The sequence below is a fragment of the Rattus rattus genome, chromosome 11, assembly GCF_011064425.1.
Source record: "Rattus rattus isolate New Zealand chromosome 11, Rrattus_CSIRO_v1, whole genome shotgun sequence".
NCBI lineage: Eukaryota > Metazoa > Chordata > Mammalia > Rodentia > Muridae > Rattus > Rattus rattus.
In genome coordinates this window covers 14,902,834-15,021,321 of record NC_046164.1, presented here as the reverse complement: position 1 = coordinate 15,021,321, position 118,488 = coordinate 14,902,834, and the positions used below count along the sequence as shown (strand labels likewise).

Sequence of the window (118,488 nt, the reverse complement as noted above, 5' to 3'; positions counted from 1 at the left end):
TTTTTAAAAAAGGAACAGATGAGAGGGCAGATTTTACTTACTTCAAAAGAAAAGAATATTATGACAGATATGCAAAAATGCATGTCCAATGACCGCCATTAGCACTTCTCTCTGCTCTCTGTCTCTCTCCCCCTCCTCCCTTAATACATCATCCCTCCTGTGTGTGCATGTGTCCGTGTGTGTGTGTGTCTGTGTGTGCATGTGTGTGTGTGTGTGTGTGTGTGTGTGAGCGCGTGTGAGTGATATTCACACGTGTTAGCATATGTGTGAACTTGTGGAAGGCATGAACACAGATACACACCCAGATTATTGAGCTATTATATAACAGGGCAGCCAAAATAGACAATTGGTTCATGGCACAGTGTCAGTAAGGTGCAGCCTGCTTCGGAGCACAGAGTTGACACCAGGCCTAAGGGGTCTAAACATAAATGAACTCATGTGGGCCATTTCAAGTGGGGCTGAGCATGGTCAGCAAAAATCCCAAGGATGTACTAAAAGTTCGTTACTCGTGTACGTGGTGATGCACACGTCAGGTGGCCTGGTGGTGGCTCAGTGGGGACCCAAGAGAGGGCATTGCAATGCTCATGGCCCTGGTGTTTTGGACAAGCATACAAGCTTGGTTTCTCTCACAGGGTCTTCAAACATCCATATGTCTTGGTGTCCTGGTTTCAATCTGTCCACAGGTAGGAATCATATGACTGTAAATTATTTGACAATCTGTTTTTCTGTGCTAGGTACTAGTACACATACAGTACAAAGTCATTTTACCTTAACATTTACTTCCAAAACAAAGCAAATCACTGCTTTATAAAATGGAGTCAATAATGTCAAGGTTTACTCTGATAATTACTGTCCTACATAATACAAAGAAACGCAGAGATGGGCACAGCCCAAGTTCTACCCTATTTCTCAGATGGCCAGTATCAGGAGTTCTAAGTTCTGAGTTTGACTGAGGTGGGGAACCAAAATCATCCAGAAGTCATGGTGCCATGAGGGACACCATGAGGGACAGTAGCAGAAGTGGGGTGACTGACAGACACCCTCGTGGCTCAGGCTGTGGAGGAATGAGGACAGGCAGCCCTGCCTCCTACAACCAGGAACAACATGGCTCCTGTGGATGAGTGCTGAGCCTGAGTGGTCTGAGCAGCTGGCAGGCAGATCCTTGGTTTCTGAAACAGCCTCATCGCAGCAGATGGGAGGTGGGGGGGCTGAGAGCACTGACCCCTAGTTGCAAGGATTACTCAATTCCCACAGCTTCCTCCTCACTGCATGGAATTGGCTGCTGGGTAGGATGTGAAAATCTTAGGGACCCAGGACTCCTGCTCCTCATTGCAGAACGCCAAGCTCTGTTTGCCGACTTCACTTCCCCCACAGCTTCTGTGAGACACAGTTTTGCCTAGACAAACCCCACAAACTGAAGTGTCCACATAGACCCTGGCCACAGAGACCTCTGGGCAGAAGGAAAGAGGTACATAAATAAGGGAAGTCAGCAATGTGAACATTACTCTGTTTTTACAGCACCTGAGTACTGTGTACAGCACCTGATTACTGTGTGCAGCAACTGAGTACTGTGTACAGCACCTGAGTACTGTGCACAGCACCAAGCTGTAAGGTAGCAACAAGGAGCACAGAGACACACCAACTATGATCTAATGCCCCCAGACCTGGCAAATTCTATGAGAGCAACAAGAGAAAAGATCTTCTGATTCCCTGACTTTCCAGATATTAAACATGTTATGTGTTATTTCAATGTTACGTTAGTTTTAATGTGTTAAAATGTTTCAATGTTTTAAAAACCCATTGTGTTTACTTCATCTTGCTGTTGTTAACTCTGAAACAGGGTTTACCTGTATGGGTCAGACTTGCCACACATGTGTGATCCTCCTCCCTCAACTTCCAGGTGTCAGGATTACAGGCTTGTGACTCATTTATTTTATTTACACAGTTTAAATTCTCCTGACAGGATTCTTCTTAATCTCCTGCTCTTTTCTCTCCCTCTCCTTTTCCTTTTTCCTGACGTTGCTTTCTGTGTGTGCTTTATTCAATTATTTAATAACTTGTTTTTTAACCTTTATCAGTTTCTAACTTAATGTTTTATTCCAATTTAGTTTTGCCCATTACTTTCATCATGCCCATTATGAATATTGTTTATTATTATTATTATTATTATTATTATTATTATTATTATTATTATTATTATTATTATGCTCTGGTGTTGTTACTGTGGTTTATTTCCCCCACTTTGACCAATGTTAGGAATTAAGTGCTCAATAGGAGGATGCTTGCTTTACAATTCCTTATATCACTGTGTAAAACTTGCTCACTCCCACACGTGCAAAAAAAAGAAACACATAAACAGATGGAAACAAGGTAACACAACTTCCCCAGAAGTTCATAATGTATGAGCAGCTGATATAAATGTATTCAGTTCCGTAAAATGTTAAACAAATCATTGAGGAGGTTAACTGAAAGGGGATAGCAACTTCAGAAAGATAGAAACTATAGGAAAACTCGAAACAGTGTAGGATATGAGCAACAGATAGTTTTCTAAAAATGGAAATTTCGGAACTTTGCTGATAAAGGTTTTAAAATTCAGGAGAAAGTATCCCCAGAAGGCTAAATAAGCTGAAATATAGACATCCAGAGCTTCAAAGACAAGGTGATGACTTATTGCTTTCAGAGAGGAAAAAAAGAAAAAAAGTTATGCCCAGAGACCTGGGTATTGAGAGACTCCCAGGACTCAATAGGTGTGGCCTGAGGCAAAATGCCCATCACTGGGAAAATGGAGCCCGAAGAGACCACCTCCGGTATAGCCAGGGCCCCAAGTGGAGGGACGGAACTCCCAACCCACCTTCAAAATCTCTGAGCCAGCATGGTTGCTCTCTAAAACAACTGCAGGGATAAAAATGGAACAAAGACTGAAGAAAAGACAGTCCAGTGACTGGCCTAACTTGGGATCTATCCCATGGGCAGGTATCAAACCCTGACTATTACTGATACTATGTTGTGCTTGCAAGTCAGGAGACACAGACTTTTTATGTATTTCAAGATTCTTCTCTAATACAAATGTTCCTATTTAGTCTCTCAGCCACATCCTGTAGGTCATGCAAGATGAGGTCATCATAATCTTTTAATTATTTTGTTCATTTATGTCCCAAATGTTGCCCCTTCTTGGTCCCCCTCCCAGAGTTCTTCACCCCATGTGTCCACCCCTTCACATGGCTGTCTCCTGAGAGGCTCTACCAGCAGCCGACTGAGATCTAACCTACCATCAAAGAGCATAGACATATGCTGCAGAAGCCTGCTTACTCTGACCTCAGTGGGAGAGGATGTGCCTCATCCTGCAGACACTTGATGGCCCAGGCAAAGGGGAGGCCTGGGAAGAGGGGTCATGTGCTGTCTCAGAGGGCTGGCCTCCTGCACTCTCCATGCAGTTGGCATGTTTGTTCACTGCGTTTCCGCTTAGGCGGATGAGACTTCATGGGTGTGGATTCTAATGTTACTGGAGATGCGCTCACAGCAAACTCCCTCACCCTCTGACTCTTACAGTCTCTCTGCTCCCTCTGCCACAGTGATCCCTGAACCATAGGCATGAGAGTGCTTTCTACATGCCTTCACTGGAACTGGGCTCCAAAATCACATTTTACTTGGTTGTGGGTTTCTGTCGTGATCTCTCTGTTACCTTCAGGAGGGTTGAAGACTATGCTTATCTATGAGTATACAGAGTAGGTGAAGGATTATGCTTGTTTAGGAAGCCAGTTGTTATAGATTCTCCCCCAGTAGTCAGCACAGGTTAGTTATCAGGCCAGCACCAGGCTTTATGATAGACCTGTGCTGAGCAGGATTTAAGCCCAAAGAGACTTGTTGGTCACTGCCAAGGTCTGTGTGCCACTACAACACCCACGGGGCTACTGCACAGTCATTATCACTGATGTGCTTCATGAGTGTCCTATCTTGGTAGGACTGTTGGCTGCCTTCCTCCTTTGGAAACGTGCATCATAAAAGCTAGTCCTCAGGGAGAGGGTGTTCAAAGTCAATCCCATCCCAGGGGCCTCTGGAAATGCACAATATTTCAGCAATGGTGCCTGGAAGATGATGGCCATCTAGTGTTCAGGATGGCAGAAACACAGGAGAGACTGCCTGCACCTGGACAAGTTAGGAGGAAAGTACTGGCTTTGTAAGTTTTCCTATGGTCTCCCTCCACACAGTGTTCTCCCATGCCCAGCCCTTCCCCTCCCCACACACTGAAAAGAGCAAGAGACACTGCAGAGAAGCATTCCCAGGCTAAATAAACAGCATAAGTGCTGGAAACATGCTTGCCCACCTCTGAATGTACCCGGAGCCACAGACTGTGCACTGTAAGTTGGTGAGGTATCTAATCTTGATTCTGGAATAACAAAGCCAGTTCTGAAGCCACAGTCATCTTGACTATCAATTTTTGGTTCACATTCTGAAACGATGTGGGTAAAAATAAAAAATTTCTTGGAGAAGAAATTTAACTTCCTATGTGTCATTGTAGTTCGTGTGCGTGTGCAGGTGTGTTTGTGTGTGTGCATGTATGTGTATATGTGTCTGTGTGTGTGTATTTCTGTGTGTGTATATGTGTATATGTTTGTATAGTGTGTGTATGTGATATATGTTTTGTATTTGTGTATATGTGTGAGTATGTATGCATATATGTATATGTGTATGCATGTGTAGGTGTATATATGTGTATATTTGTATGTGTGTATGTATGTGTGTCTATATGTTTTTGTGTATATGTGTGAGTATGTATGTGTGTATGTGTGTATAAGTGTGTGTGTGGGACCATGAAAGGCAGCCTGGTTCCTTGGTGATCTAAGGCTAGAAACCCCAGAGACCCCCTGAAGGGACGGGTAGGTGGTAGACATTTCACCTGACTCTCAGGCACCAGGTCCATGTCACTAGCCCTGGCCCTCCTAGATTTGTGACCATCAGTCACATAAGAGCAATGCCCCCACGTCCTCCACAGGTAGAGGATATGACCTTTGGTCCTGTAGGCTCAAGACAGAGCTCCATTATAATGAGGATTCTAAAGCCCTGGAGGCTTAAACAATAGCCTTTCCTTCCCAGACACGCCTCCCGGCAAAAGGTATTTAATCTGAGGCCCACTCTGAGAAGTGGGGTACGGTTTTACACATCCACTTCCCGCCATGACAATAAATGCCTTAAAACCATGGACTGCCGCTTTTCACCAGGATCCTCCCTGGGGAGCCATGGAGAAGGCTTTTGCCTATAGAGCCGCCATCTAATCTCCTGTAGAAGGCCTCTCTGTGCTCCCAGCCATGACTGTCACGAAGCCAAGTCCAAGGCTCGAGCCCTCAAGCTAAGGACGATCCCCACAGGATCAGACAGAACCCTCCCTTCTCACCTCCCCCTCCTCCCTGTTGGGGGACAGATCCTGCCCTTGGGCCCCCACTCTGTTCTCAGCTCTTCCGTGGCTCCGAGTGGTGCCTGGGTGTCCGAGAGCCTGAGAACCAGATGGTCCTGGCCTCGCCACAGGCCCGGGGACCCCCGAACCAGCTCCATCTGCCTTGGGCCTCAGACTGTGCTTCTCCACCCCTGGAGGGATGTCTTGAGACTTCCCTATGGCCCAACACTGGCCCAGTGACAGCATAGAATAAATGCAGTCACTACATCCTGGGTTCCTGCATCTTGCCTCCCAGAGGGGCTGTGCCTGACGAAACAGATTCAGACACCATAACCCTACATGTGTGTGTTTGTGTGTGTATGTTTGTATGAGTATATCTGTATGTGTGCATGTGTGTGTATGTATGTGTGTGCATGTGTATATGTGTGTATGTGTGTGTATATGTGTATGTATATATGTGTGTATTGTGTGCTTGTGTGAGTGTATATATGTGTGACACACTCAAAGTATGCTTTTCAAGCTCTTTAATTTCCATAATCCACCTTAATTCTAATTAATTTCCTCAACAGCCAAGTCTAAGACTTCCTGCTTCAAACAGTTTTCAACTACAACCAAACTAAAATCAAAAACAGTCAACAAAATGTCTGTGGTGGTAGGAAAATTGTATGGAACTGGTCATAGTTCTAATATACTGAATGTCACATGGTGTCGCCAAATATTCAAAAAGTCACATAAAATTTGAAATTTCAGCATATCTTTAAGTAAGACCTGCTCATCAAGGGTGTCTGTACCACACAAGATAAGGAAAGTGGCAGCCAGTTTACCCTGGCATGGGCACTGCTGCTGGCATTATGGGTTTGAAGCAGGTCTTCCTTTGAGTCTCCACTACATCCCAAATTAACACACGTGAGAAATGTTCCCTCAAAAGCACTCTGGCAAGAGCCTCTCAGAACAGCATTGAGCTTTCCTTACTGTTCCTGAGCGACACCTTCGTGTTATGGTCACAATGCACCTCATGGGGCTGGAGGTATGTACGGTGCAGCGATTAAAAGCACATACTGTTCTTATCCCCAGCACCTGCATGGGGACTTAGAACATCTACAACTCCAGTCCAGAGGATCCAGGCCCTCTCCGGCCTCTATGGGCTCTAGACATGCGAGCAGTGCACCTACATACATGTAAGCAAAACACTCAGACACATAAAGCAAAAATGAAAAATACACCTTTTCTCTCCGAGGGTCCCTCAGTGCACCTGTGTCCCCTCTGTTTTCTCCACGCTCATGGCTTATGCACAGCTCACCATTCTAGCTTGCATTGTATTTTCTGTTCATGACATTTCTCCTCTTTTCAAATGCTTCACGGATGCTCAGCCACAGTATGTGCTGAAGTAGACTCTGCAATGTGTTTGCGTCTTAACGCACATTGATGCAAGAGAGCACACTAAGTTGGGGAGGTGTGTGTTAACACCTTAAGGAGATCTCACATGTAAATGCACAGGCTGGACATGCCGGTGCTCAGGGAAAAAAAAGATGTCCTACGAATCTTTCTGTGTTTCTAGAACTAAAACGAGTGACTACATTTCTTAGTGCGTTATAGATGAATGCTCCACTAAAAGGTTTGCAATCTAATGATTTTGGTCTTTAATTTTTCTGTCTGTTGTAACCTTTTCGGCACTATCTGAGGAAGAGTTGTAAGAAGTTGATGAATTATCTGTATATCGAACTAGAGATGACCAGACTAATTTTATATCATGGGATAAAGAAAAGTAATAAACTACCCAGCTCCCTTAAAATAACAGTGTTAACAGATTTCTTATGCTCTTCTGGTACCTCCGCTATTCAGTGAAACTTTTACCTGCCAAACACCAACTATGTTTCCCTCATACTTTTGGAAATCAAAAGTTGTACTTTGCCAACCTGCCCCAAACAGGGACCCTCTACAAACTGCCTGATGTGGCCTACTTTGCATTTCACACTTTCAAATGAAGCTGCAGTGCGTTTCCCCGCCCTCTGCTGCACTCTTCGGCATCCTGCTCACCCACACTCACCACTGTCAGATCATGCAGGGGCCCAGGCAGCTGCTTGCACAGGACAAGTTGCAGCTCTGGCCTTAGGAAAGCTCTGGCTTCTGCTCTGCAGAGTGCTGGAGCCCCTGTGGTCAGGGGCTGCGACCTGGGAATGCCAAAGAGGGGAGAGGAAGTAGCAGGCAGTAGGGTGGAACTGGACTGTTAAGTCAGGCCTTATCGAGACCAGATGGCTTACATCGAGTCAGGCCTTATCAAGGCCGGTAGGTTTATGTTGAGCCAGGCCTTATCGAGACCAGGTGGTTCATGACTGGACTACTTCCCCATAACATGTAATGTTATTCTTTTCCGAGGTACATTGGACCTTACAGCAGGGTTAGCAGGGGATAGTTTTAAAAATCTTTATTCATTCATTCCCCACTTCTGCTTGTGGCTAGTTCTAATCTTAGAACTCGGAGCCGCCTTCTTTAATTTTTTTCCCTAAGGCCTTCTGAGGCATGATATTGCTGGCGAAGCATTAAAATTTGCACTGCACTAACTCTTTCTCTAATAAAAGCTACTAACCTATTTAAAAAATGTACAGGGTCCAACTGTCAAAAGTAACAGGAGAATAATTAAGGGCCCTAAGAGCGTGGAAATTAAGGTGGTGAGCCAAGGAGACTGAGAAAACCAACTTTTAAACCATCCTTGATTAGCCTCTCTCTCTTTCTGTCTGGTGGCCAATCTTTTTTGTAGTTTGGACATGGAGTCCCTAATGACACCAGAGCGATCAACATAGAAGCGACACTCTTCTCTTAGGGTGGCACATAAGCCACTCTCTTTAAGAAACAGTAAATCTAGTCCTCTCCTGTTTTGTAAGACCACCTCTGAGAGGGAGGTCACTGATTCATCAAGCTTAGATATGGATTGTTCTATGGCTTGTAAATCTTCATCTGTTGTAGATCTCAATTCATGGAAATATTGAGGGGTCTGTATTAATGCTGCTGTTCTGTTCCTACACCTGCAGCTACCCTGAGTCCCAATATGACTGCTAGGGTCAAGGAAATGGGTTCCCTGCAGAAGCGCCTCGGATGTTTGTCAAACTCATCTTCAAGAGTGCCTGCAGGGTGATAATAAACTCGAGGGACCAGTCGTACGAGTATACAATAGTCTTTGGTATCCTCAAAGACAGAAGTAGGAATACAAGGGGTTAGTCCTGACCCACAATCCTACCATTTATCAAGTGTGGGCACTAAGAATCTGTTAGTAGAGGTTTGAGGGCTCTTGAGGATCTCATTACAGGGATGCCTGTATGCAGCTGGTGGGCTTCCTAGGCAGGTTCCTTTTCCGGAGACCTCTGTAAGGGTTAATCTGTTCTTACTGTTCCAGGCACAGACATCATAGCTTGTGGTGTTATTAAAGGTCCCAGATACTGCAACACCTTCAAAATATGGGGTCCCGAGGAGAGGCAAAACCAGCAGAATTCTGTCATATTAGGGTTGGAACCATTTAACACGGTGAATGGCCCTTGTATCAAATTCAGTAATCTCTGTTCAGTGCTCCGGAAGCGTGGAGGGGAGATTAGAGAGGACCTCGAGGGTGTGGCTCTGGGGAATCTGGGGGAGGGAGCCTTTGTTCAGGTAACACTTGGTTGGAGCCTAAGGATTGAGCAGGAAGGCTCTCTATTTTTAGTTGTATTGTAAAAGTGGCACCTAAATCTTGTTTCAACAGCATATCTGGAAAAATCCATCAGAGGCCCCATGCCCTTCCCCTCAACCATTTTGAAATATCTTCAGTCTGTCCTTGGGTGGTAAAAGTAATGTTTAGAGGCAAGCATGTGGGGCTGGAGTCACAGGCCCCTGCACTGTTCTGGCTACACTTCGTTGGGGAAGTATAAGTTTTATGTACCACAATCCAATCCTGAGAAGAACTGGGTTTCCAGTAGGCTTCTCCAGTAGTCTCACATCCCCACACAGAACATTATAAACTTTCTAAGCCCCCACAACACTGAATGGTAGCCCAGTCTCCACCATCTCGGGGGCAAACGTAATACCCCAGTCTCCCCAAGTGGCAACTTACTTCTGAACTTCCGAATTCAAACTTGCCCCCAGGTGAAAAGCTCTTTGGGACTTCTAGGGGCATACTCTGAGGATCTGTGTCAGGAATGTCCCAGGTGTCCAGCCCAGCTACCAACTTAGAAAAATCAGGGGTGAAAGCAGGCCACCATGTATATGGTGGGGCCACCTTGGAGATGGACCATATTACCTCCCCAACCTGGGAGGAGTCTTGCCAAATCAGTTTCTGGGGGATATGGGGATTATAAGCGCTTAGGACAGAGACAGAGCTCAAGAGGATTAGCAGTCTTTTTTAGCTTCCATTCATTCCTGAGAACATCTGATGCTTTCTTTTTCAAACGGGAGACGTGGACCTATGCAGCATTCCCTTCTACCTTAACAGCAGTGGGAGTGGTTAACAGTACTAGGTAGGGTTCTTTCCAGTGAGGTTCTAGATTTCCAGCCTGGTGTCCCTGGATCAGGACTTCGTCTCCCGCTGGGAACTGGACCTCCCGTCTTGTTGGCATCCTTCACTTGGCTCCAAATTCCACATTGGACTGTTTCTAAAGCCTTTAAATGAGCAAACAGGGTTTTAGGAAGAGCCTCAGGGCAGGGGGCCCAGCCCAATTCAATAAGGGGTGGGGGACTCCCATACATAATCTCATGCTCTACCCACTGAGATAGCCTGGTAAGGCTGAATCTGGAAAGGGCATTTCTTGCTCTGAAGAGAGCAAGAGGGAAAGAGTGCCACCCCGCCTGCCCCAGTCTCCATGGTCAATTTGGTCAAAGTCTCTTCTAGAATTTTATTTATTCTCTCTACCTGTCCTGAACTTTGAGGTCTGTAGATATAATTTAATTTCTAATTGACCTCTAAATACCTGGCCACACCCTGGCTTACCTTGATTTCGACGAAAGCAGGGACGTTTTCTGACCTGATTATCTTGGGCACTCCAGACCGGGGAAAGATGTCTTCTAGTATCTTCTTGATGACTACCAAGGCTGTCTCTTGCTTGGTGAGGAAAGCTTCTATCTATTCCTGAAAAGGTATCTACAAACAGTAGGAGATACTTGTGATCATATTTTCTTGGTTTTATCTCAGTGAAGTTCACTTCGACTTTTTACTAAACTCTCTAGGTCTCTTTGCCCTGTTTGCTTGTTAAGCATTCACTTACTGACATACCTTATACTTTTTAACTGCCTCCCTGGCTAAAATCGTAAAGTCTATTACATATATCTGAACTACTTGGACAAGCTTCTTATCTGTTAAATGAGTCCATTTGTGTATTTGGGAAAGTGAGTCTTTTGTTTGTTCTCTGGGGAATATAGTTTTCCCTCAAGTGTGCCATTGCCCCTCCCCTTTTTTTTTAAAAGCAATTCGGGCCTTTTCTTCTGTTGTACATTCTAAGTGAGGCCATCCTTTAGTCCGATCCCAGTTCCCAGTGGTTGTCTCTTGCAGGCCTGTAACCAGGATAGGCTCCTGCATAGCCATTTTTTAGCCACTTTATCTACTTTGTTATTGCCCTATATCACTGAATCTCTTCCCTCCTGATGTCCTGGGCAATGAATAATACTCACAGTTGTTGACTTCATCAGGGCATCCAAGAGATGGCAAAGGCATCTGCAGCGTTGATGTGCTGGGGGGCAGAGGTTCAGCCATCCCTGATGACATTTGTGTTGTCCACCATGGCAGCTTCTATCTATTCCTGAAAAGGTATCTATAAACACTAGGAGACATTTGTAACCATATTTTCCTGGTTTTATCTCTGTGAAGTAAACTTCCCAGTAGGATCCAGGCCGTTCCCCACGGAGCCTCCTGCCAGAGTCAACTTTTCTGAAAACAGTTACCTTTTGACATGGTATACATCAGTGCACTATCTGTTCCACGAGATACTTGAGACCTGTGACATAATATTTAGTTTTTGAAAACGTCTGGATGAGTTTCTTTACCCTTAGGTGAGTCTTTTGACACATTTGTTTTATCATGGCCTCTGCCTGGTTTTGTAGCAGGACATTCTTTCCCATTGAGGTGTACCAGAGTCTGTTCCTCGGCCTGGCTGGGTCATGAAGGGTCCTTAATAGAGCCAGAATCTCTTTTATTTTGCCCTCAGATGTCAGCAGGACCCTCTGCTGATGGACTGTAGCAAAGGCATACCTGCTGTCCACATAGATGTTAAGTCTCTCTCTCAGCTCAAGGGCTTCGGTGAGGGGAGTGAGCTCTACCCTCTGAGTAGAGGTGCCTTCTGGTAGGGCCTGAGCCCATATGACTCTGTTTCCACCCATCTTTTTTCTTCTCTAAGAAGCTCCTCCCATCTATGAACTAGATGGCTTCTACCCCTTCTGGTGGCTGGTTGGTCAGATCTTTATGCCACCGCTGTGCTTTAGTGAGCACCTGCTGACAGTCATGAAGGGAGGTCTAGGTCAGGGTCCAGAAGCAGGGTTGTAGGGTTCAGACTCATAGGGGCAGTCTGGGATCACAAGGAACAAGTGGGATACCCGGCCCACGCCAAGGTCCACCGTTCTTCGGGTAGTCCATGAGTATCGTTTGTTGCCAGTAGTCCCCTGTACTCTAACTACTGTGGCCAGTATATGTTCCTCTCTTGTCTTTTATTGCTCTTTAACTCTCTAGCTTCTTCTACTTTTTGTCTCTTTTCTTCTCTAGCTTCCTGTTGTTTTTACCTTCTTTCCTCTTTCTCTTTCTCAGTCTCTCTGTTATGCTATCTTTTTCATCTTCCTTTACAGCTACTAGAAACTGCCCACTTATGTGCAAAGACCCTGAACCACACTTCAACCTTACTTTCTCTGCAACTTACACTAACTCTGAGTAACTGAGTTAAACTCTTTAAATTTCTGTAACTTTCTCTTTATAGCTTTTTCTTACCTTAGCCAGATTGGTGGGGCATTTTTCAGCCCCTCGGAGACCCACCCTTGGAGCCTGGAGGTAGACCTGGAGCACTCCCTACCTTCAGGGGTATTGAAGTCAACAGGCAGGAGTGAGGGTCTTCCATCTATGTCTGGAACATTTTTCTGGCCTCTAGTAGAATTCTGTCTTTCCTCGGTGGTAAAGAAGACCTGTAACAGTTACTAACAAGCATCTCAAGTGGGATGGTGAGAAAACAAGAAGACAATCTAGAGAATAGAGGTCCACTGAAGAGGACAAATAGCATTTAGCCACACAGCTAAACCAGGAAGCCTTTTTGGGACAAAAAGGACGTTGTAAAAATAAGCACAAGCTTTGTGCCTGTGAAACAGAAAAGCGAGCAGAGAGGCAGCTGATCTGTTACAGACTATCTCTCTGGAGTATCCCTCAAGGAGTATCTCCCTTTAGTGTCAGCTTGGTGGCTTTGCCTTCCATGAAAACCAGCATCTAACGGACACTAGGCTTCTAGTAAGAACTGATAACAAAAGGATGGAGAGATGGTTAGGCCCTGGGTGTTAGATGCCAAGTGGCTGAAAAAAGAGTTGTATGGCTCGTCCACTTTAGGGGGGAATTTCTTCCAGGCTGTCAGACATGCCTGGTGACTTGAGCCTAGAGACCAAGAGAAAATAGCATTTGAGAATTGAAGGGGGGGCTTGCCCACGGGGGTGTTATCTGATTGAAGCCTTGGGTATCAGAGAGTAAGCTATAGTTACAGATAACTGGTTATAAAGACTCTTTCTGCTGCCATTCCTGAGGCAGGGGTCACAATGGAGTTGGGCTTCTTGCCTCTTACATTCAATAGAGAGATTGCTAACACTGGAGTACTGACCTTTAATAGAACTACAGCCGTCCCAGGACTGCAGTATTAGCCCTACCAAACTGTCTCACTGGGTCCCCTAAACTGTCTCAGGGACTTGGTTAAAGGCCTATGGAAAACTCTGACCTCATAGGTAACAATGAATATCCTGAAGAGCTGGCCCAGCCAAAGAACCCCAGTGAACTAAATTTTGACTGGGGAGGTCGGGAAAACCCAAAGGAAGTTGTTCAAATAAAGGTTAATAGAAATTTTTATAAGAAATATTCAAGTTAATAAAAAAAAAAAACTTAAAAAAAAAAAAAAAAGGATTTGTAAAACTATTGCAAAAAAAAAAAAAGAAAAGAAAAGAAAACATTAATCCTGACCTTGGCCCCAAAGCCTGAATTCCTGGGTTGTATTTTTTTTAATGTATTTTGGGGTTTACCAACCTGGGGCATTTTGACCACAGGGACAGGAACTGGTTGTTGAGGGGATAGAATCAAAGGCACTCTCCATGTCAATGATGACTTAACAGGGAAGATGACTTAATGTTAGAGACAGACTCTTCTCTTGGAATAGGGCCAATAGGGCCAGCAGATAAGGGGAGGGAGGCAGGCTCTCTCAAAGAAAGTTCTCTTAATGCACTCTCTTTTCATTGTCAAAGCCTCAGCCCTGGCTGGTGGCCCCTTCACCTTGAAACTCTTTTCCCGCTGGCTCAGGCCTCTGCCCACTCACAGCCTGCAGCTTGCTTGCCCGTGCACCTTCTACCCTCAGCCCCATACTTTCCTACTCTGTGTTGTCCCTTCCTTAGAAGCTGTGAATTTTAAGCAACCGGGAGAATTTTTCTTCAGGATCTAAGATAAAGCTTTCAGGTTCTGATAATGCCTGCTTCAGACAGGGTCACTCGCTAACCTGGAGTCCTTCATACACAACTGTTAACAGCAGCTAGACTGGACAAGGGGAGCAAAGGGAGGGGCATCTCTCCTTGGGGAGGAGGCTCAAGAGAGAAAGATAAAACTCCCTGGCAGAAAGCAATTTCTCTCAAGCAAATTATTTTTAATTTCTAAGTTAAGCACCAAGACGACCAAGTAAAACTCTTTGACGAACAAAACAGATAGTTCCGTAATTAAGTTTCCAGTTATAAAGATCAGAGGAGGAGAAAGGCCAATATTGAAGGGGCTGCAACCCCTTGCCTGGACCCTGGGGAGGTCTATAAGCCCGCAAGGGAAAAACAAGAATGGGGCCAGTAGAGGAGTCAGGGGTGAGTGCTCGCCGACTTAGCGTCCCCTGGGCCAGACCAGAAGCATCTGCCTCCAGAGGGGCAGAGGATTCAGGAGGTTGGGTACACCATAAGTGTGCAAAGGCATGGCTACTGTGGAGTCAGGCTCTGTGGGGCTCCGAGCCGTGTGGCTTTGGGTACCTGTAGCCGGACCCCCATTTCTTGCTTCTTCTTCCTGTGGTGCAGAGATTAGAGGCTGCTGGGGAGGAAATGGGGGATACTAGGGAGGAGCTGGCCATTCAGAATGCTCCTCAATCTCAGGATAGATCTTAGGAGGAGCAGAGGGTACTGAGGATTTTGAACCAGGTCTTGCCAGACCAAGATGTAAGGTTGCTTGTCAGGACTCCCGGTTTTTCCTGAAAAAACAACAGCTTTAATATCAAGAATCACAGTCAGGTTGAAGGAGCCCTCGAGGACCAGCCGAAACCAAAAATCAGCCACTCAGAGGTGCAGAAAGTCTGCCACTTTCCCTTCTTACCTTCAACTGACATATTATGTGCTCTGTCCCTAACTTCGGTCCACTGATCTAACATCAGGCTTAAGGGGGTCGTTACCATCTGTCCTATCATCACAAAAAACACTAAACAGACAAACAACAGACAACACAAAGAGACCACAATATCCAGACAACAACTGCTGTGCCTAGTCCACAGGCACCAGCCAAAGGCAGTTTCAGACAGAAGAGGTCTTTGAAGTTTCTCTTCCAAGAGGAACACACTATCCTCTTCTACCTGATAGGAGACCACCAGGCGACCCTGGCTCTCCTGTTGCCCTGAAGTATCCCCCAGGGCTGCAGCTTGTGGTCCTCCAGACACTTCCATCGACCACAGCTTCTGAGCTTTACAGCTCCAGAAAGCGGCTGCGAAGCCGAAAGTGCTTTTCATATACTAATCCAGAACCAGAACCAGAACTGAGACAGACACAGACAGTGGCCACACGCTCAGACACACTTGGGTACCCCCCTTATCTCCAAGAAGGTCTTTGGAGTTGTGGGTGATCCCTATATCCTGGAGGAGCCCCCAAATCCAAGACCACCAGGGTGCGGAAGACTCCCACTCAAATCTTGAGACCATGCAACCCCCAAGAACTCACGAGAAACCGGTCTTGATGTAATGAACAAGAGGTGTATTTGAGGAACCAGAGCTCTGGGTGTGGAAAGCCGCAATAACATTCGCCACCACAAGATGGGGCTGGCTTCCACTGTGCCCCATGTGGAAAGCCAGTATAGCATTCGCCATTACAAGATGGCTCTGGTTTCCGCCGCGCCAGCCCAACTCCTTTCAGGAAGCTAGCTGTGTGCACATGTGCAAGAGTGTGTTCGTGCCAGGTCTTTGCCCACTCCGGGGCGTGCCTATGAGATCATGGGTAAGCGACCAATCAGGTGTGGATGCTCCGCGCTAGGGTTTCATAAGCAGCGCCTTTCTGGGCCCCAGCACTCTCCTATTCAAGATGTAATAAACGCTTTGCTGCAGAAGGATCCTGGTGTCTGCGCATGCGTTCCTGCAGGCGAGATGATAGCGCAGGACATATGGTGCCAAAACCCGGCAAAAACGCCTCACCATTGCCGGCGCCGAGGAGAGCCTCCGCTCGCAGAGAGGATCCAGAACTGCAGTGTCTAGGGTAAGCTCTGAGAGGCATGCTTGGTCTTGTTCTCTCTCATTTCTCTCTCCCACTGTCCTTGTGCACCAAGCTGTCCATGTATGTCAGTTTATGTCTGTGGTTTTTGTTTCTCTTGCTTAAATGTTTTATGTTTCATGTTCAAAAGAGAAAATGGTAAAAAGTTTACCTGCTGGTCGTTCACACCTTAATTTCGTTTTAACTCATTTCAAAAAAGGAACAAATGAATAAAAAGCAGTTTCAATCAGTCCTTGGAGCCCTGTACCTGTAGCCAGGTGTCTAGGTGAGCTGGAGAAGCTGCCCAGGGGTGAGCGTCTGCATAAGCTGATTATTAGACTCAACAGGTGACAAGGTGCTTCTCTTAAAATCACAGCTAGAAAAGTCATAATGGTGCTTGGTCTAAATATTAAAGATATGTGTAGCCACTTCAATTTTGTTTCTCATTGGTTCTAAATGTATAAATATGCTCTACACGCCTTGGTTATGTACTATTGGCTTTTAAGTTATTAGATATGGTTAAAAAGGTATAATATTGGTAACAGAAAGTTGACATAAAACTGGTAATTTGGATGAAGTCATTCTAGATAACATGTGACATGGGCCAACCTAGGGAAACAGGTCTAAATTGAGATAATATTTTTATGGAATTCTTACTCTAGAAACCAGGCTTCTAAAAGAATTTAGGACAATTTCTCTTTGTTGAGGTACTGGAGACTACACCATCGTGCGTTCATATGTAGGAATTAACAGTCAAACTTTGTAACATGAAGGATAGACTTGGTGTTTTGGAGACTGGATTTTAGAGACTAGGTTGTTAGAGGTTGAGTTTTGCTTTCCAAAGTTGTGGTTTGCCCTGAAGTTACTGTATTTTGATACTAATTCTACTGCCCCAAGGACAGCTGCCTAGTCACATACTCAGAACTCAGGTGACTTCCCAAAGTTGTGGCTGTGCTCTGGTGTTACAAGGAGAACTTAAGGATTGTGATTAAGGATTGCCAGTGTTACATTGACTAACTCAAACTTATTTATAATTGAGAAAGAATCAAACAGATAGAGATTGTTACAGGATTTACAAAGGATTGATGAGGTTTTAGAACTTGTGAGAGCACTACAGCCAGTTTGTTTACTCCAACTGTCATTTCAAGATAGATTTAGAAGATTGTTTTTATACAATTTATTTACATCCTGGCGATTGTGAGTTTTCATTTCGTGAGCTTGCTTATAATTTTAGAGAGCCCATAAAGTGATATCATTAAAAATTTTACAAAAGAATGGCTAATAGCCTTATATTATGTAATTTTGTCTCTTCTTCAATGTAAGAAGTTAGAACTTTGAATCTTTCAGTGTATATGGAAATTTTTACTACAAATCTTTGCTCTCAAAATGAGCTTTAATATTTGGGGAGTAGCTGTTACACTACTCCAAAAAACAATATTTAAAACTAATTTTAAGCTTCTAAGGATATGTTAATTGCCAAAGTACCTCACCTAACCGGAGGACTTAACTTTGTTATCCTCATTAGAGATAAAGCTTCAGTTGTGTTAATACAGAATTGTAGGCTAGAGTCATGGAAGTATTTTAAAAAGAAACCTGATAAAACATACCTTATTCCGAACAACAATCAAATTGGTTATTACAAAATACTGATATTTGGCCTATTAAATATACAAATTTTTCAGACAAAGTTGATAATTTTACTCTTTACATGCTTTTGTACTTCCTGTATATTTGTGCTTACAACCCATAGGAAATGAGCTTACTATATTTAAAATGTTAAAAATCAAGCTTTCAATTCATATACTGATAGCCAATGTGTGGCTTGTGGTTTACAATTGATTAAATAGTTTTCTTTTTTTTTAGATACTACTATCCCTCAAATTTTGCAATTACTTAATGCTTTATTAGAGGCAGGTTTACTACTTGAAATCAGTGAGTGATGATTTCAGTGTAAATTGTCTGACAACTCACTGTCCTTTCAGTGCTCTGGCTCAGACAACTAAATTAAACCTTAGACTCATACCTAGCTTTAAAAATGGTAATAGAGTTGATATGAAAAGAGGAAGACTCCATTTGCTTAATTTCAATTCCCAGCCTCAGCCTGCCAGCTCAGGGATTTCTAGTACGACTGAATCTGGACAATATTTACAGGATTTGACATTTCTAATTAATGCTTATGTTTAGGTAAATAAAGTTTGTGAAGTGCTAGAGAGATGGCTTCGTGGTTAAGAACACTAAGTACTGTTCCTTTATAGGCCATTTAAGAATTTAAACTGGATTGCCTGGACCCCTTAACAAGGGAGGACAATGATACTAGACAGTTTATATCTTAATAAATAAAAAGGGGGAGTTATCCCTGTATGCTATACAATTATTAAATAATACTCTTTTATTTCAATTTTAAAATTTGGGTACCAAGGAACACTCTGAGTGTTTATGGCACCCTACAACTAGGCATACTTCTGCCCAGGTGAAATAGAAAGATTCACATATTGGCATGATCCTGTTCAGATATTTTATATGGGGAAGAGGGAATGTTTGTGTTTTTTCTACAGGATGTTACAAGAGTATGCCAGCTGCCAGAGGTGGTTGCTGAGACTTGCTGATCCTGGTTACATGAAGATTCAGCTCTCATGGTTCAGGTCCCTGGAGTCACTCCTCTGCCCTGAGAGGAAGGTGGAAGATTCCCCCTCATCTTTTGTCATCACACAGATTTTGGCGTTGCTCCAGTCAGCATTAACACTGCCTGTTCCCGTCCCACTGTGGCCTACGCTCAGACCCTCTGTACACTGATGCTTGCTGGAGAAGACTGGACTCCAGCTGTTACCCCTGCCCCCCTCATTCCCCTGGCGACTCTTGCTGCCTTAACTGGTGTTGTCATTTTGCAATCTGTAGCTTCACAAGAATGCCACCTGCATAAAGCTGCTGTGGACTGGGGAACTCTGCCCTGGTTGTACAGATCTCAGACATGGTTCCATTGCCTGCTGGTTGTTCCAGAGAAGAATGGCCGATCCTAAACTGTCCTGGGAAAGACCTTGTTACTTTCGCTGCTATTGTAGCAGCCATTACTGCTGCAGCCATTGTGTCTGCAGTGTCTAGAGTTACCCTCCCCCAACCTATTGTTAGGCAAGCACAGTGGGTGAACTTTCTGGAGTAGCTAACAATCGGGAATTCTAAATTTTATTATAGGAGCGGCTTGACTACGGCCCTTGGTGGTAACAGCTGAGGAGAACCAGATGAGGTACCCACTACTTATCGGGGGTGGCTCTGTTTGGTGCAGCCCTATGCTGTGGATTAGTGTTCATGCTATGGTTGGTTTGCAAACTCAGATCTCAACAGAAACGAACAAGATCGTTATCACTCAAGCACTTGTGGCCATTGAACAAGGGGCTTCCCCTAGAATTTGGTTATCTATGCTCAGGAATTAGTCGGCGTCTGAGGTCACTGCTCTTGCACCCCATGGATTTGTGGATCCATTGCACTGGGATGAGAGAAACTCAATGATTCTTTGATCAGCCTTTCTACATCTCTGAGGTTTCCTCATTGCACGCGATAGGGTGATCATGATTTCCCCACTAACTCATTTTCTGGCTGGCCTCTTTTGTAGAGTTCGCCCTAGGTCGTTTAGCAGTTACTGTCACACAGCACTGTGGTATCCAGAGACGGGCAACTTTCCTCATGCACAGACCAATCTAAGACATGGGGCCCGGTGGCGATAGGGTTACCCTACAACAGATAAGGCTGTGACATAGAGGAACGACCTAAGACAGGAGCCACAGCAGATGGACGTAACTGCAGGGACCTAGACCAGCCTCATACTAGTAAAACAAAAACGGGGAGATGTGGAAAGCCGCAATAACATTCGCCACCACAAGATGGCGCTGGCTTCCACTGCGCCCCATGTGGAAAGCCGGGATAGCATTTGCCATTACAAGATGGCGCTGGCTTCCGCCGAGCCAGCCTGACTTCCTTTCAGGAAGTTAGCTGTGTGCTCATGTGCAAGAGTGTCTTCTTCCAGGTCTTTGCCCACTGCGGGGCGTGCCTATGAGATCATGGGTAAGCAACCAATCAGGTGTGGATGCGCCATGCTAGGGTGTATATAAGCCGCGCCATGCTGGGGCCCCACGTCCCCCTCTTTAAGATGCAATAAACGCTTTTCTGCAGAAGGATTCGTGTGTCCGCGCGTGCGTTCTTGCTGGCAAGATGATAGCGAGGGACAGTCATGTTCAAAAGAATGAACTGTATAATGGACAGATCTTGGCGCTCTTTCATTGGGAGCCATTTTGTTCGCTTCTGTGAAAGCCTGCCTGATGGGCACACTCAAGGTAGGTCAGGGTATGCTGGCAGATTTGCTGGCCTGCTGACTCATGGAATGATAAGAGGAAATGCACTTGAGGCTCAAGACAAGGGGCTGAATGTTCTCTTAATCTTGGTGGAAGGAAGAAGGAGGTCTCTGGATGGGAAAAGATATCCTGTGTGTACATCAGCCATGATTTCTGTTACCTTGTGACTTTGTTTCCCATGGTACTGTGGGATATAAAACGACTAAGAAAAATAAACTCAAGGCTGATGTAGAATTGACCCATAGCCTTCCCAATTCTAATTCTTGTCTCTGAGTCTTCTTTCTGTCTTTCCTATAATCATCCCCCCTTCCCCTTCAGAGGCTGCTCAGCTTTGTGCCAGTGGGACGGGTGTACTCCAGTGACTTTGTTGAGGTGGCCCAGGAACATTCAGAAACAGAAAAGAAAGATTGACCGAATATTGTGTCAGACATGATCCTGACAATTTAATGCACAAAATTAAACATCAGGCCTTGATAATATTTGGAATTTCAGTCTGATGCCTAAAAATAATTTTGGAAGAGTGAAACTACAGGAGCTGAGACATCAGTGTGCTGTGTTGGTGAATACATGGATACTGAAGTCACTGTAAATGACAGTAATAGTTATGGGAAGAAAAGTGGGACAAGTCTAATGTCAATCAACAATGAGGAAAGGAAGAATGGTAGCTTTACTGAGGATAACACGAGGAACGAAAATGGATATCTACAATGACTGAGATACTTCGAGGGGGAGAGGAGAAGAGCCCTGAACCGAGTAAGCAGAACAGGGCTCTTTCTTTCTTTCTTTCTTTCTTTCTTTCTTTCTTTCTTTCTTTCTTTTTTTTTAATTAACTTGAGTATTTCTTATTTACATTTCGAGTGTTATTCCCTTTCCCGGTTTCCGGGCAAACATCCCCCCTAACCCCTCCCCCTTTCCTTCTCTATGGGTGTTCCCCTCCCCATCCTTCCCCCATTACCCCCCTCCCCACAACAATCACGTTCACTGGGGGTTCAGTCTTAGCAGGACCCAGGGCTTCCCCTTCCACTGGTGCTCTTACTAGGATATTCAATGCTACCTATGAGGTCAGAGTCCAGGGGCAGTCCATGTATAGTCTTTAGGTAGTGGCTTAGTCCCTGGAAGCTCTGGTTGCTTGGCATTGTTGTTCATATGGGGTCATGAGCCCCTTGAAGCTCTTCCAGTTCTTTCTCTGATTCCTTCAACAGGGGTCCTGTTCTCAGTTCAGTGGTTTACTGCTGGCATTCGCCTCTGTATTTGCTGTATTCTGGCTGTGTCTCTCAGGAGAGATCTACATCCGACTCCTGTGTGCCTGCACTTCTTTGCTTCATCCATCTTCTCTAATTGGGTGGCTGTATATGTATAGGCCACATGTGGGGCAGGCTTTGAATGGGTGTTCCTTCTGTCTCTGTTTTAATCTTTGCCTCTCTATTCCCTGCCAAGGATATTCTTGTTCCCCTTTTAAAGAAGGAGTGAAGCATTCACATTTTGATCATCCGTCTTGAGTTTCATGTGTTCTATGCATCTAGGGTAATTCAAGCATTTGGGCTAATAGCCATTTATCTATGAGTGCATACCATGTGTTTTTTTCTGTGATTGGGTTACCTCACTCAGATGATATTTTCCAGTTCCAACCATTTGCCTACGAATTTCATAAAGTCATTGTTTTTGATAGCTGAGTAATATTCCATTGTGTAGATGTACCACATTTTCTGTATCCATTCCTCTGTTGACGGGCATCTGGGTTCTTTCCAGCTTCTGGCTATTATAAATAAGGCTGCTATGAACATAGTGGAGCACGTGTCTTTTTCATATGTTGGGGCATCTTTTGGGTATATGCCCAAGAGAGGTATAGCTGGATCCTCAGGCAGTTCAATGTCCAATTTTCTGAGGAACCTCCAGACTGATTTCCAGAATGATTGTACCAGTCTGCAATCCCACCAACAATGGAGGAGTGTTCCTCTTTCTCCACATCCTCACCAGCATTTGCTGTCACCTGAGTTTTTGATCTTAGCCATTCTCACTGGTGTGAGGTGAAATCTCAGGGTTGTTTTCCCTCTTCCCCATAAAAATACCTGGACAGGATCATGTCAATATGTGGATCTTTCTATTTCACCTAGGCAGAAGCATGCCTAGTTGTAGGGTGTCATAAACTCTCAAGGGTTCCTTGGCATCCAAATTTTAAAATTGGAAATAAAAAGAGTATTATTAAATAATTGTATAGCATACAGGGATAACTCCCCCTTTTATTTATTAAGATATAAACTGTCTAGTATCATTGTCCTCCCTCATTAAGGGGTTCAGTTTGAGTTCTTAAATGTCCTATAAAGGAACAGTACTTAGTGTTCTTAACCAGTAAGCCATCTCTCTAGCACCTCACAAACTTTATTTACCTAAACATAAGCATTAATTAGAAATGCCAAATCCTGTAAATATTGTCCAAATGCAGTCGTACTAGAAATCCCTGAGCTGGCAGGGCGAGGCTGGTAATTTAATGTAAGCAAATGGAGTCTTCCTCTTTTCATATCAACTCCATTACCATTATTAAAGCTAGGTATGAGTCTAAGGTTTAATTTAGTTGTCTGAGCCAGAGCACTGAAAGGACCGTGAGTTGTCAGACAATTCATACTGAAACCATCACTCACTGATTTCATGTAGAAAACTTGTCTCTAGTAAAGCATTAAGTAATTGAAATCAATTGTAAACCACAAGCCACACATTGGCTATCAGTATATGAATTGAAAGCTTGATTTTTTAACATTTAAAAAACAGCGGCTACAGCACGTAATTTAATAGTCTGTGTTGAAGCAGGGGAAACTCAAGAGAATAAACAAGTGATCCAATCATACAGGTAGCCTTTTCATTAGATGAGCCACCTATAAATACATTAAGTGCATTTCCTATGGGTTGCATGCACAAATATACAGTTTCTTTTTAAAATACTTCCATGACTCTAGCCTACAATTCTGTATTAACACAACTGAAGCTTTATCTCCAATGTGGATAACAAAGAAGACCTAAGTCCTCTGGTAACGTGAGGTACTTAGCCAATTAACATATCCTTAGCAGCTTAAAATTAGTTTCAAAAATTCTTTTCTGGAGTAGTGTAACAGCTACTCCCCAAATATTAAAGCTCATTTTAAGAGCAAAGATTTGTAATAAAAATTTCCATATACACTGAAAGTTTCAAGGTTCTAACTTCTTACATTGAAGAAGCAACAAAATTACATAATACAAGGCTATTCGCCATTCTTTTGTAAAATTTTTAATGATATCACTTTATGGGCTCTCTAAAATTATAAGCAAGCTCACAAAATGAAAACTCACAATCGCTATGATGTAAACAAATTGTATAAAATCAATCTTCTAAATCTGTCTTGAAATGGCAGTTGGAGTAAGCAAACTGGCTGTAATGTTCTCACAAGTTCGAAAACCTCATGAATCCTTTGTAAATCCTGGAACAATCTCTACCTGTTTGATTTTTTCTCAATTTTAAATAAGTTTGAGTTAGTCAATGCAACACTGGCAATCCTTAATCACAATCCTTAAGTTCTCCTTGTAACACCAGAGCACAACCACAAGGTCACCTGAGTTCTCTCGAGTAGTGACTAGGCAGCTGTCCTTGGGTCAGTGGAATTAGCATCAAAATACAGATAGCTTCAGGGCAAACCACAACTTTGGAAAGCAAAACTCAACCTCCAACAAACGATCTAGTCTCCAAAATCCAGTCTCCAAAACACCGAGTCTATCCTTCATGCTACAAAGTTTGACTGCCAATTCCTACATATGAACACACGATAGTGTGGTCTCTGATACCTCAACAAAGAGACATTGCCCTAAATTCTTTTAGAAGCCTGGTTTCTAGAGTAAGAATTCCATAAAAATATTATCTCAATTTAGACCTGTTTCCCTAGGTTGGCTCATGTCACATGTTGTCTAGAATGACTCTATCCAAATTACCAGCTTTATGTCAACTTTTTGTTACCAATATTATACCTTTTTAACCATATCTAATAACTTAAAAGCCAATAGTTCATAACCAAGGCATGTAGAGAATAATTATACATTTAAAATCAATGAGAAACAAAATTGAAGTGGCTACACATGTCTTTAATATTTACACCAAGCACCATTTTTACTTTTCTAGCTATGATTTTAAGAGAAGCACCTTGTCACCTGTTGAGTCCAATAATCACAGTCAAAGATTTTTCTTTCTAAGAGAAACAGCCATCAGTTTCATTACCATAGAAGCTGTGAAGCTCCTGGTGCCTTTAGGATCGGCTAGTATAAACATTTAGCCAGCCCCTGGGGAGCTTGTCCAGCGGACTTAGGCTTCTAGCTACAGATGTAGGCTCTAAAAGCCAATTGAAACTGCTTTTTATTCATTGTTCCCTTCTTGAAACGAGTTAAAAACAAGTCAAGGTGTGAACGACTGGCAGATAAAGTTTTTACCATTTTTCTTTTGAACACGAAACATAAAACATTTAAGCAACAAGAAACAAACACCACAGACATAAACTGACATACATGGACAGCTTGGTGCACCAAGGACAGACAATAGACAAAGGGGAAAAACTAGATGGTGTCCCAGCAAAGGGACCCAGATTCCAATAGGAGTCAGCAGAGAGGTAGGATTTCCCCTTTCCCACCACTTCCACGGTGACCATCCACTCGAGTGGAGTTGATATGGATGATGGATTGTCTCAGTTCCTGGACTAGTCCATCAATGCGTTGAAACCAAATTCCTGTAAGATACTGAGATATATTATGGGATATCTGAGCAGCACGACTGACATTCACAAATGGTATGGAAGTGAATCTTTTTGTTTGATTCTCCTGAATAAGTTTTTCAGGTGGTCTACCTCTATCAAATCTGATCAGTATGACTCTGTGAAGTTTAAACAAAATTACCAGCCCTGCCCACAAAGGATCCATAACTTTCAGTTTCTTCACAGTGGCTCTCCACCTAGGCCCATATCTTTCTTCTTCATAGCGAGCTGCCTCATCTTCTAAATCCTCTTTCTCAGAGGGGCTAAGCTCGTCTGTTTCTGAACTATCAAGCTCCAAAGCCTCTAACTCCTTTACCGGATAAGGGCTTTTCCTTTTCAGAGCTTTCTCCTCCTTTCCCTGTTTCTCTCCCGGGGCGTTCTTTCCCCTATCTCTCGCTTCCTCGGATCTAAAGTCCTTGGAAGGGTCTGTTTTCTTATATGCACCTTTTCTCTTTGAGCTCTTTAATCTTTCATCCCGCTCTGTTTCTGACATGCTGTCCCGTAACTCCCCTAGCACTCCCTGTCCCGTTATCACTGCTGGGCGGCATTTCCCATCTTCTAGGCACGACTTCTGACTGTGCCTAGCAGCAGCCGCAAAATCAAAAACCAAAAGGGAAAGAATGGGCGCTGCCAAAACAATAACAAAAGCTTCTGCCACATCTTCTAATGGGGGAGAGAAGTGAAAGAGATCAAGACCAAACATATTTCTCAGAGCTTACCCGCATCCTGCAGCTTTTGGATTCTCTCCGCCCTCGGCGCCTGGCGATGTTGTGGCGTTTCTCCCGGGTTTCGGCACCAGATGTCCCATGCTATCGTCTCGCCAGCAAGAACGCACACGCAGACACAAGAATACTTCTGCAGCAAAGCGTTTATTGCATCTTAAAGAGGGGGACGCGGGGCCCCAGCATGGCGCGGCTTATATACACCCTAGCACGGCGCATCCACACCTGATTGGTCGCGTACCCATGATCTCATAGGCATGCCCCGCAGTGGGCAAAGACCTGGCACGAAGACACTCTTGCACATGAGCACACAGCTAACTTCCTGAAAGGAAGTCGGGCTGGATCAGCGGAAGCCAGTGCTATCTTGTAATGGCAAATGCTATCCCAGCTTTCCACGTGGGGCGCAGTGGAAGCCAGTGCCATCTTGTGGTGGCGACTGTTATTGCGGCTTTCCACACATGACATCTTACAAGGCATTAAGAGAGAGGAAGTAAGCATCTCCAAGATTCCTGAAATCATAGGTATGTCTACACTTTAATTTTGAAATAACAAAAGTATTTTTAAAAATCATCATATTGTTCTAAAATATCTTCTGGATATGAAGGGGCTATGACAGAGGGTATGGTTGTTGTCATAAGACATATACACTATCAAGTCAGTCAATATCTGCATGGAGAGGCAATGAGCTCACAAGATCCCAACCTTAGCTGAGGAACTACTGACAGTTGATATCGGGCCAGTGGGAGAGGGAGAGTATGTTTCTATGGGGGTATGCATCATGACAAATTGCCCATGGTCTGGTAGATGCTATCTAATACCCAGAGACATGAGACCAGCATTAATTTATTCAGATTAAGAATAAAGAGGAAGAGGGGGAGGAGGAGGAGACATGAAGATCAGAGGATAATCTGAGGATGTCTTCGAGGAGCCTGGGGTGGGCATAGTCTAAATACATTGTGTTCATAAAGGCACTAATAAGGGTCCTTATGTTACCTGCCTCGTGTGGATGTTGTGAACCGAGTTTTTCTAGATGAGCATGATCCACTCTTGACCACTGAGCCATCTCAGGCTGTCCACCTCCCCTTTGCCCACAGATTCTCTTACACTCTACACTATCGTTTCTTTTAATACAGTTTCCCTGTTTAGTTTGCAAACAAATAAATATGATGTAAAATGACACGCATAAATTGTATTGACTGCCTATGGGAATAATATTTCGATATATTGGTCTACATAAGTTGTATTATTTAAATTACTTTCAAGAAAGCAAAGCCACAAAGGAAAACATCATTAAGATTCAAATGTTATGTTCCCTGGGACTCAAGTCTTGGTCTTGGGTACCTTCTAGCTGTTTCTGCCATTCCTAGAAGTAGAAACATCATCTTGCAGTGGTGATTTTTAACTCATTGTCCCTCTCTAAAATGTAAAAGCACTTTCCCAGCATTCTTCATGAAACATGTAAGGCTAAGTACATCATGGAACACATGTGCCCTTCGACTTTTGACTCCAGCTTGTTCTCTCTAGATGAAGCTGGTAGATCAGGCTTTTCATTAATCTTCCATAAGGCACTTCATTTGTGTTCTTATATGTTAGCACGGGATAGTAGCATTTGTAATAATAATCACATGGTTGTATGGTATTATGACTTTATTTTTAAAGACATCCTTACTTTTAAAGCTCAGTTTAGATCATTATACAGATAGCTTGACTGACATTGTCTCTTGACTATATAGTACCCCAGGATCAAGTCATATTGAAATCCATTAGCAATCTGACTCATCAATGTTTAAGTACTTAGTTTCCAGGCTTATCAGCATTGATATCAATGGCTTTTCCTCTTGCTGTGATTAAAATACCCTCACAAAAGCAACTTCATAAAGGGTTTGTTGTGGTCCATGTATCACGATGATACATTCTGTCAAGACTGGAGAATGCATTCTGATAGAAGTCAAGGCTGGCTGGTTGTATGACATCCACAGTCAGGAAGCCACAAGTAGTAGGGCCAGTTTGCTTTCCTCTTTCTACTGTGTCTTCAGTCCACAGGAACGGTGCTGCTCACACTTAGGATGGCTTCCCTACCATACTGACCTGAGATAATCACCCAGAAGCTAATCAGGCTACATGGTCCTCATAGGAGTGGGGAAAACCTTGTCTCCTAGCTGATTCTATATCCAGTCAAATTAGCCGACAGTAATCGAATGTAATGACTAATTGCATAGCTTCCACAGGAATGGTTTAAAAAATAAATGTGTGCTCTCTAAAGGCAAGCATTGTCTGTGCAGACATGTTTGATTATGTTCTATCTCATGTGGGTGGGGCACAGATGTCCTCCAATCAGCACGTTTTATGTTTAAACATCACTGAGTGAGAATGGAAAACAGGCAGCTTTAAAATAGAACAAACTGTGTATCAGTCTATCATTTCTTCAAGAGTCAATCCTATTTAAACCGTGAATCAATGCCTCTTACAGCCTCCGCAACCAGTAAAACGGGAGCAGGAATCACTGAAGCAAAGCTTCTCATGAAGTAGTCCACGATGGAACTACTGTTTTGCTTCATATCCTCAATGTTATATCTCAGTCACTGGATCTCACCACTCATTTCCTCAGCTTTCTTCTTAAATCATTCTTCAAGGAAAGCCTTTTGATCCTAAAACAGTGAACATGACAGAGAAGTAAATATTGCAAGTCCCAACATTGTACAACTTAAGAGTTGTCACCGCATCATCCAGACAAGGTACCGCTCCACTGTTGATGGCATCCACGTAGGTTGTCACCAGAGTCCCCAGTCCTTGGTGATCCAGGAGTTTTAAGGGATAAATAAATGGTTATTAGTGCATAGGATTCAAGATTTTAAGACTATATTTTAAATCTTTCATAGCTACATATGCACTATAAACACACACACACACACACACACACACACACACACACACAACCTCCTTCAGCAAACAATCAGCTTCTTCTTCCCGTTGTCAATTTATTTCTTTGGTTTTCTAGTTCAGAATGTTAAAAAAAATTAATATCCATCTTCACCTAATAAATTCAAATGTCTATGAAAGTATAATTTTGCATTTAAAACTTTGAAGGGAAACAAATGCCTGAACTAACAAGGAAAGGCATATCGCAGTATTTCTGTGGCTAATTCTAAAAAGTATAGGTTTGTTTAAATACTAGCATTTCTATTGGAACTATTTGAATTTCCAAATTGCCTTTCACATTGTGATTCCAAAATGTAACTAACATGCAGAACATCCCCCATGAAAAGAGAAGGCATCAGCTTTAGGTGTTGAAACACTAATTCTATAATTCATTAAGGACCTTTACACTGGTGATTTTACTATCAGTTGATAGTTTTATGCAGGTATGTTGCAGTCATGGATACTAATGATGTGGTCTGCATTTTTAACCTACAGTTATAAAAGTAACTGTAAGGATTTCTAACCTACAGTTATAAAATTTAAAAAGTTAGAGTAGGGACACATGCATAGTACCATTGTATGTATAATTTTTTAAAAAAGTGCATGCTAATAGTTCAACATAACTACTCTATAGAGAAGTGTGATTTAAAAACAAAAAACAAAAACTCAGGATTCCTGGTGACCTTAATTCCCTCTCTGAGGGTCTTCATCTTGGCAGAAGTGAAGATGTAAGAAACAAAAGCCTTTGTTCTTTCAGGGAGGTTAGGATCCAACTGGTCTTCTGAGATGGTCTCAAGTTTTTGTAAGAGTTCTTTGTCATGTGTTGGCCGGTCAAAGACAAAACACTTCCGGTTAGGAAAGAATTGTCTGATGCGTTCCCTGGGCAAATTAGATGCTTGGATTCTGGGACTGTTGCCTAGAGTCGGAGGAAACACAAAACAACAGGAGTCTCCTTAGCACAGAGGACAGCTGAAGGAGGCCCTGGCCAATGGAAAATGTTCTGCACTTACAGGACTCTTCACCATACCATGCAATGCTTCTTTGCATGTCAAAAGGGCACCAAGTTTGTACTTGGTAGAAGTCTGATGAACTGTTTTGGGAGTTATTTGACTTCAGTGGAGAAGCACATGGCTGAAATCCATAGACCTGAATGAACATGGCATCAAGCATACTGTAGCTGTGAATCCTGTTGACTGAACAACAGGAGGCTAAAGGTGATTTCTAGCCTAATCACTCCTTGTAGAATAAGAGTTGTGGGACCCCCACCAAAAGCTACAAATAAAGGGTAATCAAGTATTAGAAATAGCAACATTGGCAAATCTAAGATCAATGCCATGGTTACTGAAGGAAACTACTTTGAGGCTAAACAACTCATTTTTGCAAAAGTCAAATATACACTCGTAGAAAGGAAAAGTGAGGAGGGAAGGAGGGGCTATGGACACACGCAGGATACTCAAGTCTAGAGAGCTAAGGAATAAGAAACATTAAGACAGAACGTCATGAAGCTCTGTATGTATGTGCCGTGTATGTGTGTGTTTTGTACATATGCATGTTTGCTCGTATGTGGGTGCATGTTATTTATGTTTGTGCTGTGCATGGGTATATTGTTTATGTATGCATGTGCTTATGTGTGGGTGCATGGTGAAAAGAGACCTCTTCACTCTCCACCTTATTGGTGAAGGATCTTTCAGGTGAAGTGGAACGTTCCACTATAGCCAGTCTGGCTACCCAGCATGCTCCAGAGCTTTCTTGTGTCCTCGGACTATACACTGGATTGAAGGGAGACTATCATACCCACCCAGCATTGAGGTAATCCTAGAAATCCCACCTCCAGTCATCATACTTGGCTGACTGATTTATGTACTGAGTCACATCCCAGCCCAATATCTTGGGCATTTTTCCTGAATCAATTTTAGCTGTTCAAGAAAGTTAGCAATGTGAGGTGATAGCTGTATCATCTGTTACACTGAGTAACCATTGCCTTAGTACCTACATGTGTTGTATAGTGTCCAGTGACAAAGCTCAAGTTCAACACGGAAGTGTTTTGTGAAAATCGTACACAGTGCTGGTAACCTTTTCATTAAAAATTGTAAAAGAATCTCCATGAGTTTGAGGCTAACATGGTCTACATAGGGTATTCCAAGTTAGCAAAGTCTACACTGTGAGATCTTGTCTTCCAAAAAGTCAGAAAGGGGGGAGAGAGAGAGAGAGAGAGAGAGAGAGAGAGAGAGAGAGAGAGAGAGAGAGGAAGGGGAGGGGGAAGGGAGGGAAGGAGAGAGGGAGAGAGGGAGGAGGGGAGGGGAGGGAGGGGAGGAGAGGGAGAGGAGAGGAGAGGAGAGGAGAGGAGAGGAGAGGAGGTCTCCAGAATGCTCTGAGATGAATGTCTGCACTGGTTTCACAGGTTTCACTCTACCAACTTCATGTCCAATGTTTAGAGAAAGCAAAGACAGAAAATGAGAGGCACATTTCAGAACTGGTGTGACTCACAAAGCTCCATCAGCTTCACACTCGGACTCTCAATATCCATGCAAATGATTTCCTGAGCATTAATGCAACTGATCCTGACCCTGTCACATGAATAAACATCAGTAGCTATGACAAATAGACTCAGGGAAAAACTATGACAACTGTGGAGAAGGCATAACCTGAGAAGACACATCGGTTCCAGCTGTTTTTTGCAGACAATGTGATCAAGCCAGCATTATAAACCTATGTTCCTCCATAAGGAGAAGAATGTATAACTCCGTGAAATATATTTTACATGAGCTACATACTATAAAGTGATGAATAAGAGTTAAGGAAGGCAACAGTTTCTTAAAGGAAGGCAGGCACAGAACCACAATACAAATGTGTGGACTTGGGAAGTTTGGATACATTGGCTCTAGATGCTAAAATACAAACTGGAGAGAACTCCACCTTGAATAGCTTTGCTGTGCTCTAGGTTCTACTCCTTCCAGATGAAATCAAACACCACGTCCCAGACATTATCAGCCAATGACCTATCAGCACTTCTGCAGACTTCCATCCTATTGGGAATACGAAGGACTCCACAGAAGATGGGAGCAGATGACAGCCCTCCCCAGCCTGCCCTCCCCAGTCCTCCCTCCCCAGCCTCCCTCCCCAGCCTCCCTGTACCTGGGATCAATTTCAGGGCATTCTCTAGGTACTCATCACTTGTGATGTTTTTCCCATTTAACTTCAGCTCCAGCATGAAATCTCGAACAGTCCATACAAAGTCTGGAAAGAAACTCACAAACTCTGTGGAATTCTTGATTCCATTAGGATTTGGGGAAGACTTTGCTCTGATCAGCTCAGTGAGCTCTGTAACTTAGCTGGCACTTGGCTAAGGAAAACAACTTCAATGCACCTCTCCTGATTCTCTAGTTAAAATAAATCATTCTAAACACTCTGCTGTGCCCCCAACAAAAGCCACATAGTGACAGGGCAGGACAGGGACCCCGTATTCACTCCAGAGCACTCAATGGAATATGGTGGCTCAGGTCCCGGAAGGGTACTACAGCTGTTCCAGTGCCTGGTGGTTGATGGTGCTCATGCTTTTGTAGACAAATGTGCTGCTCAGAAGCACGACCAGTGCAAAGATCTACGAGTCATTCTTAGTATCACCCTGTTGGGCCCTACCTTGGTGTTTCCCTCCCCCCTCACTGAGCCTTTTAGCCTGCTATAGCAAGAAATTGTTTACACCCTTGGCAGCTGCTCTTAGCCCTTGATTTGGGGCTGGGATTTTCCATGTTGTTGTTAAGAAGTTGTTTATGCCCCTGATTGGGCCTGAACTTTCACCACGCAGACTTTTCCTGTTTTCCTGGTTGGGGATTTTCACCTGCCTTGTTGTTTTCCACGGTTTTTGCCTCTGGTATATAAGGAGATCTCAGTAAAGCCTTGGTGGCACTCGCTGAAAACTGGTGACCCGTGTACCTGTTTTCTTTCAATCCCACAGACCTATGCCCGATATTCACACACTGGCGGCACAGGCACCGGCATCACTCTGCAAGAAATGAGAAGGCAGAGGGATGAGGAAAGGATCTGGGCTAGTCCTGTGGCTTTGCTACTCCAGGTACACTGGGAGGGGCAGGGCAAAGCAGGAGGAGCCCAAGCTCTATACCTGGTTAAAGAAAGAATTTAAGGTCAGCCTGAGAAACTTAGTGGAATATATATCACCCTTCTCAAAACAAAACTTCAAGTGAAGCAAGGACCTCAGTGTAAGATTGGGCACCCTGAATTCCATTGGTGAGGAGGATGGGAGAATATACGGACTCATTTGCACAGGAAGACTTTGTGAGTAGGACACATATGCTAAGAACAATAATTAATAAATAGTGCTTTGTGAAAATGTCTTTAACAGTTATGTGTCTGATAGATGGTTAGTATCCAGAATACATACAGAACTAAAGAAGGAGGAGGAGGAGGAGGAGGAGGAGGAGGAGGAGGAGGAGGAGGAGGAGGAGGAGGAGGAGGAGGAGGAAGGAAGGAGGAAGGAAGAAGAAGAAGAAGAAGAAGAAGAAGAAGAAGAAGAAGAAGAAGAAGAAGAAGAAGAAGAAGAAGAAGAAGAAGAAGAAGAAGAAGAAGAAGATGACGACGACGACGACGACACTGAACATCAAGGAAATAAATGAAAATAAATGACCCAAATGTAAAGTTTAGGATAGAAGTAAACATGATGAGACACAACTGGCCGAGGAACACATGAACGGTTAGCCACTCTTGTGTCCACCTGGGGCACAGCAAGCAGAGGTGAGCAGCTCACAGAGACTGTAAAGCAAGCACAGTACCTGCACAAATGAAACACTGAGCAGGGACCTAGATATGCAGTCTAATGGAACTTAAATGTTAAAAATATGATTGCTGCTTAACAAATGGTTACAAAGTACTTACATTTATGCCAAAGACATTTTTCATAGCAAAATCCTATAATTCACATCACATCTCAAAGCAATCTCTTTAACTGTGGGGAAAGCATGTTAGTTGAGGTTGAATTCTACCATGACTGAGAAACAGGGTTTTAAACTAGCTCAAAACTCAGCATCAGGATCTGACTCAGGAAGACAGAGGGTTAAAAATGCAGGAGGACTGGTGCTGACTCACTGACCCTCCGAATGTCACTGGACATGTGTAAATGAGTAATGGGTTCTGTTCTGCCCCTGTGATGTTTGTTCAAAACCCATTGTGCCCTACAGATAATGTTCCAGCCATTGTGTCCTGCAGATAGTAGTCCAGGAAACCAGAGCCGAAGCCTAACCAGATGTGTATCAGATGCAGATGCTTCATCAACTCTGACAAACATTTACCCTAAAGGAGAGGAATCTGTTCTCAGGAGAATGAGGGCTTGACCTTTCCCCTGATTTAAACCCTAGAGTCTTAAGAACAATCCTGTGACTTTGAGAGTTTCCCCTTTGTGACATTTTTGCTATTTCCTTTTGACGTCCCCTCATCTTCCGGGGCTTGTGGTTTCTTCCTTTAGATAGCCCTTCTCCCAGTCACTCAGGGTCGACTCCTCTGTCTCCTGTGTGGGATACGTGTTGTTCCAGAGCTCCGTAATGAACCTTGCCTCTGCTTATTGCATCCAGATTGTTCTCTCGTGTGTCTGGGCTCCGAGCCTTGCTGAGACTTGAGTGAGGGTCTCCCTTGGGGATCTTTCATTTGGGGGCTCGTCCAGGATCTTTTCGACAACCCCAGACCCCGAAGACCCCTTGGAGGTGAGTTGTATGTTTGTCTGAGTGTTTCTGAGTGAGCGTCGCCACATCTGTCAGTCTGTCTGTTCCTCACTTTGGTTTTCAGTCGTCTCTGAGTAGGAGCAACACGGATCTGCTTTTCGGGGAGCTGTCGTGGAGGGCCATGAGGACCCTGCGGCTGTAGGGGACAGATGTGTCTGGCACTGCAGGCTGCAACCCTGGGGGATGCCTCGAGGTTGGAGGGGGCCCAGAAGGAACTGGTTGCCTCCTTTCAGGTTCACAGTGAGAAGATTAGACTCCTGGAGGTAGAGTCACGGAGGAGTGCCGAGTGACCTGGCTTTTAGTTTCTTATGGAAGAGTCGCAGAGGGTGACTAGTTTTAGACATCCTTGTCTCTCTTGTCATTTTGTTAGTCTTCTGTGTCGGGTATTTGTCGTACTTTGTAGACAGAATAGGACAGACTGTGATGATCCCCCTTTCCCTGACTCTTGACCCCTGGACTGTAGTTAGGACTAGGGCTCATAATCTCTCTGTTCAAGTGAAGAAAAAGAAATGACAGACTTTCTGTTCCTCTGAGTGGCCAACGTTCCGAGTTGTATGGCCTCCAATAGGGACTTTTTTTTCATTTTTCTTTTTTTCGGAGCTGGGGACCGAACCCAGGGCCTTGAGCTTGCTAGGCAAGTGCTCTACCACTGAGCTAAATCCCCAACCCCGCCAATAGGGACTTTTAATTTAGATGTTATTTGTGTCATTAAAGACATTATTTTTCAGAGAGAACCAGGTTCCTATCCGAACCAGCAGCCTGGCAAGACTTGCCTCAGGAACACCGACCTTGAGTTCAACCCTGGATTCCACCTAAGTCAGGCCCCCGAGGACTGACTCTGCAAAATCTAAAACAGAGCAAAAGCTGGGGAAGGCGCAGACCGAATTGCCTTCCTTGAAACTGCCCTCCGCTCCTCAGATCTATCCAGAGATTGAGGAACCCCTGGAGTGGCAAGCTCCCCTCAGCAGCCAGTTCCTGCCCCTGTGGTCAAAATGCCCCAGGTTGGGGGGGCAGGGAAGTCCCTAAAATAGTTTCAAAAAGAATCTACAACAAACAGTGAAAAACTTTGTTTTACCAGTCAAAATTTAGAATTCAGGCTTTGGCTGTGGCCAAGGTCAGGAGTAATGTTTTCTTTTCCATGGGCCTTTAACCCAGTGAGACAGCTTGGTGAAGGGCTGCTACTGAGGTCCTGAAAGTTCCAGGTGAACCAGTTACAATTCTTATGTCAGCCACTTGGCATCTAGCAACAAGGTCCTAACCATCTCTTCATCCTTTGTTTTATTAGTTCTTATTAGAAGCCTGAAAGTGTCATTTAGAGGCATGGTTTTACTTTGAGAGGTAAATGCCACCAAATACTGACACTGAAGAGATATCTCTCTGAGAAAAAAAAATCTAAGTCCAGAGAGACAGTCAGTAACAGATCAGCTGCCTCTCTGCTCACCTTTCTGTTTCACAGGCACAAAGTTTGGGCTTATTTTTACAACAGCCTTTTTGTCCCCAAAAGACCTCCTGGTTTAGCTGTGTGACTAAATGCTATTTGTCCTCTTCGGCGGACCTCTATTTTCTGGACTCTCTTCTTGTTTTCTCACCATACCACTAGAGATGCTTGTTAGTAGCTGTTATGGGTCCTCTTTACTACTGAGGAAATACAGAATCCTAATAGAGGCCAGGAAAAATGTTCCAGACACAGATGAAAGGCCCTCACTTCTGCCTGTTGACTTCAATATGTCTGAAGGTAAAGAGTGCCAGGTCTACCATCAGATTCCAATGGTGGGTCTCTGACTGAAAACGCTCACCAATTTAACTAAGGTAAAAAAAGTTACAAAACTTGAGGGGTTAAGATAAGTTTGAAATCCCTAACTTTATTTAGAAAAAGTAAAACAACAACAGAGACAAAAAGAAAGAAAAAAACAAATTCATCTTAGAAGAGCAGGAACAAACGGAAGAAAAAGTAAAAAAAGAAAAAAAAGAGAACTAAAGAGTTTCTAAAAGACAAAAATCTGAGGAACATATACTGGCCAGCAGTAGTTGCCTGGCTGGAAGACAGTACCTGGCAATGTCCTTCCTGACTAAAGGTCCCCAGAGTGCCTATTGTAAGAAAAACACACTGGATCACACACTGACCACACATACACACACCACCCAGTGTTTCTGAATACAGGGGCCCAACACTCTGTGCTCCTACACCCAAATGGGGCTAGTGTCAGAAAGACCTTGAGTACAACTGTCTACTGGCAACAAACAATTCTTTGGACTACCCTGTCCTCAAATACAGTAAACCAAATTTGGTAGGTAGCCACTAGATTTACATGGTCAATAAAATCAATAAATTTCACCCAAATTGATAACCATCCCTTCTCCAAGACTCCAAAATCTTGATCTCTGCTTCTCCTTTCTCTCTCTCTCTCTCTCTCTCTCTCTTCTCCTCCTCCTCCTCTCCCTAGCTTTTTCCCCACCTGTCCTTTCCTTCTCTGGCCCTGACTTGCTGCATAAGGACATCATCCTACAAACACGTACCTTCACAGAACTGACATAGTCATTTTTCTCAAGAACTTCCAGCATACCCTCCCTGTCTCCCTATTGACTGCTGATGAGTTTTACCACTAAAGAACTTGTAAATCTGAGGGTTGTTGAGATGTCTCAGAGGTAAGAATACTTGGTTCTCTTCCAAAGGACTGGGATTTGGTTCCCAGCATCCATGTCAGGCAGCTTCTAATGTTCTGTGACTCTAACTCTGACCTCTGACCCCAAGGATGCCTGTACTCACATGCATAAACCACAGACAGACACACATACTACCTATAACAAAAATAACAAAAACACATCTTGCAGAAATATAAACATAACTTCTTAACCCCAACTCCAAAATGTACACTTGGTATCTCAGAAGACAGTTCAGAAGCTATTCTTCGTCCTCTGAGATGGGCAAAGGCCACCCACCTTCTCAGCAAAGTGTCCTTACACCTAAGTGCACCTAGTAGAAGTGGCACAGTGCTGCCTGGGTCACCTTTCAAAACAGAAGTCCTTGTTCTCCTAGCTATGAGTACTGGTGGGTAACAGCCCTCACACACCAGCAATTTGAATGACAAAGGCTTCCAGAACAGACTTCAAGGAATAGACAGGCACTGGGAAAGGAGACCCAGCAGCCTTGACCCAATAGAGGCTAGCTCAGAAGGTCTAGCCCCAGCTCTCCTTCTGGAAATTGACAGTTAAAGGCCGGAACATGATAGCTCTTATCACTTTCTCTGTAGATTCTTCCCAGTTACTGAACTGTATCAGAGTACACAGAGGTATGATTTGAAAGGAAAAAGTTTAAATTTGCCCCCCAGACAAAAGTTGAAGCAAAAACAGGCCCTGGAACTTCCTGTTCCAGAAACTAGATGATGGATTCCCTGCCCCCAAACCCCTTGGGAGAGAGAGCTCACTGCCTGGACATGTGGGCACTCCTGAGACTGCAGAGCAGGAGATACCACCAATACTGCCCACCCCTGCCCACATCCCTGGCCCAAGAGGAAACTGTATACGATCTCTAACAACCGGAAGATGGGGCACCCAAGCTGCAGGTCCCCTGTAGTCCAGACACCACCCGGAACTGAAGGGACCTTTCCCAGGCAGGCAGGGATGGTTTAATATATGGAAAATCATGAACAGACTCCACTATATAAACAAACTGAAAAATAAAAACCACATGATCATTTCATTAGATGCTGACAACGCATTTGACAAAATTCAACACCCCTTCATGATAAAAGTCCTGGAAAGAATAGGAGTTCAAGGCCCATACCTAAACATAGTAAAAGCCATATAGAGCAAACCAGTATCTAATATTAAACTAAATGTAGAGAAACTTGAAAGAATCCCACTAACATCAGGGACTAGACAAGGCTGCCCACTCTCTCCCTACTTATTCAATATAGTTCTTGAGTTCTAGTCAGAGCAATCAGACAACAAAAGGAGATGAAAGGATACAGATTGGAAAAGAAGAAGTCAAAATACCACTATTTTCAGATGATATGATTGTATATTTAAGTGATCCCAAAAATTCCACCAGAGAACTACTAAACCTGATAAACAGCTTCAGCAAAGTGGCTGGGTATAAAATTAACTCAAATACATCAGTACCCTTCCTCCACACAAAAGAGAAACAAGCCGAGAAAGAAATTAGTGAAACAACACCCTTTATAATAGTCCCAAATAATATAAAATACCTCGGTATGACTTTAACCAAGCAAGTGAAAGAACGGTATGATAAGAACTTCAAGCCTCTGAAGAAAGAAATTGAAGAAGATCTCAGAAGATGGAAAGATCTCCCATGCTCATGGATTGGGAGAATTAATATAGTAAAAATGGCCATTTTACCAAAAGCGATCTACAGATTCAATGCAATCCCCATCAAAATACCAATCCAATTCTTCAGAGAGTTAGACAGAACAATTTGCAAATTCATCTGGAATAACAAAAAAAACCAGGATAGCTAAAACTATCCTCAACAATAAAAGGACTTCTGGGGGAATCACTGTCCCTGAACTCAAGCAGTATTACAAAGCAATATTGATAAAAACTGCATGGTATTGGTACAGAGACAGACAGACCAATGGAACAGAATTGAAGACCCAGAAATGAACCCACACACCTACGGGCACTTGATTTTCGACAAAGGAGCCAAAAACATCCAATGAAAAAAAGATAGCATTTTCAGCAAATGGTGCTGGTTCAACTGGAGGTCAGCATGTAGAAGAATGCAGATCGATCCATGCTTATCACCCTGTACAAAGCTTAAGTCCAAGTGGATCAAGGACCTCCACATCAAACCAGATATACTCAAACTAATAGAAGAAAAACAAGGGCAGCATCTCGAAAACATGGGTACTAGAGAAAATTTCCTGAACAAAACACCAATGGCTTATACTCTAAGATAAAGAATCGACAAATGGCATCTCATAAAACTGCAAAGCTTCTGTAAGGCAAAGGACACTGTGTTTAGGACAAAACAGCAACCAACAGATTGGGAAAAGATCTTTACCAATCCTACAACTGATAGAGGGTTTATATCCAAAATATACAAAGAACTCAAGAAGTTAGACTGCAAAGAGAAAAAAAAACCCTATTAAAAAATGGGATTCAGAGCTAAACAAATAATTCACAGCTGAGGAATCCCGAATGGCTGAGCTACACCTAAAGAAATGTTCAACATCTTTAGTCATAAGGGAAATGCAAATCAAAACAACCCTGAGATTTCACCTCACACCAGTGAGAATGGCTAAGATCAAAAACTCGGGTGACAGCAAATGCTGACAAGGATGTGGAGAAAGAGGAACACTCCTCCATTGTTGGTGGGATTGCAGACTGGTATAACCATTCTGGAAATCAGTCTGGAGGTTCCTTAGAAAATTGGACATTGAACTACCTGAGAACCCAGCTATACCACTCTTGGGCATATACCCAAAGATGCCCCAACAAATAACTAAAACACATGCTCCACTATATTCATAGCAGCCTTATTTATAATAGCCAGAAGCTGGAAAGAACCCAGATGCCCTTCAACAGAGGAATCGATACAGAAAATGTCATACATCTACACAATGGAATATTACTCAACTATCAAAAACAATGACTTATGAAATTCATAGGCAAATGGATGGAACTGGAAAATATCATCCTGAGTGAGGTAACTCAGTCACAGAAAAACACACATGGTATGCAGTCATTGATAAGTGGCTATTAGCCCAAATACTTGATTACCCTAGATGTACAGAACACATGAAACTCAAAAAGGATGACCAAAATGTGAATGCTTCACTCCTTCTTTAAAAGGGGAACAAGAATACCCTTGGCAGGGAATAGGGAGGCGAAATTTAGAACAGAGGCAGAAGGAACACCCATTCAGAGCCTGCCCCACATGTGGCCCATACATATACAGCCACCAAACTTGATAAGATGGATGAAGCAAAGAAGCCCAAGCAGGACATGGATGTGGATCTCTCCTGAGAGACACAGCCAGAATACAACAAATACATAGGCGAATGCCAGCAGCAAACCACTGATCCGAGAACAGGACCCCGTTGATGGAATCTTAGAAAGGACTGAAAGAGCTTGAAGGGGCTTGAGACCCCATATGAACAACAATGCCAACCAACCAGAGCTTCCAGGGACTAAGCCCCTACCTAAGACTATAAATGGACTGACCCTGGACACCAACTCCATAAGTAGCAATGAATAGCCTAGTAAGAGCACCAGTGGAAGGGGAAGCCCTTGGTCCTGTCAAGAATGAATCCCCAGTGAAAGTGATTGTTAGGGAGAAGGCGGTAATGGGGGAAGGATGGGGAGGGGAAGCCCATATAGAAAGGGAAGGGGAAGGGTTAGGGAGATGTTGACCTGGAAACAGGTAAGGGGAATAACAATCGAAATGTAAACAAGAAATACTCAAGTTAATAAAGATAAAAAAAATGATACAATGTGTAAGTTGGGAAATACCAGAGTGAAAGTTGAAGCATCCATGTTGGGGGGAGGGCGGTAATTGGGGAGGATGGGGAGGGGAAAACCCATAGAGAAGGGGAGGGGTTAGGGAATGTTATGCCAAGAAACCCAGAAGGGAAATAACAATTGAAATGTAAATAAGAAATACTCAAGTCAATAAAGATGAAAAAAGAAAGAAAGAAAGAAAGAAAGAAAGAAAGAAAGAAAGAAAGAAAGAAAGAAAGAAAGAAAGAATCCCTACTTTAAATCCAAGTTAGGTAAAACTGAGACCAGGTTAGCCCCAGGTTAGGCTGTTGCAATTAAGCTCTTCATTGTTTCTTGCAGACAGAACCTGTGTCGGGTGGGGTGGAGGTAGGAAGTCAAAAGTGAAACAAATACACATGTAATTCCCACCCTTTATTCAGCTGCACTTCTCAGTGTTTGTGTAATTCATGGGTATCTTTCAAATACATATTTTCAGCCATTTTAAAATCTATTCATGGAGAGACCGAAGGCTTAGAGCCCACTAGTCTGCCATTTTGCTGGGTTGTTATTGTTTTTGGAAACTTGCTTTTCTCATTTATAGCATGGATGCAATAATTCATAACGTGTAAGTACTTGTAGGTTTTTGAGGTCACACACTAAAGGTGTTCACACAGGACTTAGCACATACCATAGAGTGACCCTGATGAAGGCCACTATTGTTTGGATTTTATTACATTGAATTAAAACTTTATGGATGAGAGCAGCCCACGTATTGTCAAAGCTTCTTTAGAACTCGGAAGAATAATGAAGAAAGAAGAAGGCCCTCCGTACAGGGAGACACGAGGTTGGCTGCCCTGTGAGGCTACACGCTGCCAACAGGAAACCTACAAAGGTCACCAGTCCTAGCCTCTGTGCTGTTGGGTGACTGTGAGGCGGAGTATGACTTTACACTCTTTCCTCTATCCTAGATTCAAACCAGCAGGTTGCTATGACCCAACCACAAATGGCTCCCATTTGTCTGGTGGAAAACCACAATGAAGGGCTGTCAGTGAACCAGATAGCCATAGAGATTCTGGACAAGATTTCTCAGCCAGTGGTAGTCGTGGCTATTGTTGGATTGTATCGTACAGGAAGTCCTATTTGATGAACTATCTGGCTGGACAGAATCGCGGTGAGTGGCACGCTGGGTACCAGCCTAAGGTTTGACTGTTTCTGTCATATTTCCTTAATTCTTTTTTTTTCTTTTTCTTTTTTTCGGAGCTGGGGACCGAACCCAGGGCCTTGCATTTGCTAGGCAAGCGCTCTTCCACTAAGCTAAATCCCCAACCCCAATATTTCCTTAATTCTTACTCCCAAATATAATGGAGGGCAGTGAAACTCCTGTCAGCAAAGCCACCCTCTCGCGATAATTTGCAACCCTTAATTACTGCTCCACAATCATCTTCCCTTGTAGGGAGTGGCTAAAGATGGCACCGACATCTGGTGGTCGTTTGTGGTAAACACCTACAGGGCATGTGTTGGCATACCCCCAGCACCTACAAGGCCAGGGTGATATTCATGCTAAGTAGGTATTTCATACTCCACCAATCCCCAGTGGACAAATTTACAGCCATAGTCTGTTTTGTATATAAGGCAAGTGCCTTTGTTCCTCGGGGCCCCCATATTAACAATTAGGTGTTCCTGCAATAAAGGCTGTTAAGAAGAGTCCGACGGTGTTGCGTCTTCCTTGCTGGTCAGGGTGGGCGCTTGAACTGGTGGCCTATACCGGGGACCCCGAGTCTTATCTCGTGTGGATCTCAGAACTTTTCAGCCTCAGGACAGTGACGTCAGAAAGCTCCCAGGTAAGGGACCAGCCAGTTCTCTGGAGGTAAGCAGAGACTGGATTAGTCCTGGACACAGGACTGTAAGGCTCCCAGTTAAAAGGGACTATAAAGTTCTCTGGAGTAAACAGAGATGGTGAGAACCTTGGTTTAGAGGAAAAAAAGGGTTTGTGGAGCACAGCAATGTTGTTTTTCTCATTTGATCCTCTGTGGGTTAGACTAGCACTTTTGCCGTTTACTCTTTTTGTGTTGTGGTGTTGCTACTGTTTGAATTTCCATCCTCCGGGGCACGAATGCATTTGCTGGGAAGAGCCAACTAGTGATGGGCCACAGGATCGTGTGTAAATAAACACACCAGCCTGCCCTGCTCGTAAATCGATCGTAAAAGCTCGTAAAGCATGGGAAACTCACACTCCACCCCGCTCCTGTCAGCTCTTCAGGAGTTTCTTGGTCAGCGTAAGCTTAAAATCAAAAGGAAAATCCTGCTGAGTTTTCTTGATGAGTGTGATTGTTGTGCTCCGTGGTTTATAGTGTCAGGGTCTCTTACTTTACGGGCCTGGGACAAGTTAGGAAGAGATCTGGATAGTGAAATAACAGAGGGCAAGCTTAAACCAGGGACAAAGCCGCTCTGGCAAATGGTCCCTGTCTGCCTAGAAGATAAACGATGTGAGGAAGCTGTTAGAACAGGTCAGAGAATCCTTACAGAGCAACAAGAAAGCATGTCGGAGGGAGAAAAGGTCTCGAAGGGAGAAAAGAAAAGAAAAGGAGATAAAAGAAGCAGAGAAAAGGCAGAGATGAAAAAGGGGATAATCAGGACCAAGAAACAAATAAGATATATCCCTCTTTAAAGGCATTGACCTTGGGAATGTCTAGTGACTCAGAGCTTAGTGAGAAGGATTTAGCAGACCTTGAGGAAGAAGCTGCTCGGTATGAGAAAGAGAGATATTATCCTGACTGGCCACCCGCCAACGCTATGTGGCAGCAAGCCAAAGAAGTAGATAAGAAAGCAGTTATATCAACAGCACCCCCTGCACCTCCGTATAACTGTCAACATAAGCGCATGATAAAGCCTGCAGGAGGTACTTCTTTTTGCCCAGAGGTATGGAAAGAGATAGGATTGAGTTTTCCAGTTTTTCTGGATGCAAACGGGCAGCGATATCATGAACCTGTTGACTTTAAGACAATAAAGCAACTGGCAGAGTCAGTCAAAACTTATGGAGTCAATGCAGCTTTTGTTATCGCTCAGATTGAGGCTCTTGGCAGATACTGTCTGGAGATTGGGGGAGTTTAGCTAAGGCTTGCCTCTCTCCAGCTATGGAGCAAGTGAAAGTGAAAGGAAATTTAATTTTATGGACCCTGCTCTAGTGGCAGTGTGTTGGTTGATAGCCAATGTTAATTTTTGAAGCATAGTGTTTTATCTGTGCTTGTGCTCCCAGCCCACACAGTAGGGGGGAGCGAAACTAGCTGTGGAGCTGCTGCAGCGAGCATGGAGACTTCTCAGTCTCACCCAATTTTTCTGGCTCTTCAAGGGCTGTTTGAAAGAAAAAGAAGCGCTATAGAGAGATTTCTTAGTGAGTGCGATTGCCATTGCACCTTGGCTTGCTGTCTCTGAGAAACTCACAGTGGACAGCTGAGATAAGCTGGGGAAGATTTACATTTTGCTTGGGAGCAAGGAATCTTAAAGGCAGAGTTTCAGCCGGTATGGCACTTAGTGCTTAGCTGCCTAGAAGATCAGAGGTGCTGTCAACAGGCTATAAAAAAGGGACAGGCTGCATTAGAAATGCTACAGAAGGAATGATCTGAAAAGGCTGAGAGTGAGGCGAGGGAGGACTCTAAGTAAAACAAGAACAAGAAAAGAATTTATCCATCCCTCAAAGAACAAGGTCTGAGAAAAATAAATAAATAAATAAATAAATAAATAAATAAATAAATAAATAAATAAATAAATTCCAGTTGCTGCCTTTAGTGGCCTGACCTTCAACTTTTGCTCACAGAAAGAGAGTGCTCATTAAGAGAAGTTCTTTAAGGGAGTCTGCCTTATCTGCTGGCTTTATTCCAAGAGAGGAGTCAGCCTCCAGCATTAAGTTACTTTTCTCCTTGGTCATCATTAACATGGAGAGTGTCGTTGATCCTATCCCCTCAGCAGCTAGCTCCTGCCCCTATGGTAAAAATGCCCCAGGTTTGGAGACAGGGGAGCCCCTAAAGTAGTTTCAGTAAAAGTCTACAGCAGATTGTAAATAACTTTGTTTTTCTAGACAGAACAGGCTTTACTCTAAGATAATAAGAGGAGAAAGTCTTGACACCGACTCTTCAGCTTACTCCAATTAGAGGCTGTGGCCAAGGTCAAGTTGAATGTTTTCTTTTCCATGGGCTTTTAGCCCAATGAGACAGTTTGATAAAGGGCTGCTACCGAGGTCCTGAAAGTCCAAGGTGAACTGGTTACAATTCTTTTGTCAGCCACTTGATGAAAAAATCATTTAAAAACATTAAATGATTTTCAGAAATTACTAGGAAGCATAAATTGGATTCAACCCTATATTAATATGCCCAATGTAGAGTTACAGCCACTCTATGAGATTCTCAGCTTACTTCACCCCGTGCTTTAACCAAGGAAGCACGACTATCCTTAAGGAAAGTAGAGGAAAGAATGGAAAAGGCAATGCTAAGAAAGTACAAGGAAAAGGAGGATCTCTTTTTGTGTATACAGAGAACCTTTTGTCAGCCTACAGGAGTGCTATGGCAACAAGGACCACTTCTGTGGATTTATCCTCATATTTCTCCTAATAAGACCCTTAAATATTATCTTTCTGCTGTTGCACAGCTTGCTATGTTAGGTGTTAAATCTTGTATTCAGCATTTTGGTATTTTACCCAAGAAAATTATTATAACATATACTGCAACTCAGATGGAAACATTGTGTGCCTTGATAGATGATTGGGCCATATTACGCTGTAGTTTTGATGGAGAGTTTGACAATCATTATCCTAAGGATCCTTTGCTACAATTTTTTACTGAACATCCAGTGATCTTTCCTAAGGTCACTGCCTCAGAGCCTTTGTCTGGAGCATTAGATATTTATACAGATGGCTCCAAAACAGGTGTAGGTGCCTATATGGTTGATTCTCAAGAACCAGTATTAATTCAATACAGTCCAGGCACCCGCCAAATTACAGAATGTAATATTGTATTGGAAGTTTTTAAAAGATTTCATGATTCTTTTAATTTAATTTCTGATTCTGCTTATGTAGTTAATGCTGTGCGCTCACTTGAAATTGCAGGGCCAATTAGGTCGACTAGTACTGTATGTCAAATTCTTTTAGAATTACAAAAATTGATTTGTGCCAGAAAAATAAATTTTTCATACAACATATTCGAGCTCATACTAATTTGCCTGGTCCCATGGCCAGTAATAATGCCCTGGTGGATGCTAGTACTTGCTAGAGAATTTCATCAAAAGTTTCATGTTCCTGCTTTCACTCTTCAACAAAAATTTAAAATCTCTAGAGCTGCAGCTCGTGATGTGGTGTTAAGTTGCCAGAATTATGTTCAGTTTCATCACCTTCCTCAGGTGGGACTTAACCCTCGTGGTCTGATTTCACTAAAACTTTGGCAGATGGATGTCACACACATATCTCAATTTGGAAATTTAAAATATGCTCATGTTTCTGTTGATACCTGTTCCGCGGTATTATACATGCCACTCTGATGACTGGTGAAAAAGCTCGTAACACCATTAGTCATTGCTTAGAGGCGTGGGCAGCCTGGGGAAAGTCTGATAGTCTCAAGACAGACAATGAGCCTGCCTACACTGCAAGGTCCTTTCAGGCATTTTGCCAGACAATGCAGGTCAGTCATACTACTGGATTACCATACAATCCCCAGGGTCAAGGAATTGTGGAAAGAGCACATCGTACCTTAAAAGAGCTTCTACAAAAACAAAAAGAGGGAATTGCTAGCAGCCGAATGCCAAAATAACAACTTTCTTTAGCTTTGTTTACTCTAAATTTCTTAATTTTGGATGTGCATGGCTGCTCTACTTCAGATCGCCATGCTGCTACTAAACCTATGACTCATGCAGATGTAAAGTGGAAGGATGTCTTAACTGATGAATGGCGTGGCCCAGATCCCGTGATTTTGAGATCTAGGGAAGCTGTTTGTGTTTTTCCACAGAATCAAGACAATCCAATCTGGGTGTCCGAACGTTTGACTCACAAACTGCCTCCTGCTATTCCTGAAGATGAAACTATGAACTCTACTATTACTACTGGGAATGGTAATCCAGGTTAATTCACTCATGCTGTGGGCTATTGCCAGATCCTGGCCAGTACCTATGCCAGTTCATAGCAATTCTACTGTTTTGCCAACTTTTTTCTCCACCTCCTGTTTGCGTGGTGTTCCTTGTATAGTGCCAAATGGAGAATCTCCCCAAAGGTATGCTGCCACTAATCTTTCTTTATTACATACATTATCTTTTACTCTTAGGAATTCCTCCCAGCCTTGTATATGGCTGCGAAGGACCCCATTGGCTAATTGGTTAGATCCTGTATAGTGATATGGGACCATCCTGGCTGATTTGAGTCAAATTACCCAAGGAGCCTCTTCTGGCAGTGGAGACACGTCAGTCAATAATTCTGCTGATTTGAACATTACAACTTTGATTATGATGCATAATTGTAGTTTTCCATCAACTCCGGGGCAAGGCAATCACACACTGGATAACTCTACCTGTCGTAGAGTCTTACCTACTTGCCCCCCATATCAAGAATTTCCACCTGATTTTACCCCATGTCAGAGTCCATTCCATAGAGAAAAACAATTCCTACCGGGATTTGAGTTTTCCCCTCCTCTTGACCAGGTACAGTATGATCGGGGAAAAAATAAGACTGGCAAGCAAAACTTTTGGCCTTGGTATCAATGGGTATTATCAAATGAACAGGGAGCATACACATCTCTAATTCCTTTTGCCCAATTATTAGGTGAAGACTTTACATTGTATAATATTTCAGCCACTAGAACGAATGACAAAACCAGTTTAGTAAATGTAAAGATTAATGGCCTTTTGGCAAATGATACTGCCATTGGAGCTTCAGTATGTGTTAGACCACCTTTCTTCTTTCTGATAAGCTCTAATGTAAGCGATAATGCTTTAAATTGTAATAGCTCTGATGTAGTCTGTTATTTAGCTGAATGCTGGGATGGCATCAATGATACCGCAGTGATGGTCAAGATTCCTTCTTTTGTGCCTGTCCCAATAGAAGCCAACCCAGATAATTTTCCCATACTTCATTTATTAAGAACTAAAAGGGATTTTGGTATTACGGCACCTATAATTTCAGCCATTGTACTATCAGCCACTGCAGCAACAACAGCCGCGATTGCTATGACTAATCAAGTACAGACAGCTGAGACTATCAACCAGATTGTGGAAAAAACCGCAGTGGCACTAGAGATACAAGAAGAATTTAATACCCACTTGGCATCTGGTCTTCTATTAGCTAATCAACGGATAGATTTGATCCATGAACAAATTGAAGCATTATATCATATGACACAGTTGTCCTGTGTTTCCTCCCTTAGAGGCTTATGTATTACTCCTTTGCAAGCTAATTTTTCTCAGTATTCTCAACAGAGCAAAGAAATCTCGAATTATCTGAAAGCAAACTGGTCCATGAAAGCAGAGCAATTATCAAGACAATTGCTGATGCAGATTGCTGTCCTTAACAACACTAGATTGCAACCTATCACGTTTGGAGATTTCACCTCATGGATTACCAATGCTTTCTCCTTTTTTAAAGAATGGGCTGGCATGTTTGCCTGGGGGGCCATTGTCCTTTTGGGATGTGGAGTATGTCTATGGCTTTTTTGCCATTTACAATGAGAGCATGCCAGACACAAAACGATTGTTTACCAAGCTTTGTTTGCCATTGAAAGTGGTGCGTCTCCCAACATATGGCTGGCCTCTTTGAAAAATTAAGAGTTCGCCCTAGATCATATTTTGTCACTGTCATGTGAAGCCATGGTATCCAGAGATGGGCAACTTTCCTCGGGCTTGGACCAACCTAAGGCAGGAGCCAGGTGGCCTTAGGGTTAATCCAAGGATGGGTAAGGCCGAGCTATCGAGAGGAATGACCTAGGACAGGAGCAATGACAATACTGACGTGACACCCTGATCTAGACAAGTCATAGACAGAGGTAGCTACACCCCATTTGAACATATGGGCTGGTCAAATGCTCCTCTGCACAACACACATATAGCCCAGAATGGTGTGTTACAGCATAAGTTCATTTATTGCCATTAGGGTGCAGTCCTAACTGCAAGAGTGGCTCGCCATGGCCGAGCTGGGCCCTCTGCGAGGCATGTCTGACCTCTCTCAGAACACTACCTCCACCTAATAGGTTCATTTTTAAAAAAACAAAAAAGAGGGAGATGTAGGGAGCGGCTAAAGATGGCGCCGACATCCGGTGGTCATTTGTGGTAAACACCTACAGCACATGTGTTGGCATACCCCCAGCACCTACAAGGCCAGGATGATATTCATGCTAAATAGGTATTTCATACTCCACCAATCCCCAGTGGACAAATTTACAGCCACAGTCTGTTTTGTATATAAGGCAAGTGCCTTTGTTCCTCGGGGTCCCTGTATTAACAATTAGGTGTTCCTGCAATAAAGGCTGTTAAGAAGAGTCCGACGGTGTTGCGTCTTCCTTGCTGGTCAGGGTGGGCGCTTCAAGCAGCCACACTCTAACTGTAATGCTGGGACAGTGGAGATGGGCAGACTTCTGGAAATCACTGGCCCATCAGCCTGGATAACCACTGTGCACAAGCCAAAAGAGAAAATTGGTCTCATAAATAAATACATTGTCTCAGTTTGGGTTTTATTGCTCTGAAGAAGCACTGTGACCAAGAACTCTTACAAAGGACAACATTTAATTGGGGTGTCCTACAGGTTCACGGGTTCAGTCTGTTATCAATTAGCAGGAGCAGGGCAGTGTCCGTGCAGGTAAGGCTCAGGAGGAGCTGACAGTTGTACATCTTGATCTGAAGTTTGCTAGGAGAAATCTGGCTTTTCTGCACTGGGTGGAGCTTCAAACCCCAGCCCCACAGGGGTGCACTTCCACCAACAAAGCCACACCTCCTAAGAGTGCTGCTCCCTTTGACAAGCTTACTCAAACTACCATGACAATCTTCCTAAAATTTCTGTACGCATGAAAACTTTGAACGTGAAACCAAAGGTAGAGGTATCCTGCTGTGACTCCAGCAGGTTGGGAGGCAGGGAAGACAACATGGATTTCGGGCAAGTTAAAAAATTGAGCAAAGATAAACTGACTGAGAAGTGGGTGGGGACAAGGCCGGGATAGAGAATACACTGTAGGTGGCAGGAATGAGCTAGGAAATCTCTGCATCACTGGTCAAAGCCTGAACCTCTTAGGAGGCGCAGAATAGGATTGGGGATGAAGTGGCTCATGTGGGCAGGCAGCAGCAGCACTGAAGTAAGTCCAGAGAGACCTAAATGGAGGACAGGAAGGAGGATGAAGGTCCCCTAGCTGAGTACTAGCCTACTGTGGCAGCTGTGAGTCCCTGCTAGAGAGAGATTTTTGTGGTCAGCAGAGTCACAAAGGAATGACTGAACGGGGGCCAGCAGGAAGGACAATGGAAACACTGAGTCTATAACAAGAGCCCAAATGGATATTTTGTTACACTACACATCAATGTTTAAGATGTTTAAAAACAATGATGAGTATCACTGATGAGTATTTTCCTTTTATGGAAAAAGAATGAATGAGGAAGTTATGAAAGTTAATTGTAGAAACACAAGGGCTAGACCTGTGAAGGTGCAGATATAGCAGCTAGTAAACAATAGCCTGTAATCTCCAGGGCTGCAAAGGATCTTGGGAACTAGCAGATCTGGGAGGGGCCAATTGTTCCAAGAGGTAGTTTGTACAGACACAAATGTGGAAGACCAAGCCCAAACATCTGTGTCTCAGGAGCATTCCTTATGAGAGCGTCTAGCCAAACCGTACACCACCAACTTAATCCTGGAGGTTGTGACATTTCAGATCCAGAGTTTACCCTGAAACGTCACAAGAGTCATTTCGTATCACGAGAACCCTGTCTTTAATTATAGCTTTATTTAGAGCCAACAACCTCAGTTAAGACTCCTGAACCATTACACATCACTACAGAGAAGTGTCCTTCTGTGCTGGCTATTTTTATGACAACTTGATCATCAGAGAGGAAGGAACCTCGATTGAGAAAATGCCACCATAAAATAAAATTTCTTAACTAGTGACTGATGGGGGATGGCGTGAAAGATCCTAGCTCGAGTCTCAGGATGGTGCGCCCCAGGGAACACCGATCCCAGATGAGCCCCTAGATGAAAGATCCCCGAAGAGAGACCCTTTCTAAAGTCGCGGGAAATCGCAGACCCCAGACACAGAGAGACCATTTTGGATGTAATAAGCAAAGGTGAGGTTTATTACGGAGATCTATTACGGGGATCTCCGGGTCGACACGTATCCTGCGCAGGAGACAGAGGTGTCGACCCCGAAACTTAAAAGTCAGGGGTTTATATAGGGAAAGCTAGGGGTTTGGCGAGGTTACACACAATTGGCTAATTTTTGGCGCGGCTATAAGTGATTGGCTCATTCAAACAGACAACACAGCAGAAGAGTACGTGCTGACTGGGGCGTACAGGATTTTAGAAGCTAGGGGCTTATCAGGGTTTGAAAGACATCTGGTTAAGGTGTGACTCTGAGTAAGCTGGGGGAGGTGTTTTCTGCCAGATGGTTTGGGTCAGTCCTGATAACTCGGGCTGGTTCCTGCATTCCTTTTCTTTATCTTTATGGTCTGTTAGTCCTAGCGGCAGGGCGGGGCTGCCTGGACTTGCTTTTCACAGTGTTTAGCCCTGAGTTTGTGAATTTTGAAACTTATTCTTTTAATTTTATATTTTTAAACCTTAAATCTGTATAATTTTCCCTTCAGGCACAGCTCATTATGGTGGTGCCCTCCCTGGGCTGGTGGCCCCGGGTTCTGTGAGAAAGCAGGATAAGAAAGTCCCAAGCCAGCATACAGCACCCTCCCATGGCCCTTCCAGCAGCTGTGCCTCCAGGTTCCTGCTCTGAATTAGATCCAGTCCTGACTTCCTTAAGTGGTGACCACCAGTGTAGAAGTGTAATCTGAATAAACCCTTTCCTCCCCAACCTGCTTTTTGCCGTGGTGTTTTGTTGTAGCCACAGAAACGCTGAGACACTCCCCTTAAATCTCCCTTCCTCAATGAGCTGATTAGGAATGTTTTTATAGTCACTCATTATGTGTGGGCTTGCTTTGTTTTTGTTTTGACATAGTGTCTTTTGTAGCCCAGATTAGCCTCAAGCATAGTATGGAGCAGAGCATGACCTTGAACCTGATCTTCCCACCACCAATCACGGACCATTGGCCATTACATTCTCACTGTAGAGATGAAACTGATACCAATGGATGTAAAATTTTCTAGGACAAATTCTCCTTTTCCAGGTTAATTTAATTGTTGAAATATGTCTCATGATTTTTATGGATGAGACGATCTAGCATGCAATACATACTGACGTTAGTTTGGGGCTTGGACTCTGTAGTTTACCTTGTTGTTTTGTCATTTATGTTTCTAAACCATCGCTGATTTACAGAATGATCAATACCAAATTTTTAAAACGGAAAACTTCATTGGATACTTTACACAAAAGTTACTTTTCTAAAATTTTTATTTTTACAAATATACCATTCCATATATAATGCATTTCAGCCATTTCCCCCTCTGCCATACCTCTCTTATTTCCCTTACAATCCCTTCAAATACTCCTCTTTACAAGTCTCTTTCTCACATCCACATCTTTGTCTTATGACCCACAGAGTTTAAACAGGGCTGTCTGTGGGATACAGGGGTTTCAGACTTTCCACTGGAGTCTGGTAGGCTCAAATGTGAATATACATGTGAAATCAATGACTGCTTCTCCCCCATGATCTGCCAGTAGCCGATAGTTGAGCAGAATGGGGGATGAGCTCATTGAGTTCTCCTCTGTTCCTTCTGTGCTGATGAGGGATCCAGTCTTGTGTAGGTAGCCATAGAGTTGAGACACAGACCATGGTTGCCTTGGCTGTGCAGGACCAAAATATTGCATTTCCATTCCTTCTTCTCATATTCTGGCTCCTGCACTCTTTCTATTCTACAATGCTCTGAGCTATAGAGGGCACACTATAGGTGTCCTGTTGGAGATAAGCACTGGAGTGTCCCTTAGCCCTGTACTGTGAGCAGCCATGAGTCTCTGCATTCATCAGAGTTCACAGCAGAGGGATCCTCTCTGGGTCATGCTGGATGTAGCATTTGTTCAGGAATACAATTACAGACATTCAGAAGATACTTTGGTATTTAGTTAAACAACTGAAGAAAATTCCTGCCCCGCGATCTAAGAACTTCTAATGTCTTAACCTGTAATAACTGCACATAGGTAATTGTTAAGAGGATAATCATTATACAAGCTAAAGCCAGGTGATTCTCCCAGAAGCCCCACGATGAGAGATCGATGCCCTGGATCGTCAAGAATTCTTCACCAGTACATCTGTAATTCAACACACACAAAGGTAATGTCAGAGTTTATTCAATATATTTATTGTTGCTTCCCTTAAAAACTCATAATTTCAACACATTAAAATTTTCATGAAAATTTTCTCCCTTTTATTTAAATGACAGTCGTCATGATGTGCTTACGAATTTGTTATGTAATATGAAAATCAACTGAAACTACTTGAGTCAGGCACCTGAGTTAATTTCAAAAACTATCCAGAGAAGAGTAGCTACCATATCTACTTGAAAGCCTGTAGGATGGAGACCTAATAACCACGGCAGCTTTACACAACTGCACTGTGATCCAACTCTGTTCACTTCATGGTGTTATTTGTTTCTAAATCCATAATGCTGCTCTCTACGAAGGGGAAAAGCATGGGTCAAGTATTGCTACTCCTGAAGCAGAAAATCCCAGCTTTCTAAAGACACAGACACTACAAGGACTTTGCTGACCTAGTAGACAGTCATGCACAAGAACAGAAGCATGGAATTCTAGACCTGGGACCAGAGGAGAACAGATGTTGCAGGCAGGAGTTAGTGAATTTCTGTCTGCTCCTGTACTAAGACTGAAGTAACAATCACAGATGCTTAGCTATAGGACATCCCTAGCAGCACAGGTGACAGACTGAGCCTGTGATAGCAGTGGGAGCACAGCAGCGTGCAGTGGGCCTGACACAGATTAGCATAGGAACTGCTGTGAAGAATTCTGCATACAGCTACAATTGCTGCCTGTGTCTCTCCATCCCTGTGACTCTGTTCCCTTGTATCTCTTAGGATTTAGAAGAGCACAAATCTTCTGAAAGAGCAGATTTCTTCCTCTTGAGAGGATGAACCTATGAGGAGGAAGAATGGGGATGGCCTCCTCTGCTTTCACTTTCCCATCCATATCCTCCTGACCAGGAACTGGAAGGGAAGTTGTATTAGAAGAGCCCAGGCCACACCAGGAGAGAGAATATGTGAGAAATAAGGTCTCTCTCCAAACAGGTTTTCTCATCAGTAAATCAAAATGCAAAATATTCTCTGCATTTCTTCTTTATTATTTTGAATATCCATGAGAGATTTAACGTATCACAATATTTCTCTCTGTTTTATATATCAAAATCAAATCATGAGAACAATCATGCAAAGTGAAGGTATTGTACGTTTAAAACAGATGAGTTTTATCAAAAATCTATGTTTGTATTTTAATAGTATTAGACAAAAAAAGATACTTTTCTCAACATGCTGAATTATTTATATCCTTTATTGCAGGGCACAATCTCTGATAGGACATTTTTAACACACACACACACACACACCAGTCTTTGATTTCTTGAAGTCTTCCAGAGTGTGAGGCAGAGGGACGACCCTAAATGATGGCAGGCAAAGCTCACCCTTGCTGTCCCGACATTTTCAGGATCAGCTCATAGGTACCATACCATATACTTATAGAAATTATATGGCTTTGTTAGCCTATCAGGGCAGCTTATGTCAAACTCAAATGTTCTGAAACTCAAATCCACAATCAAAGCACCAAAACTCTTCTCCACGATGCCCTAAAGAATCTTTTCTGCACATTATCAACACTACGGAGTAGTGTTGAAACTATGTCCTCTGGCGCACAGGGACTCACTCTGGGGAACAGGCAAAGGACAGAGAGTTAACCCTGGTCTTACCGGCAGGTCCCCTCTAAGTCTAATGCTAATTCTATGCCCCATTATGACCCTGAGCTCAAACTTACATTACATAGTTATGGCATCTACTGACTTCTTCTATGTTGTGTTCTGAACAGAAGTTTTGTCCAAGGAATTCATTATGCAGCAATGCCTGTAACAAAAGCAGGAACAGGTAAAGGAAAACAGACTTATATTTCATTTTCATACGTTTCCAAAGAGTAAACACAGCTATATCTGCAAGTAAAATCTTTACCACTATTTGCAAAACATTAAAAAACAAAAACCCAACCAGGTTCATAGACTGCTCAGTCCACCAGTGTCCCCTTCTGGGTTTCTCCAGAATCCAAAGGCTTATGATTGAAATAACGATGTTTCCCGTTGACTAAAATGTGAAATCTCTAACTAAATTACCCCACACATCCTGCTTCTTTGCACTCTAATTTTGCAACCCCATAAGAGCTGTAATTAAAACAATACTATTGAGTTATAGGAGGAATATGTTCTTGCTTGTTTTCATCAAAAGCAGCTGTAATTATGGGAGTAAAAGGACATTAAGTTGCACCCCGCTGCAGAGAAAGCGTGTGTGGCCAATATGGCTGTGAGCATTACATGGTTTCTGTTTTGGTTAATTTAATGATATGAACTATACATCATAGTCTCTGACCCGGTCATCAATTCTTCACTGGACAGAAACACTATGGTTCCTTTTTTTAAATCGTATTGTCTACCTTTCCTCTTTGCTCTCAGCTTTCTCTCCCCCTTCAGTTCTCTCAAATAACACGTGACATGGGAAAGGCACAGGTGACTTACTGACCTTAGGCCAAGTTAAACTAACAGGGAATTGTTCCTCTTTTGCCCCTGGAAGGACATTCCTGGGCAGGAGCTAGTTAGAGATTATTGCTAATGAAAGGACCTGGGTGGGACTCATTTTGGTTACTATAATTGGAGACCCCAAGTAGAGTGACAGAGAGGACAGCTTACCTTAAAGCCATAATGAGGAATGTTAAAGTACTGAATCCATGAGAGCTGAGGCAGGAGGCTTCCGGAATATAGTGATAAACCTGAAAAAAACTACAAAGAGCAGAACCAGTCCAGTGACTAAGAATCCTAGACAAGTAACTTCCTCTTCAAGACCCCCACATCCTTCTGACCATTTCTGCTCTTGACCTTCAGACCAGATCTTTAAAAACATTCTTTCAGTTAACTCTAATCCAAAGCCTGCACTCTTGGCAAAGCCAAGGTTCTCTGTGGTTTTTAAAAGAAGACCCTGTCACCCCGCTCTGCAGAATCCAAACCGTAGAGATGCTTATGCTGTCTTCAAGATGGCATGCGATCTGCACACCCCTTAATGCTTTAAATACCTCCATGCAACATACTTTTAATCATCCCAGATTCCTTATTGTATGTAATTCATGTAGCTCCATAGTTTATATCGTGTAATCCTTGGAGTGGCAATATTCAGAACAGAAACATTATTTGATATATAGTTTAATATATTGTTAATATTTGATTAGTTGAATCTCTGACTATATTACAGGTCAAATGTAGTTACTTTTCTAATAAAACCAGGGACAGTTAGGAACATATCCTGAAAGAATGCTTTCTTGGCTCATTTTATGTCAACTTGACAAAAAACTAAATTCACTAGGATGGAGGGAATCTCAATTAAGAAAATGTCTCTATAAAACCCTTTGTAGTCAAGTCAAAGGGACGTTTTTTATTATTGATTAATAGGGCATAGTCCAAACCATTGTGGCTGTTACCATCCCTAAGCTGTGGTCCTGGTTTCTATAAGAAACAAGCTGAGCAAGCCATAGGGAGCAATCCCATAAGCAACACCCCTCCATTGCCTCTATATCATCAGTTCCTGCCTCACTGTTCCTGCTAAACGTGAGTTTCTGCCATGACCCCCTTTGCCAATGAACATATACAACTATAACCTTAAAACCCTTTCTTCCCTAACATACTTGAGGCGTAATGTTCCCTTCCAGTAGTAGAAACCCTCACTAGGATGAACACTGAGCATCCTACACGCACTTCTACTTCCACAAACCAACAAGACGTTATTTATAAGAGTGTTGACTCTGTTCATGACCAGGAGTAATTTGGTATTCAATTAATCTACAGCCTTAAGACAATTTCAACCCTAGAACTGATAAACTACGCTGATGAAGAACAGCAGAAAAAGTGCCCAATCCCTCATTTTAAAAAGCTACCAAACAGAATCATACAGAGTTGCCAGAAAGGACTGATGGGGATAAACAAGAGACAGGTCATACTTGTCCTGTCTCATCTTCAGTATACCAGAATAGTCAAAGGAATGACAGTGTGTGTGCATTCAGACTTGACCTGAACAAATGCTTGTGTATAAAATATGACATTCAGCTTCAGAACTAGTTTTTAAGGTCACATATAGAAAATGTGTACAATGACCAGTTGTCTTAATGTCTTAATTGCTGTGGTAAAACACCATGACAACACACACAGAAGTCAGAGCCTTTTCTAAACACAAATTATAAACATAATGGGAAAGAAATGAGGGGTGAAATTTCATCTACAGTAACCTCAAAAATGGGGAAGTGAATATGTTGGAAAAAATCCAACCAAGTGAAATATTTCTACAATAAAAATGTTAAGAAACTGAAAATAAATAAACCGAAGAAGATACTAAAAGACAGAAAGACGTCCTATGCTTATATTCTATAAGACAAATATTATGAAATATGCATCCTACCAAAACCAGTCATTAGATTTAATGCAGTCCCCATCAAACTTCCAATATAAATCACAAAAATTGAAAAAAAAACCCTCAAATTTCACATAGAAATAAAAAAGAAAGATTAGCAAGAACAATGCTGAACAATAACAACAGCAAGACTGCTGGAGATATCACTACCCACTGGGGGGATCACCACCCACTGGGGAAATCACCACAAACTGGAGGGATCACCACCCACTGGGAAGATCACCACCCACTGGGAAGATCACCACCCACTGGTGGGATCACACCTACTGGAGGGATCACCACCTATTGAAGGGATTACCACCCATTGGGGAAATCACCATCCACTGGAGGGATCACCACCCACTGGGGGGATCACCACCCACTGGAGGGATCACCACTCATTGGAGGGATCACCACCCACTGGAGGGATCACCACCTCTTGGAGGGATCACCACCTATTGGGGAGATCACCACCTATTGGGGAGATCACCTCCCACTGGAGGAATCACCACTCACTAGAGGGATTACCACCCACTGGAAGGATCACAAACCACTGGGGGGATCACCACCCACTGCAGGGATCACCACACACTGCAGGGACCACCACTCACTGCAGGCACCACCACCCACTTGAGGGATCACCACCCACTGGAGGGATCATTACCCACTAGAGAGATCACCACCCACTGGAGGGATCACAACCCTTTGGTGAGAGAATTCATCCCCTGCTTGTGTGAGGAATAATTCATCTTCTCCACTGATAGGAGGGTTTCTGGAGGTTGGTCTGGACATCTGGAAACAAGAGCAGCAGACTCCAGCAAGCTTTATCACCCCACGTGCCCTTCTTGTATAAAGAGTCTAGCATGCCATTTGCTCTGTAGGATCAGTGTCCCATTCAAATTGAAGGATGCCCGAGCCAGTGATTCCCTGCCTCGAAAGCTTAACAGAGTGAACTCTAGCAACACTAGAGTGCTGTTGGGATGCTCCTGAGAATTAACTTTAAAGGCTGCCTGCATGATTCAAAGGGGAAAACTTGGGACATGTGAATTTATTCCACGAAAGCTTTCTACTTTTTTTTTAAAGTAAGTCTAAGACTTGATACTTACTCACAGTTGAACTCTTAGTAGAAAAGCTGCTTTAGTTATAATGAAAAAAATTCATTATCATTTCTAAAAATCATAAACAGGATTTTTAAATCATTAAGGCTTTTCCTGTGTGAGACCGTCCATTTCCCTGAGCATCGTTTTGTTGTGACCCCCTCTGGAACATTCTGAACGGTGGTTTCAGTTCACATCTCAGGAAAGGGGCCCTACCAGGTTAGCTTCAGTTTGTTTTCTGTTTTGTTTTGTTTGGTCCCCTAGCAGGAAATATGGGCTGGTAATTTTTAGAAGAGGAGTCTTGGCAAAACTATAACCTGAGAGGGGTCTTGGGGAGGAGAAAAACAGGACATCATTTATGAGAAACCAATTTTAGTTTCCCTGGGGAGAAGGCCTGTAGATCTGCTGACATGAGACATTCGTGTGGAGAGGGGACCCCTCTCCCTGAGAGCTATTTTATCCTTAACTAAATCTCTTTAGTCATGAGTTACTCTAAGACCCTTCACCCTACTAGCAGTAGTGGTGGAGGGAAGGGAGGAGGCCTGTGTCCATGGGAGTAGGCGTCACATCCTATCAGTGCACAGTTATGTTTGTTTGTTGATTTGTTTCCTTGGTATCTGTGGAAGTCCATCTGGATGCCTCCACAGGGTTTCAGTTCAGATCTCACATCTGGGTTTTTAATGAACTCCAATCCCCTTTTTCTGTTTTGGCAAGTCACATTGTTAACACACACGTTTTGCACAGACCTATGAAGACTCCTACCTAAGTTAGGCTTCTATTCCTGTAAAAAAGTCATCATGAGTCCAAAAGGATGTGGAAAATGAGTTTACTTAGCTGACTATCCTGACCATATTCTATCATTAAGAGCAGCCAAGATAGAAACTCAAGGGAGGAAGGAATCTGGAGGCAGGAGCTGGAGCAGAGACCATGAAGGATGCTGATTATTGGCACACACCCATAGCTTCCTTGCCTACTTTCTTTTTCTTTTTTTTTTTTAAAGATTTATTCATTTATTATATAAGTACACTGTAGCTGTCTTCAGATACACCAGAAGAAGGCATTGGATCTCTTTACAGATGTTTGTGAGCCACCATGTGGGATTTGAACTCAGGACCTCTGGAAGAGCAGTCGGTGCTCTTGACCTCTGAGCCATCTTTGCAGCACCCCTTCCCTACTTTCTTATCCAACCCAGGATGACCTTCCCAGAACGGTGCTGTCCACAGTGGGCTGGGTCCTGCCACATTAATTAATCAAGAAACTACCTCCAAAGGTTTGTCTATAAAAGAATCTGATGGAATCATTTTCTCAACTGAGGAACTGAAGGAGGGCTCTCTCTCTCTCTCTCTCTCTCTCTCTCTCTCTCTCTCTCTCTCTCTCTCTCTCTCTCTCTGTCTCTCCAGGGTTTCTCTGTGTAGCCCTGGTTGTCCTGGAACATACTCTGTAAACCAGGCTGGCCTTGGGCAAGCCCCACCAGCTTTTGACAACGTTCTTTCTTCATAATGAACAGAGCTTCCTTCAAGCTGTCAAAGGAACCAACCAGCAAAACCCACACACCCACAATCGTAACCTCTGTATTGCATCACCCATAGCCTGTGGTACCCAGTGGATTTCTTGTAAGATGTAGGATGGCTAGAGTTTAGTCTCTCAATACTCCGAGGCCTCTCTGAAACAGACCATTTACCAGAGGGGTCTTATTGTCCTGCATCCTGCCCTGACTTAGAAAGACAATGACAGAAACACTGCATGTCCTCTCTGACCATCACTATTCTCTTTGCTGTAGCTTGTAAGCTTTGTTGGAAACGGGACCGCTTTAACAGTGTTGTCACTAACTCTGTGCAACACGGAGCTAAAGCTCAGATGGTTTAAAATGAATTTGGTTTTGTTCTTTCAATTCGTTAGATCAAATACATGTAGCAAAACCACAAGTAATTATGTGGATAACACGCATTTTTTTGTTTTGTTTCTCTGATAACTGAAATTGGTTATATAAAGCTTTAGAAGCCACTGTTTATAACTGTTACCATGAGTTGGTGACACTTATATCAACTCTGTCAATTTAAATAAAGGTTTGATATCAATGTACTGACCATCCACTTACAAATTGAAATATCCTGCCTATCATCTTCAATGTTTATGGCTTACATATCTTAAATAACATACTCAGTCGCTTGCAACCTACATAAACTTTTTAGTTTCTCTTTCTGAACTGGAAATATTTAGTTTAATCTTCATACATAAATTGTTCTTTAACACTTCCTCCTCCTCTCTAATTTATTTATTTATTTATTTATTTATTTATTTATTTATTTATTTATTTATTTTCATTTTTGGAGACAGGGTCTCTTCGTTTAGCCCCTGCTGCCCTGGAACTCGTTCTGCAGATCGAGCTGGCCCCAAACTCACAAAGATTCACCTACCTCTGCTTCCCAAGTGCTGGGATTAAAGATATGCTCCAACATACTGAAGATTATTTTTACATTCTTATTACATTTTTTAAACTAACTTTTTAGAAATTCTATGGGATATGGGTGTTTGATTGTTTACAGTTACACATTTAAAAAGCAACTATGTCTTTTATCATCAGGATACGGAAGAAGAGTAAAACACAATTTTTTAAACCACTAACAAGAATATGGTAGTTTAAAGTTTGCCTTTGTTGTTGATGTAGAAATCTACTGGTGAGTTTCACTATCTCAGTAAGACGCCAGTCAGCTTCAGAACAAGGCGTCCTTGTTAGTTCACATCTGAAACATATTAGGGGTGAAGTGGAAACGTAAGGGATCCGTGGAAAGTCAGTTGTGGTGGAAAGTATTTTGCTGGGGCAAACACTCGAGGGAGTGTTTTCCTGAAGTCGACACAGGTGAGAGGCTAAGGCAGACTCGTGAAGGAACGTTTTGCTAAAGGGAGGTTACAAGAGAGAGGATGTTCTGCTAAAGCAAGCACGTGAAAGGACACATGAAGGATTCTTTGCCAATGACACTCACTCACTGGTCTGCCTTACATTGCATTTTAGATCTAAGGACCAAAATACCATGGTCTCCTTTATAGACATGTGTGTATGGGCAGGCCAGCAAGCTAGGCAGAGTACTGAGTCCAAGTCCTGACGTGATTAATGGGCAGAACATTTCATCACTTTTACTTTGCCTCCTGTCTGTGGTGGCTTAAGATTTCTATTGGGTGCTGCAAACTATGGGCAGGGAGCTAAAAGTGTGAAGTCTGGGGGAGGCGATTCCAGGAGTCATGTGGTGCAATCCAAAGTATGCTGGAGCACAGTGACCATCCTGCCTGCCTCTTTTCTGCTTTTCTTTCCCTTGGGTGAAAAGGAGACACATGGGGCACACTGGACAGGCTCCTGTCATGGCAGTAGCCAAGCACTCCTTTTTCGATTGTATTATGGCCTCAAGTTGCAAAACCTGTGTGGTGCTGTGGCTAGTGAGGCCATATGTATCGGGAGAATCTGCTGTTATTCTTCTAAATGGATACGGTATTGAACTGACTTCTAATGAGTTACTGTTACACCTGTAGATTAGTACATCTCAGACATTAATTCGGAGAAGCTTGGTTTCGATTCTTTGATGGCCAGAGACCCACAACATCAGTAGAAGGTGATGGATTGATGCAGAGACCCCCAACATGCAGAGAAAAGAGACTGCAAAGGATCCAAACCTGAACAGGAAATCTGCATCGCACCTCTCCTCCCAAGGCTTACAGATCCTGGTGAAGTCAGAAGAATGATTGTAAGAGCCGGAAGCAGTGGGTAACTACAGTGAAGCAGGATCATTCAGTCGCAATTGTGCAGTGACACATGTGAATGCAAAACAGTTGTGACAACATGTGAAACACTTGACCTGGATCAAGGAAGCAGCATCCCAGCATGGAAGGGAGAGGTGGACAGGAAGTCCCACCCTTAGTTCAGGAGCTATTGGCAGCTGCTGGCTGCTGGGAATAGGGAGCCATTTTTCTTTAAAGATGAAGCCTCTGGAAGTCAGCCTTTGCTTCAGTATATGGCCCTATACACAGGCACCCGTAGACAGTCTACGGTGACCTTGTTTATAAAAAGCAAAACAAAGCATGAGGCAGGATAGGAGGAGAAGTGAGCGTGACAGGAAACGGAGCAGCTGCTTTTCAGATGCTCATACAGCACCACTTGCAGAAGTTTGTTCAGCCTTCATTTTCCAGAGTGATGAGAGTCCATCTTGGCAGGGGGTTATGGCAGCAAGCGGCAGGCATGGAGGTGGAATGAGGAAGCCAAATGCTCATGTGTTCACATGCATGCACAAAGCAGGGAGGGATCTACAAGTGGAGCAAGACTACAACCACCCAATGCTGCCCAGTGACATAGTTGCTCCATCAAGTCTCTACCTCACACAGCACAAGCAATTGTGAACCCAGCCTCCCCTAAGGCTCAGGGACATTTCTCATTCAAAAATCCCCATGGAAGAGGGGAAAAATAGGGGTGGACTTGATCACCACACCTTACAGGCATTTATATACCTCAAACAAGATTTAAATAAAAACGTATTTATTAAAGATTTACATTTCTGGATGGCCATATGTATATGACTATATAGATAGGAAATAGAAACAAACTGAGCACTTTCTCAAAGCCACACATCTCCCATTGCCAAGCTACAGGATGTCCTTGCACCAGAAGAAATGATGCAAATTGTAACACATTCAATAGTTCTATTCACCTGCTCCCTTGGTGGGAAAGTGTAGAATCTCGTTCACTTGTTTGTTGATTCCTATACACTAAGGGCATCATTTATGGACATGTAAGACTGAACAATCATTTCTACAGAGATGAGCAGACGTATGCTAACACGGACAACTGACTTACTGCTGAGGACTCTGGAATCTCCCGCTATTTCTAATGCGTTTCAGGACACAAGGGAGCCCTGAGATAGCCTCCTCCTGATGAACACTTACTTTCTCATGACCCTTGCTTTCCCATTAGAGACCAGTGAATAAACCAGGTCATCTCTGCTGTAGCTAACATGGCGTCAAGTCTCTTACACCAGCATGAAAGCAAGGCAGCAATCTGCTCCCTTTGTGAGGGAATCAGCCAACCGCAGCCTTTACTGATTCCAAATTATTATGGTTTCTAATGCAGTCCCAGGAAATGTCTTTTAAGAACCCACTAAAAATGGCCTGTTAGCTACATCCTAGGACTGACATTAGAGCAACAGTCACAGAAGAGGAAGAAGAAGAAGAAGAAGAAGAAGAAGAAGAAGAAGAAGAAGAAGAAGAAGAAGAAGAAGAAGAAGAGGAGGAGGAGGAGGAGGAGGAGGAGGAGGAGGAGGAGGAGGAGGAGGAGGAGGAGGAGGGAGGAGGAGGAGGAGGAGGAGGAGGAGGAGGAGGAGGAGGAGGAGGAGGAGGAGGAGGAAGAAAGACAGCTCCTCCTCTATGACAATAAGCTTTAGCATGTGGCTTCATGTCCCAAGTACTGATTTATCAAGCAGGATACATGTTCAACAAGGAACAGAGGAAGTTTTTTTTCTCTTAGAAAAACACTCACCAGCATGAACACAAAGTAGATGGTCACAAACAGTGTTGGGACAGCCACTGCATTCTCCCCGGCTCCTATAGACAGTGGCAGGGAGCTGGCCGAATAAGCCAGCATCATGACGGTAAATAGCATAGTGAAGACAGAGCTCATGCTCGTTTTTAGTCCTTAGAGAAAAAAAAATGAATTAGTCCAGCTACCCAAGTCGGGAGAACTGGACATTGTTCAAATAATACTTTAATAATCACAGGGACTGGTAACCATTCTAAAGCCACCCAACTACTCTGGGTCTCCCCTTTCATTATGTCCTTCCATGTGACCACAAAGAGTTATTAGACAGGTTTTTTTTTTTTATTCTACTTTTAAATGTGAATTTATTGTGTCTGTGTGGAAGTATGCCACACTTGTGCAGTTTCCCTATGGAGGCCTGAAGACAGCATCAGCTCTTTCACAGCAGGAGTTCCAAGCCTTTGAAAGCTGACCAATGACGTGTGTGCTGGGAACCAGATGTGGCGACCCTGGAAGAGCAGCAAGTACTCTTATCTGATGAGTCACCTACCCAGCCCCCCATATGGCTTTCCTTCCCAACTCACCAGAAAAGTACCTTTCCATATAACACATGTTCTCATTTATACATAGTTAAGAACAACTTACGAGATCCCGACCTGGAGAGCTACAGGTACCGTAGTTAGCCAAAATTCTATGCCTTCTCTCACAGGAGACTCACCAAGAGAAAACACTCCTCTCCATGTCCCCCTGTGTTTATTATAATTCCATTAATAAGGAAATTGAGATCAGGATTGAACTGGTTAGTTTTTACCCATCTATTACAAGCTAGGGCCATGTGGGAAGGGAACCTCAATGTAGAAATGCTTCTGGCCTTTATCACAACCACTTGAAAGGCAGAGGCAGGTAAATCACTGTGAGTTCAAGGCTACCCTGATCTGCAAAGAGAGTCCAGACAGCCAGGACTTGATACAAAGAAACTGTATATTGGCAAGAAAAAGAAAAAGAAACTACTCTAGGTTCCAATTTCATCAATTCCTTCCATGTGACCACAGAGAATTCATATACAGGGTTTTTTAATTCTATTTTAAAATATGGGGTGCATGCGTCGTGCTGTGCTCCCTGTCTTTAGGAGCAAGCCAGCTAGTAGGAAGCATTATTCTGTGGCCTCAGCTTCAGCTCCTGCCTCCAGGTTCCTGCTTGAGTTCCTACCCTGACTTCCTTTCTTGATGTGTGGTAAGTCATCTAAGGCAATGATTTGAACAACCTTGCAGCTGGTGGTTTTCACCCTTAGCAACGGGCGGGTGCCTCCAGCTTTATTTTTCTCTAGAAAATTGCACAACTACAGAGGAGGGCAGTAAGCTTCATAATCTTTACAGAGCTGATGCATGAGTCATGTGTTTTTATAATAGTCACAAGAAAACAAGATGGAATCTGGGTAAGCTGAATTCCATCCCTAATTGTTTAGAAATTATTCTTATTATTATCATGGTGTGGATATGGGTATGTATGTGCCATGGTGTGCGTGTTGTATGTGGGCCATGGTGTTCATGCGCCATGGTGTGCATATGGGACTGTGTGCATGTGCAATGGTTTGCATATGTCATGGTGTGCATATGTGATGGTGTTCATGTGCCAGGGTGTGCATGTGTGATGGTGTTCATGTGCAAGGGTTTACATATGGCATGCCGTGCATGTGTGATTGTGTGCATGTGGCATGGAGTGCATATGTCATGGTGTGTGATGCGATGGTCTACAAGTGTCATGGTGTGTTCCATGGTGTTCCATGGTGTTTACTGTCAGGTTTGCATGTGCCACTGTATGCATGTATCATGGTGTGCAGGTGCCATGGTGTACATCTGTCATGATGTACATGTGTCACAGTGTGCGTGTGGTATGGTTTTCATGAGTCATGGTGTGCATTTGGCATGGTATACATGTATCACGATGTGCATGTGTCAGAGAGTGAATGTGTTAGGATTTTCATGTGCCATGGTGTGCATTTATCATTGTGTGCATGAATCATGGTGTGTATGTGTCAAAGTATGCACCTATCACTATATGCATGTGTCATGGTATACATGTGTTATGGTGTGCATGTGTCATGATGTGCTTGTGAGATGGTGAGCATGTTCCACAGTGTGCATGTATCATTGTGTGCATATGTCATGGTGTACATGCATTATGGTGTGCATGTGTCATGTTGCGCATGTTAATGGTGTGGATGTGTTGTGGTGTGCATGTGTCATAGTGTGCAAGTATTGTGTTTATGTCTCAAATTGTGCTTGTGCCATGGTGGGTATGTGCCATAGTATACATCTGTCATGGTGTGCATGTGACATAGTGTGCATGTGTCATGGTGTGCATATGTCAAGGTCTGCATGCATCATGGTGTACACATGTGTTGATATTCATGTGCCATGGTGTTCATTGCCCATTTGTACATGGACCATGATCTGCATGTGTCATGGTGTGCATGTGTCATGCTGTGCATGTGCCAGGATATGCATAAATACTGGTGTGAGTATGGCTGGTATGCATGTGTCTGGTGTGCATGTGTCATAGTGTGTATGTGTAATAGTGTACATGTGACATGCTGTGCATATGTTTTGACATGCTTGTGTTATGGTGTACATGCATCATGGTGTGCATGTGTGTTGGTATTCATGTGCCATGGTATTCATTGGCCATGTGTACATGGGCCATGGTCTGCATGTTCATGGTGTGCACATGTAAGAGTGTACATGTTTCATGCTGTGCATGTGTCAGGCTGTGCATGTGCCATGGTATACGTGTATCATGGTGTGCACATGTGTCATTGTGCACATGTGTCATGCTGTGCTTGTGTTATGGTATACATGTATCATGGCATGCATGTATCCTGGTGAAAAAGCTTTATCTGTACTCATTTAGAAATGATGTATGTATATGTTAAAAATTTTGAAATTATAGAGTCGAGGATGAAGCCTAACCATCAAACACAAAAATGTGTACATGTTCTAAGAAATGATCTCTATCATTTCCTTTCAACAAACCCCATCCACTGTCCTTTTACTTGGCAAGCTGGTACCATAAAACAGTGTACACTTTAGTCTTTTTACACATACATGTGTATGAGGTATTATCCACTTTTCAATATTTTACTCACATAAAGACACATACAAAAACAAAAATATATGGCTTAGCTAGAGACATGTCTCAGTGATTCAGAACATGTGCCATTCTCGAAGAGGCCCTGGATTCAGTTCCCAGCACCCACATGGTAGCTCACATTCCCCTGTAACTCCAGTTCTAGGTGATTTGGCATCCTCTTCTGGTCTCCCAGGTGCTGCGTTCAGTTAGGACACACACACACACACACACACACACACACACACACAGACACACACACCACACACATACATACCAAACACAAACACACACACAGAAAAAGAGGAGGGCACAAACACACAAAAGAAAATTAATCTTTTAAAATACATATGGAGAGATAACTAATGATAAATGTTGTCGCTCCATTATCTCTGTGTCAAACTTGAGAGCTATTTCTACATTTGTCATAATGTACAAAAACTCTCAGTAAGAATGCAGTTTCATAAACAGCTTTTGGCGTTCTTTTGTTAAGGAATCTTGGAGACTGTACTCACATCAATCACCTGTTGTAGACCATTTTTTTATTTTAAGACTTATCACGGTTGTACAAAGCAAAACATGCTCATCAAAGCCTAAAGACGCATTCTCTGGTTTTGTTGCTCACCTGCTATGAAGTATGCTATAAGTACTATAGTACTTGGCAACAGCCTCCTGGGTATTAGCTCGGCCAGCAATTTCCCAAAGAAATAGGATGACACTCTGTAGTATCCACTGGTGTGCTCATGTCTACCGAAACAAAAGTCCTCGTTATACTTCCATAGATTGGTCCAACAAGCACAGGTGAGGTGATGGCTAGCCTGACTTCTGATACTACAGGGAGACTATGAAGACAGTGTCCCTGTGCTCCAGGCTGACTCCCATACACCTCCCATTATTTGAACCAGCATCTCTAGGCCACCATCCTTGTGGCATTCTCACTGTGATTCCCATCAGAGAAATCCCGTTTGGTCCACGAGGCCACGGAACAGACCCTGCAGGGAAACAGTCCGATGTTCACACTCTCCTCAGAGACTCTGCTCCTCTGAGGCTGGCTCCCTGAGGTACTTCAGCTCTCAGTACCTCACTTCAGTCAGTAGTCATGGAGACTCCTCTCCATGCCCTTTTTATGAGGAAGGTGACACTGGCCCTCTGAGGTCACCCTACAGCTACTATATCCTTCTCTTTTGCATCTCTCATTTAAGAAAAGACTTCTTCCTTTAATAATATCACTTTACAACCATGAATCCTCAACAGCTACCACACCTAGTCCTTCCCCTTCCTAGCAGCTACCCCTAAGCCATTCCAAACTTCAGGCTCGTCCCTGCCCATGTCTTCATTACATCTCTGATTTTGTTTTGTTTTTGAGAAAGGACCACTCGTGCAGGCTGACCTCAAACTCCATGTGTAGCTAAAATGACCATCCTCCTGTCCCATCCCGAAGTTCTAGAATTATGAAATATCTCCCTGCTGAGGTTAATGTGGTACTGTGAGTCTTCCCCAGGGTTTCATATGTGCTAAGCAAGCACTCTACCAACTGAGCTATGCCCTCAGTTCCTCTCTGATGATTCTTTCCTTGGCATGCACTTGTAGGAGTCCTTAGCATAGGCCACCCGGGAAGTCTTCTTCCGTGTTTGACAAGCACAGAAGATCAGACAGCTGTTCACTTAGAGCATCTCTCTGGCTCTTTTTTACCCTTTGTCCAAGGGCGGTGCACACCCTCGTTCCTGTGTTCCTGTTCAGGTTTAGCTCTCCAACTCCAATTTCCTGTAAACCACTACACTAAAGGTCTACCAAAAACCTGACATCATTTTAGGGATGCATGAATGATTTTCATCTTCCTACTGTTGCTTTGTCTACATCACTGAGACCTGGTGACCACACCCCAACTTCCAACTTCCACTGAGCTGCAGATACCTCTGCTCTTGAATACCCACCCATTTCTTCAGTTAATATTAGTAATTTCTATACATACTTTGAAACACATGGTACCACATAATAAAGACAAAATTTCATAATTTATTTTTTCAACCAAAACAAACCAGGAGAAATACCAGTAGCTCATGAGATAAAGCTCTAGGTCCAACTGTGAATGTAATGGTTTTGATCACCAGCGGCTGATGCCTCTTGCAGCAGGGGCTACTCACAGAAAGCGATCCCTGTCAATCACAAAGAGCTCCCCTGCAGACACACTTGTGATGCACTGGAAGATTGTGAGCAGGTAAAGGAGGCCGGCTCTGTTGAGAGAGAATGGAGGAAAAGCAAACAGCAAATTCAACATTAAGACAGTTTCCTCCCAACACAGCTTGCTCTGTAGATTAAATGACATTGCACAGACATTTCTTTTAGATAGGTGATAGTAGATAGAAAGATAGATAGAAAGATAGATAGATAGATGATATCGATATATAGATGACAGATAGATATGTTAGATCCATAGATAGATGATAGGTAGACAGACAGACAGAAACACAGACAGACAGACAAATGGATGGATGATAGATGGTTGATATCAATAGATAGATGACAAAGTTAGATGATTGATAGACAGATAGATTAGATCCATAGGTAGATGATAGATAGATGATAGATGATTGATATTGATGGATGATAGATAGATAGATAGATAGATAGATAGATAGATAGATAGATAGATAGATAGATAACAAGCAAGCCGGCCTGGAGAGGTGACTTCACAGTAAAGAGTGCTTGCAACAGACCCAGGTTTGGTTGTTGCACCCACATGGAAGGTCACAACCATCTGTCATTAGAGTTACAGGGGATCCTGTACCAGCTAGTTTCATGTCAGTTTGACAAAGCTAGAATTATCTGAGAGGAGAGAACTGAGAAAATGCTTCCAAAAGATCCAGTTGTAGGCAAGCCTGCAGAACATTTTCCTAATTAGGGATTGACATAGGAGAACCCAGTTCACAGTGGTTGGTACCATCCCTGGGCTGTGGTTCTGGGTTCTATAGGAAAGCAGGCTGAGCAATTCATGGGAACAAGCCAGGAAACAGCACCTTCCATGATCTCTGCATGAGTTCCTGCTTCCAGGTTGCTGCCCTGTGTGAGATATTGTCTTGACTTACTTCAGTGATGGACTACAATGTGGAAATAAAAGGCAATTAAACCCTTTCCTTCCCAACTTGGCTTTAGGTCATGATGTCTCAATGCAGTAAGAGTGACCTCAGCTGAGACAGGATCTGATGCCTTTATCTGATCATCATGGCACCAAGGCACACACATAGTACACAGAGAGATGTGCTGGCAAACACTCATACATGTAAAAAATTAAATAAATATTTTTTAAAAGAAAGAAAGGAAAAATGTAGAACTGTTCTGATTTTTAAAATTATCCCTCACAAAGTGTGAGTCCCATGAAGTATCTATGGGTTGAAGTATGTCTTCTAAAAATTCAACAATTTGATAATGTTCCCTAATATGATGAACTTTTAGTGTGTCTTTTGGGAATTAATTAGCTTTAGATGAAATGACAAGAGTAGAGCCCCACAGCGTGGTCTGTGTCCTCATTAGGGGAAGACTCAGCAATGCCGCCTCTGCCATGAGAGGGCCCTGAGAGAAGGTGCCCAGACAGGAAGAGACCATGGCAGAAGCCTCCCCTTAGACTCTCACACTGCAATGTACAGACACATTTAGTTTTAAATCCACTGAGCCCGTGGTATTTAGTCATGGCACCCCAACTGACCACTTCAGTCTGACTAACAAAATTGTTAAGTATCATTCCTAATATACAGAAAAAGAAAGCAAAATAAAACTCCAAGTGTTGGGCTCTGCCTTGGTGTTTCCCTCCCCTCTCGCTGAGCCTTTTAGCCTGCTATAGCAAGAAATTGTTTACACCCTTGGGAGCTGCTCTTAGCCCCTGATTTGGGGCTGGGATTTTCCATGGCACCCTTCCTCCCCACTGAGCCTTCCAGCTTGTTGTTGTTTAAGAAGTTGTTTATGCCCCTGATTGGACCCAGGACTTTCCACCACACAGACTTTTACTGTTTTCCTGGTTAGGGATTTTCACCTGCCTTGTTGTTTTCCATGGCTTTTGCCTCTGGTATATAAGGAGATCTCAGTAAAGCCTTGGTGGTACTAGCTGAAAACGGATGACCTGTGTACGTGGCTTCTTTCAATCCCGCAGACCTATGCCCAATATTCACACACTGGCAGTGCAGGCGCTGACATCTGGAGGCTCCACTGAGATTGGGAAAGAGAGGACAAACTGACGGGATCATTCCAAAAGGCCTGCCAGCAAGGAAGTGGAGCATACTGGGGACAAGCAGTGACCACGGGGCAAAACTGGAAGTAAGTAGTGCTACAAGGGTTTTGTCTTAGCGATGGGAACTACAAGTTCCTCGTTATTGGTCGTAGATCAGCTTGTAAGTTTACTCAAACAACAAGGTACTAGTATCAAGGTAAAGATAGCCCAAGATTTTGTTAAAAATATAGAAGAAGTCAGTCCTTGGTTTATAGCTAGTGGCAGTTTGAATATTCTGGATTGGAAAGGGAGATTGAGAAATTGGGAGAAAATGGGCCAGGAACGGCCCCAGTAAGCAGATTTCAGAAGGACCGCAGGAATTGAAAGCATGTGAAAAGATAAAGATTTGGGGTAGTGGTGAGTAAACCTTGTAAAAAGGAGACAAGGTAATAATGGTAAAATGTTTTTGTGTATGTGTTCTTTAGAGTTATGCTAAAATCTAGAGAAGCAAAGTCGATTCTCATAGATGCTTTTAGTCTGTGGACCCTGACTAGAGACAGTTTACACCCTAGACAAGAGAGAGAATGGGGTTGAGAAAAACAGTCCTCCAGGACTCTCCACAGATGATTTGGCAAAAGAAGGAAATGAGCTTAAGTGTTTTGGAGCTCTCCTGGAGACAGAAGGAGGTGTGGGAGACATCTTGCCCCCTTGCTGGCTCCTATTGGAGAAGTGCTTATTTCTGGTTCTGGGTCCTTTAGGTAGGATATCTGGGTCCCTTTGGTGGGACACCATCTAGTTCTCTTCCTCTATGTCTATTGTCTGTCCTTGGTGCACCAAGCTGTCCATGTATGTCAATTTATGTCTGGGTTTTGCTTCTCGTTGCTTTGAATGTTTTGTGTTTCATGTTTAAAAAAAATGGTTAAAATGTTAAATGCTGGTTGTGAAAGACCCCCTCCCAGAAAGGGAATTGTACAAGCCCAAGGCCCTCAACTATAGAAATAAAAGATAAGTTTTTAGATACACAGACTCAGAACTAAAATAAGCCTGGGAAAGTTCAGATGTGTCCAAGCTTTGTGGGACAAGCTGACCCATCATTTAGACGAAACAGACCATAAAAGAAAACAAAATACAGAAACCAGTCTAAATTATTGGTATTGCTTTATGGGCCACCTAACAAGAGATAAGCCCCTAGCCCCTGACATTCTGGATGCTCCAACCTACATGTATTCTCTTGCTGTGTGACAATCTCATTTAAATATATTTAAAATAGCCAATTGGGTGTAACCATACATCCGCGCCTCACTTGAACCCACCAACCATGCATCTGCTTCTGTAAGCCTGCTTCTGCTCCCCAATACCCTATAAAAACCCGTCCCTGGTTCTGCTAGGTGCGCCAGTCCTCTCGAGCTGACCGAGACGCCCGCAGGTACCTGTGTACCCCAAAATAAACCCTCTTGCAGATTGCAGCCTATGGACTCGGACTGGTCATTGGGCTAGGGGATCTCCCTTCTGGAGGGAAGATTCTCTCTGGGGGTCTTTCAGTTGATTCACCCATTGATGTAGTTTTAACTCCTTTCAAGAAAGGAACAAATAAATAAAAAGTTTCAATTGGCTTTTGGAGCCTGCATCTGTAGCTAGGAGCCTAAGTCTGCTAGGCAAGCTCCCCAGGGGGCTGGCTAAATGTTTACACTAGCCAATCCTAAAGGCACCAAGAGCTTCATAGTTTCTATGGTAATGGAAGTGATGGCTGTTTCTCTTAGAAAAATCTTTGACAGTGATAATTAGACTCAACAGGTGACAAGGTGTTTCTCTTAAAACTACAGCTAGAAAAAGTAAAAATGGTGATTGATTTAAATATTAAAGAGATGTGTAGCCACTTCATTTTTTGTTTCTGATTAGTTTTAAATGTATAATACACTCTACATGTCTTGGTTAAAGGTTACTGGCTTTTAAGTTATTGGGTATGGTTAAAAATTTGTAACATTGGTAACATAAAGTTGGCTTAAATCTCATAATTAGGATAGAGTAATTTTAGACAATACGTGACATGAGCCAACCCAGGGAAACAGGTCTAAATTAGAATAATATTTTAATAGAATTCTTATCCTAGAAACTAGACATAAAAATTTAGGGCAATGTCTTTTTGTTGAGGAATTAGAGCCTACACCATCGTCCATTCATATGCAAGAATTGACAGTCAAACTTTAAAACATGAGGAATAGACTTGGTGTTTTGGACAGACTGGATTTTGGAGAACAGATGGTTTGTTGGAGGTTGAGTTTTGTTTTCCAAAGTTATGGTTGTGCTCTGGTGTTAAAGGGAAACTTAAAGATTGTGGTTAAAGATTTCTAGTGTTACATTGGCTACAGTTTACAGTTTGATCACAGACAGCTCAAGATTCTAACTCACACATATTTGTAATTAAAAAAATTCAAACAGGTGGAGATTGTTACAAGATTTACAAAAGGTTGAACTTATAAGAACTTATAAGAACATTAGAGGCTGTTTGCTCACTCCAACTGCTATTTCAAGAAATACATATACAATTATTATAGATTTAAAAGATTGTTTTTATGCTCTTTCTTTACATCCTGGCGATTAAAAAAGATTTTCATTTAGTGAGCTTGCTTGTAATTTTGGAGAGCCCATGAAGTGATATCATTGGCAAGTTTTGCCTTGAATCACTTTTGACCCTACATCATGTAAAAAAAATTTTTGTCACTGCTTCAATACAAGAAGACTTTGAATCTTTCAGTGTATATTATTCATTATATAGACATTTTAATTTTACTACAAGTTTTACTACAACATGCTTTAAATTTTTGGGAGTAGCTGCTGCTCCAGAAAAGATTGAATATTTCTTTTCAATATTTAAGACAATTGGTCAACTGAGAAGAGAGAAAAAAATTTCTAAAATCTGTGCCATGTGTGTTGGCACCCCTTTTCCTTTGGTTTGGAGTGGGACTAAGGCAGTGTCAAGAGAGGAGATTCTCAATTGTTCTTGCAGGTCCTATCCTACCGAACAATTACTGAGAACAAGAAGATGCTACATGGATTGTTCGAGTTTCTGGTGTGATCCCCATACCTCTGGGTGAAGGCTGATGCCCAGTGGTACTCTACAGGCATAAAAAAAGACTTTGCCATTACTGCAACAGTCATTGCTGCCATTGCCATTTCAGCCACTGCTGCTACAGTGGCCGGTGTGGCCATGTCTCAGTCGACAGCTGTTGTTGGAATTGTGGGACTATGGATACATTCTATAAAAGACACCATGGCATTGACTGTGCAAAATAGCATTAATATTCAGATTCAGTTGGTCATTCTTCATCTCAACCAACAAACTGCTCTCAATTGGACTTCCTCTGGGAAACCCATGTTTTATCTTGTTCTAACTTTTATCATTCTATGTGTGTAAAACCTGTTAAGGTCCTTAGTAGCAGCAAGGCTGTTGGGGATGAATGCTTATCTTGATTGCTCGTTCTTAGCATCTGCCCTTGGGTTGTTTTAGAGTACCAACAGATCCAGTCTCAGGCTGAAACCAAACAGGTTTGGTTTTCATTGGCCAGGAATAATCCATTGGCCCAAATTAGGCTCAGTTTGTACGACAAATAGCCAAAGACGGGCAACCTTCTGAGACCATACTCTCCTAAGACAGAAATCCTGAGGCTGGCAGGATTTTCAGAGACGAGAGTTTTGGAACCCCAGATTGATCCTAAGACAGGCACTACTTAAAAAAAAATAAAAGAGGGGGCCCTACCTTGGTGTTTCCCTCCCCCCTCGCTGAGCCTTTTAGCCTGCTATAGCAAGAAATTGTTTACACCCTTGGGAGCTGCTCTTAGCCCCTGATTTGGGGCTGGGATTTTCCATGGCACCCTTCCTCCCCACTGAGCCTTCCAGCTTGTTGTTGTTTAAGAAGTTGTTTATGCCCCTGATTGGACCCAGGACTTTCCACCACACAGACTTTTACTGTTTTCCTGGTTAGGGATTTTCACCTGCCTTGTTGTTTTCCATGGCTTTTGCCTCTGGTATATAAGGAGATCTCAGTAAAGCCTTGGTGGCACTAGCTGAAAAGGGATTACCTGTGTATGTGGTTTCTTTCAATCTCGCAGACCTATGCCTGATATTCACACACTGGCGGCGCAGGCACCAACATCCAAGGGGCTTTCATTCAATTAGCCACTTTGCTTTCACAGATGAAGAAGAATGAGCTAGCGGAGGGAATCCCCTCTCAACAGCTGGAGACATTGCCACAGAGTTGTCATAGATGATTATTAAGGATGACCCTTAAAGATGACTATTCCTAAAATAGGACAACCATCTTCCTGAAAAGTTTCAAAGTCTAAGAGTGCAAAAAAAATGAATTCAGGCATGCATATTTATGAAGAAATAATTTGAGTTCATGTGATACTGAATAGAAGGGAATAAAAACCCCCTGCTGTCCTGTGTCTCCTGGACACACGTGTCAGGTTCCTCTAAGGCAAATGGAGTGATTGGGATCCTAACATCCTGACATATATGACAGTCAGGGGTCATTGACTCTCCTTACATAGGTACATAGTGGATGGATACCCAGATCAGATAAGGAGACCTTATTAGAGACAAGAACTTGGGAGGCAGGGGCAGGATGACTGCTGTAGACTGAGGCTAGCCTGGGCTACAGGACAATTCTGGGCCTGTCAGGTTACAACTTTGGTCCTGCTTTAAAGAATCAAATAAAAGCAGAGGACCCAGGCACCCATGACAGAACAAAGCAGCAGGCCTGGGCTCTTCCTCGTCTCCTCAGGAGCCAATTCTGCTTTTTCAAGGCTCATCTGTCTCTCTCTCTCTCTCTCTCTCTCTCTCTCTCTCTCTCCCCCTCTCCCCCCTCCCTCCTCCATCCTCCTTTCTTCCTCCCTCCCCTCCCCCCTCCCTCCTCCCTCTCTCTCTCCCCTCTTCCCTTCCCCGACACATGTGATCTCAGGTGGCAGGTATCCCTCCCCTCCAATAAATTTTCCTCCAGGTCCCATCTGTGTTTTCATTTTTTTATTGACAAAACTAAGAATTTAGAAAGGGGAACCCTGTGGCCCTGGCTACAGTTAACTCTGTGCCACATCTACTTACTGATCTGATTTTTAAAATATTTTAATTATAGATAAACAAATCATAGTTAAATGTATAAGGTATAGAAGAAATATAATTCATGACAACTTCTGTGAAATAATTTAATGAAACTAAATGAAGTGATACCCACCTCTACATCTCTATGGTACCTCATTTGAAATACATTGTGTTTGCTGGATTGAATGTGCCATACAATTTGTTTCAGTGGAAGAGAATGTTACTTCTCCGGGTTAATGGATTTTGTACTCTCAGCCCACATGTGTCTCTTCCATGCACACCTCTGGCAGTTGCCTCTGGCAGTTGCCACTGTCAACCAGGCTGCCTGGAGGTGAATTGCTTTATAGTCCACACGTATGTGAAATGTGTGCTTGCCTCTCTGTGTCCTTAGATTACTTTACTTTGCATGATGTTCTTTAAATCTTCAATTCTATCCTTTGTTGTTGAAATTCCCATTTTCAAGATAAGCACACTACAATTCTCATTTTCTTTGTCAGTTTTCCGTTGGCAGACACTTAAATCCCTTAACTTGGTTACTGTGTGTAATGTTCCAATGTACATCAGACTACAGATGTATTCGGGGAAAATAATTTCAGATGTTTGTTAGTATGCTGTGATGGTTTGTATATGCTTGGTCCAAGGAGTGGCACTATTAGGAGGTGTGGCCCTGTTGGAATATGTGTGTCCCTGTGGGTGTGACCTTTAAGACCCTTATCCTAGCTGCCTGGAAGCCAGTCCTCCAGTAGCAGCCTTCAGATGAAGATGTAGAATTCTCAAGTCCTCCTGCACCATGCCTGCCTGGATGCTGCCATGCTCCCACCTTGATGATAATGGAATCTCTGAACCTGTAGGCCAGCCCCAATTAAATGTTGCTCTTTAAAGACTTGCCTTGGTCATAGTGTCTGTTCACAGCAGTAAAACCTTAACTAAGACCTATGCACAGGATGAATTTTTGGGTCTAATTATTGCTTTTAATGCCACTGTTTCCCTATTCTGTTGCCATCTCAACCCTATAGGGCTGTGGAGCCAAAGGAGCTCATATGCCACAAAATATGATTTTCCGTATATTAAACCATCCCTGCATGCCTGGGATGAAGCCTACTTGATCATGTTGGATGATTGTTTCGATGTGCTCTTGGATTCGGTTTGCAAGAATTTTATTGAGTGTTTTTGCGTCGATATTCATAAGGGAAATTGGTCTGATGTTCTCTTTCTTTGTGGGATCTTTGTGTGGTTTAGGTATAAGAGTAATTGTGGCTTCAGAGAAGGAATTCGGTAGTGCTCCAACTGTTTCAATTTTGTGGAATAGTTTGGACAGTATTGCTATGAGGTCTTCTATAAAGGTCTGATAGAATTCTGCACTGAGCCCATCTGGACCTGGGCTCTTTTTGGTTGGGAGACTTTTAATGACTGCTTCTATTTCTTTAGGGGGTATGGGGTTGTTTAAACGGTTTATCTGTTCCTGATTTAACTTAGGTGCCTGGTATCTGTCTGGGAAATTGTCCATTTCCTGCAGATTTTCAACTTTTGTTCAATATAGGTTTTTGTAAGTAGGATATGATGATTTTTTGAATTTCCTCTGATTCTGTAGTTATGTCTCCCTTTTCATTTCTGATTTTGTTAATTTGGACACACTCTCTGTGTCCTCTCGTTAATCTGGCTAAGGGTTTATCTATCTTGTTGATTTTATCAAAGGACCAACTTTTGGTTCTGTTGGTTCTGCCGTTCGAGTGCCCCTATCTTCTGGTTCCCAAAGGCCATATACAGTTTCCTCTTGGGACAGGGATGCGGACAGGGGTGGGCAGTATTGGTGGTCTCTGCCGCTCTGCATTCTCAGGAGTCCTGAAGTTTCTTTAGTTGTCAAAACTCTCAGGCCATTGTGAAGTACCCTGCTCTGTTTTGCACACAGCACTGAGCAAATCATTTGCCTTACATAAATTTCAGTGAGAATTCTGACAAAGGTGCTGCTGCTGACAAAATATGTTTGGCACATGCTATAGTTTAACATAAAAGGATATCTTTTCATGCAGATCTTTCACTTGCTTGGCTAGAGGCATACCTAGGTATTTTATATTATTTGTGACTACTGTGAAGGGTGACATTTCCCTAATTACTTTCTCAGCCTGTTTATCCTTTGAGTAGAGGAAGGTTGCTTATTCCTTTGAGTTAATTTTGTATCCAATCATTTTGTTTAAGTTATTTATAAGGTTTAGGAGTTCTCTGGTGGAATTTTTGGGATTACTTAAGTATACCATCATATTCTTCACAGAGTTAGAAAAAGCAATTTGCAAATTCATTGGGAATAACAAAAAACCCAGGATACCAAAATCTATTCTGAACAATAAAAGAACTTCTGGGGGAGATCACCATCACTAATCTCAAGCTGTATTACTAAGCAATAGTGCCCTAAAACTGTATAGTATTGGTACAGAGCCAGGCAGGTAGATCAATAGAATAGAACTGAAGACCCAGAAATGAACCCACACACCTTTGGTCACTTGATTTTTGACAAAGGAGCCAAATCCATCCAATGGAAAAAAGATAGCATTTTCAGCAAATGGTGCTGGTGCAACTGGAGGTCAGCATGTAGAAGAATGCAGATTGATCCCTGCTTATCACCCTGTACAAAGCTTAAGTCCAAATGGATCAATGACCTCCACATAAAACCAGATAACTCAAACTAATAAAAGAAAATGTGGTGAAAAATCTTCAAACAAATGGGCACTGGGGAAATTCACCAATGGCTTATGCTCTAAGATCAAGAATCAATAAATAGGACTTCATAAAATTGCAAAGCTTCTATAATGCAAAGGACACTGTCATTAAGACATAATGGCAACCAACAGATTGGGAAAAGATCTTTACCAATCCTACATGTGATAGAGGGCTAATATCCAATATACAGAAAGAACACAAGAAGTTAGACTCCAGAGAATCAAAGAACCCTACTTAAAAAGGGGGTACATAACTAAACAAAGAGTTCTCAAATGAGGAATATTGAATGGCTGAGAAACACCTAATGAAATGTCCAGCATCTTTAGTCATCATAGAAATAAAAATCAAAACAACTCTGAGATTCCACCTCACACCAGTCAGAATGGCTAAGATCAAAAACTCAGGTGACAGCAGACACTGGCAAGAATGTGCAGAAAGAGGAACACTCCTCCATTGTTAGTGGGTTGCAAGCTGGTACAACCACTCTCAAAATCAGTCTGGAAGTTCCTCAGAAAAGTGGACATAGTACTCCCTGAGGACCCAGCTATACCACTCCTGGGCATATACGCAAAAGATGTTCCAACATACAACAAGGAAACATGCTCCACTATGTTCATAGCAGCCTTATTTATAATAGCCAAAAGCTGGAAAGAACCCAGATGACCTTCAACAGAGGAATAAATACAGAAAATGTGGTACATTTACACAATGGAGTTCTACTCAGCTATTAAAAACAATGACTTCATGAAATTCATAGGCAAATGGATGGAACTAGAAGATATCATCCTAAGTGAGGTAATCCAATCACGAAAAAACACACATGGCACGCACTCACTGATAAGTGGATATTACCCCAAAAGCTCAGAATACCCAAGATACAATCCACAGACTACATGAAGCTCAAAAAGAAAGATGACCAAAGTGTGGATGCTTCAGTTCTTCCTAGAAGGGGGAACAAAATATTCATAGGAGGAAATATGGAAACAGAGTATGGAGCAGAGACCAAAGGAAAGGCTATCCAGAGACTCTCACACTTGGTCCCACAAACAGTCACAAGACCCAGACACTATTGCAGATGCTAAGAAGTGCATGCTGACAGGAGCCTAATATAGCTGTCTCCTGAGAGCTCACAATCAACCATTGGACCAACAATGGGGTTCCCAATGGAGAAGTTATAGAAAGGACTGAAGGAGCTGAAAGAGTTTGCAACTCTCTAGGAAGAACAATAATGTCAACCAACCAGAGCTCCCAGGGACTAAACTACCCACCAAAGAGTACACATGGAGGGACCCATGGCTCCAGTCCCATGTGTAGCAGAGGAGGGCCTTGTGGGGCATCAATGGGAGGAGAGGTCTTTGGTCCCGTGAAGGCTTGATGCTCCAGTGTAGGAGAATGCCAGAGTGGGGAGGTGGGAGGCAGTGGGTGGTTGGGTGGGCAAGTACCCTCATAGAAGCAGGAATACGGGGTTTATGGAGGGGAAACCAGGAAAGGGGATAACATCTGAAATGTAAATAAAGAAAATATCCAATTAAAAACAGAGGATATCTTTAAGGCCACATGATAACTCAAACTAGACAACAACCATAATAATGACAGCTATTTGAGAAGTCAGACTAACTGAATCCAATCTGTTACCCAACACTCACATTCAAACAAATCAAGTGTATTCAGGAAAACTGACCCCAAATCCACAATTGCAGAATAGATAGGTAAGCTAAAGCCATCCCTGCACCAAGGGCACTATCAACAGACTAAAAAGGCAACACACAGAAGGGGAGAAAATGTGTGTGCATCATGAATGTGGTGAGGGGTTCATATTTCAGAAACAAAAATAACTGTAACTCAATAGCAAAGAATAATCCAAGTCCAGTGAGATGGTTTAGAAGGTAAGATAACTATGCCAAGCTTGATGACCTACAAGCAATCCCTGAAACCCAAGTGGTGGGCAGATCAGCTCTTCTGAATTGTCCTCTGTCTTGCACATCCATACTGTAGGACATACATGCCCACACACATACACACACTAAATAAATAAATAAGCAAATAAATAGGCAAATAAATAAATAAATAAATAAATAAATAAATTTGGAATGAAAAGAAAATATTCTAATTTAAAATGGGAAAAGGGGTTCTACAAAGAATTCATAAAGCATTGGATGCTTAGAACAATTCCTTGTTCTAAGCAAGAAAGAATATGTTTGTATGAGAATGTAGACATACTTCAGCTCTTGTGTTCTGCTGATAAGAATATAAAACAGTACAGTGGAGTGGAGACAGGATATCAGTACCTCAAATAACACAGTGGCCTTATGGTGTGTCAACTCTAGCCCTCTATCGTAAGGTCAAACTTCCAGGGCCTAAACATATGTATTGCCCACGCAGCAGCATCTTTCATAGTAGGCAAAGGTAAGAAAAAAACACATTTCCAGGCAAGACGAATGAGAAGCAACAGCATGTGCACACAAATACAATTATTCTGCCCTATAGAGTCCGAGAAATCCCTACACATGCCCTTTGGATGAGTCCTGAAGACTTTACACTAATGGAATCAAGTCAACCAGAACAAAGAAGGACCTAATCAAACCCATAACAAACCACAAATGCATCTTGACTCCAATTCAGGGTCCCATATTAGTCAGATTCAAAGACAAACAATAGAGTGGTGGTTGCCAGGAATTGAGAGTAATTTGTTTTGCTCTGTGTGTGTGTGTGTGTGTGTGTGTGTGTGTGTGTGTGTGTGTGTGTGTGTGTCTTCTCCCAGAACTATGGGACTCCATGTAGGAAGGTGAAGAATTGCCCTTATCTTTAGATTGTGGCTAGAGTCACATACACCAAAACCGTTCCCTCCTTTTGGGCTGCCTTATCTAGCCGTGATAGGAGGGTATATGACAAGTCTTCTTGAAGGTTTTTATTCCATGTTTGGTTGGTGTCACTGGGAGGCCTCCTCTTTCTTTGGAGAAGAGATGGGGGTGCATCTGGGAGAGAGAGGTGATAGGGCGAGAGACTGGGGGGAGCAGAGGGAGGGAAAATGTGGCAGGGATGGAATATATAAGATGAGGACGATTAAAAATGTGAACGATGGCATGGTATGTATAGGATCCACACACAAATACAGGAAACGTGAGCTCTCCCGGTTGGCCTTCAATGTACAGCACACCCGACCACTTAATGAACGCCTACTTGTCACGAATTCCATGTCTGAATGGATATATAAATAAGCTTGACAAAAATGACAGCACTGTTTCAAAATCAGGACCTAAATTTGCTTACCTTATGTATACTTCAATACAACCATTTTTCAGGATCTGGAAAGCGATGCCTACCAGTGCTGCCAGCGTGGCTGTGATAATAGCCTATCGAAGAGAAAAGGAGAACAAAGGGAAGTTTCCATTATGCGTAGAAAGTACTCAACACGTTGTCCATTACTTTAAGATACGTGGTTTCTAACCATACCTGACAGCATATTTTGACCAGACTCCTGGGAGAATACAAAACAAGCATGTTTATAGACTGATAGCATGTTAAGTGGAAAGTTGAGGGCCCTGCAATCTGAGGCCCTAACAGTACAGACTCTGGAAAAGTGAAGGTTTCTCCCTGTACCCCAGGGGGACTGGTGAGTGAAGGTAAATAATAAAAGTAAAATCCACTCGTGACACAGTTTCTAACAGTGCATTTGTGTGCTGAGCAAGGGTGAGCTTGTCCTTACGTGTGGAACCTCTGGGAAGTCTGTGCCTGTGCAACATGGAGCATTACAGCTGCCAGCCTGTATTCCCATGGCTAGCTCTGCAGCACCCAGTGCTTCTGCTGTCCATCATCTCTGTCAGTGCTGCTCCATCACGTCAGCAGAGGGGGCCTGTGCTCAACGAGTCTCACCCCTCTCCTGCTAACCCTCAGCTCCCCATGTAGTCTGTGCAGACAGCTCATAGAAAGGCTGCACAGCTTCTGGTCAGAGGGTCAAATGGCTTTAAAACAGGCTTCACTTAGCTAAGGGGTGAGGTGACATGATGCTGCAACTCATCTGAGATATTCTGTTATTCATCCCGCTACTTTTTAAAAACAAGAAATTATAATCTAAAGGAAAATATTCTTTCATGAAACATGATAACTTAAACAGAAAACCTAAATCCAGGGCTTGGAGGTCTGGCCCAGCTGTGAAGAACATTTGCTGCTCTTGCAGAGGACTCAAAAGACTTTCACAACCACCTGAAACTCAAGTTCCAGAAGATCTGATGCCTTCTTCTAACCTCCATTGGCATGCAAATGACACAGTTATACATGCAGATAAGATGCCGCCATGCATAAAAATGAGTTAATACAAATTTAAAAATGTAGTCCTCAATTCCTACCCTTGATAAGATGTGCACATACACACTCATACACACTCACACCCACACTCACACTCCCACATACACTCACACACTCTCACAGTCACATACAAAGACACATACTCACATTCACATACACACTCACACACTCACATATACTCACATACTCACACATACACTCAGACACTCTCACAGTCACATACAAAGACACATACTCACATTCACATACACACTCACACACACACATACACACACACTTTTTACATCATGTTATTGCCTCATTGTTCAACAAGTGTTGACGCAATTTGATGAGTGTAAATACTCACTTGATTCCAAATAATGTCAGACCCTTTTTTCCCAATGAGATACAATATAAGAATGCCCCTTTTATGACATCTAAGTCCAAGTATAAAGAACAATGTGTTTGAAGCAACTGACAGTATAATTCGAATGACAACATACTCACATACACACATAGAAGGCAGGACCATTGAAGTACGAAAAACAGCTGTAGATGTGTGAAGAACTAGGTGGGGTTTCATTGTGGCCAACAACTGGCCATCCGTATTCAACAGAAGCTACATTTGTGATAATAAAGTAAAACCCATGATATAATGAGGTGTAATGACTATTATGATTCCACAGGAATGGAAATGCAGACCCATAGCAGAGTGCTTACCCTCTAATGGCAAAGACCCTGAAATCAATAGACAAAACCATAGAAGCATCATCTTTGGCACAGTCACCATCAACGAAATACATAAATGAGTTTGCTTTGGCCCAAGTAAGCAGGGAGAACTACATTTCTGTGACATTCATGATTCATGTTACAATAACAAACACTTTAAGGCAGAATGACCATTGCTAGAGAGACAATTTAAAGAAAAGCAGAGAGTGCCCTCATAACAGTTCCCAGCTGACAGAGAGGAGTCTTGTTAGGTCTGGGTGCACTGTGTATAAACTGGTCTCTGAGTAGCTACTGCTCTAAACACCAACCCCTAAAGAAGAGATCAGCCCTCCACAACTCATCGCTCAGGCAGTAGACGCACAGGCTCCCCTCAGAGGGGTTCAATAGCATTGTTTCCTCACAGACTGATTTCAGCTACAGATCAACTCTTCTTTCCCTCCCTTTCTCTGGCCATCTCCACCCTTTCTCCACTGAAACTTTCTCTAAAGTCCGTTCTTTCAACTGGCATGCTACGAATTTTATCTGTTTGTGGAATTACCATCCACCTACCCACATGGAAGATTGCGACTCAAAAAATTCTTTGTGCTCACTTTACTCATGCCTGTACTTGAACTTGAGGATGCACTGGTGAATTAAAGAATACAGCTGAGAGGAACTCCCACGTGTGCCTCTCATTACTTCATGCAACCGTTGAATCAAATGTCCTGCTTGGATTAGTCATTATAGTTCTAAGTGAAAAACGACCACTATACACCTTTTCCATAAGTATGAAGTTAATCATGTTCTCCTTGCACCGTGAACATTTTTACACGGAAAGAACAGTGGAACAACAAACACATGGACAATAGAGAAGACAAGTGTGACCAGAAGTCACTGACAGAGACACAAATTGTTCCCAATTGAATTTTTCACAATACATTTAAAATAATTCATCAGATTACCTGAATCACAGTGGCCCATGGAAAACCCTGGAAAATTTTGAATGATCGATAGGTAATCCACATGAGTTGATTCCAGAAAGGGGTGACAAATGTGGTCTCCACAGCTGAGTTCCTGTCCAGCTGCTGTTGCCCCAAGAGTTGATCCAGTTTGTCTCTTGTGTCACTGTGTAAGCGGGACTGGGCATACATATTGGCCAATTTTTTTGTGGCTTGATATTTTCTCTCAAAAAGTTCTTCATAGTTTCCAGCTTTGTGATGAATGTGGACAAAGACAAGAAACAGCAGAAAGTAATTTAACTGATCTTTCTGTTGAGTAGCATGTCGAATTCCTAACTGTATTTTATGTTGACTTTTCACATTCATTGTGTATGGATTTTTCTTTGAGACCGTCTTATGTGACCTAGACCTCCCTCGAAGTTGCTATGTTGTCAAAGGTGACCTTAAACTTCTACTGGTCCGCCTGATTCTGTTTCAAATGCTGTGGTTACTGGCATGCACCTTCATACCCAGTTATGCAGGGCTGGGAATAAAACTCCATGCTTTGTGCTTGCTAGGTGAGCACTCTCCTGGCTGACCTATGTCCTCAGCCCACAAAAATGTAAGAATGAAACAATTGCTACAGTAATTAGAAGAGCATCCCTAACTGTGATGGCTATTCCTGGTTGTCAATTTGATTACACCTAGAATGAACAGAAATGGAAAACACAACTGTGATCCCTATCTTGAGGCTGGAAGGCACGGATTTCTGACCTGGATGTTGGCCTGGAGATCTTGAGGCATAGTGGCCGTGAAAAGCTTAGGCCCAGGCATGGAAATACATGCCTTTAATCCCAGGAGACTGAGGCAAGGAGATCTCTGAGTTCAAGGTCAGCCTGGGACAAAGCAAGTTTTAGATCCAGGCCTGGTGGTACAGACTTTAATCTGGGCCACACCTTTTGCTGGAGGCCTACATAAGGACATTGGAAGAAGGAAGACTCACTCTTTGACTGCTTGCACTTACTTGTCAGCATATCTGTTGGAACTCAACTTCTATAGAAGAGCAGCTAAAACACCCAGCCTTGTGGGGACTGAGCAACTGCTAGATTCTTGGACTTCCCATTCACAGCTGCCCATTGTTGGGTTAGTTGGACTACAGACTGTAAGTCATCACAATAAATTCCTTGATATACAGAAGCATTCCTTAGGTCCTGTGACTCTAGAAAGCCCTGACTAATACACTAACTGACCTGATGACTCTTATTATCCCACGGATTCAGCAACTGAAGGGCCTTTTCCTTTCTTGACCCTAATTCTTAACAAAGAATTCTCATACAGATCTACATTTCTTAATACAGAGGTCTGGTCCCTGCTTTCTGCTACATGCAAATGTATATTCAAATGTATAAAATGCCAAATTTCCTTCTTAAATTACAGTGTGTCACAGTTTGTCACACAGAACACCCTCTTGCAAATGTCCATTGCAGTGAGTCATTGGTCTGTTTTGAGGCCTCTGGCTTCTGCTGCACTATCAATATTGGATTGTTACAGGGATTTCTCTCAGATATCTTGCTGTTGCCCTGAGTCATGGAGATCCTGTAGTTTTGGATCTACAAGAGCAGCCCTTTCACAAGCTCCAGCAGGTCAAAGATGGAGCAGATGTTGGGATGGGCCCTGGGTCTGGGCCTCTGTGGTAACTGAGTGCTCAGCCCACCAGCTCTCTGGTATCTTCATCCCCAGGGTGAGCACTACCACAGCTAGCTCACCCAGTGTTGTAACCAGCGAGAGACAGGGCAACTTCTCCCACTCTCATGCCCTAAAAACCAGCTCACCAGCCCTTCGGGCCACCAGAATTAGCTCTACTGTGGTGTCCAGGTGAGATACAAGGCCCACTCTCTAGAGTGCTGCAGCCAGAGGGGGCAAGACCAGCTCTCATGCTCTCCCACCCTTGGCAGGCTCACCCTTTCCTTAAGCCTGGCCAGATCTACTGTACTTCCCTGGTGAGGGGCAGGGCCAGCTTCTTGCCCTAGGGGCTCTCTTGGGCCCTGGGGGGTCAGGCCTCCCAAATCAATCTAATTAAGAAAATACCTTGTCCATCCCAACCTTATGACCATTTTCTTAATTGAGGTTTCTTCCTCTCAGGTGACTTTCTGTGATAAGCTGTTAAACCTTGTAATTCCTGTGAAAGACCCCAGCTTAGCAGCAGTAATGCCATTTTGCAAGGCTGTACTTAAGATGACTGGTTCAGGGAAAGGTTAGAACACTGAGTCACAGATGACAACAGGACGACTGTCTATGAGAAAACCCCCTTCCCACACCCCTGGTGGGGCATTTTCTTATGTTCCAAGAAGGTTTTGCCCTCAAACCCTTGCCACATTAGAATCCACCAATTATATCCCTGTAACCATGATTCTGTATGCTTGCTTAAACCTTAAAAAGCCCATCCTTGGTTCCTGTACTTCCCCCAGTGACTGGTGCCCACAGGTGTCTGTGCCTGTGTATCCCGACAATAAACCAAATCCTCTTGCTGATTGCATCCGGTGGTCTCGGTCTGGTCATTGAGTTGGAGGACCTCCATCCCGAGGGGAAGTTCTCCCTGAGAACTTTTCACCTGTACTTGGGAGGTGAGGCAGAAAGAGCACAGATATGAGGCCGGCCTGGCCATCTAAACAAACCTAATCTAAGGCAGTACGAGAATAATATGCAAAGCAATGAGTGCATTCACTTTCTAACAGATGTCATTACTGTTGACAATGTCAGAGAAATGTTCCTTCATAAATAATATCAAACACACCCAGCACTGACCAACAGCAAAGTCTATCAGCTAATTTTAATTAACATAAAAAACTATATCCCAATGAACCCTTGTGTTTAAATGAAATGAGTTAGGCAAACTTGTGTGACTCTAGGAGATTCACAAACCTTCATGGCCATCTTCCTCTGTGTCACACAAACCTCCATTAATTACGTCCAGGAAGAAGTCTGCAGGGTTGTTGTGGGACTCGTATTGGTAACCTACAAAGAATGCAGTCAAAAAACACAGCCTGAGGACACTCCCTCAGAGAGTGGGGAAGTGGAGGGAGGACACAGTCTAACGTCTTCCTCCTCTTCCTGTTCCCCTTCACTAATTTATTTTTTCCATATATATATATATCCATTCATATGGAAATTCATACAATATTTCAGCAATCTCTCTTTCCTGTCTAATATATAGATAACATATATGTTTATGTGTATGATATACATGCAAAGTCTTCCTGTGAAACATTTGAACTCAGCCTGAAATTTTATGGGACTCCACAGACTCACCAGCCTTGTACATTTTCAATGACAAAGATTAACTGATAGCAAATAAAGAGTGCTGGAAAGTAAAAAGCTAAGCCTATCCTCTAGGAGGCAGAGAAGCCTCCACAACTGCATTCATGCTTCTAAAAGAGAAAGCTAAATGCATGAACCTTTGAAAAAGAATTTCACCGTACAATCTGACTCTGTAGAAAACAAGCAGAGCAAAACAGGAAGTCAGACTTAAGTCTCTATAGTCCCCAAGCAAGGCCTGAACCCAAACTACAAAGTCACCACTAAGTTAGTAACAACTCAGCAGCACCTCAGAGGTGGGTCAAGCACTAGGGGGAAACTGACAACCACCATCTGCTGTGTAAACAGGAAGGCTGTGATACCAGGCCTTTCCCAAGCTGCTCAAATGGTGGATAACTGGCCCTGTGGCCAAAGAACAGACCTGAACAACAATCCAGACTGTTAAATTATCAAAACATCCTGTCGCCAAATTAACCACCGGTATTTAAAGTGGAGAAACCCACACTTAGTAAGTCTGCACGAGAGTCAAACAGCAGCCCTGATACCCCCTGTTCTCTTTGCAGGCCCTGTGAATGGAGGAGCTCTCACAGCAACAGGCGACAGTACCCGCAGATGTGAAGTACTCCAGAGCATCCCATGCAGGTCCATGAAACATGAGTTTTCCTGAAGCCACTAAGGTGAGGCTATCAAAGAATCTGAAGATGGAGTACTGAGGCTGATTGATGGAGAAGATGATTGTCTTTCCCTTCATCGACATCCTAAGTTCAGAGAAGGAGACATGATAAGTCGCTGGACACCAGAACCTTGAAATTCTCGTCAGAATATTTCATTCCTGAACTTACACTCTTTATTCCCATTTCAGGTGGATTTTTCTTTTTGGTTTTTTGTTTGTTTGTTTGTGTGTTTTTTAGTTTAAAATTTTTTATTGGATATATTTCTTTATTTACATTTCAAATGTTATTCCCCTTCTGGATTTCCTGTCCATAAGTCCCCTATTCCCTCCCTCTCCCCCTCACCCATAAGGGTGTTCACCCCCATCCACACTCCCTTACCACCACCACTGATATTCCCCGGCACTGGGGTTCCAACCTTGGCAAGACCAAGGGCTTCCCTTCCACTGGTGCCCCAACAGGGCTATTCTCTGCTACATATGCAGTTGGATCCCTGGTTCAGTCCATGTATAGTCTTATGGTATTAGCTTAGTCCCTGGAAGCTCTGGTTGCTTGGCATTGTTGTTCTAATGGGGTTGCAAGCCCCTTCAGCTCTTTCAATCCTTCCTTTAATTCCCCCAATGGGATCCTCTCATTTCAGTGTTTTGCTGCTAGCATTGACGGTATTTGACATGCTTTGGTTGTGTATCTCAGGAGAGATCTAAATCTGATCTTTTCAGCATGCATTTTTTAGCTTCATCAATCTTATCTAGTTTTGGTGGTTGTATATACATGGGCCACATGTGGGGCAGGCTCTGAATGTACATTCCTTCTGTTTCTGCTCTAAACTTTGCCTCCATATCTCCTCCTATGAATATTTTTGTCTCCCTTTTATAAAGGAATGGAAGCATCTGCATTTTGCTCATCCTTCTTCTTGAGTTTCCTGTGGTCTGTGGCTTGCATCGTGGATAATTCGAGCTTTTGGGCTAATATCCACTTATTGATGAGTGCATACTATGTGTGTTTTTCTGTGATTAGGTTACCTCACTCAGGATGATATTTTCTAGTTCATTCCATTTGCCTATGAATTTCATGAAGTCATTGTTTTTGATAGATGAGTAGTACTCCATTGTGTAAATGTATAACATTTTTTGAATCCCTTCCTCTGTTGAAGGGCATCTGGGATCTTTCCAGCTTCTGGCTATTATTAATAAGGCTACTATGAACATAGTGGGGCATGTGTCTTTGTTGTATGTTGGAGCATCTTTTGGATATATGCCCAACAGAGGTATAGCTGGGTCCTCAGGTAGTGGAATGTCCAATTTTCTGAGGAACCTCCAGACTGATTTCCAGAGTGGTGGTACCAGTTTGCAAGCCCACCAACAATGGAGGAGTGTTCCTCTTTCTCCACATCATTGTCAGTATCTGCTGTTGCCTGAGTTTTTGATCTTAGCCAATCTGACTTGTGTGAGGTTGAATCTCAGGGTTGTTTTGATTTGCATTTCCCTTATGATTAAAGATGTTGAACATTTCTTTAGGGGCTTTTCAGCCATTCGGCATTCCTCAGCTGAGAATTTTTTGTTTAGCTCTGTACCCCATTATTAATAGGGGTATTAGGCTCTCTGGAGTCTACCTTTTTGAATTCTGTGTATATTTTAGATATCAGCCTTCTAGCAAGTGTAGGATTGGTAAAGATCTTTCCTGAATCTGTTGTTTGCCATTTTGTCCTAATGACAGTGTCCTTTGCCTTACAGAAGCTTTGCAGTTTTATAAGGTCCCATTTGTCCATTCTTGATCTTAGAGCATAAGTCATTGGTATTTTGTTCAGGAAATTTTCCCCAGTGTCCACGTGTTCAAGACTCTTCCCCACTTTTTCTTCTATTAGTTTGACTCTATCTTGTTTGATGTCAAAGTCCTTGATCCACTTGGAGTTTAACTTTGTCCAGGGCAATAAGAATAGATCAATTTGCAGTCTCCTACATGTTGATCTCCAGTTGAACCAGCACCATTTGTTGAAAATACTGTCTTTTTTACAATGGATGGTTTTAGTGCCTTTGTCAAAGATCAAGTGACCACAGTTGTGTGGGTTCATTTCTGGGTCTTCAGTTCTGTTCCACTGATCTATCTGCCTGTCTCTATTGCTCTATAAAACTGCTTGAGGTCAGGGATGAAGTTCTTTTATTGTTGCATATAATTGTTGCTATCCTGGGTTTTTTGTTATTCCAAATGAATTTGCAAATTGCTCTGTCTATCTCTATAAAGAATTAAGTAGGAAATTTTTGGAGATGGCATTGAATTTGTAGATTGCTTTAGGAAAAATGGCTACTTTTACTATATTAATCCTGCCAATCCAAGAGCCTGGGAGATCTTTCCATATTCTGAGATCTTCTTCTGTTTCTTTCTTCAGAGACTTGACGTTTTTGTCATACAGATTTTTCACTTGCTTGGTTAAAGTAACACCAAAATGTTTTATATTATTTGGGACTATTGTGAAGGGTGTCATTTTCTTAATTTTTCTCACCCTGTTGAGCCTTTGAGTAGAGGAAGGCTACTGATTTGTTTGAATTAATTTTATACCCAGACACTTTGCTGAAGTTGTTTATCCTGCTTAGTAGTTCTCTGGTGGAACTTTCGGGGTCAGTTAAGTATACTATCATATCATCTTCAAATAGTGATATTTTGATTTCTTCCTTTCCAATTTGTATCTTTTTGACCTCCTTTTGTTGTCTGATTGCTCTGCCTAGGGCGTCGAGTACTATATTGAATAAGTAGGGAGAGAGTGGGCAGCCTTGTCTAGTCCCTGATTTTAGTGGGATTGCTTCAAATTTCTCTCCATTTAGTTTGATGTTAGCTACTAGTTTGCTGTATATGGCTTTTTACTGTGTTTAGGTATGGGCCTTGAATTCCTGATCTTTCCAGGACCTTTATCATGAAGGAATGTTGAATTTTGTCAAATGCTTTCTCAGCATCTAATGAAATGATCATGTGGTTTTTATCTTTGAGTTTGTTTATACAGTGGATTATATTGATGGATTTTATGTATATTAAACCATCCCTGTATCCCTGGGATGAAGCCTACTTGATCATGGTGGATGATTGTTTTGATGTGCTCTTGGATTCTGTTTGCAAGAATTTTATTGAGTATTTTTGTGTCGATATTCATAAGGGAAATTGGTCTGAAGTTCTCTTTCTTTGAGGGGTCTTTGTGTGGTTTAAGTATAAGAGTAATTGTGGCTTCATAGAAGGAATTTGGTAGTGCTCCATCTGTTTCAATTTTGTGGAATAGTTTGGACAGTATTGTTATGAGTTCTTCTATGAAGGTCTGATAGAATTCTGCACTGAACCCGTCTGGTTCTGGACTCTTTTTGTTTGGGAGACTTTTAATAACTGCTTCTATATCTTTAGGAGTTATGGAGTTATTTAGATGGTTTATTTGTTGCTGATTTAACTTTAGTACCTGGTATCTGTCTAGAAATTGTCCATTTCCTCCAGATTTTCCAGTTTTGTTGAGTATACGCTTTAGTAGCAGGCATGATTTTTTAAAATTTCCTCAGATTCTGTTGTTATGTCTCTCTTTTCATTTCTGATTTTGTTAATTTGGACACACTCTGTGTGACCTCTGGTTAGTCTGGCTAATGGTTTATTTATCCTGTTGATTTTCTCAACGAACAAGCTCTTTGTTTTCTTAATTCTTTTTGTTTCTACTCGGTTCATTTCAGCCCTGACTTTGATTATCTCCTGCTGTCTACTCCTGCTGGGTGTTATTTGTTTCTTTTTGTTTAGAGATCTTAGGTGTGCTGTCAGTCTGCTGATATATGCTCTCAACTGTTTCTGCAGGCACTTGGAGCTAGGAGTTTTCCTCTTGGCACTGCTTTCATTGTGTCTCATAAGTTTGGAAATGTTGTACCTTCATTTTCATTAAATTCTAAGAAGTCTTTAATTTTTTTCTTTATTTCTTCCTTGTCCCAGTTGTCATTGAGTAAAGTGTTGTTCAACTTAAAAATACCGAACGCTTCACGAATTCGTGTGCCATCCTTGCGCAGGGGCCATGCTAATCTTCTCTGTATCGTTCCAATTTTAGTATATGTGCTGCTGAAGTGAGCACTGAGTTTTTCTAATAAACGCTTCATCTAACTTGTTTTATATACGTGAGAAAGAAACCAAACTCCATGTTTCTATTTCAAATTCTACAATTTGTTAATCTGTGAAACATCAATTGTCCACAGTTCACCAGAGTTTTATTGACACTGTAGACCTCCAGGCAGTGTAACCTCAGAGTAAACTGGATCACTAACAGGCATGCTGGCTGATCTGGAGGTTCACCCAAGATTGAGAAACAACAACAGAGCAGGTATTAAAGGTATGATTATATTGGACAATTTATTTGACTACTGACAGTTTCTGCCTCCTCACGAATTGGTATTGTTTGTTCTGATCTTGTGATTCACATTGCTAACCACTTGATCTCCCTGCTAAATGCTTCAGTGATGACCTCATTTTAATTTTAATAACATTTGCATAAGGATAATTTAAGATAATGAGCTCTCTCTGGGGATAAGCATTAAAACGCCAAGCAACAGGTTAAGGGACCACAGTTAGTGAGGGGCAAAGCTGAGATTTCATCATTAGTTTAATTCCATGGCAGGGAAAAATGAGCTAAAAGGGTGGTTTTGGAGAGTTTCGTCTTCTGGTAGGAGAACCAGTAACTAAAAGAATGTTTCAAAGTGCTATTAAAATGCTTCTATAAAAGCTGGGTATGGGGCTGGGGATTTAGCTCAGCGGTGAAAATTACCTAGGAAGTGCAAGGCCCTGGGTTCGGTCCCCAGCTCCAAAAAAAAAAAAAAAAAAAAAAAAAAAAAAAAAAAGCTGGGTATGGTGGCATGTCTGCAAAATCCAGCCGGTAGGATGATCTAGGGAGTCCAATACACACTTAGATTATGTAAGATTCCAATTAAAAAGTACAGAAAGAGATAAAGAGAAAGAGAGAGAGGAGGAGGGAGAAAGCAAGGCCCAGGACCAGCCAGCACAGCAGCGTCTGCTCTCACAGCTCAGTTAGGAATCCTTGCAGGACTGACAAAGGTGAGTTTTTGTTGTTATTGTTGTTGTTTTTCCTTGTGTTATTAGTGCTTTGCCGGAACGCCTGTGAGCACGTGTCCCTGGTTCATGTGGAGGTGAGAAAGATAAATTAGATGCCCTGGGAATGTAGCAAAGATGATTGTGGGCTACAATATGCATGCTGGAAATTTAACCTGAGCCCTCTGGAAGAGCAGCAGTGCTAACCCATCTCTCCATCCCAGTCAAAGAATTTTATTTAAATTTTTTTATTTTAAAAAATATGAATCCTAGTTGAAGGAAAGAATAGGATTGAAATACATTGTATGAAATTCTCAAAGAATTATGAGAAACATAAAAATCCTCACAGTGAAGGAGCTTCCACTAGCCTGGTGAGTTATTTACTACTTAAAAATGAAGACTAACATATTACAGTCCATGGTACAAAATGGGAAGTAAGGAGAGACCTATTCCACACAGAGAGCCATGTCAGCCTGTGAAGTAATTAAATCAAGAGGGGAATTACAAGTTCACATGAAACTGGTGAGACCAGATGAGGTGCAGAGTAATGGCATAAGAGGTGACTGTTTTCCCTGACTGACCATTAATAATTCATGAGAGGAAAAACTGTAATTCATATCACAGAATCCAGCAACCACCGGCATGATTAGATGAGAAAGTTTCATATAGACAACCCAGATGGCTCAATGCGTAAGTCACATGCTGACAAGTGTGAAGACCCAAGCTCTGTTCCCAGAACCCACTTGGGAGAAGGAGAAAACCAACTCCACTGAGCTGTCCTCTGGCCTCTATGTGCATGCTACCCGTATTCAGATGGACAGACAGGTACACATACATACACACGCACACACAGATACATGCACACATAGAAACACATGCCCACAACTAAATAAATAACTAAATAAATGTAAAAATATTAAAGAAAATTCTTCGTCTAGGGTGCAGTTCCATGGGTAATGGAGACCTAGGTGGACACAGCATGTCAGGTCCGGAGTCTGCTCCCAGAACGCTGGGATAAACCACATGTAGGATGACCCTACACAATGAACTAAGACTACCAACAGCATGAGAAATGGACAGAGGGAAGTGTTCCATACTGGAAAATGAGCAAAAACCTGATCTTAGAGAGTATCCTGAAGCAGACAGGAAAGGGGACACACAGGCAGAGGGACACCTGAGGAGTCCACAGACCATGGGGTGGCGAGGCCCTGCTTGTTGGACCCCTCACAGGGACAGCACAATGGGGAGTGCTCTCAGTTCATGGAGTTACATGATGGGGTGTTAGGATGATGGAGGATGATGACAGAACAGGGGAGGAAGGAAAGACAGAGAGTGCAGCAAAGGGTAAGCAAGAGGCAGGAGCCTGGGTCAGCAGACTGCATGGTCCTTGGATGGGTCTTGGGGTTATTCAGTCAGTTTGAAACTCTTACTGATTTTTAGCACGGACAAAACCAAACTCTTGGTCAATTTTTCCTACAAATTCTTCAACCACAAGCTTCTTTCTTGCGAGAAGGAAACGTTCCTTCTTTTACTTCATTCTTCCCAGGGTTCAGAAACCAGACCTTAGAAATCATTTCCTCCATCCAGGGTGAATCCCTGAGATAATCCCATTTAGCCTGCCTTGGAAACACACAGAGAACCCAGCATTTCCTAGCTAAGAACCCCCACATCTCAGCCTCCTGGAGGCATCTGTTCATCCCCATGTCACAACTGTGTACCCTTCCCCATGACTGCATGGCTCTGCTCTTAAACTCAGAAACCTTCCCACATCCCCTGCCATGGGAACAACCTCACTGTTGACAGTGGCCCAGGTGATCTAGGCAAGCTACATTCAACACAAACTACGCCCTTCCCACTTCAATGGTGACTGTGCAGGGCCAAATTCCAGAGACTCATTTGTAGAAATCCTCACGTCTAAGCACTTAGAATGCAGCTATAATGGGGGACAGACGCATTACAAAGATCACTCTTAAATGAGATTAATAGTGTGCCCCAATGTAACTGGCATCCATTTAAGAGATGACAGATCAGGGCACAGACACAGAGAAGGAGGATACACAATCCACAGCTCAGTGAGACTTGCTCAGCAGACGCAGTCTGTGGTTACTAGCAAGGAGCCTTCCTTCCTCTCAGCCTGCTGGGTTCTAGTCTACCCTGAATCTTGAATGTTCCAGACACATCAAACATGCTTTGCCTCAGAGAAAACCTGCTTTCTCTGCAGCCATCACTCTCTTCAGATCTCTCCACAACCCCAGCTCACTAGTCACATGCTTGAGGGTTTAGGGACATGCTATTTAAAGCAGTGCTCAACCATCACCACAGCCACCCTTCATATGCTCTAGAATGTGTTCTTGATGTCTCTTCTTCGTTGAAGTTTCCCTCTAATAAACAAGAGTTCTGTTACCTACTTCTGCATCTCCTGCACCAAAAATGCACACACACAACCAGGCATTAAGTAAATAAAACCTTAATGTCCCCTTGGCACATACCTTCTGAGGACTGATACGACATAAGTCGTAGTTGTCAAGTCTAAATCAGTGGTGGGATCATCCAAGAACAAAATGGGATGGTCGGCGATCAGCTCCACTGCTATACTGGTCCTTTTCCTGAGTTCTTTGGATCTAGGCTAAAACACCAAGACATCATTATCAACAAGAACATAGTCACTGTCATTTGGTAAACCAGCTTGTTCCAGCAATAAAAGATTGTGTTAAATCATTAAATCATTATTCCAAAGAGCCAAAATATGGACACCTGGGAGAAGAAGGAGGTTTCTCTTCTAACTAGAGAATAGAATGAAATCAGGTCACACTTGACGTGAAGCTATGTTAATTACGCTGACTATTTGATCATTATCAATCACATGTTCTAGGGATGCATTATAACACACAAAGACCTGCAAAGTGAGATCACTGTCGAAAGAAATGGGGAAGATGGGAAAGGAGATAAAATATCTTTAGTAATCATTTAACAACACCCCAACACACACACACACACACACACACACACACACACACACACACACACACTGCTTGTAGCAAACATTACTATGTGGAAAGTTCACATTGCCTTCCTAGGACATTTTCAACCTCTTTAAGACTTTGTGAATTGACATCATTTACACTGGACAGCATCTAAGAATTCGTGTCTCACCCCTGTAGACAAATCCAAAAGGTTGGACGTTCTTCAGGTCAAACTGGAACTGTCCTTTTAACCAGTCAATGTCAATGTGTAAGGTAAGAGTTCACAGGAAGGGGGGGTTGGGGATTTAGCTCAGTGGTAGAGCACTTGCCTAGCAAGCACAAGGCCCTGGGTTCGGTCCCCAGCTCCAGAAAAAAAAAAAAGAGTTCACAGGAAGGTTGAGGGGACAGAGAAATAGGGAACAATTCTGAAGCTTAAACTCTCTAAACATAACAAGCAAAACCATGATTGAACCCTACTGATAACATACAACAAAGAATGGTGAGGGATTGGAAGAATGGGGACACAACAAGGCTGAAGATATAAAGGCATTGTTGTTCTTGATAGTTTAGACTTTGTAGATGAGCATCTGTCCTTACTTGGATGAATGAAATGAAATTAAGTTCTCAGGAGTAAGATACTACCTAATGTTCTTTTAAAACGCTCAGGTGAAAAATAGTGTTAGCAAGTGTGTGATAAAGTACTACCCACTCAGAAGCCCAAAGGCTGGAGTTAGAAAGTATACCACTGTGCTGATTATATATCAATCATGCAGGGCCTACATGTTTCCTCTACATTTCTAACATAGAAGTCTTACGATGGCTGAGGAGGTTTAGCAGGGAAAAGCCACGCAAGCCTCAAGCCTGGGTTGGATCCCTGGAACTCGCATCTAAAGCTACATGTAGTGTCATGCATCCAGACCCCATCAGAATGTAATTACAGTGAGAGGAGAGAAGCGTAAGCCATGCAGGTAGAACACCAGCAGAAGACAGCCCCTGCCTGCATACTACATACAAGGTGGGAATGGACCCTTGAAAAGGGACCTATGGCATCCCTGTGTGTGCTACAGCACGCAGGCAGGGACACACACATGATCACACACACTCACATATGCACACATATTCGCATTCATACACATACATATATATGCACACCCACACTCACACCTACATGCACACATCACACACACACACACACACACACACACACATTCCTACACACATAAATGCACACAGTAACACACACCGTTATTCAAAGTTATCATTAAAAAGTTATGTTATTAAATTCTTGAAATCTTTTATATTTCATGGCCTTCAAAAAGTTAATAAATATCTTTATGTTTTGTCACTAAAAAAACAAGTAAGCAACGTAGGTCGATGACTACTTATTGTTTAAAACACAGCAAAACGAAGCACCTCATTGAAAATATAAAACCAAGTTTTAGAAGGGTCCAAAGAAAACAAGTTCCTATCACTCAGGAGGAAAGAAACCGTGATGGATGGCAGCCTTTGTGAGAGCCATTCTTCCCACCAAAACAAGCGTCTTATATAACACTGAAGAGAAGTCTCCTGTGCCATCCTACTTGCTGTTCTAAGAAAGGGCCAGCGCAGGAGTTAAACCATGAGAATTACATTCTAGAAAGCCATTTTCATCCATAGCACCAAGTGTCCACTTACCAAACATCTACATATGATCTTCTCAATGAATCAGTGTAACAGTGAGGGGCAGGAAGGGTTTGGGGACCCAAGAAGAGGGAAACAACCTGATATTTAAAAACTTGAAGCATATAAGTTCCTGATCAGGTTCTATTGGCAATGAAAGGACATTTGGGGATGGCTAATGGTTATAGATCTGACAGTTGAGGATGCCAAGGATGTGTCCATTTGGATAGATAAGAATGGAATTGTTAAGGTAAGTAAATCTTGTTTTTTAAAGGATGCAGAATAATTCAGTATCCAAAGTGAGGTGCTATATAATATTCCTTTTAATATGTCAGTAAGAAACAAGTCACTGGAGCTAGAGAGATGACACAGCAGAAAGAGTACGAGGTCCTGAGCTCAATTCACAGCAGCCACATGGTGGCTCACAACCACCTGTAATGGGATCCAATGCCCTCTTCTGTTGTGTCTGAAGACAGCTACAGTACACACATATACATCAGATGAATATTTTTAAAAAGAAAAGAAACATATTATCCATTACACAGTGGCCTGGCTCTGCACGAGCTTCCACAGAAGGTGGGTGGTCCATTCACTGTTGCTCTTGACCAAGGCTGCATCTCTGAAAACTAACACAAGACGTGGGGGTAAATGATGTCAGAAGATAGGGCATCGGGGAGCAAGGGCAAAAGAATATCCTAGTTTTCCATCCAGTTGCTAAGATGAAATGTTCTGGTGAGAATCACACATGGAGCTGAAGGGTTATTTCAGAGCACAGTTCAGGAGTGCAGTCAATCATTGCAGGGATGGCAAGGCAGGAACCTGATGCAGCTGGTTACGTGTAGTCCAGAGCACAGAGAAAATGCATACCTGCCTGCCTGCCAGTGCCCACCTCATCTACTCCCCTTCTTCTGTCACCCAGGACCCAAGCTCAGAGAACAGTGCTGCTGCAGTGGGCTGAGTCTCTCCTCATGGATTTCCTTATGAAGACAAGCACCTGTGGAAATGTCCACACGACTAGAGTATTCCTCATTTTCTAGGTGATTCCAAGTGATTGTGGGTTGCATCGAGTCAACAGTCAGAACTAACCACCCTAGATGAGATGAGATAAAAACACAAAACAAGAGTCTACTAAAATAACAAGCCCTAAACAAGTTAGTAGAAGATGCTGAAGACCGAGTTAAATCCTGGAAGGAAAGTTAAGATAGGTGAAGCACAGAGCCAGGGTCCTCGGTCTCACATCAGAGTTCAGTTCCAGAAATACATTTGAAACAACAAGGGAACAAAGGCTTCTGGGTCAGGGTTTCTTAACCTGTGGGCCGTGATGCCCTTAGGGGTCACCGATCAGACATTTTCATTAGGATTCACGATGACAACAAAATTACAGTTGTGAGGTAGCACCAAAGAGATTTTGTGCTCGTGAGTGACCAGGAATGAGGAACTGTATTAAAGGGTCAGAGCAGTAGGAAGGATGAGAACCACTGCTCCAAAGGAACGGAAGATGAACACAAAAAAGAACTCGTCAAATTCTCAAATGAGTCATGAGTGTACACTAAGGGTCGAGGGGTCACGTAAGGAAGACTTGAAATGGCCATGTGAGGAGCACATTTCCCTGCTGGTTTACTCTCCATTCCCAGGCTCACCCATTGTTCAGAAGGCTTCACAGTTTAATTTCCACCTTAACTTCATGTACCCAGTCACTTACCCATGAACAGAGAAAGTGGTCACCCTTGACCACACAACTACAGGAAACACCTTGTGGAGGGTCATGTCATCCACACACAGATTCTCTCCCTCTCTCTCTCTCTCTCTCTCTCTCTCTCTCTCTCTCTCTCTCTCTCTCTCTCTCTCCCCCCCCCCTCTTCTTCCCCTACCCCTCCCTTTGTCCCTCCATCCTCTCTATCTTTCAAGATATTTCCTCACGTTACCTTGATATTTTGTTCTTTATCCAGATGAAGAAGTTCAAGCACCTCATTAATCCTCCTTCTTTTTTCATCTCTTGTTATAGTCATTGGAAGACGGAGAGCTGCTGAGAACTCTAAATTGTCTCTCACAGTCACCGTGTGCATGACCACATCATTCTTAAGGGCAAATGGAATTCTAATTAGATATAGTTACCACTAAGACTCTAACAAATGTAACCTAGGCCACACAAACAACACACCCAGTGTAATGCTGCACTTAAACTTTGAATTTCACTAATCCCAAGCTCAGAGCCTGGACCAAATGTTTTCTTCCCCCTCCCATTTGCCTCCCAAGAAGAGGACAGGAATTTTGGTGACTCCTGCCTGCAGTTATTTGCAGAAGACATCTTCTAGGAGTGTAGAAAGCTGGAGAAAGAACACAGGTAGACAACAGTGTCCCTCTAGACTAAGTCACAGCTGTTCTTACTAACAGTGTGCCACAGATGTCAGACTCAGGGTAATGAATGACTATAAAGTGTTGGCATGGAAAAAGTGGGGCCCATGAGTATGTCATACACTTAACTGGAAAGACACAAGTCTATAAGCTGAGCACCTGCCCATACCCAAGCAGAAGAGGTCTAAAATTGCAACCCACCAACACTTACTTGTGGTACATAACCAGATGTACATTTGAAATTAGCAGGTCGAGGTTTACCGTTTACCAAAATATCTCCTGATAATCCACTTGGATCTCTCCTTGCAGCTAAGACATCTAATAACCTACAAAGGGTAAATTATAGTGTGTAGTTTATTTTCTTCAATGAAAGCCACAGCATCCTTTAGAGGCTCAAAATTAAAACTGCATGTCAAGCAAAATGGAAACATAATATAATGAACAAGTCAACAGTTTAACTAAAGTCACACATGTGAACTTTTCTCTTCATCACAGGTTGTAATTCAGCCCAGAATTATGAATGCAAGACATGATTTACATAACTGCCCCTCCCTGCTATCTGACCTTAGAGACTGACCCAGGTAAGGTGCTGATGTATTTCAAGAGAGTTAACCCTGCGGATGTTCTCTTACCCTCACAAAACTTCTGCTATATCTTTCTATTTCAGGCCTATCCCCCTACCTCATGAAATAATAACAGATATCGACACAATGTGCCAATCACTGTACCATTTCCTATTCCCAAAGTTCATTGTGGAAAATGAGACACATCCCTCCTGCACATCACAGCACATAGGACCAGCCTAGCTGCAGTGACAACACTTAAATAACACCCATGAAGGTGACTGGTTTAGAGCACGTGAACTGCACACAGAGGTCTTGCTGTGCTTTTGGTTATACTCACAGAGATCTGCTCCCATCCTGAGGTCCCATGATGGCATTGAGGCCTGGTCCCATGATCCCACTGCAAACACAAAGTCATACTGGTTTATTTTTCTGTTTTAAAGAAGTGAAATTAGCTTAGGGTCTACATTGAAAGCGCTCATTGAATTTGGATGGAATTGTAGACAGAACATAAGCACAAACTGATAATTTTTAAATGTTAATAGAGGTCTATGATTTAGAAAGATGTTAACTGCTAGTGGGAACTCATCAGGAAATGTCTCAGATACCACAGAATCCTCTTTGTTTATTATTTAAACCATTTGTCTTCTTTGAAATGCCATACAGCCAAGATGAACGTCCTTTGAAGGACGTAGCCAGTTCTCATGAAGACTCCATTGCACACACAGCCTTTAGGTGTCACGGCTGTGACAGCTCCATGCTAATGTGTGATGGTCACCGTCTTCACAACCCTGCTTGCAACTCAGTGAACCTCTACATGAGAAGCCGATTCTTAGGGTATCGAAAGCTCTGTCGTTGCTATTAAAACGGAGTAGAACCAAAATCGATACGCCTTCAGAAGAAATCCAAAGACTAGACAGAAGCACTGCAGAGGACAGGAAAGCTTTGGCAGGATCAACACTCAAGAAAACACCTGAATCAAATAGAAAGCAAAGATCTACCTCCCACAAAATGATCGCTTCCTTCTCTGACACTTAAATTAGAATACGCTGTTTAGCATGGAAATCCATCGCTCAGAGGTAGGGCATTCCTTATTAATGCAGAGACAAAGCACAAGCACGAATCAGTCTCAGAACACTGATTGATTGCTTCAGGGTAGTGAAGATTCAGACTGAGAAGGGCACATTCTTACAGAAGCTCAGTTTCCTTCCCACTTGTCATTTCACATTCAGATAATGTGTCAACCCTTTGCTCTGTCCATGCCCTTCTCAGTAAGAAATGGTGGTAGTTGTAGGCAGAGGAGCAGGAATGACCAGAGCCCAAGTACAGAGCGTAGGGTTGGGTGTGGGAGAGACAGGGTGTGCAGACTGAGCTGGGGAACCTTGGTACGCATGCTCTCCTTAGGATTTGTTACCGGCTGCTCTCTCTGCTTTGTGGAACTCTGTGTTTCCACATTGCTTGTCTTCTTTCTAGCTCTCAATGAACTTTGAGCAGATACATCAGGCCCTGTCTGTCTGCTGTCTGGACTTCCTCATTGCTCCCATCTCATCACCTGTGACTGACCCAGTCCGCAGGCTGGAAACTCACCCTTCAGTTTTGAGAGGGCTGTGTACATACAAATGTACACAATTCTTTTAGACTTTCAAATTTCTAGAGTCTAAATTTCCCTATCATGCCTTGATTTTAAGAGTATGTCTTCAGTATTACTTTTCCATCCCTAATTTTATTGAAGTACAATCATTTATCGTGTTCCCTTTTGTCACTATGTCTAGGGTTTGTCAAGTTTATTTGTATTTCCAAAGAACCAATATCATGTGTGATTAATGCACTAATGTTGCTCTTTAGTTTCTAACCCCATTAAACTCACTGCGGTCATGAACCTGTCTGTAGGTAGAACAAGGTGAGGCTGGATGGATGGGGAAAGTTCTTGATGGTCAAGGACCTAAGTTAAAGCCCCAGAACTAACAAAGTTCGGTTCATGGTGGGCATCTCTAACTCCAGAGCTCTGTGGAGAGAGGAGACAGAGACAGGAGAATCCCCAGAAGCTTACTGGCTGCTAACCTGCCATACACAGCAGTGAAAAACCATAGCCTCTGTCTCCAACAAGGCAGAGGTGAAGGCCAATGCTCAAGGTTGTCCTCTGAGAGCCTTGTGCCATGTGTGTAATAGTATCTGCACGTCTGCAGACATGCCTGTGAATGTGTACATGTGTGCATGCATACCACACACATACAGACACACACAAATATGCAGAGATGTATAGACACATACATACAAGCATACTCAGATACACTTATACACACACAAATACACAAACATGCACACATGGATACACTTATACACATGCACACACAGCTTATTTATAGAGAAGTAGTCTGTGTTTCTTAAGAACATTATTCAATACAGTGTTGTCGTTAGCTCACGGACATACCTGATGCTCGATAGTCTTTCCATCACATGTGTCTGCTGACAAAGTGGAAAGCCACTCTGCATTGTTTCTATGTAGCTGATGTTGTGAAAACTCAACACAGCCTCTTCAGCCAGTGTCTCCGGGTCACTGATGTTTGTTTCGGGAAGGTCACCGTGACGTCTTTCTGTCATTGGGATTACAGTGGGGTCATTATTGGAAGACATCTTGAGAGGTTCTTCCTTCCTGTGGAAGGAAAAGCAATAGCAATTTGAGGGTCCAGACAAACACAGTCATAACACAGATCCTCACACTCACTGATGGCTTTCAACTGTGCTGCCATAGGTAGACTCCTTCCTCATGAACAGTGCATAGCTCTGTGATTAACTGAGGACCCAGATGAGAAGCAGACATGACAGAGTACATAGACCCCCCTTAGACACCATGTTCCTAAAAAAACTAATGGGCATACTGTGCTAAAGAAAAAAGTTATCTGTAATTAATTTTTAAAAAGGGAACAGATGAGAGGGCAGATTTTATTTATTTCAAAAGAAAAGAATATTATGTCATAGTATGACTTCAGATGCAAAAATGCATGTCCAATGACCGCCATTAGCGCTTCTCCCTGCTCTCTGTCTTTCTCCCCTTCCTCCCTTCCTATATCATCCCTCCTGTGTGTGTGTGCGTGTGTCCGTGTGTGTGTGTGTGTGTGTGTGTGTGTGTGTGTGTGTGCGCGCGTGAGTGATGTTCACTCGTGCTAGCATATGTGTAAACTTGTGGAAAGCATGAACACAGATACACATCCAGATTGAGCTATTATATAACAGGGCAGCCAAAATAGACAGTTGGTTCATGGCACAGTGTCAGTGAGGTGCAGCCTGCTTCAGAGCACAGAGCTGACACCAGGCCTAAGGGGTCTGAACATAAAGGAACTCATGTGGGCCATTTCAAGTGGGGCCGAGCATGGTCAGCAAAAATCCCAAGGATGTACTAAAAGTTTGTTACTCGTGTACGTGGTGATGCACACGTCAGGTGGCCTGGTGGTGGCTCCAAGGGGACCCAAGAGAGGGCATCGCAGTGCTCATGGCCCTGGTGTTTTGGACAAGCATACAAGCTTCGTTTCTCTGACAGGGTCTTCAAACATCCACATGCCTTGGTGTCCTGGGTTCAATGTGTTCTTAGGTAGGAATCATATGACTGTGAATTATTTGACAATCTGTTTTTCTGTGCTAGGTACTTGTACACATACAGTACAAAGTCATTTTACCTTAACATTTGCTTCCAAAACAAAGCAAATCACTGCTTTATAAAATGGAGTCAATCATGTCAAGGTTTACTCTGATAATTACTGACCTACATAATACAAAGAAACGCAGAGATGGGCACAGCCCAAGTTCTACCCTATTTCTCAGATGGCCAGTACCAGGAGCTTCTAAGTTCTGAGTTTGACTGTCATGGGATCCAAAAATCATCCAACAGAAGTCATGGTGCCATGAGGGACACCATGAGGGACAGTAGCAGAAGTGGGGTGACTGACAGACACCCTCATGGCTCAGGCTGTGGAGGAATGAGGACAGGCAGCCCTGCCTCCTACAACCAGGAACAACATGGCTCCTGTGGATGAGTGTTGAGCCTGAGAGGTCTGAGCAGGTAGTTGGCAGACCCTTGGTTTCTGAAACAGCCTCATGATGCACGTTGTGTGTAGCAGATGGGGGCTGAGAGCTCTGACCCCTAGTTGCAAGGATTACTCAATTCCCACAGCTTCCTCCTCACTGCATGGAGTTGGCTGCTGGGTAGGATGTGAAAATCTTAAGCAGGCTGAGAGCTCAGCCCCAGGGCTCCCGCTCCTCATTGCAGAACGCCAAGCTCTGTTTGCCATCTCCACTTCCCCCAATGCTTCTGTGAGACACAGCTTTGCCTAGACAAACCCCAAAAACTGAAGTGTCCACAGAGACACTGGCCACAGAGTCCTCTGGGCAGAAGGAAAGAGGTACATAAATAAGGGAAGTCAGCAATGTGAACATTACTCTGTTTTTACAGCACCTGTGTACTGTGTGCAGCACCTGAGTACTGTGCACAGCAAGTGAGTACTGTGCACAGCACATAACTACTGTGAACAGCACTAACCTGTAAGGTAGCAATAAGGAGCACAGAGACACACCAACTATGATCTGATGCCCCCAGACCTGTCACATTCTCTGAGAGAAACAAGAAAAAGGATCTTCTAATTCCTGAACTTCCAGAGTAAACATGTTATATGTTATTTCAATGTTACATTAGTTTTAATGTGTTAAAATGGTTCAATGTTTTAAAAACCCATTGTATTTACTTCATCTTGCTGTTGTGAACTCTGATACAGGGTCTCCCTGTATGGCTCAGACTTGCCACAGATGTGTGATCCTCCTCCCTCAACTTCCAGGTGTCAGGATTACAGGCCTGTGACTCATCTATTTTATTTACACAGTTTAAACTGTCCTGACAGGATTCTTCTTAGTCTCCTGCTCTTTTCTCTCCCTCTCCTTTTCCTTCTTCCTGACCTTGCTTTCTGTGTGTCCTTTATTCGACAATTTAATTACCGTTGTTTTTTAACCTTTATCCATTTCTAACTTAATGTTTTATTCCAAATTAGTTTTGCCCATTACTTTTTCATCATGCCCATTATGAATATTGTTTTTTATTATTATTATTATTATTATTATTATTATTATTATTATTATTATTATTATTTGCCTCTGGTGTTGTTACTGTGGTTTATTTTCCGCACTCTGACCAATGTTAGGAATTAAGTGCTCAATAGGAGGATGCTTGCTTTACAATTCCTTACATCACTGTGTAAAACTTGTTCATTCCCACAGGTGCAAAAAAATGAAACACATAAATGGGTGGAAACAAGGTAACACAACTTCCCCAGAAGTTCATAATGTATCAGAGGCTGATATAAATGTATTCAATTCCATAAAACGTTAAACAAATCATTGAAGAGGTTAACTGAGAGGGGATAGCAACTTCAGAAAGATAGACAACTGTAGGAAAACACGAAACAGTGTAGGATATGAGCAACAGATACAGTTTTTTAAAAACGGAAATTTCGGGACTTTGTTGATAAAGTTTTAAAATTTAGGAGAAAGTATCCCCAGCAGGCTAAATAAGCTGAAATACAGACTTCCAGAGCTTCAAAGACAAGATGATGAATTATTGCTTTCAGAGAGGAAAAAAAAAGAAAAAAATTTTGCCCAGACACCTGGGTAGTGAGAGACTCCCAGGACTCAATAGGTGTGGCCTGAGGCAAAATGCCCATCACTGGGAAGATGGAGCCCGAAGAGAACACCTCCGGTATAGCCAGGGCCCCAAGTAGAGGGACGGAACTCCTAACCCACCTTCAAAATCTCTGAGCCAGCATTGTTGCTGACTAAAACAACTGCAGGGATAAATATGGAACAAAGACTGAAGAAAAGACAGTCCAGTGACTGGCCCAACTTGGGATCTATCCCATGGGCAGGCATCAAACCCTGACTACTACTGGTGCTATGTTGTGCTTGCAAGTCAGGAGACACAGACTTTTTATGTATTTCAAGATTCTTCTCTAATACAAATGTTCCTATTTAGTCTCTCAGCCACGTCCCGTAGGTCATGCAAGGTGAGGTCATCATAATCTTTTAATTATTTTGTTCATTTATGTCCCAAATGTTGCCCCTTCCTGGTCCCCAACTCAGAGTTCTTCACCCCATGTGTCCACCCCTTCACATGGCTGTCTCCTGAGAGGCTCTACCAGAAGCTGACTGAGACAGATGCAGATACTTACAGCCAACCATTGGACTAGGTCGGGACCCCATGGAAGAGTTAGAGGAAAGATTGAAAGAGCTGAAGGGGATGGCAAGCCCATAGGAAGACCAATAAGACCAATGGTATCAACTAACCTGGACCCTTGAGAGCTCCCAGATCTAACCTACCATCAAAGAGCATAGACATATGCAGAAGATGCCTGCTTACTCTGACCTCAGTGGGAGAGGATGTGCCTCGTTCTGCCGAGACTTGATGGCCCAGGCAAGGGAAGGCCTGGGAAGTGGGGTCACGTGCTATTTCAGAGGGCTGGCCTCCTGCACTCTCCGTGCAGTTGGCATGTTTGTTCACTGCAGTTCCGCTTAGGCTGATGAGACTTCATGGGTGTGGATTCTAATGTTACTGGAGATGCGCTCACAGCAAACTCCCTCACCCTCTGACTCTTACAGTCTCTCTGCTCCCTCTGCTACAGTGATCCCTGAACTGTAGGCATGAAAGTGCTTTGTACATGCCTTCACTGGAACTGGGCTCCAAAACCACAATTTACTTGGTTGTGGGTTTCTGTCGTGGTCTCTCTGTTACCTTCAGGAGGGGTGAAGACTATGCTTATCTATGAGTATACAGAGTAGGTGAAGGATTATGCTTGTTTAGGAAGCCAGTGGTTATAGATTCTCCCCGAGTAGTCAGCACAGGTTAGTTATCAGGCCAGCACCAGGCTTTATGATAGACCTGTGCTGAGCAGGTCTTAAGCCCAAAGAGACTTGTTGGTCACTGCCAAGGTCTGTGTGCTACTACCGCACCCACGGGGCAACTGCACAGTCATTATCACTGATGTGCTTCATGAGTGTCCTATCTTGGTAGGACCTTTGGCTGTCTTCCTCCTTTGGAAGCGTGCATCATAAAAGCTAGTCCTCAGGGAGAGGGGGTTCAAAGTCAATCCCAGCCCAGGGGCCTCTGGAAATGCACAGTATTTCAGCAATGGTGCCTGGAAGATGATGGCCATCTAGTGTTCAGCATGGCAGAAACACAGGAGAGACTGCCTGCACCTCGACAAGTCGGGAGGAAAGTACTGGCTTTGTAAGTTTTCCTATGGTCTCCCTCCACACAGTGTTCTCCCATGCCCCGCCCTTCCCCTCCCCACACACTGAAAACAGCAAGAGACACTGCAGAGAAGCATCCCCAGGCTAAATAAGCAGCATAGGTGCTGGAAACATGCTTGCCCACCTCTGAATGTACCCAGAGTCACAGACTGTGCACTGTAAGTTGGTGAGCTGTCTAATCTTGATTCTGGAATAACAAAGCCAGTTCTGAAGTCACAGTCATCTTGACTATCAATTTTTGGTTCACATCCTGAAACTATATGGACTAAAAATAAAAAATTTCTTGGAGAAGAAATTTTAGCTTCCTATGTGTCATTGTAGCTCGTGTGGGTGTGCAGGTATGTTTGTGTGTGTGCATGTATGTGTGTATATGTGTCTGTATGTGTGTATGTCTGTGTGTATATGTTTGTATAGTGTGTGTATGTGATATATGTTTTGTATTTGTGTATATGTGTGAGTATGTATGTGTATATGTATATGTGTGTATGCATGTGTATGTATGTATATTTGTATGTGTGTATATGTGTATGTGTGTATGTTTGTGTGTCTGTGTGTTTATGTGTATATGTGTGAGTATGTATGTGTGTATGTGTGTATAAGTGTGTGTGGGGGACCGTGAAAGGCAGCCTGGTTCCTGGTTGAGCTAAGGCTAGAAACCCCAGAAACCCTGAAGGGACAGGAAAGTGGTAGGCATTTTGCCTGACTCCCAGGCACCAGGCCCCTGTCACTAGCCCCACCCCTCCTAGATTTGTGACCATCAGTCACATAAGGGCAATGCCCTAAGGCCCTCCACAGGTAGAGGATATGACCTTTGGTCCTGTAGGCTTAGCCAATAACCTTTCCCTCCCAGACACTCCTCCCTGTAAAAAGGTATTTAATCTCTGGCCCACTCTGAGAAGTGGGGTACGGTTTTACACATCCACTTCCTGCCATGACAATAAATGCCTTAAAACCATGGACTGCCTCTTTTCACCAGGATCCTCCGTGGGGAGTCATGGAGAAGGCTTTTGCCTGTAGAGCCGCCATCTAGTCTTCTGTAGAAGGCCTCTCTGTGCTCCCAGCCATGGCTGTCACCAAGCCAAATCCAAGCCTCGAGCCCTCAAGCTAAGGACTATCCCCACAGGATCAGACAGAACCCTGCCTTCTTACCTCCCCCTCCTCCCTGTTGGGGGACAGATCCAGCCCTTGGGCCCCCACTCTGTTCTCAGCTCTTCTGTGGCTCCGAGTGGTGCCTGGGTGTCCGAGAGCCTGAGAATCAGATGGTCCTGGCCTCACCACAGGCCCGGGGACCCCCGAACCAGCTCCAGCTGCCCTGGGCCTCAGACTGTGCTTCCCCACCCCTGGAGAGGTGTCTTGAGACTTCCCTATGGCCCAACACTGGCCCAGTGACAGCATAGGATAAATGCAGTCACTACATCCTGGGTTCCTGCATCCTGCCTCCCAGAGGGGCTGTGCCTGACGAAACAGACTTGGACACCATAACCCTACATGTGTGTGTTTGTGTGTGTATGTTTGTATGAGTATATGTGTATGTGTGTATGTGTGTGTATGTTTATGTGTGTATGTGTTATGTTTTTATGTGTGTATATGTGTGAGAATTTACGTGTATATGTAGGTATGTGTGTATGAGTGTATGTAGGTGTATTATATATGTGTGAGTGTATGTGTGTATGTTTGTATGTGTGTATATGTATGTGTATGAATGTGTATGTTTGTGTGTGCATATGTATGTGTGTATGTGTGTATATATGTATGTTGTTATGTATATATGTGTATGTGTGTGCTTGTGTGAGTGTGTGTACTTGTGTGAGTGTATGTATGTGTGACACACACAAAGTAAGCTTTTCAAGTTCTTTAATTTTCATAATTCACCTTAATTCTTATTAATTTCCTCAAGCAGCTGATTCTAAGACTTCCTACTTCAAACAGTTTTCAACTACAACCAAACTTAAATCAAAAACAGTCAACAAAATGTCTGTGGTGATAGAAAAATTGTACAGAACTGGTCATAGTTCTAATATACTGATTGTCACATGGTGCCCCCAAATATATGTAGTGTGGCTACAAGGTAAGCATTTGCCAAATACAGAACAAAAATTCACATAATCGCATATGAAATTTCAGCGTCTCTTTAAGTAAGACCTGCTCATCAAGGGTGTCTGTACCACACAAGAGAAGGAAAGTGACAGCCAGTTTACCCTGGCCTGGGCACTACTGCTGGCATTATGGGTTTGAAGCATGGTCTTCCTTTGAGTCTCCACTACATCCCAAATTAACACACGTGAGAAATGTTCCCTCAAAAGCACTCTGGCAAGAGCCTCTCTGAAGAGCATTGAGCTTCCCTTACTGTTCCTGAGCAACACCTTTGTGTTATGGTCACAATGCACCTCATGGGGCTGGAGGTATGTACGGTGCAGCGATTAAAAGCACATACTGTTCTTATCCCCAGCACCTGCATGGGGACTTAGAACATCTACAACTCCAGTCCGGAGGATCCAGGGCCCTCTCCGGCCTCTATGGGCTCCAGACATGCGAGCAGTGCACCTACATACATGTAAGGAAAACACTCAGACACATAAAGCAAAAATGAAAAATGCACCTTTGTGCTCCGAGGGTCGCTCAGTGCACCTGTGTCCCCTCTGGTTTCTCCACGGCCATGGCTTATGCACAGCTCACCATTCTAGCTTGCATTGTATTTTCCGTTCATGGCATTTCTCCTCTTTTCAAACGCTTCACAGATGCTCAGCCACAGTATGTGCTGAAATAGACTCTGCATGCGTTTGCTTCTTAACACACATTGATGCAAGAGAGCATACTAAGTTGGGGAGGCATGTGTTAACACCGTAAGGAGATCTCACGCGTAAATGCACAGGCTGGACATGCCAGTGTCAGGGGAAAAAAACTAAACTAAAACGAGTGACTACATTTCTAGTGCATTATCAATGCACAATCCACTAAAAGGTTTGCAATCTAATGATTTTGGTCTTTAATTTTTCTGTCTGTTGTAACCTTTTTGGCACTATCTGAGGAAGAGTTGTAAGAAGTTGATGAATTGTCTGTATATCGAACTAGAGATGGCCGGACTAATTTTATATCATGGGATAAAGAAAAGTAATAAACTACCCAGCTCCCTTAAAATAACAGTGTTAACAGATTTCTTATGCTCTTTGGTACCTCCGCTATTCAGTGAAACTTTTAACTGCCAAACACCAACTATGTTTCCCTCATACTTTTGGAAATCAAAAGTTGAACATTGCCAACCTGCCCCAAACAGGGACCCTTGACAAACTGCATGGTGTGACCAAGTTGCTTTGCATTTCACACTTTCAAATGAAGCTGCAGTGCATTTCCCCGCCCTCTGCTGCACTCTGCAACCTGCTCGCCCACACTCACCACTGTCAGACAATGCAGGGGCCCAGGCAGCTGCTTTCACAGGACAAGTTGCAGCTCTGGCTTTCAGAAGGGTCTGGCTTCTGCTCTGCAGAGTGCTGGAGCCTCTGTGGTCAGGGAGGCGACCTGGGAACTCTGAAGAGGGGAGAGGAAGTAGCAGGCAGTAGGGTGGAACTGGACTGTTAAGTCAGGCCTTATCGAGGCCAGATGGCTTATGTCGATGAGTCAGGCCTTATCGAGGCTGGTTGGTTTATGCTGAGCCAGGCCTTATCGAGACCAGGTGGTCCATGATTGGACTACTTCCCCATAACATGTAATGTTATTCTTTTGCAAGGTACACTGGACCTCACAGCAGGGTTAGTGGGGGATAGTTTTAAAAATCTTTATTCTTTCATTCCCCACTTCTGCTTGTGGCTTTTTCTAATCTTAGAACTCGGAGCCGCCTTCTTTAATTTTTTTCCCTAAGGTCTTCTGAGGCATGATATTGTTGGCGAAGCATTAAAATTTCACTGCACTAACTCTTTCTCTAATAAAAGCTACTAACTTATTTAAAAAATACAGGGTCCAACTGTCAAAAGTAACAAGAGAATAATTAAGGGCCCTAAGAGCATGGAAATTAATGTGGTGAGCCAAGGAGACTGAGAAAACCAACTTTTAAACTATCCTTGATTAGCCTCTCTCTCTTTCTGTCTGTTGGCCAATCTTTTTCGTAGTTTGGACATGGAGTCCCTAATGACCAGAGTGATCAACATAGAAGCGACACTCTTTTCTTAGGGCAGCACATAACCCACTCTCTTTAAGAAACAGTAAATCTAGTCCTCTCCTGTTTTGTTAGACCACCTCTGAGAGGGAGGTCACTGATTCATCAAGCTTAGATATGGATTGTTCTATGGCTTGTAAATCTTCATCTGTTGTAGATCTCAATTCATGGAAATATTGAGGGGTCTGTATTAATGCTGCTGTGCCTGTTCATGCACCTGTGGCTACCCTGAGTCCCAATATGACTGCTAGGGTCAAGGAAATGGGTTCCTCGTGGAAGCACCTCGGATGTTTGTCAAACTCATCTTCAAGAGTGCCTGCAGGGTGATAATAAACTCGAGGGACCAGTCGTACGAATATACAATAGTCTTTGGTATCCTCAAAGACAGAAGTAGGAATACAAGGGGTTAGTCCTGACCCACAAGCCCACCACTTATCAAGGGTGGGCACTAAGAATCTGTTAGTAGAGGTTTGAGGGCTCTTGAGGATCTCATTACAGGGATGCCTGTATGCAGCTGGTAGGCTTTCTAGGCAGGTTCCTTTTCTGGAGACCTCTGTAAGGGTTAATCTGTTAACTGTTCCAGGCACAGACATCATAGCTTGTGGTGTTATTAAATGTCCCAGATACCGCAACACCTTCAAAATATGGGGTCCCGAGGAGAGGCAAAGCCAGCAGAATTCTGTCATATAAGGGTTGGAACCATTTAACACGGTGAATGACCCTTGTATCAAATTCAGTAATCTTTGTTCAGTGCTCCGGAAGAGTGGAGGGGAGATTAGAGAGGACCTCGAGGGTGTGGTTCTGGGGAATCTGGGGGAGGGAGCCTTTGTTCAGGTAACACTTGATTGGAGCCTAAGGATTGAGCAGGAAGGCTCTCTATTTTTAGTTGTATTGTAAAAGTGGCACCTAAATCTTGTTTCAACAGCCTATCTGGAAAAATCCATTGGCGGCCCCATGCCCTTCCCCTCAACCATTTTGAAATATCTTCAGTCTGTCCTTGGGTGGTAAAAGTAATGTTTAGAGGCAAGCATGTGGGGCTGGAGTCACAGGCCCCTGCACTGTTCTGGCTACACTTCATTGGGGAAGTATAAGTTTTATGTACACAATCCAATCCTGAGAAGAACTGGGTTTCCAGTAGGCTTCTCCAGTAGTCTCATATCCCCAAGCAGAACAATATAAACTTTCTAAGCCCCCACAACGCCGGATGGTAGCCCGGTCTCCACCATCTCAGGGGCAAACGTAAAACCCCAGTCTCCCCATGTGGCACCTTGCTTCTGGACTTCCAAATCCAAACTTGCCCCCAGGTGAAAATCTCTTTGGGACTTCTAGGGGTATACTCTGAGGATCTGTGTCAGGAATGTCCCAGGTGTCTAGCCCAGCTACCAACTTACAAAAGTCAGGAGTGAGAGCGGGCCACCATGTGTATGGTGGGGCCACGTTGGAGATGGACCATATTACCTCCCCAACCTGGGAGGAGACTTGCCAAATCAGTTTCTGGGGGATATGGGGATTATAAGCGCTTAGGACAGAGATGGAGCTCAAGAGAATTAGCAGTCTTTTCTAACTTCCATTCATTTCTGAGAACATCTGATACTTCCTTTTTCAAACAGGAGATGTGGACCTATGAAGCAATCCCGTCTACCTTAACAGCAGTGGGAGTGGTTAACAGTACTAGGTAGGGTTCTTTCCAGTGAGGTTCTAGATTTCCAGCCTGGTGTCGCTGGATCAGGATTTCATCTCCCGCTGGGAACTGGACTTCCCGTCATGTTGGCATCCTTCACTTGGCTCCAAATTCCACTTTGGACTGTTTCTAAAGCCTTTAAATGAGCAAACAGGGTTTTAGGAAGAGCCTCAGGGCAGGGGGCCCAACCCAATTCAATAAGGGGTGGGGGACTCCCATACATAATCTCATGCTCTACCCACTGAGCTAGCCTGGTAAGGCTGAATCTGGAAAGGGCATTTCTTGCTCTGAAGAGAGCAAGAGGGAAGGAGTGCCACCCTGCCTGCCCCAGTCTCCATGGTCAATTTGGTCAAAGTCTCTTCTAGAATTTTATTTATTCTCTCTACCTGTCCTGAACTTTGAAGTCTGTAGATGTAATTTAATTTCTAATTGACCTCTAAATACCTGGCCACACACCCTGGCTTACCTTGATTTCGAAAGCAGGGACGTTGTCTGATCTGATTATCTTGGGCACTCCAGACCGGGGAAAGATGTCTTCCAGTATCTTCTTGATGACTACTGAGGCTGTCTCTTGCTTGGTGAGGAAAGCTTCTATCTATTCCTGAAAAGGTATCTACAAGCAGTAGGAGATACTTGTGATCATATTTTCTTGGTTTTATCTCAGTGAAGTTCACTTTGACTTTTTACTAAACTCTCTAGGTCTCTTTGCTCTGTTTGCTTGTTAAGCATTCACTTACTGACATACCTTATACTTTTTTACTGCCTCTCTGGCTAAAATCTTAAAGTCTATTACATATATCTGAACTACTTGGACAAGCTTCTTATCTGCTAAATGAGTCCATTTGTGTATTTGGGAAAGTGAGTCTTTTGTTTGTTCTCTGGGGAATATAGTTTTCCCTCAAGTGTGCCATTGTCTTTTTTTTTTTTTAAAGCAATTTGAGCCTTTTCTTCTGCTGTACATTCTAAGTGAGGCCATCCTTTAGTCCGATTCCAGTTCCCAGTGGCTGTCTCTTGCAGGCCTGTAGCCAGGATAGGCTCCTGCATAGCCATTTTTCGAGCCACTTTATCTACTTTGTTATTGCCCCATGCCACTGAATCTCTTCCTTCCTGATATCCTGAGCAATGAATAATACTCATAGTTGTTGGCTTCATCAGGGCATCCAAGAGATGGCAAAGGCATCTGCGGCATTGATGTGCTGGGGGGTAGAGGTTCAGCATTCCCAGATGACATTGTGTTGTCCACCATGGCAGCTTCTATCTATTCCTGAAAAGGTATCTATAAACACTAGGAGACATTTGTAACCATATTTTCCTGGTTTTATCTCTGTGAAGTAAATTTCCCAGTAGGATCCAGGCCGTTCCCCACAGAGCCTCCTGCCAGAGTCAACCTTTCTGAAAACAGTTACCTTTTGGCATGGTATACATCAGTGCACTATCTGTTCCACGAGATACTTGAGACCTGTGACATAATATTTCGTTTTTGAAAATGTCTGGATGAGTTTGTTTACCCCTAAGTGAGTCTTTTGACACATTTGTTTTATCATGGCCTCTGCCTGGTTTTGTAGCAGGACATTCTTTCCCGTTGAGGTGTACCAGAGTCTCTTCCTCGGCCTGGCTGGGTCATGGAGGGCCATTAACAGGCCAGAATCTCTCTTTTTTTTTTTTTGCCCTCAGATGTCCAGCAGGACCCTCTTTCTTTGATGGACTGTAAGGCATACCTGCTGTCCACATAGATGTTAGTCTCTCTCTCAGCTCAAGGAGGCTTTGCTGAGGGGTGGGCTCTACCCTCTAGTAAGTGCCTTCCTGGTAGGGCCTGAGCCCCATATGACTCTGTTCCACCCATCTTTTCTTCTCTAGAAGCTGCTCCATCTATGAACCAGATGTCTACCCTTCTGGTGGCTGGTGTTAGATCTTTATGCCACCACATTTTCAGTGAGCACCTGCACAGACAGTCTTGAAGGGGTCTGGGTCAGGGTCCGGAAGCAGGGTTGGCAGTTGGGGTTCCAGACTCATGGGGGCAATCTGGGATCACAAGGAACAAGTGGGATACCGGCCCCTTGAGTCCCAGGTCCACCGGTTCTTGGTGGTCCCATGGTATGGTTTGTTGCCAGTAGTCCCCTGTACTCCTAACTTCTGTGGCCAATATATTTCCTCTACTTGTCTTTTATTGCTCTTTAACTCTCTAGCTTCTACTTTTTTGTCTCTTTTCTTCTCTAGCTTCCTGTTGTTTTTATTCTTTCTCTCTTTCTCTTTCTCAGTCTCTCTGTTATACTATCTTTTTCATCTTCCTTTACAGCTACTAACTGCCCTTGTGTGCAAGACCTGAACCACCACTTCCCTTACTTTCTCTAACTTACACCTAACTCTGTGTAACTAGGTTAAACTCTTTTAAATTTCTGTAACTTTCTCTTTATAGCTTTTTCTTTTAGCCAGATTGGTGGGGCATTTTCCCAGCCCTAGGAGACCCACCATGGAGCCTGGAGGTGAACCTGGGCACTCCCTACCTTCAGGGTGTGGAGAATCAACAGGCAGGAGTGGTCTTCTCCCCTAGCATCTGGAACATTTTCTGGCCTCTAGGCAAATTCTGTCTTTCCTCGGTGGTAAAGAAGACCTGTAACAGTTACTAACAAGCATCTAGATGTCAAGTGGCAGACATACAAATTGTAACCGGTTCACCTGGGACTTTCAGGACCTCAGTAGCAGCCCTTTACCAAACTGTCTCACTGGGTTAAGGCCCATGGAAAAACATTAATCCTGACTTTATTACAGCCAAAGCTAATTCTAATTTGACTGGCAAAACAAAAGTTCTTCACAATTTATTTGTAGATTCTTTTGAAACATTTAGGGCTTCCACCTGCCCCTCAACCTAGAACATTTGACCACAGGGGCAGAAACTAACTACTGGGGGATGGATCAAAAAGAAGCGCGCTCATGTCAATGATGACTTAACAGGAAGGTGGCTGTGTTGGGAGACCGACTCCCTCTCTTGGAATGGGGCCAACAGATGGGAGCCTTGGCTCCCTTAAGAGCACCGACTGCTCTTCCAGAGGTCCTGAGTTCAATTCCCAGCAACCACATGGTGGCTCACAACCATCTATAATCAGGTCTGGTGCCCTCTTCTGGCCTGGAGTTGCATACATGCAGGCAGAAAGCTGTATAGGCGTATACACAATAAAATAAATAAATAGAATTAGGTAATTAATTAATTAAAAATAGCTTCTACTTAATGAGACGCTCTCCTTCTGTGAGCAAGTGTTGAGAGGTCTGGCACACTGAAGGCAGCAACCTGGAATCAGGGCAAAGTCTCATAAAGACCACCCCTAACTCCACGCTATCTTTGCT

The 118,488-nt window shown here is 43.1% G+C and overlaps 1 protein-coding gene, 1 non-coding gene and 1 pseudogene across 2 annotated transcripts; all 3 read right to left on the bottom strand.

The window, feature by feature from the left end:
• Positions 1-28,510: 28,510 nt before the first annotated feature.
• LOC116912681 lies at positions 28,511-32,369 on the bottom strand (annotated as a pseudogene).
• A 20,142-nt stretch (positions 32,370-52,511) lies between these two features.
• On the bottom strand, positions 52,512-102,622 carry LOC116912161 (ATP-binding cassette sub-family G member 3-like). Its single transcript, XM_032916081.1, has 14 exons — positions 102,369-102,622; positions 101,677-101,791; positions 101,036-101,188; positions 96,978-97,114; positions 89,372-89,523; positions 88,373-88,465; positions 85,475-85,722; positions 82,791-82,873; positions 69,652-69,741; positions 68,133-68,254; positions 64,385-64,539; positions 56,026-56,115; positions 55,110-55,195; positions 52,512-53,384 (listed from the first exon to the last, which is right to left on the bottom strand). The coding sequence occupies exons 1-14, from the start codon at positions 102,419-102,421 to the stop codon at positions 53,195-53,197; spliced, it is 1,767 nt and encodes a 588-aa protein (XP_032771972.1). The 5' UTR covers positions 102,422-102,622; the 3' UTR covers positions 52,512-53,194.
• Positions 93,414-93,520, bottom strand: LOC116913038. The gene has a single exon (XR_004389575.1). It is a non-coding gene; the product is annotated as a U6 spliceosomal RNA (small nuclear RNA).
• Positions 102,623-118,488: the final 15,866 nt, after the last annotated feature.

Excerpts from the sequence above, each read along its gene's own strand:
- LOC116912161 (XM_032916081.1), bottom strand. The coding sequence starts at position 102,421 with ATGGGACCAGGCCTCAATGCCATCATGGGACCTCAGGATGGGAGCAGA. Across the intron at positions 69,742-82,790 it reads TGTATTGAAGTATACATAAG|AGCCGGCCTCCTTTACCTGC; the intron begins GTAAGCAAATTT and ends CTCTCTCAACAG. Across the intron at positions 68,255-69,651 it reads ATTGACAGGGATCGCTTTCT|ACATGAGCACACCAGTGGAT; the intron begins GTGAGTAGCCCC and ends TTGTTTCGGTAG.